The sequence below is a fragment of the Saccopteryx bilineata genome, chromosome 4, assembly GCF_036850765.1.
Source record: "Saccopteryx bilineata isolate mSacBil1 chromosome 4, mSacBil1_pri_phased_curated, whole genome shotgun sequence".
NCBI lineage: Eukaryota > Metazoa > Chordata > Mammalia > Chiroptera > Emballonuridae > Saccopteryx > Saccopteryx bilineata.
The window spans coordinates 291,803,465-291,940,291 of record NC_089493.1 but is presented as its reverse complement, the minus strand read 5'-3'; the positions used below and the strand labels follow the sequence as shown (position 1 = coordinate 291,940,291).

Sequence of the window (136,827 nt, the reverse complement as noted above, 5' to 3'; positions counted from 1 at the left end):
GTTTTATTGTTACTATGTGGGAAAACTGGATTTTTGTACATTGATTTTTTATACTGCAACTTTATTGTATTTGTTTATTGTTTCCAAGAGTTTTTTGGTAGTGTTTTTAGGGTTTTCTATACATGGAGTCCTTGGGTGACAACACAGTTCCGTTCCTACGACAGTGACATAACTCGAATTTTGATGTAAGTCAAAACACACCCTAGCCTAACACAAACGGAACACCTGCACTCTTAACATGTCCAGATGGCAAAGGTAAGCACGCTGGGGGGATGCCGACTCCTTCACTCATATCCCATGTTACTGTGTATTGTTTGCCGCAAGCAATCAGACTAGAAATGGTTACTGCGTATTCTTCCGCCGCACGCAATCAGACTAGTTCAGCCACGTAGTCCGTAAGTACACCACCAACGGCATAAGCAGAAACACTCATGTCTCCATTTTTTAAAGTTTTTAATGGGATTGAGCGTTGTAAACTCGAAATGTTGTATGTTGAGACTGTCGTAACCCGAGGACCTCCTGTATACAGAATCATGTCATCTGCAAAAAGTGACAGTTTTACTACTTCCTTCCCGATTTGGATGTCTTTTGTTTCTTTCTCTTGCCTGATTGCTCTGGCTAGGGCTTTCAGAACTATGTTGAATCAGAGTGGTGAAAATAGGCATCCTTGTTCCTGATTTTAGAGGAAAAGCTTTCAGTTTTCAGCAGTGAGTGCGATACTGGTTGAGAGTTGGCCGTATGTGGCCTTTATTATGTTGAGGTACTTTCCTCCTGCCTTATATGTTACCTTGTAGTAAGTCTTCAACCAGGCTCTGCTCAGACACTTCCAGAGAAGGGATGCTCATGACTTCTCAAGGAGATCCACTGAGTCTCCAGTAGCATCGCCTGTGGGAAAATGCTTTGTTGTACGAAATTTGTCTTCTTGTGACTCCCATGCTTTAGACTTGGTTTCCCCTGTGGAAATGTCCAGGACAAGCCTGTTCTCTTCCCCTCCTGGAAGCCCCTTCAGAAATTTGGACAGGGCTCATGTCACCCCTTCCTCTTCTCTTTCAGGCTGAACAGTCCCAGCTATATCTACTATTCCCCGTAAGTCACAGTCTCAAGTCCTCTGGCCACCCCAGGAAAAACACCTGTTTCAACAACCTTCCTAAAACCTGGTGTTTCAAAATAAATGCAACAATGGATGTGAGGGCGATCTGGCTGCGACATCTGTCACCCCATTGATCGCCAGGGTTGATTCGGCTGATCTGGCTGGCTAGGCGGGTGTCCCCTTCCTCCCTCACCGCTCCATGTGCGTCCCTCCCGAAGCTGTGCGCTCGGTCGAAGAGGACGACCTTCCCCGCTAGAGGAGAGGACCGTTCTTCGGTCAAGGGTATACGAGTAGCTGCGCTCCCTGCTAGAACCTCCAAACAAGTCTCAAGCTCCATTTGTAGGAGAACGTAGGGTAGTCAAGCTTCCAAGACTCCAGACACATCCAAGTGAGGCGCTGCATGTGGCAGTCTGCCTTTCAAAATAAACAAACAAACAAACAAACAAAAATGCAACAAGGATGTTTCAAGAAATCTTTTAATATAAAAGATAAGAAAAGAAATAGCCAGCAGTAATGGGAAGTTGGTTATATCAATTAATCAATTTTGTATAATACTATTCAACCTTTAACAAAATATAGTAGATTTACATGTACTAACATAAAAAGATTGTCATGATAATGCAAACAGAAAAAAAAATACCAAATTATAAAACAGTGTGTATTACCTCTGATTTGTCTACTAAGCAGGCAGTCTGTCTTTCTCAGCCTCTTTCTCTCCCACATCTCTGTCTCTTAAACACTTCACTTTTTAGTGTACACATTAAAACAAATGGGGGAGGATTTTACTGAATTCTGCGTGGTTATTTCTAGATTCTAGAGATGTCTTGAGTTATATCTCGAGTCTAGAAGATGAGGTTTGAGGGACTTCCATGCTATGATAGATGTCTATAGTGTTTATATTTTTTTATAAAGAACACATATTATTTCTATAATCTGAAAATCGTAATAATAAAGGTCTGCAGTGCTTTGGTGAGCTCTCAATCTGAGGGCAATGATCTCTTTCCTCATTAACATTCTTTCCAGTTACTCATTCAACAAATGCTCTCCAAAGCCTTCTCTGCCTCAGACCCCACACTGGGTCTTGGGCTATGGCGCCCAGCTGTGAGGAGCTCCTCAGAGAAAACCTGGCATGATAAATGCTAGAACACAGTAAATCCCAGGGTTATGGGATCCCAGGGCAGGGGGCTTCCCGGATTCTTGGAGCTAATACTGTTTATTGGAAATTAAGGGCTTTTGAGGGATGAAGAACATCCCGTGCAAAGGCTCAGAGATGAGAGAGCTGAGCTGTTTTCCGCTCTTTTTTTTCTTTTTAGCAAGAGAGAGAGAGAGAGACAGGAAGGGAGAGAGGTGAAAAGCATCAACTCATAGCTGCAGCACTTTAGTTGTTCATTGATTGTTCCAGCTGAGCCAGTGACCCCTTGTTCAAGCCAGCAACCTTGGGCTCAAGTCAGCGATCATGGAATCATGTCTATGATCCCACACTCAAGACTTGTGACCCCACACTCAAGTTGGTGAGCCTGTGCTCAAGCTGGATAAGCCTGCACTCATACTGGATGAGGCTACGCTCAAGCGAGCAACCTCGGGGTTTCGAACCTGGAACCTCAGTGTCCCAGGTCAACACTCTATCCACTGTGCCACCACCAGTGCAGGCTCCAGCACTGTTTCCTGTTTACCTCCCCGCCCTACTCTATTCCAGTCCACCACCCTCACTGGTCCTCTGCTGCACCCTGCCCTTCAGTTTATGTTCCGCCTAGCAGCCAGAATGACCTTTCAAAAACACAAATACAACCTTGTCATTCCCCTGCTTAAAATCAGTCCTGTGGTTTCCTCTTTTTTTTTTAGGACAAAAAATTTCAAAAATCCTTCACAGGACTCATCAGACCTTGCATCCAATCAAATCAGTTGGCTCTACTTTCAAAAAATACCCAGAATCTGATCACCTCTTCCCATCTCCACTAACCACCTGGTACAAGCCACCATCTTCTCTCCCCTGGGTTTTTGCAGGAGCCCCTCACTGTCTTTCCACACCCACTCTGACCCCGTCCGGTCTCACCCAACAGCCAGAGTAATCATGTCACTTTTCTGTCTAAACTTTCCACTGGCTCCTATCTTAACCGGGGTCAAATCCAACAGCCTTACATAGCTGGCCTTTCATTTCCGCTGTAACATCACCTCCTCCTATTTTCTCCCTCGCCCACTTGCCGCCAGCCACACTTCCTTTCAGTTCTTCAACACACAAGACTTGCTCCATCTCGGGCCCTTTGCCGTGGGTGTTTCTCTGCCAGGAATACTATTCCCCTGGTTATCACATGACTTTCTCCCTCACTACCTTCAAAGCCATCCTCTCCTTCTGTATCTGTCTCCGAATCCTCTGTTCCCTGAGTGCAGACATTACTCTGACTCTATGTCTCTCCTTCTCTCTCCCTCTCTCATCTCATGACGAGAGATGTTTCACCAGGGTTTCTCACGTTTGCCCCAGATACAAAGCTGGAGCTTCCTGCCACTTGGGCTGGTGGGAGGTGGTTAAATGTGTGAGGGCTGGGACATAGGTGTCATTTCTCAAGTATCCTGAGGCAGAGCTTATTGCCTGAAGCCCCATGGGGCAAGCCCAGGGGAGGGTTGGAAACTGGGGTTGTGCCTGGCTTGTGTCAGGCCCAGGTCAGGGACCAGCAGTGGGAACACTCACCTGGATGACGGGCCAGAGTGGTGGGGGCTCAGACTGATGGGAAATGTTTTGGACCTCTGGAGTTTGAATGCAAATTAAAAGTTAGAGCAAGGTCTTACATTGGCCAGATAGCTTGGTTGGTTAGAACATCATCCGCAAGTGCAGAGGTTGTTGGTTCAATTCCCAGTCAGGGCACATACAGGAACAAATTGGTATTCCTGTGTCTTTCTCTCCCTTCTTCTCTCACTAAAATAAATTAATGAATTTAAAAAACAATTTTTAAAGCTATAGCTAAGTTAGATTATGTCAGTCCCTCCAAAACCTATGAGGCCTGATGTCCTGTGCCACTGTCCCCCCACCCCGTGCCATGTGCCACATCTGCCTGCCCTTATCTCCTACAACATCTCCTCTCCCTGTGTCCCAGTCACCCTGGCCTCCTTGTTGTTTCTAGAACACCCAGCCACACTCCTGCCTCAGGGCTTTTGCACTGCCATCTTCTCTGCCTGAAACACCCTTTCTCAGATATCTGCATTATTTCTCTCTCTACTGGGTTCTTTGCGTCAGGCGCTGTTTCAGTCAGGCCTAGCCTGGCCACGATCACACAATGCACATTCCTACCCTTTCTCCGGACTTCAGTTTTTCTCCTTGGTATCTATCCCTAACTAACAAATGGTTGATCGTATCTATTGTTACTGCTATTAATATGTCGGCTCCATGAGGACAGGAATTTTTTGTCTGCTCTGCTCATGGCTGTAGCTCCAGTATCTAGCACAGTGACTAGCACAAGGGAATCTTCAGTAACTATTTGTGAATGAACCTGGAAAGGATGCTGAGCACAATTATATGCCAGTTATTTTTCACCATCTAATACACAGAGCGCGCACTAGACTACTTAACACAGTATGGAAGGAGTGACAGGGCGCCCCCTGGAGTTCAGTGTGAGGGGTGGCCCTCCACATGCAAGAAGAAAGCTGTCTATAAAACACGCTCAGCTAAGGTGTTAATAGTATTTCTTCCCTGGAGGAGGGATTTCAAGTTATTTCAGCTTTCTTCCTTCTTACTAAGCTGCATTTTGTAGTTTTTCTACAATGACAACACAATGACTTTATAATAAGAAAAAAGTTAATTCAAAGTGTACTGAACTTACTAAAGTATTTTCAGTGGACTGAAAATATACTGAGTGTGTATTTTAGCACAATAGAAACTATTCTTTTTAGGGGCAGGGGACAGACAGAGACAGACAGACAGGAAGGGAGACAAGAAACATCAATTGTTCATTAGGGCACTTTAGTTATTCATTGATTGCTTTCTCACATGTGCCTTGACCAAGGGGCTCCAGCCGAGCCAGTGACCCTTGCTTAGCCAGCGACCCCACACTCAAGCTGTGAGCCTGAGCTTAAGGTGGATGAGCCTGCTCTCAAGCTGGTGATCTCAGAATTTCGAACCTGAGTCCTCTGCATTCCAGGCAGACGCTATACCCACTGCACCACCATCTGGTTAGGCTTAAAAAAAGTGGTGGCTTTATTTATTTATTTTTTACAACTCCAGGCCCCTTAAAAGTAGTAATTTTAGAATGCATTCAAACTTAAGTGACCATCAACTTAAAATAGATTGCTTAAAATACAGTTTCTTTTATATGAATTTTATGGCAATCACAAATCAAATACCTATAATAAATACACAAAAAATAAAAAGGAACCCAAACGAATCACTAAAGCAAGTCATTAATGTACAAGAAAAGAGAAAAATAAAAGAAGAAAGAAACACAGAAGAACTATAAAAAGAAAAAAAACCACAGAAAACAATGAAAAAAATGGCAGTAAGGGCCCTAGCCAGTTGGCTCAGCGGTAGAGTGTTGGCCTAGTGTGTGAAAGTCCCGGGTTCAATTCTCGGTCAGGGCACACAGGAGAAGCGCTCATTTGCTTCTGTACCCCTCCCCCTCTCCTTCCTCTCTGTCTCTCTCTTCCCCTCCTGCAGCCAAGGCTCCATTGAAGGAAAGTTGGCCCAGGTGTTGCGGATGGCTCCATGGCCTCTGCCTCAGGCACTATAATGGCTCCAGTCGCAACGAAGCAGCTGCCCAGATGGGCAGAGCATTGCCCCCTAATGGGCTTGCTGGGTGGATCCCGGTCTGGCGCATGCAGGAGTCTGTCTGCTTCCTCGCTTCTCACTTCAGAAAAATACAAAAGACACACACACACACACACACACACACACACACACGGCAGTAAGTACGTACCTATACATAATTACTTTATTACTCTGCCATATAAAAGAATTATCTCTCTATGGTAGGCCTGTCCTCCTGGGTCTGTCACAATGCCCCATGCCAGAGCAAACTGTGACCTTGAACCACTGCCTGGCCTCTGCCCGTAAGCTGCAGGCACTGAAGCAGTTTGCACAGTGGGGGGGGGGGGATGAAATCTTGTCATTTGTGACAACATGGATGGACCTATAAGGTATTATGCTCAGTGAAATAAGTCTTGGACAGAGAAAGACAAATACCATATGATTTCACTTTTATGTGGAATCTAAAAAACAAAAACAAAGAAAATGAAACCAACTCATAGAAACAGAGAACAAACTAATAGTTGCCAGAGGGAGGGTGTGGGTGATTGCACAGAAAAGAAGAAGGGGGTTAAGAAACAAAAATTTCCAGTTATGAAATAAGTCACAGGAATGTAATGTACAGCATAAGGAATAGAGTCAATAATGTTGTAATAAGTATGTATGGTGACATATGGGAACTAGGCTAATTGCAATCATCACTTTGTAAGGTATATAATTGTTGTCTCACTATGTTGTAGAGCTGAAACTAATATAATGTGTGTGTAAACTATGATTAAGAATACATTTTTTTTAGAATGATTTTTTAAAAGATTATATTTACTGATTTTACACAGGTAGGAAAGAGAGGGAGGGAGCAAGAAGCATCAACTCATAGTTGCTTCACTTTAGTTGTCTGTTGTTTGCTCGTTGCTCAGCATATGTGCCTTGATGGGGCAAGCCCAGGGTTTCAAACTTGAGACTTCAGCATTCCAGATTGATGCTCTATCCACTGTGCCATCACAGGCCAGGCAAGAAAAATTTGAATTGGAAAAAAAAAGTATACTGAACCCTAAATTGTGGTGTTATAACTATCTAAATTATTATCATAATGAGAAATAAACTGTAAATAGCTGCAGCCTCAATGCTTTAGTTGTATGTGAAAAACAAATGAGGGACTGGTACTCAGACCCTCTTAACTTAAAAGTCTTTCTTGGCCCTGGCCAGCTGGCTCAGTGGAGAGAGCGTCAGCCTGGCGTATGCACATCCCAGGTTGATTCCCGTCAGGGCACACAGGAGAAGTGACCATTTGCTTCTTCTCCCTCCTTCTCCCCCTTCTCTCCCCCTTCTCTCCCTCTTCCCTTCTTGCAGCCAGTGGCTCGGTAGGTCCAAGCATTGGCCCCAAACAGGGGTTGCTGGATGGATCCCAGTTAGGTATATGTGAGAGTCTGTCTCACTATCTCCCCTCCTCTCACTTAAAAAACAAACTTCTTTCTTGCCCTAGTCGGGTAGCTCAGTTGGTTAGAGCATCATCCCATTGCATCAAGGTGGTGGATTTGGGTTTGATCCCTGGTCAGGGTACATACAAGAATCAAACAGTGAGTGCAAAACTAAGTGGAACACAAATTGATTGTTTCTCTCGCTCTTTCTAAAATCAATAAATTTAAACAAAAAAAAAAACTTTAAAAAAAATCTTTCTTCTCCTTTGTCAGCTCTACCAACCCCACCTCCAGGTTTTTACCTCTGCAATCTTTGACCCACATGCTTTACCCAAATGGTAAATGTAGATCAGTGAATCTCTCAGTAAGAAAACAAAAAAACAGCCTGACCAGGCAGTGGCACAGTGGATAGAGCGTCGGATTGGGATGCAGAGGACCCAGGTTTGAGACCCCGAGGTCGCCAGCTTGAGCGCGGGCTCATCTGGTTAGAGCAAAAAGCCCACCAGCTTGAACCCAAGGTCGCTGACTCCAGCAAGGGGTTACTCGGTTTGCTGAAGGCCCACGGTCAAGGCACATATGAGAAAGCAATCAATGAACAACTAAGGTGTCACAATGTGCAACGAAAAACTAATGATTGATGCTTCACATCTCTCTCCGTTCCTGTCTGTCGGTCCCTGTCTATCCCTCTCTCTGACTCACTCTCTGTCTCTGTAAAAAAATAAACAAATAAAAAAAATTTTTTTTTTAAAGTTTATTTTAAAGGATGCTTTCAGATGTTCATGATGCAGTCATAAAAATCACCTTCAGGAGTCATGGCCAGACCTGTGGTGGAGCAGTGGCTAAAGCAGGGGTCTCAAACTCAACTCAGCATGTGGGCTGCAGAGCAAGATCACAGCCGTTAGGGGGGCCGCACTAGGTCTACAAAAGGCAACTGTTACGCAACACTTTTCTCACTGCAGTTGAAAACAAAAAAAATCAGTACAACAAGCACAATCGTACATGCAGTTTACTCAGTGTCACAAAACGACCAGAAACTGTAGTTTGCATCACAACTGCTGTTAACTAAGCTAATATCTAGCTAGGATGCTAGAGAAATGAAAAATACAAGTAGGCCCCTAGGCTTACTTAATTTTATCCAAAATATTTTGAACTTCGTGGATTAGTCTGCGGGCCGCACAAAATTGTTCAGCGGGCCGCATGTGGCCCGCAGGCCGCGAGTTTGAGACCCCTGGGCTAAAGCATCAGGACACTGAGGTTGCTGGTCTGAAGCCCTGCGCTTGCCTGGTCAAGGCACATACGAGAAGCAACTATGAGCTGATGCCTCTCACGCCCTCCTCACACACACACACACAGCCTTTCTCTCTCTCTCTCTCTCTCTCAAATCAATAAACAAAATCATTTTTAAAAAAAGTCCACGTGAATCATCTGCACATGAAGTTGTTCTGAGTGCAGTGGGTTGGTCACTGGCCAAGACAAATTCATGACTTTCTTTGCACTGGCCCAAGTAAACATTGCTTCCAAGTAAAAGCAACAGGGAACTATATGAATGAGAAGAGTTCTGCTTCCTAAGGGACGTGATGGGGGTTGTTGGAATTATCGAGGAGGCCCCCAGGATGAGGGGTAGAATGCCAACCTTCAGTTCAAACAGACCTTGGTCTGAATTCTCACAGGTTGATTCCCCAATGGTGACCATGTGCATGACTCTTAATCTATGTGGGGCCTCCATTTTCTCATCTGTGAAATGGAGTTAATAATGCCAATCTATGACTGCTATCAGGAGGTAAATAAATGTGAAATGCTCAACATCATGCCTGGCTCATCATATGCGCTCAGAAAAGTGTATTGTATGAAGTGATGTATTCACCTGAACTGCGGTGGCGCAGTGGATAGAGCATCGACCTGGAACACTGAGGTTATTGGTTTGAAACCTTGGGCTTGCCGGGTCAAGGCACATACGAGAAGCAACTATGAGTTGATGCTTCCTGCTGCTCCCCTCATGCCTTTCTCTCCTTCTCTCTTCTCTCTCTAAAATCAATTTTTAAAATCCTTAAAAAAATATATGTATTGCCTGACCAAGTGGTGGCGCAGTGGATAGAATATTGGACTGGGACACAGGACCCAGGTTCAAAACCACGAGGTCGCTGGCTTGAGCATGGGCTCATCCGGCTTGAGTGTGGGGTTGCTGGCTTGAGCATGGGATCACAGGACATGACCCCTTGGTCACTGGCTTGAGCCCAAAGGTCACTGGCTTGAAGCCCAAAGTCACAGGCTTGAGCCCAAGGTCGCTGGCTTGAGCAAGAGGTTACTCACTCTGCTGGAGCGCCCACTCTGGTCAAGGCACTCATGAGAAAGCAATCAATGAACAATGTAAGGTGCTGCAATGAAGAATTGATGCTTCTCATCTCTCTCCTTTCCTGTCTGTCTGTCCCTATCTGTACCTCTCTTTGTGTTTCTGTGTGTGTGTGTGTATGTGTGTGTGTATGTATGTGTGTGATATATATATATCACACACATAAAATATATTCATTTATTTATTTATTTAATTTACAGGTGTTATTGCCATGTAAAGTGCTAGAGAAACCATGGTGGACCGAACAGGGCAATCCCCACCCTGCTGGGCTTCCAGACTGTGGGGCAGACAAACAGTCGTGGTGTAAAGAATTAGAAATGGGAGATGAAATCCACGATGGGGTGAACCTGGAGCTTTGTCACCAATAGAGCAAAATTCCTCCCCTCGCCCCCTTTCCCGCTCCCCTCTTTTCCCATCCTCACCCCCAACACTAGTATGGAATCTTGTTTTTAAAAAGTCATGTTAATAAACACCTAGAAAAAAAATGACTAATTGTGCTAAATGCTGAGAGGGAAAAGTCCAAAGGGAACAAAAGTCCAAAGAAGTAAGAGAACAAATAACCAGGGGCAGCTGATCTAGTCACTTTTTAACCCAGGGGAGGCAACTACAGGTGGAATAAAATGTCTTTGGTTTTCCATGAGTGACATGAGGATCCTTCCCCTGTACAATACGCTCAACATTTTGCACGGAACTTTTCATAGTTGAGGTTTTCATATGATCTTTTCACCGGACCCTAAGCAGAGATGATGCCTCTCATTTTACGGAAGTGGGAACTGGGGTGTAGAGAGGTTCTATAGCTTCCTCGAGGCCAGACAGCCCACTGACGGCAAAGCCAAAGGTCAGACAAAACCCAGAGGTCTTTTGCTTTCACACTTACTGCTTTTTCATGATCTCATTTTTTTAGTTTTGTATTTTTGATTCTGAAATATAACATGCTTTTTTTAATGTTGATATGTAGCTTGCTTACAAAAAAGGTGTAGTAAAGTATATGCGTATAGTTTAAGAACACCCTGTGACTACCACCCAGCCTAAGGACCAGAATTTAACATAGCCCAGAGGACATCTATGTGCCCTTTCCCAGAAGTAATCCCTATGCTAAATTTATTCATTCACTCTTACCTTTTAAAAAAGTTTTTTATCATTTCTGAATCTCTTAATTTATGATTGCTTGCCTGGTGTTGAACTTTAGATAAATAGCATATTAGTTTATGTATTATTCTGTAACTTGTTTATTACTCCCAAGATTTTGTTTTTGATATTATTCATATTGATTCATAGACCTATAATTCATTTTCCCAAATAAATAATATTACACATTTATTTATGTATTCTCCTTTTAACACATACCTGGGTTATTCCCTATGTTTTGCTGTTACAGTTATTCTTTTATTTAAGGAAAATAAATGAATTTGTTTTTATAAAAACTTTCCAAGAGGCCAGCCTGTGATTGCGCAGTGAATAGAGTATCGACCTGGAATGCTGAGGTCGCCAGTTTAAAATCCTGGCATTGCCAGGTCAAGGCAAGTATGATAAGCAATTGATGAACAGTTAAAGTGAAGCAACTATGAGTTGATACTTCTCGTTCCTCCCACCTTTCTCTCTCTTTATAAATTCAATAAACAAAATCTCTTTTTTAAAAAACTTTCCAAGATGTTATAAGTCTTATGAATGTAAAATTCCAGTTCTTCCTATATCCACATTAACAGTACTATATGATCATTTCTATCACTTACTTAGAGTTTACCATCAGCCAGGGACTGGGACTGTGTTAGGTGCTTCTCACACATTTAAAATTTTAATTCTCATAAAATTCCTATGTAGTATGTACTATCTTCAGGAGAAAGAACTATTCTATAGGCAATAGAAACTAAGGTTTCTAAAGGTTAGACAGTTCACCTAAGGTCAACTCACCCAAGCCAAGATTGCAACTCAGTTTAATTCTAACATTCAAGTTTCTTCCAATTCACTGCATACCTTAATACTGCATTGTGTACTAATAAAAACTAAGTGTAATGATGTACTTACTATAAGATCTACAAATAGCTCCTATATTTTTTATATTTTTAATTATGGCAAAATACACATAGCATAAAATTTACCATCTTCACCAATTTGAACTGTACAGTTCAGTAGTGTTAAATACAGTCCCATTGTTGAGCAGTCCCTCTCCCATGCTCTGACATCCTTGCGCATGTGTCTTGGGGCACATGTGCCAGATTTCCTGCAGGCTCTGTCCTGCGGGTAGAATTGCTGAGGGTGGAATGCATAGGTTCGCATACATTCGGCTCTATTAGTTAAGCTTTTTTCCAAAATGGTGGCACAAATTTATACCACAGAGGCAGTTACTAAAAATAAAATAAAAATTTTTATTTTTTGAGAGAGGAAGGGAGAAAGTGAGAGAGACAGGAACATAGATCTGTTCCTGCGTGTGCCCTGGCTGGGGATCTAACCTGCAACCTCTGTGCTTCAGGACAGCGGTCTCACCAAGTGAGTTATCCAGCAAGAGTTACTTTATTTTTAAGTATGTAATACATTCAAATGTTTAAAATTGTTCTTTTTAAAATTCCAAATGTTAAAGAAACAAATAGGCAATGCATTAAAAAAATCTCTCAGGCCCTGGCCGGTTGGCTCAGTGGTAGAGCGTTGGCCTGGTGTGCAGGAGATCCGGGTTCGATTCCCCGCCAGGGCACACAGGAGAAGCGCCCATCTGCTTCTCCACCCCTCCCCCTCTCCTTCCTCTCTGTCTCTCTCTTCCCCTCCCGCAGCCAAGGCTCCATTGGAGCAAGGTTGGCCCGGGTGCTGGGGATGGCTCTGTGGCCTCTGCCTCAGGCACTAGAATGGCTCTGGTTGCAACAGAGCGACGCCCCGGATGGGCAGAACATCACCCCCTGGTGGGCGTGCCGGGTGGATCCCGGTCAGGCGCATGCGGGAGTCTGACTGCCTCCCCGTTTCTGGCTTCGGAAAAATACCAAAAAAAAAAAATCTCCCATCCCCTAACCACCTCTACCCTTCCCAGAAGCAATCAACATTACCAGTTTCTGATGATTACCCTTCCAGAAATATGCTGCTGAGTTCCCCCTTTTACACCAGGTAGCATTCTATACATTCTGTTCTGGAGCTTATTTCTCTTAACATCATAGGCAGTACAAACTAGTCGTCTCTGGAGCAAATTGGATACACCTGAATAGGTCATTTAATCACTGTGCCTTATAGTCCTTATTGGTAAGGTGTGGGAAGAATTGTAACTCAAAAGATGTTATGAGAATTAAATAGTATATATGTAAAGCATTTAGAACTGTGCCTATTAGAACTGTAACTAATATCAATAAAAATACACCAATGATTTCTCATTCTTTTTTATACTTTATTGGTAGCTTATTATATAAATGTATCACAATTTATTTTAATCATAATGGATAAGCATTTAAGTTGTTTCCAGTATGTTGATATTACAAACAGCACAGCAATAACTAAGGTATCATTTCCCACTCACACTGGTGACTACATCTGCAGGATCAAGTCCTAGAACTGGAACTGCTGGATCAAAGGTATTATGTGCAATTATAATTTTAAAAGATATTGGCAACCTTCCCTTAACGGATACATCATGAATCTCATACATTAACTTAAAGAGGTACAGAAACTTCAGAATAGAAGAGATCTAAGTAAGCTACTCTGCAGTCTGAATGAGCTAATTGATGACTGCAGAGGAAAAGGGACGTAGAACAGCACCAAAACCATGAAGATGTCTGGAGTCCCCCCCACCAAAAAAACACCTTTTTTTTTTTTTTTTTTTTTTCTATTGATTTGAGAGGGAAAGAGGGAGAGGAAGAAGCATCAACTCCTTGTTCCATTTACGTGCGCACTCACTAGTTGCTTCTCATATGTGCTATCTAACTTCTTACTATTCTTTCCGATTTTTTCCACTGGCTGTTTTCCTACCCTGGATTGATCATGTGCGCTGTCAAGTGACCCTTGGACAATTTTGGCCGCTTTGAGGTTTACCAAGCTGTGGATATTCCCTCGTCCTTCAAAATGCTGTACTTGGTCAACTGCCTCCAGGGGAGCAGAATTCCTCCAGCCACTCTCAAGAGATTATATAAAGTACAGCAAGGGGAGCGAACCAAACCGCTTGCTCTGTAATCCAGCCGGAACAATTTCCCAAGTTGGTGGTTGATTTGTAATACGTCTTTTAGACCGAAGGAAGCCCGCCTCCCTGTGGCCATGTCGTTATTGGGTGAAGCGGTTGTCAATCACGAGGAGGATAAATAGAGGCGGCCGTCGACTCCTCCCCCAGAACGGTCCGGACCGCGCGGTGCGCTTGACCTCAGCCGGAGTGGGCCGTGCGCGTTCCAGGCTCTGCGGTAATATCTGACTGTTGCTCTGTATTGACTGGAGAAGAAAACAAAAGGTACCTCTCCTCTTCTGCCCTGCCTGCCGGGCAGGCGTGATGGCAGACACCGCAGCGGCGGGCGCCAGCGGCGAGGCGATGGCGGAGGCGGAAGGCTCCGCCGGTGCGGCGGGCTTGTTTCTGGGTCACGGCTTCTCGAGCTACCGGCCCTTCGATCCCCAGGCGTTGGGCCTCAGCCCGAGCTGGCGGCTGACAGGCTTCTCCGGAATGAAGGGCTGAGGCTGCAAAGTCCCCCAGGAGACGCTGCTCAAACTCCTGGCGGGACTGACGGGGCCCGACGTGCGGCCCCCGCTGGGCCGGGGCCTGGTCGGAGGCCACGAGGAGGCGGCCCAGGAAGCCGGCCTGCCGGTCCTGGCGGAATCCAGCCCAACACTCCCAACCCTGGGCATTGGGATGGACTCCTGCGTCATACCCCTGAGACACGGAGGCCTGTCACTGGTGCAGACCACGGACTTCTTCTACCCCTTGGTGGAAGACCCCTACATGATGGGGCGCATCGCTTGTGCCAATGTGCTGAGTGACCTCTACTCCATGGGCATCACCGAATGTGACAACATGTTAATGTTGCTCAGCGTCAGCCAGAGTATGACAGAGGAGGAACGGGAAAAGGTAACCCCCCTCCTGGTCAGAGGCTTTCGGGATGCCGCTGAGGAAGGAGGGACTGCCGTGACCGGTGGACAAACTGTGGTAAACCCTTGGATTATCGTGGGTGGGGTCGCCACTGTGGTATGTCAGCCAAATGAATTCATAATGCCTGACAGTGCAGTTGTCGGGGATGTGCTCGTGTTAACCAAACCCTTAGGAACCCAAGTCGCTGTCAATGCCTACCAATGGCTGGAGAATCCGGAAAGGTGGAACAAGATCAAGATGGTGGTCTCCAAAGAAGAGGTAGAGCTGGCCTATATGGAAGCCATGTTCAATATGGCGACCCTGAACAGAACTGCTGCTGGGTTAATGCACACATTTAATGCCCATGCAGCCACAGATATCACAGGCTATGGCATTCTGGGACACTCTCAGAACCTTGCAAAACAGCAAAGAAATGAGGTGTCCTTTGTCATTCATAATCTGCCCATCATTGCCAAGATGGCTGCCATCAGCAAGGCCAGTGGGCGCTTTGGGCTCCTCCAGGGAACCTCAGCAGAAACTTCTGGGGGATTGCTGATTTGCCTGCCAAGGGAACAGGCTGCTCGCTTTTGTTCTGAAATCAAATCTTCCAAGTATGGAGAAGGTCACCAAGCCTGGATCGTGGGCATCGTGGAAAAGGGAAACCGGACTGCGCGGATCATCGACAAGCCTCGGGTTATTGAAGTCCTGCCTCGTGGGACCAGCGCTACAGCTCTTGCTCCGGACAATTCCAGTGCCTCTTCCGAGCCCAGCTCATGAGGAGGAATAGCAGAAGTTGTCTGGACCTTGGAGCCTTTGTGCACAATCATGGATGATTCTCAGGAGTTGATTTTTAAGAACAAACTTCCAAAGAAGGCTGCCTGCATAGTACTTTCATGGTCGTCCTTTCTAGGTTTGAATCAGCCCATCGTAAGCTGCACATTCCAAGGCCAGAAGTAACATTTTGGACTTCAGGGGGAGGTTTGTTCAATATTTGCTTAGCAGAGGAGCAGAAAAGCCTGTTGCCTCTTTTCAAGAGCAAAGTGAAGCTATTCCTGTTTGAGGGAATTGCCAAAAAATAATCATAATAATAAATCAGAAATAAATAAATTTGGGCCAATACTGTTGACAAATTGTTAAGAAAGACCTTATAATGCAATGTCAAATTCTTTATTAGATTTTTCTGAAATACTGTCTCTTTCCTGCTCTGGACAAGAATTGAGCAGCTTGTCCAGTAACTGGGAAAGGAGGACCTGCAGCCATCTGACTTGGTCTCTGTTAATGATGTCTCTCCCTTTAAACCCCTGTAAGGACTGGGAGAGGCAGAGCAAGCCCCAGAGCCCAGACCTTGATGGTCCTTAAAGATGTTAAAATTCCTGTTGATTTAATCAATAAAGTGATTTCTAGTGAAATAAATAATAAGGACTTTGTTGTTAGTTCTCTGGCTAATGTTTGAATCTTGGAATTCTGAGTCTTTTAGTCTTATAAAATGCATTAATTGATACACTTAGAGTCCAGCAAAGTAGAGAGTTTCTTTATATTTTCCTTGATCCTGGACCAGGGGATTTAACACCCAGATTTAGGTTTGCATCTTCCTCCGAGGGGACAGCACAGAGGACTCAGGCATAAACCCCAAGGCGAAGCAATAGCAGAAGTGTCAATAGTTCTTGGAAAATGAAAAGGAGATGGTAGAATAGAGGAAGCCAAAGTCTAAATGCCCTCAGAGTTGGGACATGCTAACGGCAAGTGAGGAGATGTGCTCCAAATGTACCAGGGGAGGTGGGGTCAAGGATGGGGATGAAGACATACTGGTTGCAAGTTTATACAGGTTAATTCAATCTTTAAAGTCCTCAAAATTTTTCCCATTCACACGGCCGGAAGACTGCTCCTCACCTTGGCAGATAAAGGGAGGTTTATTTTCTGGAAAATGTGAATTTAAAAAGTACTGCAAAATCAGGGACACCAGACACAGCAGAGGAAAGGGGCCTGGCCAAAAACAGAAGAACTGGAAAGGGAGGTCCCAGACCCCGTCCTCAGCTATTAGAAACTGCAGGAAGCTTATACTGCTACTCCTGGAGAAAAGGTGCCCAGAAAAAAGACCTATGAACACAAACATTTAAGGAGCCCCCAGTCAGAATCCCTCCATGGGGAAGTCTCCCAGGTGAAAAGCTTCACTCAAGTACATTCTTTTTAATGCTTAATTCTTAAATATGAACAGTCATTTGCCCTTGCCAGGTAGCTCAGTTGGTCAGTGTTGTCTGGATACGCCAACGTTGTGGGTTCCAACCCTGGTCCGGGCACATACAAGAATCAACTATTGAGCCTGACCAGGCGGTGGCACAGTGGATAGAGCGTCGGACTGGGATGCGGAGGACCCAGGTTCGAGACCCTGAGGTCACCAGCTTGAGCACGGGCTCATCTGGTTTGAGCAAGGCTCACCAGTTTGAGCCCAAGGTCTCTGGCTTGAGCAAGGGGTTACTTGGTCTGCTGTAGCCCCCTAGTCAAGGCACATATGAGAGGAAGAAGTATAAAGCCGATAGAAGGAAGAAAATTATCAAAGTATTCTAAAATTAAAACTTGTGTCACATGCTTCTTAATCCCCAGCCAAATGAGTTAAAAAAAGACACTAATTGTATTATTAAAATTTTAAATGTCAGGGATAAAGAGACCCTAATAATAGTAATACCAGCAAATGTCTATATAGTACAAACTTTGCCAGGCACTGTTTTAAGTATTTTATATGTATTAACTCATTTAAAATTCCAAGCCCTTGCCCGACAGCTCAGTTGGTTAGAACAGTGGTCCCCAACCCCCAGGCCATGAACCGGTACCGGTCCGTGGGCCATTTGGTACTGGTCCGCAAAGAAAGAATAAATAACTTACATCATTTCCATTTTATTTATATTTAAGTCTGAACAATGTTTTATTTTTAAAAAATGACCAGATTCCGTTACATCCATCTAAGACTCACTCTTTTTTTTTGTTTGTTTGTTTGCTTTTTAAATTAATTTTAATGGGGTGACATTGATAAATCAGGGTACATATGTTCAGAGAATATATCTCTAGGTTTTTGTTTTTTTTTAAGACTAGGCTTTTTTTTTTTTTCTTTTTACAAAGACAGAGAGAGTCAGAGAGAGGGATAGACAGGGACAGACAGACAGGAATGGAGAGAGATGAGAAGCATCAATCATTAGTTTTTCATTGCGCGTTACAACACCTTAGTTGTTCATTGATTGCTTTCTCATACATGCCTTGACCGCAGGCCTTCAGCAGACCAAGTAACCCCTTGCTGGAGCCAGCGACTTTGGGTTCAAGCTGGTGGGCTTTTTTTGTTGTTGTTCAAACCAGATGAGCCCGCGCTCAAGCTGGCGAGCTCAGGGTCTCGAACCTGGGTCCTCTGCATCCCAGTCCGACACTCTATCCACTGCGCCACCGCCTGGTCAGGCCATCTCTAGGTTATTTTGACATTTGATTATGCTGCATTCCCATTACCCAAAGTCCAATTGTCTTCCATCACCTTCTAACTGATTTTCTATGTGCCCCTCCCCGCCCCCAACCCCCTTAAGACTCACTCTTGATGCTTGTCTCATAAGTTCGACAATTATATTTTAAAATACCACAGTTTTTACGCCAGTCGCATAATTTTATTTTGTGCATTTATCCGTCCCACCCTAAAGGCCGGTTCATGAAAATATTTTCTGACATTAAACCAGTCCGTGGCCCAAAAAAGGCTGGGGACCACTGGGTTAGAGCATTGTCTCAAAGCGCAGAGGTTGCCCATTCGATCCCCGGTCAAGGCACATACAGGCACAGAGAGATGTTCTTGTCTCCTGCTCTCTCCCTCACTCTAAAATTAAGAAAATAAAAAATTCCAACGGCCCTATTTTGTAAATACAGAAGCTGAGGTGCAGAGAGATCGAGAAATTGGCCCCAGGATACACAGGCAGTCTTCCAAGCAGTCTGATTTCAGAGTTCATGCCTCTAATCACTACGCTTTCCTAAATTCTTTTGGGGAGAGGGGACGATCACATACTATGTAGTTTGGGGATAAGAATGGTATCAGATTCTCAACAGCAATTTGGAAGCTAAAAGGCAATGAAGGAATGCCTTCAAAGTTCCGAGGGTAAATGATTTTCCAAGTATAATTTCATACCTAGCCACAGGTTTCAAAAAGGTAGAATAAAGATATTTTTAGACATGTTAGGTATCAAAGTGGTTTTATCCTATGCACTCTTTCTCAAGGGACTATTGGAAGATATGCTCCCAGAAAACAAGGTGGCAAACCAAGAAAGAAAAACACCGGGGTTCAGAAAATCCAGCCCAGTACAGAAGAGAGGTGAAAGGAGGCATCAAGGTACAGAAGGCCTGGAGAGCAACAGTCCAGGCTGGAACGGGAGCCTGGAAGGTTTTCAGAAGAAGGAAAGTGGAACAGATACAGTACTGACGCATTTAATTGTGTGAAAAGTTGTATTGGAAGGTTAATGGAAGATGTGAAAAGACTTAGTGATAATTATACAGAAAACAAGTGAGCCCTAGAGCAAATTAAGCCTGAAACATCACTAGACTCAAAAATAATAAAATTGAATCTGTCCTACTTTGGGCACATTGTGAGAAAGTAGGGTTCTCGGAAAAGACAGTTATGCTGGAAAAATAGAAGACAGTATGAAAAGAGGAAGACTGAATATGCGATGAATAAACTCCATAAAAGAAGCCATAGGCATGAGACTATAGAGCTGAGCAGGACTGCGGAGGACAGGACATTGTGGACCTCACTCATTTAAGCCAGCAGTTGGAGCTGACTCAGTAGTTTTAACAATAAAAGAAATTAGCAAATGGAGAAAAAGAACGAAGTAGAACAACTCCAGCCAAAAATAAAACCGTATTATTCAGCAATGAATTTTTACATAGTTAATAGTGTAAATACTACCTAACAAAAATAATTCAACTAGATTGCTCATAAAAATAGAGGATATTTTATCGCTTCATATTCATTTTGAAATATCCCCTAATTTTTGTGAGCAGTAGAGTTGATTGATTGAATCAGTTTTTCTCCTGCTCAAAGCTCTTAAATAGCTTTCTGTAAAATTCCTATGGTGCCTGACAGTATCTCCAACTTTATTTCATGTCATTCTCCCTACCTCTCTCTCTAAATATTAGCCTTTTTGCCTTTCCATGGTGCTTCAAACAAATCAAGATCCTTTCTACTTTCTGTTCCCTTTACCTGCAAACTCACCTCAGGCTCTCGACCTGGCTGGCTCACTCTCAGTCCTGGCTCAGCTCACATAAACCCTCCTTATAATAAAAGCCCTCTCTGATCTCAGCCAACACCTACTTACTCTGCCTATTTAATGGCTTCATATAACGCTCTATCCAACTGAGCAACCTGGCCAGGGCACCAGCAATCTTTTGTTTTTGTTTTTTGTTTTGTTTTGGGGGTTTTTTTTGCATTTTTCTGAAGCTGGAAACAGGGAGAGACAGTCAGACAGACTCCCGCATGCGCCCGACCGGGATCCACCCGGCACGCCCACCAGGGGCGACGCTCTGCCCACCAGGGGGCGATGCTCTGCCCATCCTGGGCGTTGCCATGTTGCGACCAGAGCCACTCTAGCGCCTGAGGCAGAGGCCACAGAGCCATCCCCAGCGCCCGGGCCATCTTTGCTGCAATGGAGCCTTGGCTGCGAGAGGGGAAGAGAGAGACAGAGAGGAAGGCGCGGCGGAGGGGTGGAGAAGCAAATGGGCGCTTCTCCTGTGTGCCCTGGCCGGGAATCGAACCCGGGTCCTCCGCACGCTAGGCCGACGCTCTACCGCTGAGCCAACCGGCCAGGGCTGGCACCAGCAATCTTTTAAAGGCTTTGGAGAAGATATTTGGACCTTGACTTTAGTTGTCCTCTTACCCAGCTTTCTGACTGGTTCATTTTCTAGCTTGGGGTGGGCAGTAAAAAGGGAGGAAAATGATTGAATGCTTCCCTGGCCTGGACTTTCTTAGAACTTAGAAAGGATAGATACAGGGTTGAGAGCAAGGTAGGTATCCAACTTTTCCTTAGGGAGGGGGGCTGGGTATCAAAATGGAGGTAGCAGGGAGTGGAGGCAACAGGGCCTTAGGTGGAACCTGGAAAAGACTCACAGGTACAAACAGAGGTAAGGAAGGCAATGGAGGAAAAGGAAGAGTAAAAAAAGGAAAAAGAGGCCAAAGGAAGAAAAGAAAAAGTGAAGTTAAAACTTGAGGAAGACGAAGAGAAGGGACAGAAGAGCAGAAGCAGAGGCAGTGACTAGGTGACCTCAGCACACACCAAGCACGGATGCGTGGCCTCCTTTACTCCTCCACGACGGGCAGGAAGATTTCTTTCAGCTGTTGAGGAGCAATGAGGAGTGCTGGTAAGCTACAGCCTATGTATCTCAGACAAGTCTCTGAGTCTCAGTTTTCTCATCTGCAAAATGGGCACAACTATACCCACCTATAGCAGGGAAGTCAGGGGGGGGATTCCATGAGATGTGTGCCTATAAATTAGTATTTCATCTACTCAAGTACCAGGCCCTGCAGAAACAAAAGCCAGACACTGCTTCTGTTCTGTAGGAGACCCAGTCTAGGGGGAGACTGGAACAGGGACACCAGTCACCCCAAATTAAGGTGAAAGTGGTAGTGCCACGAGAGCTAGAGTGGATGAAGTGCTATAGAAAACAGTTATTTCCTTTTAAAATATTTGATTGATTGATTATATAGAGAGAAGGGAGACAGAAACATCAACTTGTTGCTCACTTAGTTGTGCACTCATTTAGCTGCTTCTCACAGGTGCCTGACAGGGATTGAACCCACAACCTGGCACGCTGTCCAGGCACACCAGTACAACATTCTACCCTCTGAGAAACCTGGCCAGGACCTCCAATTCATTCTTACCACAACAACAAGAAGGCTCAGAAATGCAAAATATGATTGTGTGACTCCCCTGCTTAAAATGCTCCAAAGGGCTTCCATAACACTTAAAATCCAAACTAAAATAAAATTCAAGGTTAATTGATCTGATGGGGTCTCCATCTACTTTCTCCAAAACCACTCTCCCATGCTCACTACATTCCTGCCATACCGGAATTCCTGTCTTTAGAACACGCTAAAGCCTTCCCTGATTTAAGCATTGCTGTCCTTTCTACCAAGAACTCTATTCCCCTTGGTTTTTGCTCAGCTTAAATGTCACTTTCTCAAAAACAAGTAACAGGAAAACCAACTAAAAGTGGCTTGAGCCTGAATTCTAAATTAGGGCAACTTGTAAAATTAAGAAGCCCGGCAATATCATCAAGGATCCAGGTCCTTTCTGTCTTGCTCTCTACCACTCAGCTGGTGGGCAAGCTCTCCTCACAATCCAATCCTCACATACCAACATCAAAGGTAAAAACCTACTGGGTCTTTAAAACAAATCAAAACAAACAAAATAAAGAAACTAAGACGCTTTCCCAGAAGTCTCGAACAGACTTCCTTAACCCCTCATTGTCAAGAACTAAGCCACATGCTCACCCATAAAACCATCAATGGCAGGACAATGGGGCCACAGATAAATCAAGTAGACCCTGACCAGGCGGTGGCTCAGTGGATAGACTGTCAGACTGGGATGTGGAGAACCCAGGTTCGAGACCCCAAGGTTGCCAGCTTGAGCGTGGGCTCATCTGCTTTGAGCAAAGCTCACCAGCTTGGACCCAAGGTCGCTGGCTCAAGCAAGGGGTTACTCGATCTGCTGTAGCCCCACAGTCAAAGTACGTATGAGAAAGCAATCAATGAACAACTAAGATGTCACAACAAAAAACTGATTGATGCTTCTCATCTCTCTCCGTTCCTGTCTGTCTGTCCCTATCTATCCCTCTCTCTGACTCGCTCTCTCTGTAAAAAAAAAAAGAGAGAGAGAGAGAGAGAGAAGGGTGGTACCCAGTGTTCTACAAAAACGGAGGCGTGAAAAGGGCAGTTGGGTAGGTAATCAACACTGCTTACCACATCTTCCCTAGACCATGCAAGTTGCTCCTATTTTTCATACTGTTTAAATACATTTAAATTTTGCTTTCGTAGTACTTACTTATCACCATTTGAGGCAATTCAGTGTAGGCCAAACAGACTCTGGGGCCAAACTGTCCGGATCTGAAATCTGGCTACCACTTTACTAGCCTGTTTGAATTAAATTACCCGAGAACTCAGTTTCCTCATATGTAAAATGAGGATGAGATGATGATCATTTTACCTAGCTCATAAGGTTGTCGTGAAGATTAAATAAGTGGCTGCAAGGATTAAACATGTAAAATGCTTACAACAGCTACCCGTGTTCCAGTTCGTTCCTAGAGCCCCGCTGTACAGTATTCTGGAAATATTCTTGTGCCCTCTCTGGCTTAAATTAAACCCTCCATTTCTGCGGTTCTTCACGGAGCGCCACGCCCCCTCCCGCCCAGTCATTTCCCTTTGGCCGTCGGCGCCCGGAGGGAAGTGACGCGCCTGCGCTCTCCCCGCCCCCTCACTGTCTCCGCCCCCGCTGGAACCTGGTACCTCCAGCTTTAAGATGCTTGGCCAACACTGAAGAATTCGAGGGCAGAGACCTGCGAGCGCACGCCCGAAGCCTGCTCCTATTGGTCCGGTCCGGGCCGATCGCTAACGCCGGTGGCCGATTGGTCAGGGCCTCTGCAGACGGGCTCCGAGCGGGCGCGGGTTCTTCAGTGCGGGGTGGACCGCAGCGCGGTGGCGGCATGTCCTCTGTGGGTGGGGAGAAGCGAGGGGACACGGGAGGAGAGGGCACTGATGCTGCCGGCCCTTTCAGCTTCAGCCCGGAACCCACGCTCGAGGACATGTAAGTCGTCCTTGCCCACGCGCTGGGGAAATAGCCCCCTTTTATTGGGGAGAGCCCCTCCACGTGGTCGGGAAGAAGGCTGGCTAGCAGCTGGGCCCCTGTCCCAGCTCTGCTGTCTGATCTCGGGCGAGCCTTCTAACCTCATGCAAAGTGGGCTTAGCAGTGCACACCTGAGACCCGGGAAATGGTGACGCCCGGAGGAAATACGAGGTCCGGGGCTGCTCCTGCCTCTGCCCTCCAGGGGTGTCAGGGGGCAGGCATTATTTCTTGCTGGAGGAAACCCAGAAAGGTTTCTTAGGGGAAGTGCCGGTGGACCTTGCGAAGTCTCCATAAAGATCACAGAATTTAGACATGAAGAGATAGGGATATGCCAGGTGGAGGAAACTGCAGGAGCGGTAGCAGGAGATGGGATGGAAGAGAGGGTGTTGGTAGGTTTTGATAGGGTTTAGGGTCTGTGTAGAGGCGTGCCCGTTTTATAGTCCCAGAGAACAGTCAAGATTTGTTTAAGGCCATCCAAGGAGTTAGTCGCAGAATCCCATCGGAAACCCATGCCCCCACTACACACCACTGAGCTGCCTGCCTGGGCCCTGCATCTACTCCCCATCTTCTAACCCTGGGACCTGGGCTTCCACCCCTTTCTCCTATACCAGCCGCCGCCTCCATGCTGAGTTTGCCGCTGAAAGAGACTGGGCCCAATTCCACCAGCCTCGGAACCTCCTCCTGGCCTTGGTGGGAGAAGTGGGGGAGCTGGCAGAACTCTTGTGAGTAGATGAAAAGCTTCCTGGAAGAGTGTTTGTGTTGCGGTGGGGGTGGGAGAGTGGGAGGATTTATTTGATCAAATATGCATGGATTCCATTTCCTCTTCTCACTCACTGCCAGGCTGTCCCTGGTGCTGGGGATGCAGAGATGACCTGACAGCCCCTGCCCTCTAGGAGCACCCAGCCTTCTGGGAGAGAAATAGCAGGGCAGATCCCAGTCTAAGAAGGGTGGTGGCAGCCTTCCTTTACCTGGCTTCTGGGGTGGGAAGGAAGTTATTCCATAGAAGACCTTCCTATGACATTCCAGGAAGGAGGCTTACATGTGCATAGGTAGTGAAGTGGGAAATGGCAAGTTAAATTGAGTTTGTGTATATGTATATTTTTTTTTAATTGATTTTAGGGGGAGAAACATCAATTTGTTTTTCCATTTATTCATGCATTCATTAGTTGATTCTTGTATGTGTCCTGATCAGGAATCGAACACTCAACCTTGGCAATCGGGATGATGCTATAACCAACTGAGCTACCTGGGCAGGGCAGTTTGTATCTCTCTCTCTCTCTCTTTTTTTTTTTTTTTTTTTTTTAGAGAGAGAAGCCATGACAGATAGGAAGGTAGAGAGAGATGAGATGAGAAGCCTCAACTCATAGTTGTATCACCTTAGATGTTCACTGATCGTTCATATGTGCCTTGACGGGGGTGGAGGGATGGCTCAAGCTGAGCCAGTGACCCCTTGCTCAAGCCAGCGACTTCAGGGTTTTGAACCAGGGTCCTCAACATCCCAGGTCAATGCTCTATCCACTGTGCCACCACCAGTCAGGTGGTTTGTGTTTGTTTTATTCTGTAGTGTGTGTTCCCGTGCCTGGTACACAGTAGACAGTCAGTAGATATCTACCGAATAAGTGACCGGGCTGTGCAGCAGTGGGTGGGATATGAACTCAGAATGATACAGTTGGGCTTAGGAATTGATGGAGTTTGGACAGAAGACCTGACCAGGTTTGAGTGGTAGAAAGAGCACTCACTGTGTCTGCAGGACGGGTTGGATCATCAGAAGAATATGGGCAGGGAGACCAGTAAGGAGGCGGGTGTAGGTCGGGGGAGAAGTGGTGAGACCCAATGAAGTCACTGTGGGGATGGAGAAATGAGGGCACAGAGATGCATGTCAGGGCAAGCCATCCATTTATTATAGATTTGTGGGCAACATCTGTGTGCTTGGCCTTCTAGAATCAAGAGATATGGTCTTTCACAAGATAGACATTGTTCCTACCTTCAGAATGCAAGGAGACTAAATAAATAAGCAAACTAATTTTAGAGAGAGAGACAGATAGATAGATAGACAGACAGGAAGCGAGAGGGATAAGAAGCATCAACTCATAGTTGCATCACTTCCATTCGTTCATTGCTTCTTATATGTACCTTGACCAAGGGGCTCCAGCCAAGCCAGTGACCCCTTGCTCAAGCTAGTGACATTGGGCTCAAGCCAGTGACCTTGAGATCATGTCAGTGATCCCACACCCAAACTGGATGAGTCCACGCTCAAACTGGCTACCTTGGGGTTTCAGACCTGGGACTCAGTGTCCCAAGTCAACGCTCTATCCACTGCAACAACCACCAGTCAGGCAATAAACAAACTGATTTTAAAAGATCAGGAATTGTGATGAGTTTTAGCAGGAAAATAAGGCAATGAGAAAGAAGGAAACAGGGAGAAGGCTTTTCTGAAGAGGTGACACCTGAGCTGAGACCTGGGCGACAGGAAGGAGCCATCTGTGGGAAAGCTTTGGGGAATCAGGGGGAGAATCACTCAGAGCAAAGGGCCCGTGATGGTTTGACCTGTTGACAAGACAGAAAAGGCCAAGTGATTTAAGTGGGGAGTTAGGGAGAGTAATGGATAATGACATTGGAAGAGGCAGAAATTGGCTCGTGCAGGACCTGGAGGGCATGTTCAGGACTTCAGATTTTATTCCAACACAGCTAGGGGAGTTTTAGCAGAAGAGGGACTAAATGTGATTTGTACTTTTAAAAGATGAAAGTGGGCAAGAGTAAATGAGGTAGCAGGCATCCCCAGTGGTCCAGGTCTGAGATTTAGTCGGGTGGCAGTGGCCAGGGCTAGAGAGAAGTAGAGTTGGGTCTTGACACATGACCAGTGGTGGCATAGTAGATAGAACATCGACCTGGAATGCTGAGGTCCCAGGTTCGAAGCCCCAAAGTTGCTGGTTTGAGCCCCCCCGCCTCAAGGCACACACAAGAACTAAGCAATGAACAGCTAAAGTGAAGCAATTATGAGTTGATGCTCCTCACTCTCCCTTCTTATCTCTCTCTACCCTCGATCTCTCTCAAAATCAACAGAAAAAAAGAATTGGGTCTTAAGTGAAGTGATCCATTGCCAACCCTTTGGCTCAGGTAGGGATACAGAGGTTGAATGAGTCATCTGTTGGGGTCTCTCCCCCACCCTGATTCTACCCAGGGCCCAGGAGGGTTGAGTTGTCCCTGGAGGACATCTCTAGGAGGTGGGAGTTCATTGCTGCAAGGACAGGGGTGCTCTGAGCGGCGGAGCCCGTTGTCCTAGCTAGCACCTGTATGTGCCTGTGTGTCCCACCCCCAGTCAGTGGAAGCCCGATGAGGAGCCTGGCCCACAAGCCTGGCCCCCCAAGGAACGGGCAGCCCTGCAGGAGGAGCTTAGTGACGTCCTCATCTACCTGGTAGCATTAGCGGCCCGCTGCTCTGTGGACCTGCCCCAGGCGGTGCTCTCCAAGATGGACACCAACCGGCGGCGCTACCCTGCACATCTGTCCCGCGGCTCTTCCCGCAAGTATACGGACCTGCCCCATGGGGCCGCCTCTGAAGGCCAGACCATGGGGACAGCAGACCTTCCCTGTGAGTCCTCGGACCAGGTCTCAACCTAGAAACACGGGCCCAGGAGCTGCAACTCAGCATGGCATCTGAGCAACAGACAGTGGCCCGGACATGGAACCCATCCTGGTCCTTACCTAACAGACCACCAGCCTGCGGCCTGCTGAGGTTCAGGCTCAAGAACCTGTGCTAGATGGCCTCTCAGTGCTCTTCATTCAATAAAAGTTTTGTTCAGGAAACTGGATTCTTCCTGGGCAGCTGGGAGGTTCTGTGTCAGCAGGTGCTGGAGTGGGGCACGGGGCTGCCTCTGAGCCCAGCTCACGTTTCTCTGTTGTATGTCCCCTCGCAGGGCAGAGATCTGACTTCTAGCAGGTTCTCTGCTGGATCTCCTGCAGGCCTTTCCCATCAGGGCCTCTAGCAGACTTGAGGCTGTGCATAGTATTAAGAGCCCAGATTTTGGAGTCAGGCTATCATGATTCAAATGCCATCTTTGACCCTTGTCACATGGATAACACTTACTAGTTTCCTCATGTAAAATGAAAATAGTAGTATCTACCTCATTTGTTTAAAATTTTTTTATTTTGGCCCTGGCTAGTTGACTCAGTAGATAAGCATTGGCCTGGTATGCAGACGTCCCAGGTTCAATCCCCAGTCAGGACACACAAGAAAAGCGACCATCTGCTTCTCTTCCCCTCCCTCTCTCCCTGCTCCCTTCCCCTCTTGCAGCTGGTGGTTCACTTGGTCTGAGCGTCAGCCACAAATGGGGGCTGCCAGGTGGATCCCAGTCAGGGTGCATGCGGGAATCTGTTTCTCTATCTCCCCACCTTTCACTTAAAAAAAAGTATTTTTATTTGAGAGACACAGAAACACCAATCTGTTTCTGTATGTTCCCTGACCAGGGATTGAACCCGTAACCTATTGCCTCAGGAGGGACAACAATGCTTTCAACCAATTTGCTAAGCAGCCAGGGCCTCAAGACCACTTTTTCATTCCACCTCTATACTAAAGATAGTGTTAGGCCTGACCAGGAGGTGGATAGAACGTCAGACTGGGACACAGAGCACCCAGGTTCAAAACCCCGAGCTCGCCAGCTTGAGTCCAACATCGCTGGCTCAAGCAAGGGGTTACTTGGTCTGCTGAAGGCCTGCGGTCAAGGCACATAAAAAAAAAAAATTAACCTAACTCTGGGATGTTGAGGGTGAAAATTAGCTAATAACAATAATGAAGAACTTAAAAACTTGAACACTATTATCAAGTACTAGTGTTTGTTTCTTCACTACACAGAGCTCCATGACATTCATGGCTGTTCAACAAAGCTCTGAGGAGTGCAGTGCTTGTGTGATCACAAATGTGCTGTATTTATGGGCCCTTCCAGAGCTGAGGTATGAGGACTTAACCAAGGGCTGAGTGTGGGATGACTCCACACACACTAACCTAGTTACAGAAACCCTTTGGGTTTATATCCCCACCTGATTCCCTAACAATTCATTTAAGTCACTCCAGCTTGGAGAAAACCCCAACTCTGCTCCTCTTGCCACCCAACTCATTCACAAGCACAAGTGGGATGAGCATAGAATACTTTATTCACAGGGCCAAAAATTAGTGAGGGGAAAGTGGAAATGGTTTCCAGGGATCCCATGTAGGAGATCTGCCATGTCTCCCAGGTCCAGGGCAGTCAGGACTGCCATCCCACCCTTTCCCAGACAAGGGTGATGGGGTCTCCTTGTCCAGGTTAATTCATTCAGTCCCAGGAGATCTGAGCCCTGGTGTGCCTCTTCCCAGGTGGACACTAACACCCCACAGCGGCAAATAGGGCACTCAGCTATCCTTGCATTCCGGGCAGCGCTCAGTGGCAGTGGTGGCTGAAGCACCAGGGGGCAGCTTGAAGTCTCGGCCGCAGCCTGTGCAGATGTACAGACCTCGCCGCATGTGCGAGCGACGGTGGCGGATGAAGTGAGAGCTGAGGCGGAAACGCCGGCCACACTCGCTGCACGGGTAGGGCCGCTCACCAGTGTGCGTGCGCACGTGCTCAGCCAGGTTGGAGCGTTGGCCGAAGCGTCGGCCGCACACTGCACAGCGGTGCGGCTTCTCGCCTGTGTGCACCCGCCGGTGCTTGGCCAATGCCGAGCTCTGCGCAAAGCGCATGCCGCAATCAGCGCATGCGTACGGCCGCTCACCCGTGTGCGTGCGTCGGTGGCGCGCCAGGCACGAACTGCCGCCGAAGGTGCGTCCGCAGTCAGGGCAGGCGTATGGCTTCTCGCCAGTGTGCACGCGCAGATGCTGCGCGTAGTTGGAGCTCTGCGCAAAGCGGCGGCCGCACTGTGTGCATGCGTACGGCTTCTCGCCAGTGTGGCGCCGCCGGTGCTGGCGTAGGTTGGAGGCGGCCGAAAAGCGCTTGTCGCACTCCGGGCACTCGTAGGGCCGCTCTCCGGTGTGCGTGCGGCCATGTTTTGTCAGCGCAGACTTCTGGGAGAAGCGCCAGCCGCACTCGGTGCACGCGAAGGGCCGCTCGCCCGTGTGCGTACGGCCATGTTTTGTCAGCGCAGACTTCTGGGAGAAGCGCCGGCCGCACTCGGTACACGCGAAAGGCCGCTCGCCTGTGTGTGTGCGCGAATGCTTGGCTAGCGTGGAGCGGCGCGCAAAAGCACGGCCGCAGTCCGGGCATGCGTGTGGGCGCGTCGGGTCGGCAGGTGGCGCTGGCGCCTCGCTTGGGACCTGCTGGGAGACAGGAGAGGTCAGCCCAGAAACCTAGGCCCAGGGCTGGAGACCTGGGTCTCCACAAGCTGCAATCCATCACTTTCCATGTGTAAAACAAGAAAGCAAGGGTGTCTGCCTCACACGATAGCTGTGCGCATTGTTAGATACTGCAAGTAAAATTTAAAAAATAAGTTAGACACTGCATTAACGCACATAGCACAATGCTCAGTGTCATTCTGTGTGTTTTTTTCAAAGATTTTATTTATCGGCTCTGGCCAGTTAGCTCAGTTGGTTAAGAGCATTGCCCAGAAATAACAAGGTTGCAGGCTCGATCTTCAGTCAGGACACAGATGGGAAGCGACTGATGAATGCACAACTGAGTAGAACAGATGGACACCTCCCTTCTCACTCTCCTCTCTCTCCGTTCCTCTCTCTGTCCCTCTAAAAATCAATAAAAATTAAGACCTGGATGTATAGCTGGGTTGGAACATTGTCCGGGGCACAGAGATTGCCAGTTGGAAACCCTGGTCAGGGCACATACAGGAGCAGCTAGCTACATGTTCCTGTCTCCCTCTCAAAAAAATTTTTTTTCTTTGACTTATACAGAGAGGAGAGAGGGAAGAGCAGGGGAGTGAGCAGTATCAACTTAGCTGCTTCACTTTAGTTGTCCATTGACTGCTTGTTGGTATGGGCCTTGACCCGGCAAGCCCAGGGCTTCCCACCAGTGATCTCAGGGTTCAGGTTGAGACTTCACCCACTGCGCCACCACAGGCCAGGCTCTAGCTATTTTTTTATTAATTCAACAAATATTTATTAAGGGCATACAATGTGCCCGACTCTGTTCTAGGCACTGGGGATTCAGTATTAAATTTTTATAACTCCTTTCAGGAATGGACAAGGAGTGCAGGTATTGGGGTGGGGATGCTGCGTATTTATATAAGGTTAAAGCCATGGCCGGGCAGCTTAGTTGGTTAGAACATCATCCTGATATGCCAAGGTTGCAGGTCCTATCCCCAGTCAGGGCACATACAGAAGACAGCCAAGGAATGCATAAATAAGTGGAATAATAAATGGATGTTCCTCTGTCTCCCCTTTTCTCTCTTTCTCTCTCTAAAATCAATATATAGGCCCTGGCGGGTTGGCTCAGCGGTAGACTGTCGGCCTGGCGTGCGGGGGACCCGGGTTCGATTCCCGGCCAGGGCACATGAGAGAGGCACCCATTTGCTTCTCCACCCCCACCCCCTCCTTCCTCTCTGTCTCTCTCTTCCCCTCCCGCAGCCAAGGCTCCATTGGAGCAAAGATGGCCCGGGCGCTGGGGATGGCTCCTTGGCCTATGCCCCAGGCGCTAGAGTGGCTCTGGTCACGGCAGAGCGACGCCCCGGAGGGGCAGAGCATCGCCCCCTGGTGGGCATGCCGGGTGGATCCCGGTCGGGCGCATGTGGGAGTCTGTCTGACTGTCTTTCCGTTTCCAGCTTCAGAAAAATACAAAAATAAATAAATAAAATAATAAAATCAATATATAAAAATGTTTTTAAAAACGCCTGACCAGTGGTGGTGCAATGGATAAAGTGTCAACCTGGAATGCTGAGGTCACCAGTTTGAAACCCCAGGCTTGATCAGTCAAGGCACATAGGAAACTACTACAAGTTGATGCTTCTCCCTCTCTCTTTCTCTCTCTCTCTCTCTCTCTCTCTTTCTCCCACCTCTCAAATCACTAGGAAAAAAATTTTTTTAATTAAGAAAATGGAAGCCTTAGGTGGGTAGCTCAGTTGCTTAGAGTGTCATCCCGACCTGCCAATGTTGTGGATTCGATCCCCAACTGGGCACATACAAGAATCAACCAATGGCCCTGGCCAGATAGCTCGGTTGGTTAGAGCATGTCCTAAAGCACAGAGGTGGCCTGTTCAATCCCAGTCAGGGCACATGCAAGAACAGAATGATGTTCCTGTCTCTCTCCCCTGCTCCCTCTCGTTAAAAATCAATTAATCAATAAATAAAAGAATCAACCAGTGAAGGCATGAATATGTAAAACAAACACAAACTGATGTTTCTTCCTCTCTAAAAATAAATAAATAAAATTAAAAAAAGAAAACAGGCTCAGGAAAATGAACTTTCCCGTAGCCAGTGGGAGTCAGGACCCTTAACCAGTAGGCTATACCGCGCTTCCCTGCACTTGCTCGGCCAAGATGGGACAGAGTCTGAACTCCAAGTCCCTGGCACTCTCCAAGAGGAATTCAAAGTTCTAATACAACTTGATACTTTATTTTTTAAATTTTTTTAACTGAGAGAGTCAGAGAGAGGGATAGATAGGGACAGAAAGAAAGGGAGAGAGGTGAGAAGCATCAATCATTAGTTTTTTGTTGCGACACCTTACTTGTTCATTGATTGCTTTCTCATACGTACCTTGACCGCGGGCCTTCAGCAGACGGGAGTAACCCCTTGCTCGAGCCAGAGACCTTGGGTCCAAAGCTGGTGAGCTTTGCTTCAACCAGAGGAGCCTGCGCTCAAGCTGGTGACTTTGGGGTCTCAAACCTGGATCTTCCACATCCGAGTCCGACACTCTATCCACTGTGCCACCGCCTGGTCAGGCCAACTTGATACTTTAAATCAAGAAACTCCCCATAGCAGATCTGAAATCAAGGTCACACTTTCCAGTTTTGCCCTGGTTTTGCTATCTATTGAGTTTATTTCAACATCTCAGCCATTATGGAGAGAATTTTTCTTATTATATCTACATTTTTTTTCTGGCCCTTCTTTCTTTAGCACCCCTTTTTTTGTGGCAGAGACAGAGAGAGTCAGAGAGAGGAACAGACAGAAAGGGAGAGAGATGAAAAACATCAATTCTTTGTTGCGGCTCCTTAGTTGTTCATTGATTGATTTCTCATATGTGCCTTGACTGGGGGGCTACAGCAGACCCAGTGACCCCTTGCTCGAGCCAGCGACCTTGAGTCCAAGCTGGTGAGCTTTGTTCAAACCAGATGAGCCCGCGCTCAAGCTGGTGACCTCAGGGTCTCAAACCTGGTTCCTCCACATTCCAGTCTGACGCTCTATCCACTGCACCACCACCCGGTCAGGCTCTTTAGCACCCTTCTTTAAGATGACTTTGACCAGCCTGACTTCCTTATGCTGGATTCACTGACTTAGGAAGAAGAAATTCTTCACACAAGTGATCTTACTATCTGTAGCTACAAAAGGAGGGGCCTGGAGTACCCCCCAAAATCTTGGTAACAAGGGCTGAGACTAGCTCATTACACCCTGGGGCAAGTCACTCCCCTCCCAGGCCTCAATGAACCAAGGAAGGTGAGGTAGGTTAGGTGAGATAAAAATTTCCCAACTAGGCCTGACCTGTGGTGGCGCAGTGGATAAAGCATCGACCTGGAATGCTGAGGTCACCAGTTCAAAACCCTGGGCTTGCCGGTCAAGGCACATATGGGAGTTGATGCTTCCTGCTCTTCTCTCTGTTCTCTCTCTCTCTCTCTCTCCCTCTCTGTCTCTCTCTCCCCTCTCTCTTAATAAAAATGAATTAAAAAAAAAATTCCCAACTAAAAAAAAAAACCTGACCTGTGGTGGTGCAGTGGGTAAAGCATCAACCTGGAATGATGAGGTCACTGGTTCAAAACCCTGGGCTTGCCCTGGCCGGTTGGCTCAGTGGTAGAGCGTCGGCCTGGCGTGCGGAAGTCCAGGGTTCGATTCTCGGCCGGGTACACAGGAGAAGCGCACATCTGCTTCTCCACCCCTCCCCCTCTCCTTCCTCTGTCTCTCTCTTCCCCTCCCGCAGCCGAGGCTCCACTGGAGCAAAGTTGGCCCGGGCGCCAGAAATGGCTCTGTGGCCTCTGCCTCAGGTCCATACTGGCTCTGGTCGCAACAGAGCAATGCCCTGGATGGGCAGAGCATCGCCCCCTGGTGGGCATGCCAGGTGGATCCCAGTCGGGCACATGCAGGAGTCTGTCTGGCTGCCTCCCCGTTTCCAGCTTCAGAAAAATACAAAAAAACCCAAAAAAACAAAACCAAAAAACCCTGGGCTTGCCTTGTTAAGACATGTATGAGAAGCAAGTAATATGCTTCCCACTCTTCTCCCTGCACAAAAATCAATCAATAAAATCTTTAAAAAAAAAAAAAAAGTAGGCCCTGGATGATGGCTTAGTGGATAGACCATCAGCTCAACGTATGGACATCCTGTGTTCAATTCTAGGTCATCTGCTTTGCTCCCACCCCCTCTCCCTTCTCTCACTCTTCCCCTCCCACAGCCAGTGGCTTAATTGGTTCAAGCGTTGGTGCTGGGTGATGAAGCCAGGACATGAAATCAGATGGTGTAGAGTAGGGGTCGGGAACCTTTTTGGCTGAGAGAGCCATGAACGCCACATATTTTAAAATATAATTCTGTGAGAGCCGTGTACATTATGCATTATCCAATAAAAATTTGTTGTTGTTGTCACGGAAGACAGCTGTGATTGGCTCCAGCCACCCACAACCATGAACATGAGCGGTAGGAAATGAATGGATTGTAATACATGAGAATGTTTTATATTTTTAACATTATTTTTTTTATTAAAGATTTGTCTGTGAGCCAGATGCAGCCATCAAAAGCGCCACATCTGGCTTGCAAGCCATAGGTTCCCTACCCCTGGTGTAGAGCTTTGAACGCCAGGCTTAGGAGCTGAGACTTTATTCTGAGGGAAACAGAAAACCACTCAAAGGTTTAAGCTAGCAAAGAGAGATTAGATGTGCATAGAGCCCTTTGAGAAAATCTTTGTATTCATTCAAGAGATTGGATTTTGAGAGGCAGTGAGAGAATGCTTCACCCCTGCATGCACTATAATTAAGGCCTGTTCTGGACAATGACTGGCCATGGGACTGAGTGATAACTAAAAGTTACAGGATGTCGCCTGACCAGGCGGTGGCACAGTGGATAGAGCGTCGGACTAAGATGCGGAAGACCCAGGTTTGAGACCCTGAGGTCGCCAGCTTGAGCACGGGCTCATCTGAAGCAAAGCTCACCAGCTTGGACCCAAGGTCGCTGGCTCGGGCAAGGGGTTACTCGGTCTGCTGAAGGCCTACGGTCAAGGCACATATGAGAAAGCAATCAATGAACAACTAAGGTGTTGCAACGAAAAACTGATGATTGATGCTTCTCATCTCTCTCCCTTCCTGTCTGTCTGTCCCTATCTCTCCCTATCTCTCCCTCTCTCTGACTCTCTGTCTCTGTAAAAAAAAAATATATATTACAGGATGTCAGCACTGGAAAGAGCTTTTGAGATCACAGTTTTCATAGAAACAGACTCAGGGAGACCACACAGCAAGTTAATAAGCTGTCTTGTGGGCACAATGCTGTGCTAAATCTACATGGATATGTGTGAGTAATCCTCATTTCTACCCTCCTCCTCCAAACCCAGGCACCCAGATGCTACTTAGACTGGCTTTTGAAAATCTTACTTTCAAAAAAAAAAGAAAAAGAAAAAGAAAATCTTACTTTCATTATCTCATTTTACAGATGAGAACGCCAAGGCAAAGCTGATAAATGGTGGAGTCTACCCCTACATATGATTCATGACTAGCCATGCCCCCCACCCTCCATTTTCCCATCCTTAGCTCTAGCCAGTTCAATAAAGGTTCTTGTCTCTCCTGCTCGCACTACCTTAGAGCAGATTACTGGCCTTACATGGGTCTGTCTGTCCCACAACGGCCAATTTCTAAGTAGAAAACTGAATGTCCCTATTCTGATCTGAGGCTTCTGATGGCACTGCATAACCTCACACTGTATGTTAAGTTCCGATGCTTTCTTTTTTTATTTATTTATTTTATTTTTTTATTTATTTTTTGTATTTCTCTGAGGTTGGAAACGGGGAGGCAGTCAGACAGACTCCCGCATGCGCCCGACCCGGATCCACCCGGCAGGCCCACCAGGGGGCGATGCTCTGCCCATCTTGGGGCGTCACTCTGCCACAATCAGAGCCATTCTAGCGCCTGAGGCAGAGGCCACAGAGCCATCCTCAGAGCCCTGGCAAACTTTGCTCCAGTGGAGCCTTGGCTGCGGGAGGGGAAGAGAGAGACAAAGAGGAAGGAGAGGGGGAGGGGTGGAGAAGCAGATGGGCGCTTCTCCTGTGTGCCCTGGCCGGGAATCGAACCTGGGACTCCCGCACGCCAGGCCGACACTCCACCACTGAGCCAACCGGCCAGGGCCCGATGCTGTCTTTCAATACTGTTTACTCTCTGGCCTCATCTCTTCTAAGCCTGTGCTTTTGCTGTTTACTACTCCTGGAATGCCCTTCCTCTGCCACCATTTGCCAAATCCCCACTAAGCTTTCTCTGGGAAGTGTTCCTCACTGCCTTGAGTTGTTCGCCCTCACTCCTCTGGTTAGGCCTCCATGTTGGATTCCCTTTTCACGCCCAGCCCTGGGATTCAGCCCAAAAAGGCCTTTGATAAATACGACTTGAAAAATCTCTAGAAGGATGACCAAGACCTAGGTCCTGAAATTTAGGGAGAAGAACGAGTAATAGCAGCAAATATTTACATAGTGTTATGTGACATGCAGTTCTAACTCTTTACACGTATTAATTCATTTAATCCCCAAAACCCCATGAAGTAGATGCTGTTATGATTTTCCTTTCACAAATGAGGAAAGTAAGGCACAGGAGGTTAAAAACCTTGCCTAAGGTCGAACAGCCGGTAAATGATGGAGGTGGAAATCCACCCGAGGCTCTGCAGATCAGGAGATCCCCAGGACCAAAAGAGGCCCACTAAGCTAGGATGCTGGGCCAAGGAGGCCTGAGAACAACAAACTAGTTATTCTGACTGGAAGGAGAAGCCAAAGCAGCCAGCCCCCTCCCCCAGGGCCCACCGCATACACCAGGGGGCGGCAGAACTTTCTTTCCTGGGAACTGGCTCCTCTGCAGGAAGAAATCAGAATCTGGGCCCAGAAAACGGACCCAGCCAGAGTTCTCCAGCTATAAGCAGTGTTGCACTGGCTGAGGGTGGAGTTCTGCAGGGTTCTGGGACGTGATGGCAGTTCGGGTCTTGAACAGGGAAATTAACTCCTATTCTGATATGAAAACTCCTCTCTTTAAACCTTCATCACCCTCAGGTGGTGGCCTGCCAAACACCCTCATCTCATTCATGATGCAGCATGGCTGACCCTGCCCTCACTCCCTTTGAGCCACTGAAAGGCCCATTTCTTCTGCCTGGAGTAGTTAGTCACCCACTTCAGCCTTCTCTTCACTTTGAGACCTTAGGCCAGTCACCAAACGGTCCAGTTCCCTGCGCCTCAGCTACCTCACCTGTAAAACGGAACAAATACTACCTAGGTACAGAACTGAGGTGCAGAAAACACTGTCTGGGGAACAGTAAATGCTACCAAGAGCCAGGAGTTCCTGTTGCCTAACCTGGCCCCTCCCCCACCCCAAGTCTGTATTAAGTTCCCAGCTCAGGCCTTCCACGCAGGTGCCTGCACTCATCACGCAGGATTGTAGCTGCGTGGTTACTCAGCAGTCTCACAATGCTACACCTCACGTTCCACGGGGACCCAACCATAGCGTTTACTCTCCAGCACGCAGCACAGAGCAGAGCATGGCCCGGTAGGTGTGACATCTGTTTGATGGCAGCACGGGCAGTGGGACAGAAGGAGGGGTTGCCAACCCTCAGATTACAGATCTGAGATTCCGGGGAAATAGGAGCCGGATCCCTGGCTTCTGTCTGGTGGAGGCGGAACCCGGACCAGTTTAGGGGAAACGGGGCCGCTGGGTGTGGGGCACGCACCTCCTTGTTGTCCACGGGGATCTTGAGTTTCACCACCTCGTACTTCTCCTCGCCCTCCTCCTCCTCACTCTTCACCAGCAGCACCATCTCCTCGTGCATCTCCTCCTCCTCCTCTCTCTGCTGTTCGCCGGGCATCTTGGTGTCCTGGAGCAAGCGGCTGGGTCAGAAGCACACCATGGCCTTGGCCCAGGCAAGGCGGCGCAGCCGTGGCTTGTCTAGTTCGACCTTGGTCTCTGGGTCTGGCCTCTCCTCTCCCACCCCAGTTCGGCCCTAGGCATCAGCACTTCCCCGGCACCAGGTCTGAAGACACTCGTTCACCCCACTCATCCGGCATTCAAGGCCCAGAACAGGTCGAGTCTCTAGTCTCAGCAAGTCGCCGCCCTCCACGCGCTGAGTCACTCCCCGGCGCCTAGGTTGACGGCCCCGAGCTCTAGGGCACCCGCGGGAGGCGGGATCGGGGCGGAGACCTTGGGGGACGCGCACTCACCAGCCTCAGGTTCCGCGCTCGCGGAGCCCCCGACCAGAGCTCCCGGCGGTTGGACACTCAGCGAGGCCGCGACTCCGAAGGCGGGGCGGGGCCACAGGGGCGGTGGGTCATTGGTCAGAACACTTAGCCCCGCCCCCTAGGGGGAGGGATCCGGAGGATCCAGACGTCCGGTCTGTCTGCCCCAGGAAGGTGGGGAACCTAGGCACAGTTCCTTCTGCTGTCCCCCAACTCTTAGGCCCTTAGGCTGCTCCACCTCGTCCCTCAAGGACCTCGCAGGCCAGTTGTAATGTACCATCAACTCCTCTGCCCCGCTTGGAGGTCTCTGCGGCGGCCGTGCACATCCGCCCCGCCCAAAATAGGCCACGTGCACTGCAGCCCTGGCCTAGGCCTCTTGCTGGCGCCCCGCCTGGAGGGCGGGCCCTAGTGCCTCCTCACCTTTTTTCTTTCCTCTTTTATCTCCGTTTTCCGTCTTTTCTCCTTTACCGGCATTTTGGTCTCTGGGATATCTTGCCCCTTGAACACATACTTACCAAACCAACAGCCACAAAAAGCCATAGCTGCTGTGTCTTGCGTGAGCCTACTAAGCATTATGCTAACCGTTTCACACACCTGATCTTTTAAAATTAAATGTATTGCCTGACCTGTGGTGGCGCAGTGGATAAAGCTTTGACCTGGAAATGCTGAGGTCGCTGGTTCGAAACCCTGGGCTTGCCTGGTCAAGGCACATATGGGAGTTGATACTTCCAGGTCCTCCCTCCTTCTCTCTCTCTGTTTCTCTCTCCTCTCTCTCCCTCTCTGTTTCTCTCCTCTAAAAACGAATAAATAAATAAATTAATTAAAATTAAATGTATTGGGGTAAAATATCACCACTCAAAAGTCTAGTCTCCTTCCAACACCGTATATATGACCCCCTTTAACCTCCCCCCTTCTCTCCCCTCCCCCTCTGTTGTCTGTACCTATGAGTTTGTTGATATGTTTGAACTGCACAAAGGTGGGTCCATTTTACAGGTGGGCTAATTAAGTTCTGGGAAGGAAACTAACTTGCCTAAACTGTACAATAAGGGTCTCATAGCATCCCTAACAACCCAGTAGCCTAGATGGGAAATTGGTAGCTCGCAGGACAAATCCAGCCCACAGAAGTATCTTGTATGACCTTAAAGGTGTTTTTACATTTAAAAATTAGCTTCAAAGGCCCTGGCCGGTTGGCTCGGTGGTAGAGCGTCGGCCTGGCGTGTGGAAGTCCCGAGTTCGATTCCCGGCCAGGGCACACAGGAGAAGCGCCCATCTGCTTCTCTACCCCTCCCCCTCTCCATCCTCTCTCTCTCTTCCCCTCCCGCAGCCCAAGCTCCATTGGAGCAAAGATGGCCCGGGCGCTGGGGGTGGCTCCTTGGCCTCTGCCCTAGGCTCTAGAGTAGCTCTGGTCTAGGCAGAGCGACGCCCCGGAGGGGCAGAGCATCGCCCCCTGGTGGGCATGCCGGGTGGATCCCTGTTGGGCGCATGTGAGAGTCTGTCTGACTGTCTCTCCCGATTTCTAGCTTCAGAAAAATACAAAAAAAAAAAAAAAATAGCTTCAAGTAGCCTGACCAGACGGTGGCACAGTGGATAGAGCATCGGACTGGAATGCGGAAGACCCAGGTTTGAGACCCCCAAGGTCTCCAACTTGAGCGTGGGCTCATCTGGTCTGAGCAAAGCTCACCAGCTTGGACCCATGGTTGCTGGCTTGGGCAAGCGGTTACTCAGTCTGCTGTAGCCCCACGGTAAGGGCACATATGAGAAAGCAATCAATGAACAATTAAGGTGTCGCAAAACTAATGATTGATGCTTCTCATCTCTCTCCCTTCCTGTCTGCCCTATCTATCCCTCTCTCTGACTCTATCTCTGTAAAAGATAAAATAAAATATAAAAATAAAAATTAGCTTCGGCCTGACCTGTGGTGGCGCAGTGGATAAAACGTCGACCTAGAAATGCTGAGGTTGCCAGTTCAAAACCCTGGGCTTGCCTGGTCAAGGCACATATGGGAGTTGATGCTTCCAGCTCCTCCTCCCTTCTCTCTGTCTCTCCTCTCTCTCTCTGTCTCTCCCTCTCCTCTCTAAAATGAATAAATAAATTTTTAAAAAATTAGCTTCAAGTAAGATAGAGGTCTTTTACAAAGTTTTAAACCTAACATTTAAAAATTGGACTGTATTTCCCATTTCTCTTGAAAAAAAGATACCTACTTTTCCCATTTATGAATGGAGCAACTAAGAATCAGAAATGATGAAAGAAAAGAGAAATAATACTCAGTAAAGGCTTAAAATCCCTACTTTGCCTCTTTACAATAGCTCTGTGGGCATGCATCCAAAGATCTCCCTTTGACAAATGAGGGAACTAAGGCTTAGAGAGCTTAAAATAATTTGTTCTAAGTCACATAGCTGGTAAGAGTCCACAGCTCGACCTGACCAGGTGGTGGCGCAGTGGATAGAGCGTCGGACTGGGATGCGGAAGGACCCAGGTTTGAGACCCCGAGGTCGCCAGCTTGAGCGCGGGCTCATCTGGCTTGAGCAAAGAGCTCACCAGCTTGGACCCAAGGTCGCTGGCTCCAGCAGGGGGTTACTCGGTCTGCTGAAGGCCCACGGTCAAGGCACATGTGAGAAAGCAATCAATGAACAACTAAGAAGTCGCAACACGCAACGAGAAACTGATGATTGATGCTTCTCATCTCTCTCCGTTCCTGTCTGTCTGTCCCTGTCTATCCCTCTCTCTGACTCTGTAAAAAAAATAATAATAAAAAAAATAAAAAAAATTAAAAAAAAAAAAAGAGTCCACAGCTCGTGCTCTTTCTATTGCACCAAACTACCTCTCAGAAATGAGGTTACACCGGGAAATGGGTAGCAGAGTCAGGACTCAAACCTGAACCTCTGTCCACAAAGGCAACAGCATAATTTGAATGTTGGGATTACTTCTGGTCAAACTTTTGTTCTTCTTTGAGAAAAGACGGCATATGCCTGGGTACTCACACTCAAGATTCCTAAAACCATTTTGATAGTGTTCATTCATCAAGTATTTATTTAGCCCTACTATGTGCCTGGCACGATTCTAGGCATCGGAGATGCAATAGTGAACAAAACAGACAAAAATCTTAGCCTGGCCTGTGGCGGCGCAGTGGATAAAGTGTTGACCTAGAACACTGAAGTCGATGGTTTGAAGCCCTGGGTTTGCCAGGTCAAGGCACATACAGGAAGCAACTACATGTTGATGCTTCCTCTCTCTCTCTCTCTTTTCTCTATGAATAAATAAATTAATTAAAAATATTTTTAAAAAACAACACAGAAATCTTGACTAACATGGCCCTTCTTAGGGTGTAAAAAATATAAACAATAAACAAGATAATGTTAGATACTGACAGGTGCAAGAAGGAAATAGAGCAAAATGATGCAATGGGGAGTGGTGTGTTTGGGGGCTTCTTCGAGGTGGGCAGGGAAGGCATCTCTGAGGAAATAATATTCAAGATGCCTTGAATGATGAGAAAATGTTAACCATTTGAAACTCTGGAAGAAGAGTGTTCTAAACCGAACTCCAGAGGACTTAAGGCCCACTCATCTTGGAAGGTCCTTTACATTTATCTGCTTAATGAGGCCTGTACCCAAAATGAGGGAATCCTTACTGTAAAGTAAGGATCATTGTTGTGAGCCCAAGGTCTCTGGCTTGAGCAAGAGGTCACTGGCTCAGCTGGAGCCCTCCAGTCAAGGCCCATATGAGAAGCAATCAATGAACAACTAAGGTGCCACAACAAAGAATTGATGCATCTCATCTCTCTCCTTTCCTGTCTCTCTCTCTCCCTCTCACAGCTTGGCATGTTTGAGAAGCAGAAGGCTTGTGTAACTGGAGCCAATTAAATGAGGAAAAATGTAGTGTGGGAGATGGAAGAGAGGTAGGCAGGGACCAGATGATGGCTGGAACCCCACCTCTAACAAAAGCAAGGCCTGCTTGCCCTGATTCCAAGAGTCAGTAAGAAGACTGGGCTGAGAGCAGTGAAACTTCCTACTGGAAGGGCCTTCTGCCATGGACTTGGAAGAGATGCTTTGAAAAGGAGGATAAGGGCTCCATCCAGGTTCAAGAATTTACCTAGATTGGAGCTTGTTCCTGTTATTGAGAATCTCATAGTCTAGTAGAGAAGATTGTGGTAAAAAAAAAAATTCGTATGAATAACCTGACCTGTGGTGGTACAGTTCATAAAACATCAGCCTGGAATGCTGAGGTCGCCAGATTGAAACCCTGGGCTTGGCCAGTCAAGGTATATACAAGAAATAACTCTGAGTTGATGCTTCCCACTCCTCCCTGCAACTTTCTCTCTCTAACATCAATGAATAAAACCTTTTAAAATATATATATGAATATGCATCAATAAATTTTATAAATGCATGAAAAGGAAGCAGCAGGTGTTGAGGAAGAATAGTGGAGTAAGAGAATAACTGCCTAGAAGGCAGTGGATACTGTGCACAGGCCTCATTGAGGAAAGAAATATGAAGAACCTTCAAAGATGAGTGGGCATTTCCTTGATCTGTCCTGCTGAGATCCCACTCCTCCCTGCCTTTTTTCTGTCCTCTCTCTAAAAAATCAATAAATAAAATCTTAAAAAGAAATTTATGGCCTGACCTGTGGTGGCGCAGTGGATAAAGTGTTGACCTGGAAATGCTGAGGTCGCCGGTTCGAAACCCTGGGCTTGCCTGGTCAAGGCACATATGGGAGTTGATGCTTCCAGCTCCTCCCCCTTCTCTCTCTCTCTGTCTCTCTCTCCTCTCTCTCCCCCCCCTCTCTCTCCTCTCTAAAAATGAATAAATAAAATAAAAAAATAAAAATTAAAAAAAAAGAAAAGAAATTTATGGGCCCTGGCTAGTTGGCTCAGTGGTAGAGTCTTGACCTGGCGTGTAGAAGTCCAGGGTGTGATAGGGCACACAGGAGAAGCAACCATCTACATCTCCATCCCTCCCCCCATCACTCTCTCTCTCTTCCCCTCCCACAGCCATGGCTCAATTGGTTTGAGTGCATAAACCTCCTGAGCTGAGGATGACTATGTGGAGCTTCTCTGCCTCAGGTGCTAAAAAGAGCTTGGTTGTGAGCATCAGCCCCATATGGGCAGAGCATTGGCCCCAGACAGGGGCTGCTGGATGGATCCCAGATGGGGTGCATGGGGGGATGGCTCCATGGCCTCCACCTCAGGCACTAAAAAAATGGCTCCGGTTATAACAGAGCAACACCCTAGATGAGCAGAGCATCACCCCCTAGTGGGCTTGCCAGGTGGATCTTGGTACAGGCACATGTGAGAGTCTGTCTCTGCCTCCCTTCCTCCCACTAAAAATAAATAAAAAGTTATGGTGTTGGCCTGACCTGTGGTGGCACAGTGGATGGGGCATCAATCTGGAACTCTGAGGTCACTGGTTCAAAGCCCAGGGCTTGCTTGGTCAAGGCATATATGGATGGGAGTTGGTGCTTCCTGCTCCTCCCCCCCTTCTCTCTCTTTCTGTCTCTCACAATAAACAAATAAAATCTAAAAAAACAAAAAACGAAGACCCTTTCCCAGAAGTCTCAGACTTCCTTAACCCCTCATTGTCAGGAACTAAGCCACATGCTCACCCATAAAACCATCAATGGCAGGACAATGGGACCACAGATAAATTAAGTAGAGAAGGGTGGTCCCCAGTGTTCTGCAAAAACGGAAGCGTGAAAAGGGCAGTTGGTAGGCAATCAATACTGCTTACCACATCTTCCCAGGACCATGCAATCTCAAGTTGCCCCTACTTTTCATACTGTTTAAATACATTTAAATTTTGTTTCTGAGGTACTTATCATCATTTGAGGCAATTAAGCATAGGCCAAACAGACTCTGGGGCCAAACTGTCCAGATTTGAAATCTGGCTACCACTTTACTAGCCTGTTTGAGTTAAATTACTCCAAGTCTCAGGTTCCTTATATGTAAAATGAAGATGAGATGATGATCATTTTACCTAGCTCATAAGGTTGTCGTGAGGATTAAATGGCTGCAAGGATTAAACATGTAAAATGCTTACAACAGCTACCCGTGTTCCAGTTCGTTCCTAGAGCCCCGGTGTATTCTGGAAGTATTATTTTTTCTTTTTCTTTTTATTTTTATTTATTGATTTTAACAAGAGAGGAAGGGGGAGACAGAGACAGGAACATCAATCGGTCCCTGCATGTGCCCTGGCCGGGGATCCAAGGGGCAACGTCTGTGCTTCTGGACAATGCTCCAACAACCAATGGAGCCATCTGGCCAGGGCTCTGGAAATATTCTTGTGCCCTCTCTGGCTTAAATTAAACCCTCCATTTCTGCGGTTCTTCACGGAGCGCCACGCCCCCTCCCGCCCAGTCATTTCCCTTTGGCCGTCGGCGCCCGGAGGGAAGTGACGCGCCTGCGCTCTCCCCGCCCCCTCACTGTCTCCGCCCCCGCTGGAACCTGGTACCTCCAGCTTTAAGATGCTTGGCCAACACTGAAGAATTCGAGGGCAGAGACCTGCGAGCGCACGCCCGAAGCCTGCTCCTATTGGTCCGGTCCGGGCCGATCGCTAACGCCGGTGGCCGATTGGTCAGGGCCTCTGCAGACGGGCTCCGAGCGGGCGCGGGTTCTTCAGTGCGGGGTGGACCGCAGCGCGGTGGCGGCATGTCCTCTGTGGGTGAGGAGAAGCGAGGGGACACGGGAGGAGAGGGCACTGATGCGGCCGGCCCCTTCAGCTTCAGCCCGGAGCCCACGCTCGAGGACATGTAAGTCGTCCTTGCCCACGCGCTGGGGAAATAGCCCCCTTTTATTGGGGAGAGCCCCTCCACGTGGTCGGGAAGAAGGCTGGCTAGCAGCTGGGCCCCTGTCCCAGCTCTGCTGTCTGATCTCGGGCGAGCCTTCTAACCTCATGCAAAGTGGGCTTAGCAGTGCGCACCTGAGGTCCGGGAAATGGTGACGCCCGGAGAAAATACGGGGTCCGGGGCTGCTCCTGCCTCTGCCCTCCAGAGGTGGCAGGGGGCAGCCATTATTTTGTTGTATCTGGACAGCGAGGATTAAATGATCAAAATAGGGAGCCTTTATGTTTAAGCCGGCTACAGCACAGAGACCTAAGTCAGTCAAATCTCGCGCCCCAAACGAACTCAGGGGTTTGCTTTTAAAGGCAAAAAAAGAAGCGGGAAGTGAGCATGTAGCCAAAGCAGTTTTCCGGAGGCGAACAGGCTTTTTTAAGCTACGGTTATTTTTGGAATAGTCCCAGGGACTGACTGCTCACAGAGGCATTTTACAAAAAGCAGAAGGATGTGCCCGGTTATCTGACCTTTTTTTTTTTTTTTAATTTTTATTTTTTTATATTTTTGTATTTTTCTGAAGCTGGAAATAAGGAGAGACAGTCAGACAGACTCCCGCATGCGCCCCACCGGGATCCACCCGGCACTGGTGGGCGATGCTCTGCCCACCAGGGGGCGATGCTCTGCCCCTCCGGGGCGTAGCTCTGCCGAGACCAGAGCCACTCTAGCGCCTGGGGCAGAAGCCAAGGAGCCATCCCCAGTGCCCGAGCCATCTTTGCTCCAATGGAGCCTTGGCTGCGGGAAGGGAAGAGAGACAGAGAGGAAGGAGGGGGTGGGTGGAGAAGCAAATGGGCGCTTCTCCTATGTGCCCTGGCCAGGAATCGAACCCGGGCCCCCCCGCATGCCAGGCCGACGCTCTACCGCTGAGCCAACCGGCCAGGGCCCTGACTGACCTTTTACAAAGTCTGTTGAGGCAGCATCTTGCAAAATAACGTCCTGAGAGCCTTACTAAACCTGTATACAGCTGGGAACATTTATGACCTAACATTATGGTTTTACACAACTCTTTTTTTTTTTTATTATTTAATTATTATTTTTTTTTTTTTTTTTTTACACAACTCTTTAAATATAGATCTGCAAACCTTGCAAAACTAGCCCTGTATTCAAGGGTATGGTGTTTCTACGTTTCAATTTCTTGCTGGAGGAAACCCAGAAAGGCTTCTTAGGGGGAGTGCCAGTGGACTTTGCAAAGTCTCCGTAAAGATCACAGAAGTTAGACATGAAGAGATAGGGATATGCCTTGTGGAGGACACTGCAGAAGCGGTAGCAGGAGGTGAGATGGAAAAGAGGGTGTTGGTAGGGTTTTTTGTTTTGTTTTGTTTTTCTGAAGCTGGAAACGGGTAGGCAGTCAGACAGACTCCCGCATGCGCCTGACCGCGATCCACCTAGCACGCCCACCAGGGGGCGATGCTCTGCCCATCCGGGGCTTCGCTCTGTCGCGACCAGAGCCACTCTATAGAGCCTGGGGCAGAGGCTGAGAAGCCATCCCCAGCGCTCAGACCATCTTTTTGCTCCAATGGAGCTTCGGCTGTGGGAGGGGAAGAGAGAGACAGAGAGGAAGGAGAGGGGGAGGGGTGGAGAAGCAGATGGGCGCCTCTCCTGTGTGCCCTGGCCGGGAATTGAAACCGGGACTCCTGCACTCCAGGCCGACGCTCTACCACTGAGCCAACCAGCCAGGGCCAGGTGTTGGTAGGGTTTGATAGGGTTTAGGGCAGGGATCAGGAACCTTTTTGGCTAAGAGAGCCATGAACGCCACATATTTTAAAATGTAATTGCGTGAGCCTGACCTGTGGTGACACAGTGGATAAAGCGTTGACCTGGAAGTGCTGAGGTCGCCAGTTCGAAACCCTGGGCTTGCCTGGTCAAGGCACATATGGGAGTTGATGCTTCCAGCTCCTCTCCCCTTCTCTCTCTATGTCTCTCTCTCTCCCTCTCTGTCTCTCTTTCTCCTCTCTAAAAATGAATAAATTTAAATAAATAAATAAAATATAATTCCGTGAGAGCCATACAACAACCTGTGTACGTTTGGCATTATCCAATAAAAACTTGGTGTTGTCCCGGAGGACAGCTGTGATTGGCTCCAGCCACCCGCAACCATGAACATGAGCGGAGGAAATGAACAGATTGTAATACATGAGAATGTTTTATATTTTTAACATTATTTTTTTTATTAAAGATTTGTCCGTGAGCCAGATGCAGCCATCAAAAGAGCCACATCTGGCTCGTGAGCCATAGGTTCCTGACCACTGGTTTAGGGTCTGTGTAGAGGCGTGCCTGTTTTATAGTCCCAAAGAAAAGACAAGATTTGTTTAAAGCCATCCAAGGAGTTAGTCGCAGAATCCCATCGGAAACCCATGCCCCCACTACACACCACTGAGCTGCCTGCCGGGGCCCTGCATCTACTCCCCATCTTCTAACCCTGGGACCTGGGCTTCCACCCCTTTCTCCTATACCAGCCGCCGCCTCCAAGCTGAGTTTGCCGCTGAAAGAGGCTGGGACCGGTTCCACCAGCCTCGGAACCTCCTCCTGGCCTTGGTGGGAGAAGTGGGGGAGCTGGCAGAACTCTTGTGAGTAGATGAAAAGCTTCCTGGAAGAGTGTTTGTGTTGCGGTGGGGGTGGGAGAGTGGGAGGATTTATTTGATCAAATATGCATGGATTCCATTTCCTCTTCTCACTCACTGCCAGGCTGTCCCTGGTGCTGGGGATGCAGAGATGACTTGATAGTCCCTGCTCTCCAGGAAAAAGGGGAAGAGAGCGAGAGAAACATTGATTGGTTTGTTCCATTTAGCTGGGCATTCACTGGTTGCTTCTTGTATGTGCCCTTACTTGGGATCAAACTTGCCATCTTGAGATATCAGAATGACGCTCTAAACAACTGAGCTAATCAATCAGGTCCGATAAGCAAACTAAAATTTAAAGATCAGGAATTGTGATAAGTTCTGTGAAGACAATAACATAAGGCAGTGAGAAAGAAGGAAATAGGGAAAGCTTTTCTGAAGAGGTGACACCTGAGCTGACCTGAGTGACAGGAAGGAGCCATCCGTAGGAAAGCTCTGGAGAAGCAGGGGAAAGAGAGCAGTAATTGCACAGGCCCTGTGACGGTTTGACCTGTTGACAAGACAAAAGGCCGAGTGATTTAAGTGGGGAGTTAGGGAGAGTAATGGATAATGACATTGGAAGAGGCAGAAATTGACTCATGCAGGACCTGGAGGACTTTAGATTTTATTCCAACACAGCTAGGGGAGTTTTAGGAGAGGGACCAAATGCAATGGTGTCCTGGCCAGATAGCTTGGTTGGTTAGAGCATCATCCTGAAGCACAGAGGTTGCTGGTTCAATCTTCAGTCAAGGCACATAGATGAACAGGTTGATGTTCCTGTCCCTGTCTTTCTCTCTCTCTCTCTCTCTCTCTCCCTCCCTCCCTCCCTCCCTTCCTTTCTCTCTAAAATCAATAAATACGAATTAAAAAAAAAAAAAAGATGGTACTGGCAGCCTGACCCATGGTGGCGCAGTGGATAAAGCGATCTGGAAATGCTGAGGTCGCCGGTTCAAAACCCTGGGCTTGCCTGGTCAAGACACATATGGGAGTTGATGCTTCTTTGCTTCCTGCTCCTCCCCCCTTCTCTCCCTCTCTCTGTCCCTCTCCCTCTCCCTCTCCCTCTCTGTCTCCCTTCCTGTCTCTCCTCTCTAAAATGAATGAATGAATAAATAACACAGTACTGTGCAAGAGTAGGTGAGGTAGCAGGCATCCTCAGTGGTCTCCAGGTTTAAGATCTAGTCTGGAGGGGGAGTGGCCAGGATTAGACAGAAGAATTGAGTCTTGACAAATGAAACGATCTCTTGCCAACTCTGACTCAGGTGGGGATACAGAGGTTGAATGAGTCATCTGTTGGGGTCTCTCCCCCACCCTGATTCTACCCAGGACCCAGGAGGGTTGAGTTGTCCCTGAAAGATATCTCTAGGAGGTGGGAGTTCATTGCTGCAAGGACAGGGGTGCTCTGAGTGGCAGAGCCCGTTGTCCTAGCTAGCACCTGTGTGTGCCTGTGTGTCCCACCCCCAGTCAGTGGAAGCCCGATGAGGAGCCTGGCCCACAAGCCTGGCCCCCCAAGGAACGGGCAGCCCTGCAGGAGGAGCTTAGTGACGTCCTCATCTACCTGGTAGCATTAGCGGCCCGCTGCTCTGTGGACCTGCCCCAGGCGGTGCTCTCCAAGATGGACACCAACCGGCGGCGCTACCCTGCACATCTGTCCCGCGGCTCTTCCCGCAAGTATACGGACCTGCCCCATGGGGCCGCCTCTGAAGGCCAGACTGTGGGGACAACAGACCTTCCCTGTGAGTCCTCGGACCAGGCCTCAACCTAGAAACACGGGCCCAGGAGCTGCAACTCAGCATGGCATCTGAGCAACAGACAGTGGCCCGGACATGGAACCCATCCTGGTCCTTACCTAACAGACCACCAGCCTGCGGCCTGCTGAGGTCAAGGCTCAAGAACCTGTGCTAGATGGCCTCTTGGTGCTCTTCATTCAATAAAAGTTTTGTTCAGGAAACTGGATTCTTCCTGGGCGGCTGGGAGGTTCTGTGTCAGCAGGTGCTGGAGTGGGGCACAGGGCTGCCTCTGAGCCCAGCTCACGTTTCTCTGTTGTATGTCCCCCCGCAGGGCAGAGATCTGACTTCTAGCAGGTTCTCTGCTGGATCTCCTGCAAGCCTTTGCCATCAGGGCCTCTAACAGACTGGAGGCTGTGCATAGTATTAAGAGCCCAGATTTTGACTCTAGATTTTGGAGTCAGGTCAGGAGGGTTCACATGGTATCTTTGACCCTTGTCACATTGGTAATAATTATCAGTTTCCTCATCTAAATGGAAATAAATAGTATCTATCTGATAGGGTTGTAAAGTTTTAGTGAGTTATTATCATAAGCAGAGTATACTTAGCACAGTGCCTGGCACATAGTAGGTTACTTAAGTTTGTCATTATCTGTCTTCAACAAGAAACTTTCAGGGGCCCAGAGCAGGAAATGTCAGCAGTTACGGTCGGTCTGGGTCCCGTACTGAGTGTCAGGCCTCAGCACAAACAGGGTCAGGTCTCTGTGTGGAACAGAACAGGGCTTCCACTGCACTTGAGCTTGGGCCTCTTGCCCCCTCCTTGCCCTCCCAAGACCGATTTCTCATTCCACCTCTACACCTAAAGATAGTAATTCCTTTTATGAGCTTATCCCTCTTGACCAGACCTTTCTTACTTCCCAGGTAAAACAATCCAGATCGGAGCTGCTTCAACTTTGCGTTCCCCAAACCACCTGGCTTCTCCCATCTGTGTTGGCTGGAGCCTTGTCCTTACCGGTGTGATTTCATTCCCACTTCTTGGTCAATATCCTGATCTCCCCTCTATAAAATCAATTTCTCTTCTATTAGCTCTTGACACCAGCACACATAAATTGAGTCTCCTTGCTATAGACCAGGGGTCAGGAAATTTTTTGGCTGAGGCATGAACGCCACATATTTTAAAATGTAATTCCGTGAGAGCCATACAACGACCCATGTACATTTGGCATTATCCAATAAAAATTTGGTGTTGTCCTAGAGGACAGCTGTGATTGGCTCCAGCCACCCGCAACCATGAACATGAACGGTAGGAAATGAATGGATTGTAATACATGAGAATGTTTTATATTTTTAACTATTTTTTTTATTAAAGATTTGTCTGTGAGCCAGATGCAGCCATCAAAAGCGCCACATCTGGCTTGCAAGCCATAGGTTCCCTACCCCTGGTGTAGAGCTTTGAACGCCAGGCTTAGGAGCTGAGACTTTATTCTGAGGGAAACAGAAAACCAGATGCAGCCATCAAAAGAACCACATCTGGCTCGTGAGCCACAGGTTCCCGACCCCTGCTATAGACAAAACCGACAACATACTTTCAACATTCCTTTCACAGCCAAGCCTCTTAGAAGGGTTTGGTACACCCATCCACTCTGCTTCCTAACATCCTTCCCATTTCTACCCTAACCCACTCAAGGTTGGCATTCACCCCACCCCTCCACTGAAACTGCCCACCACTCCCCGGAACTCCTACAGTGGACACCAGAGCAGAACCTGACTGAGCTGACCACTCTCTGAAACACTTTCCTCTAGATTTCCCAACCAAAACACTTGTGGTTTTCTGCCTACCTCTGGCAGTTCTTTCACAGTTCTTATGTACCCGTCTGGACAAGTATCAGGCATTCCAGACCTGACATCCCCAAGCTATTTCCAAATTCCTCCCTGACCCCTCCACATTTACCTCACATTCACCATGTCCACACTGGGTATAACAATTGCTGCCACTGCCCTGGCCCAGCAGCTCAGTTGGTTCAAGTGTTGTCTCTATATACCAATGTTGTGGGTTCCAGTTCTGGTCATACAAGAGTCAACCAATGAATTATAAATGGAACAACAAATCAATGTTTCTCTGAAAAATCTTTTTAAAAAATCCGGGTGCATGACAGTGGTGGCACAGTGGGTGGAGAGTCGGACTGGGACACGGAGGACCCAGATTCAAAACCCTAAGGTCACCAACTTGAGTGCAGGGTTGCTGGCTTGAGCATGGAATCGTAGACATGACCCCATGGTTGCTGGCTTGAGCAAGGGGTCACTCCCTCTGCTGTTACCCCCTCCCACCTATCAAGGCATATATGAGAAAGCAATCAGTGAACAACTAAGGTGCTACAATGAATTGATGCTTCTCTCTCCCTTCTTGTCTGTCCCTCTGTCACACACAAAAAGCAATGAATGCAGAAAGAAGTGAAAAGTTAATATTCTCTTCCTTGCTCTTTCAAATAGATTTTTTAAAAATGCTACCACTTTAACTGCCCTACTCATCCCATTATCATCTCAGTGACACCAACAGCCATCATTCAAGCTAAGAAATGAAGTCAGCCTCATCTCCCTCATCCCCAGAATTTTAGCTCGTATGTCCACTCCATCCCTCCCTGTTGTCCCTTAAGGCTTCTTTGCTGCCTTGGATCCTTTCACCTGCCTTCTACAACCCCTAGTGGTCTATCTCCTGTCAACCTTGATGTGTCCTTACCTTCCACCCCAGGGAATGTCTGCAAGCTCCAAGTCTGGCATGCAGTTTCAGGGGCTTTCTCCGTAACTCCTCAAACCCATCTCTTTTAGCCTTCAGGTCCAGCCTAAACTTACCACCTCCAAGTACTTCTCTACATCCCAAGACTGAGTTAACCAACAACTTGCCCCAAGACAGCTCCAGTGACAGTGGACTGCACATGCCTGTTTGCTTGCCCCTGCTCTACCATTCACTGGCCGTCGGTACCGATTTACTCATCTGCAGAAATAGATAAGATTTATCTAACTCTGGGATGTTGAGGATGAAATTAGCCAATAAGAATATGGAGAAAAACCTTTTAACACAGTTAAAAGTTTTGTTTTTTTAATTTTTTTTTTTACAGAGGCAGAGAGTGAGTCAGAGAGGATAGACAGAGACAGAGATGAGAAGCATCAATCATTAGTTTTTCATTGCACGTTGCGACACCTTAGTTGTTCATTGATTGCTTTCTCATATGTGCCTTGACCGTGGGCCTTCAGCAGACCGAGTAACCCCTTGCTGGAGCCAGCGACCATGGGTCTAAGCTGGTGAGCTTTTGCTCAAACCAGATGAGCCCGCGCTCAAGCTGGTGAGCTCGGGGTCTCGAACCTGGGTCCTCTGCATCCCAGTCTGATGCTCTATCCACTGCGCCACCGCCTGGTTAGGCCAGAGTGAAAAGTTTTTTAAGCGTAGTGTTTATCTCTTCACTGAGCTCCATGATGTTCATGGCTGCTCACAAAAGCTCTGAGGAGTGCAATGCTTGTTTGATCACAAATGTGCTGTATTTATGGACCCTTCCAGATCTGAGGTGAGGACTTAACCGAGTCAAATGTGGGATGACCGACCACACACACACACACAAACCCAGTTCCAGGAACCCATTTAGGCTTTTTTCTTTTAAGATTTTATTGATTGATTTTTCAGAGGTGGAGGGAGGGGCTGGGGGAAGCGAGGGAGTGAGAAGCATTTGTAGATGCCTTGACCTAGGAAGCCTGGAGTTTCCAACCATATCGACCCCCTGTGTGTCAGCACAGGTCAGACCCTTTTGGACTTATATCCTTACTTGATTACGTGACAGTTAAGTCACCTAAGCCGGGAGAAAACCCAATTTGCTTTTCTTCTCACCTCATTCACAGGCACGGGTGGAGCGAGCATATAATACTTTATTCACTAACATGGGCAGAGGATTTGTAATGACAGGCAGGTGACCAGTTTCCCAGGACGCTGGTAGGGGATTCGCACGTCCCGCAGGTCCAGAACTGCCACACTTGTTATCCCCCCCATTTCCTACCAGGGTAACGGGAGGGGGGGGTCATTGTCCAAGTTAATTCAGTCCCTCGGGGTCAGGACCCTGGTGTGTCTCTCCCCAGCCAGACACCAGCATCCCGCTCACATTCCAGGCAGCGCTCAGGGGCAGTGATGGCTGAAGCGCCAGGGAGCAGCTTGAAGTTTCGGCCACAGGAAACGCAGATGTAGAGACCTCGCCGGACATGCGAGCGACGGTGGCGGATGAAGTGAGAGCTGAGGCGGAAGCGCTGGCCGCACTCGCTGCACGGGTAGGGCCGCTCACCAGTGTGCGTGCGCACGTGCTCAGCCAGGTTGGAGCGATGGCCAAAGCGTCGGCCGCACACCGCACAGCGGTGCGGCTTCTCGCCTGTGTGCACCCGCCGGTGCTTGGCCAACGCCGAGCTCTGCGCGAAGCGCGTGCCGCAGTCAGCGCATGCGTACGGCCGCTCACCCGTGTGCGTGCGTCGGTGGCGCGCCAGGCACGAACTGCCGCCGAAGGCGCGTCCGCAGTCAGGGCAGGCGTATGGCTTCTCGCCAGTGTGCACGCGCAGGTGCTGCGCGTAGTTGGAGCTCTGCGCAAAGCGGCGGCCGCACTGCGCGCATGCGTACGGCTTCTCGCCAGTGTGGCGCCGCTGGTGCTGGCGTAGGTTGGAGGCGGCCGAAAAGCGCTTGTCGCACTCCGGGCACTCGTAGGGCCGCTCTCCGGTGTGCGTGCGGCTGTGTTTTGTCAGCGCAGACTTCTGTGTGAAGCCCCGGCCACACTCGGTGCATGTGAAGGGCCGCTCGCCCGTGTGCGTGCGCGAATGCTTGGCTAGTGTGGAGCGGCGCGCAAAAGCACGGCCACAGTCCGGGCATGCGTGTGGGCGTGCTGGGTCGGCAGGTGGCGCTGGCGCCTCACTTGGGACCTGCGGGGAGAAGAGGACAGACAGGTCAATAGTGATGTATAGGCCCAGGAGCCACATGCCTGGTTCTCCACAAGCTGCATTCTGTTTCTGTGTGTAAAACAGGAAAGCAAGGGTCCCTGCCTGCCTTAAGGACAGCTGTGTGCATTAAATTAGATAATGCATTAATGCCCATATCACAATGCCCAGTGTCATTCCAGCTATTTATCAAGTCAACAGATATTTATTAATGGCACGCAATGTGCCAGCCTCTGTTCTAGCCACTAGGAATTCAGTATTAAATTTTTAAAATTCCAGTTTTCAGGAAGAATGAATAAGGAGTGTGCATATTGGGGAGATGCTGGACATTTAAGATTAAGAAAATACGGATGTTACATGAGCCAGAACCTAAGGGAGGTAAGAAAGCAGGCTACAGAGGAACAGCAGAACCCAGAAGCAGGTTTTTTTTACCAGTTAAGTTTCAGGAATGGCAAAAGTACCTAGGGCAGAATTTATGAGAGGGAGTGGAATCGATGGGATGGTCCTGGAGGGGACAAGCCTTGTAATATGAAAGAGATGGTGCACCACTAAAGGAAACGTTAGACAGTTCTGAGCGAAAACATGACCAGATCCGGCTCATTTTAAAAGCCTCCATCTGGGTTTGAAGGAGAGAGGGCTGAAGCAGGAGCCCAGGGAGGAGGTTACTTACTGCAGCCATCTGGCAAGAAAATACAGTGGCTCAGATCCAGGTGACGGGTGAAAAGTGAAGGGGGGGGAGAAGTGTTCTGCTTCTGAATATGTTTTTGCTATTTGAGACAACAGGTTTGATAAATAGATTAGATATGGGATGTAAAGAAAAGAGTCAGAATTACTCCAAGGCTTGTGGAGCTGCCCTGTGCAAACAGGATGGTGGGAGGAGCAAGCTGAAAGGTAAGATCTCTTTCCGATCATATCTACAATTCTCCATACATCTGTAGCTCAGGAGATAGGCTTAGACTAAAGATGTTCTCATTGGGAGGCCACCGGCCTATAGATGACTTTTAAAGCTTTGAGACTGAAGGAGGATCCCCAGGTAATGGGCAGAGAGAACTGCTGCCCTACGATGAGAGGCCGCCAGTGAGACAGGAGAGGATGGTGTTTTAGAAGCTCTGGCAGGACCACCCCCAAACATTTTAATAAATTTTTAATATCCAGCACCATTTTTTTTTAGCTTTTATTTATTTATTTTAGAGAGAGGGGAGAGAGAAATGGGGGAGAACAGGAAGCATCAACTCCCGTACGTTCCTTGACCAGGCAAGCCCAGGGTTTTGAACCAGCGACCTCAGCGTTCCAGGTTAACGCTTTTATCTACTGCGCCACCACAGGTCAGGCCAGGCCAGGCCAGCACCCACCATTTTTAAAGCTGTGATGAAGGCAAAAGTAAAACCCAAATACAGTTCTGAAACCTGAACTAAAAATGAGCCAATTTCATAAAGTTTGGGCTTCTAAAGTTAAAATGAGAAAAGGAAGAGGAATGCTTTGTAAAAGGCAGGTAAAGGGAAAATGTATTGACAGCATTAACATTGTACTGTGTTAACATTTTGTATTAACAGTAGTAGATGGAAGAGAAATAGTGAGGACATATTGTTCCCTTCTTAGAAAAGGATCATCCCAGCAAAAGCGATGGTGAATATCTACTGTGGGCCAAGCAATTCATGACCAAATGGTTTATACCTGGTACATGTTAAGGACAAAACAAGTTAGCTTCTCCCCATATTCAATCTCCACAAAGTTATCATATTCTTTTTTTTTTTTTTTAAAGAAAGGAATACTTTTATTTATTCATTTTTAAAGAGGAGAGAGAGACAGAGAGAGGAGAGAGAGACAGAGAGAGAGAAGGGGGGAGGAGCTGGAAGCATCAACTCCCATATGTGCCTTGACCAGGCAAGCCCAGGGTTTCGAACCAGCGACCTCAGCATTTCCAGGTCGACACTTTATCCACTGCGCCACCACAGGTCAGGCAAAGTTATCATATTCTTGTTTTATAGATAAAGAAACAGGTCCAGAGAGGGAGAATGACAGCGAGAAGGTAAGGCCTTACTTTCTTAAGTTGCAAGAAAGACAACATCGAGGCCTTGAAGATTCTTTGTAAAAAGGCAGTAAATTCAGAAATTGGCCAGAAGGCTGTGTGGGAAATTAGTGACTAGGTAAGGGAACTCTGGTTTCAACAGTATATATAATGATAACAGCGATACCGACAATACATGTAAAGCATCAACAGTGCTATTTTATGTTCATTATTGTATTAAATCTTCCTGTCACCCCCTTGAGTCAGGTGTTATCCTTTGATAATTGACAAAACTAAACTTGATCGGGAGGTGGCACAGTGGATAGAGCATCAACCTGGGACACTGAGATTCCAGGTTTGAAACCCTGAGGTTGCTGGCTTGAGCGCAGGGCCACTGGCTTGAGTGTGGGGTCATACACATGACCTCATGGTCACTGGCGTAAGCCCAAATGTCACTGGCTTAGCTGGAGAGCCCCAGTCAAGGCACATGTGAGAAAGCAATCAATGAACAACCAAGATGCTGCAACTATGAGCTTATGCTTCACATCTCTCTCCCTTCCTGTCTCTCCCTCACTCCCTAAAAAAAACCCTAAGCCTGACCAGTGGTGGTGCAGTGGATAAAGTGTCAACCTGGGATGCTGAGGTCCCAGGCTCAAGCCCCAAGGTCGCCAATGAATCTTCTAAGTTCTCAGCATCCAAGGCCAACATTCTATCTACTGTGCCACTACCTGGTCAGGCTAGAGATTTTTCAACTCATTTTTATCAGAGGTCTTTTTGGACATGAATTCTGGGGCTAGGGGTGAAAGGGGAAACCAGCCCTGGCCGGTTGGCTCAGTGGTAGAGCGTCGGCCTGGCGTGCGTAAGTCCCGAGTTCGATTCCCGGCCAGGGCACACAGGAGAAGTGCCCATCTGCTTCTCCACCCCTCCCCCTCTCCTTCCTCTCTGTCTCTCTCTTCCCCTCCCACAGCCAAGGCTCCATTGGAGCAGAGATGGCCCGGGTGCTGGGGATGGCTCCATAGCCTCTGCCTCAAGGCGCTAGACTGGCTCTGGTGGCAACAGAGCGACGCCCCGGATGGGCAGAGCATCGCCCCCTGGTGGGCGTGGGTCGGGCGCATGTGGGAGTCTGTCTGACTGCCTCCCCATTTCCAGCTTCAGAAAAATACCAAAAAAAGAAAAAAGAAAAAAAAAGGAGGAAACCAACATGGAGGCCTAGCCAGCAGACTGAGGGCAAACAACTCCAAGTAGTGGGAAGGCATCACCAAGAAAGCTTAGGGCCCTGGCCAGTTGGCTCAGCTATACAGCGTCAACCCAGTGTGTGAAAGTCCAGATTCAATTCCCAGTCAGGGCAACAGGAGAAGTGACCATCTGCTTCTCCACCCCTCCCCTTCCCCTTTCTCTGTCTTTCTCTTCTCCTCCCACAGCCTCGGCTTGATTGGTTCTAGCACATAGACTCCGCCTCAGGTGCTAAAAAAATAGCTTGGTTGCTAGCTAGCATCAGCCCCAGATGGGGTTGCCAGGTGGATCCCAGTCAGGGTGCATATGGTAGCCTGTCTTTGTATCTCTCCTATTATCACTTTTAAAAAAATGTACATAGTGTTTATTATGTGCCATACACTGTTCTAACTCTTTACACGTATTAACTCGTTTCATCCTCAAAACCCCAAGAAGTAGATGCTGTTATGTTTTTCCTTTCACAAATGAGGAAAGTAAGGCATAGGAGGTTAAGAACCTTGCCTAAGGTCAAACAGCCGGTAAATGATGGAGGTGGAAATCCACCCGAGGCTCTGCAGATCAGGAGATCCCCAGGACCAGAAGAGGCCCACTAAGCTAGGATGCTGGGCCAAGGAGGCCTGAGAACAACAAACTAGTTATTCTGACTGGAAGGAGAGGCTAAAGCAGCCAGCCCCCTCCCCCAGGGCCGACCGCATACACCAGGGGGCGGCAGAACTTTCTTCCTGGGAACTGGCTCCTCTGCAGGAAGAAATCAGAATCTGGGCCCAGAAAACGGACCCAGCCAGAGTTCTCCAGCTATAAGCAGTGTTGCACTGGCTGAGGGTGGAGTTCTGCAGGGTTCTGGGACGTGATGGCAGTTCGGGTCTTGAACAGGGAAATTAACTCCTATTCTGATATGAAAACTCCTCTCTTTAAACCTTCATCACCCTCAGGTGGTGGCCTGCCAAACACCCTCATCTCATTCATGATGCAGCATGGCTGACCCTGCCCTCACTCCCTTTGAGCCACTGAAAGGCCCATTTCTTCTGCCTGGAGTAGTCACCCACTTCAGCCTTCTCTTCACTTTGAGACCTTAGGCCAGTCACCAAACGGTCCAGTTCCCTGCGCCTCAGCTACCTCACCTGTAAAACGGAACAAATACTACCTAGGTACAGAACTGAGGTGCAGAAAACACTGTCTGGGGAACAGTAAATGCTACCAAGAGCCAGGAGTTCCTGTTGCCTAACCTGGCCCCTCCCCCACCCCAAGTCTGTATTAAGTTCCCAGCTCAGGCCTTCCACGCAGGTGCCTGCACTCATCACGCAGGATTGTAGCTGCGTGGTTACTCAGCAGTCTCACAATGCTACACCTCACGTTCCACGGGGACCCAACCATAGCGTTTACTCTCCAGCACGCAGCACAGAGCAGAGCATGGCCCGGTAGGTGTGACATCTGTTTGATGGCAGCACGGGCAGTGGGACAGAAGGAGGGGTTGCCAACCCTCAGATTACAGATCTGAGATTCCGGGGAAATAGGAGCCGGATCCCTGGCTTCTGTCTGGTGGAGGCGGAACCCGGACCAGGTTAGGGGAAACGGGGCCGCTGGGTGTGGGGCACGCACCTCCTTGTTGTCCACGGGGATCTTGAGTTTCACCACCTCGTACTTCTCCTCGCCCTCCTCCTCCTCACTCTTCACCAGCAGCACCATCTCCTCGTGCATCTCCTCCTCCTCCTCTCTCTGCTGTTCGCCGGGCATCTTGGTGTCCTGGAGCAAGCGGCTGGGTCAGAAGCACACCATGGCCTTGGCCCAGGCAAGGCGGCGCAGCCGTGGCTTGTCTAGTTCGACCTTGGTCTCTGGGTCTGGCCTCTCCTCTCCCACCCCAGTTCGGCCCTAGGCATCAGCACTTCCCCGGCACCAGGTCTGAAGACACTCGTTCACCCCACTCATCCGGCATTCAAGGCCCAGAACAGGTCGAGTCTCCAGTCCCAACGAGTCGCCACCCTCCACGCGCTGAGTCACTCCTCGGCGCCTGGCTTGGCGGCCCGGAGCTCTAGGGCACCCGCGGGAGGCGGGATCGGGGCGGAGACCTTGAGGGACGCGCACTCACCGGCCTCAGGTTCCGAGCTCGAGAAGCCCCCGACCAGGGCTCCCGGCGGTTGGACACTCAGCGAGGCCGAGTCCCTGGGGACAGGGCGGGGCTTCGGGGGCGGCCAGTCATTGGTCAGGACATCTAACCCCGCCCCCTAAGGGAGGAAACCCAGAGGACCCAGGCGGCGGAATCGCACAGCTTCTGGGAGGTGGAGAGCCCGGTACCAGCGCCCTCTGCTGTCCTGTAATCCCAGGACCCCAGGCTGCGCCACCTTGTCACTCAAGGTCCTCGCAGTCCAGTTGTAACGTACCTACCATCAAGGCTCGCCTCTATGGCCCACTGGGAGGTCTCCGCGTTGGCCAAACACATCCGCCCCGCCCAAAATAGGCCACGTGCGCTCCAGCCCTGTGGTGGGCCTCTCGCTGGCGCCCCGCCTGGAGGGCGGACCCTGTTGCGTTCTCACCCCTTTTCTTTTCTTTTCCCCCCTCCTTTTCCGCTTTTTTCCTTCTTTGCCGGTGTCGTTTTTCCGGTCTCTTGGTCTCTGGGATATCTTGCTCCTTGAATAAATACCTTCCAAATCAACAGCCACAAAAAGCTATTAGCTGCCCTGTCGTGTAGCGTTATGCTAAGCGTTTCATGAACTTGATCTTTTAAAATTAAATGTATTGGGGTAAAATATCACCACCCAAAGTCTAGTCTCCTTCGGACACCATATATATCACTCTCTTTACCTTCTTCCTCTTTACCCCTACCCCTTTCTCCGTTTTCTGTATCTATGAGTTTTTATCTCTTTTGATCTGCATAATGATGGGTCCATTTTACAGATGGGCTAATTAAGTTCTGGGAAATAAACTAACTTACCTAAATGATACAATAAGGGTCTCATAGCATCCCTGACAACCCAGTAGCCTAAGTGGGAAATAGTTGCTCACAGGACAAATCCAGTCCACAGAAGTATCTTGTTTGACCCTAAAGGTGTTTTTACATTTAAAAATTCACTTCAAGTAATAAAGAGATCTTTTACAAATTTTTATACCTAACATTTAAAAATTGGACTATATTTCCCATTTCTCTTGAAAAGGATACCTATTTTCCCATTTATGAATGGAGCAACTAAGAAATGAAAGAAAAGAGAAATACTGTTTAGTAAAGGCTTAAAATTCCTACCTTGCCTCTGTACAAACAGCTCTATGGGGATCAATAAGATAGCTCTTTGACAAATGAGGGAACTAAAGCTTAGAGAGCTTAAATAATTTACCTAAGTCACATAGCTGGTAAGAGTCGACAGCTCATATTCTTTCTATTGCACCAAACTACCTCTCAGAAATGAGGTTACACTAGCCTGACCAGGCAGTAGCGCTGTGGATAGAGCGTGGACCTGGAATGCTGAGGACCCAGGCTTGAAACCTGAGGTCACCACTTGAATGGGGGGTTTGCTGGCTTGAGTCCAAAAGTCGCTGGGTTGAAGCCCAAGGTCGCTGGCTTGAAGCCCAAGGTCACTGGCTCAGCTGGAGCCTCCTAGTCAAGGCACATATGAGAAGGCAATCAACGAACAATTTAAGGTACTGCAACTATGAGTTGATGCATCTCATCTGTCTCCATCTCTCTTTCCGTCTTTCTTCTCTCTCTCCCTCTCTCTCTCTCTCTCTCTCTCTCTCTCTCTCTGTCTCTCTCTCTCTCGGTAGGGAGGGAGGAAGGGAGAAAGGGAGGAGGGAGGGAGGGAAGGAGGGAGGGAGGGAGGGAGGAAGGAAGGAAGGAGAGATTATACCAGGAAATTGGTAGCAGAGCCAGGACTCGAAGTTGAGCCTCAGTCCACAGAGGCCACAACATAATTTGAAAGTTGGGATATTTCTGGTCAAACTTTTGTTCTTCCCCAGATCTGGAAAAAGGTGATAAATATCTGGATACTCACACTCAAGATCCCCAAAGCCACTTGGATTGTGTTCATTCTCTCATCAAGTATTTATTGAGCCCTACTATGTGCCTGGCGTGATTCTAGGTTATTGGAGATTCAGTAGTGAACAAAACAGACAAAAAATTTGACTACTGTGGTCCTTCTAAGGGTGTAAAAATATAAACAATAAACAAGATAATTTCAGATTCTGACAGGTGCAAGAAGGAAATAGAGCAAGATGATGCAATGCGGAGTGGTGTTGGGGGGCTTCTTTTTTATTTTAGAGATGGAGGGGGATAGACAGGAAGGGGGGTGAATGAGAAGCATCAACTTGTAGTTGTGCCACTTAGTTGTTCATTGATTGTTTTCATATGTGCCTTGACTTGGGGGAGAGGGGACTACAGCTCAGCCAGTGACCCCTTGCTCAAGCCAGTGACCTTGGGCTCAAGCCAGCGACCTTGGGCTTCAAGTCAGTGACTTTTGGACTCAAGCCAGCGACCTTGGGCTTCAAGTCAGTGACCTTTGGACTCAAGCCAGCGACCTCCGGACTTTAAATATGGGTCTTCAGCATCCCAGGCCAACACTGTATTCACTGAGCCACCATGTGGTTAGGCTGGGGGCTTCTTTAATGTGGTTAGGGAAGGCATCTCTGAAAAAATAATATTTGAGATGCCTTGAATGATGAGAAAGTGTTAACCATTTGAATCTCTGGAGGAAGAGTGTTCTAAACAGAACTACAGCAAAGCCCTGGCCGGATAGCTCGGTTGGTTAGAACATCATCCTGAAACACAGAGGTTGCCAGTTCGATCCCTGGTCAGGGAACATACAAGAAAAGATGGGGCCGCCTGACCAGGCGGTGGCGCAGTGGATGGAGCGTCGGACTGGGATGCAGAGGACCCAGGTTCGAGACCTCAAGGTCACCAGTTTGAGCGCAGGCTCATCTGGTTTGAGCAAAAGACCACCAGCTTGAACCCAAGGTCGCTGGCTCCAGCAGGGGGTTGCTTGGTCTGCTGAAGGCCCACGGTCAAGGCACATGTGAGAAAGCAATCAATGAACAACTAGGGTGTTGCAAGGTGCAATGGAAAACTAATGATTGATGCTTCTCATCTCTCTCTGTTCCTGTCTGTCTGTCCCTGTCTATCCCTCTCTCTAACTCACTCCCTGTCTCTGTAAAAAATAAATAAATAAAATTTAAAGAAAAGATGGGGCCCTGGCCAGTTGGCTCATGGTAGAGCGTCGGCCTGGAGTGCAGGAGTCCCAGGTTCGATTCCCAACCAGGGCACACAGGAGAAGTGCCCATCTGCTTCTCCATCCCTCTCCCTCTCCTTCCTCTCTGTCTCTCTCTTCCCCTCCCACAGCCAAGGCTCCATTGGAGCAAAGTTGGCCCGGGCGCTGAGGATGGCTCTGTGGCCTCTTCCTCAGGCGCTAGAATGGCTCTGGTTGCAACAGAGCGACGCCCCGGATGGGCAGAGCATCGCCCCCCGGTGGGCGTGCCGGGTGGATCCCAGTCGGGCGCATGCGGGAGTCTGTCTGACTGCCTCCCTGTTTCCAACTTCGGAAAAATACAAAAAAAAAAAAAAAAAAGGATGGATGTTTCCGTCTCTCATTCTCTCCCTTCCTCTCTAAAGTCAATAAAATAAACATTTTTTAAACAGAACCACAGAGGACTTAAGGTAAGAATAAGTTTGTCATGTTTGAGAAACAGGAGCCTAGTGTGGCTGGAGCCAATTAAACAAGGGAAAATGTAGTGTGAGGGGTGGAAGAGAAGTAGGCAGGTACCAGATTATGGCTGGAACCCCACCTCTAACAAAAGAAAGGCCTGCTTGCCCTGATTCAGAGAATCAGTGAGAAGACTTGACTGGAAGCAGAGAAAGTTCCTACTGGACGGGCCTTCCGCCATGGAAGGACTTTAGAACAGATGCTTTGAAAAGGTGGACAAGGACTCCATCCATTTCCTCAGCAAACATGTACAAGTAATTCTTTTTAAAGTGAGAAGTGGAAAGATAGACTTACATGAGTGCTCTGACTGGGATCTACCTGGCAACCCCATCTTGGGCCGATACCAGAATCAATGGAGCTATTTTCAGCACCTGAGGCTGATGCACTTGGACCAACTGAGCTATCGTCAGTGCCCGGGACCCATGTTCAAACTAGTCAAGCAACTGGCTGTGGGAGCAGAAGAGGGGGTGGAGAGAGAGAATGGGGAGGTAAGAAGGGGGAGAAGAAAAAAAAAGGTGAAAAAGGAGGGGTAGAGAAGCATACGGTTACTTCTCATGTATGACTTGACAGGGGATCAAACCCAGGATGTCTGCACACCAGGCTGACACTCTAACCACTGAGCAAACTGTCCAGGGCCATTTACAAGTATTTACCTAGATTGGAGTCAGTTCCAGTTCTTGAGAATCTCATGGTCTAGTAGAGAAGATTATTTTAAAAAAATACATATGAATAGCCTGACCAGGCGGTTGCGCAGTGGATAGAGCGTCAGACTGGGATGTGGAAGACCCAGGTCCTCGACCCCAAGGTTGAGACCCCAGCTTGAGCACGGGCTCATCTGGTTTGAGCAAAAGCTCACCAGCTTGGACCCAAGGTCGCTGGCTTGAGCAAGGGGTTACTCGGTCTGCTGAAGGCCTGTGGTCATGGCACATATGAGAAAGCAATCAATGAACAACTAAGGTGTCGCAATGCGCAACGAAAAACTAATGATTGATGCTTCTCATCTCTCCATTCCTGTCTGTCCCTGTCTATCCCTCTCTCTGACTTTCTCTCTGTCTCTGTAAAAAACAAACAAACAAAAAACAACAACAACAGCCTGACCCTGTGGTGGCGCAGTGGGTGAAGCGTCGACCTGGAACCCTGAGGTCGCCGGTTCGAAACCCCGGGCTTACCTGGTCAAGGCACATATGGGAGTTGATGCTTCCTGCTCCTCCTCTGTTCTATCTCTTTCCTCTCTCTCTCTCTCTCTCTCTCTCTCTCTCTCTCTCCTCTCTCTCTAATAATAAAAATGAATAAATAAAATTAAGAAAAGCTCTAAAAAAAACAAACAAAAAAACCCATATGAATATACATAAGTACATTTTATATATACACAGAAAGGAAACAATAGGTGTTCAGGCAGAATGGTGAGTAAGTGAATAACTCCCTTGAAGGCAGTGGATCTTGGGTACAGGCCTCATTGAGGAGATAAATGTGAAGGACCTTCAAGGATGAGTGGGTGGTTGCCAGGTTGACAAAGAGGTAGCAGTTTGTGAGACTGAAAACTTGTGAGAAGCAGCACATCACAGTACAAAGACACTTCACCAAAGTCCTTAATGAGGCCAATTTGTACCAGGCCTATTTTAGGACTCAGAGATAGCTGTATCTTACTCATTACTCTGCATTTCACTATCTGCCTTCGGCCTCACTAGGACTTCAGTTCTTGAATCTCCAAGGACTCGGTGCATACTCATCACTCTGCCTGAAACACTCCATCGCCCATCCTATCCCCCACTTCCTCCTTTCTCAGCTTACTCCAAGCCACTCTTTAGCGCTCTTCTGCAAAGGCCCTTGGATCACAGTAGGATTCTCTCCTGCGTGTATGCTTCCTGCGTAGTCCTTAGCACACTTGAAATGATTGGTTAAGTGTCAATCTTATACACAGAGGCCGAGGGTAGAAGCTTTGTCTGCCACTCTTGTCCCCAGTAACTAGCACACACTAGGTAATGCTGTTGAGTGAATATCCTCAAGAAGCTCTCAATGCCTGGCCTGTGGTTGCACAGTGGTTAGAGCGCTGACCTGGAACGCTGAGATCACGGGTTGGAAACCCTAGCTTGCCGGGTCAAGGCACTTAGGACAAGCAACCAGCAACTACTTCTTGTACCCTGCCCCCTTCTCTCCCTGTAAAATCAGTAAATGGAATCACTGAAGAAGAAAGGGAGGAGGAGGAAGAGGAGGGGGAGGAGGAGGGGGAGAAAGAAGCAGCTCTCAATGTGTTAAGTGTTCAGATGAAGATTTCTAACCCAGGATGGAGGTTTTCTAGGCAGGTTTCTGGGAGGACGTAGTGCCCCATGTGTTTTGACTGGAGATGTTAATCGGGTAGTGTGTGTGTGTGTGTGTGTGTGTGTGTGTGTGTGGGGCGGGAAGCACTCGACTAAAGGAAATATTTTAGAGGCACAGGGTTGGAACCACACAAATGGAAGTTTTGAATACTAACGAAGGACTTCTGTTTCACAGACAGGCGAAGATACGAAGATACGAAGATACGGCAGGGTTTTAATTGGGGAGAGACGTGGTCAGATGTAACTTTACAAAGTTCACGGTAGGTCGGCTTCAAGGCTTATCTGTTAAGAAAGGGAGACAGGGCCAGCCAGCTGGGAGGACCTTCCAAAAGCCCCACAAGGCCTCCATTTAGGCCTATGGATATTTGTGTCAATGCCTCCAAAATCCAGGTCTGAATGCAAAAGTCGAGGGTTTCAAGTGTGTATAACAACTTGGCAGCTTGGGGCGGGGGGGAGATCCAGGAGGAACTGTACCGCAACAAGTTTTTGTTTTTTTTTTAAACCTTTTTCTTTTTTTTATATATATTTTTTATTCATTTTAGAAAGAAGAGAGAGAGAGAAGGGGGGAGGAGCAGGAAGCATCAACTCTCATATGTGCCTTGACCAGGCAAGCCCAGGGTTTCGAACCAGCGACCTCAGCATTTCCAGGTCGACGCTTTATCCACTGCGCCACCACAGGTCAGGCCGCAACAAGTTTTATTGGTTTTTAGGTACACCAGTTCAGTGTTAAGATCTCCTGAGAGCTTTTATCTAGGTCCCATTACCACTGAGATGCCCAACCAGCAAAGTTGCAGTGCTATACTTTTTTTTTTTTCAAAATTAGAAGCAGGGAGGCGGTCAGACTCCCGCATGTGCCCTACAGGGATCCATCTGGCATGCTCACCAGGGGGCGATGCTCTGCCCATATGGGGCGTTGCTCCATTGCAACCAAAGCCATTCTAGCACCTGAGGTGGAGGCTGTGGAGCTGTCCTCAGTGCCCGGCCAACTTTGCTCCAGTGGAACCTTGGCTACAGGAGGGGAAGAGAGAGAGAGAAAGGAGAGGGGGGAGGAGGGGGAGAAGCAGATGGGCTCTTCTCCTGTGTGCCCTGGCTGGAAATCGAACCCAGGACTTCCACATGCCAGGCGGACACTCTACCACTGATCCAACCTGCCAGGGCCAGATCTATACTTCATTTCTAAGATGGGTGAACCGCCCTAGTCTTTCTTGTCTCTGGTCAGTTCCTCTGACGGCTTCTTCCCTATTGGCATCCTCCCTGGATAAAGCTAGGAACTGGAGTCCTGCTCCTAATGAAGCATGGTCGCTGGGAAATATGGATACCTTTTCCAGGAGTTAAAGGGATTCCCCTTGCGATGTGCGGCCAAATGGCGTTTCTTGACAAGAAAGGAAAGGATCTAAGGGAGGTGGCGTTTCCCAGTAGGCAGAGCAACAGTATCCCCACCTTCCCCTGCCTGTACCAGAGCTGCAGGTCACAACTCCTCCCCTACTTGTCGCCATAGCCACAGCACTCACTAATCACCCCTACCCCATGGCCTCTTGATTTGGTCACGCTGAATGGAGTGGAAGGGGTGATGCCTATAGGCTTCGAGAACTCAGGTCTGGCCCGGCCTGTGGTTGCATAGTGGACAGAACACCGACCTCAAACGCTGAGGTTGCTGATGGAAGCCCTGGGCTTGCCAGGTCAAGGCACATACCACAAGCCATCCATCAATGAACAGCTGAAGTGAAGCAACTATGAGTTGATACTTCTTGTTCCCCATGCCTTCTCTCTATAAAATCAATTAAAAAAAAAAAAACTTTTAAAATAAAATCTTTAAAAAAGAACTCGTATCTGGGACATGTTGACAGATATGGTCTGCTTAACCAGAAGTCAAAGCTAGATAAAGGGTGACTCAATTCTTCAGGAGGCACAGACATCAAGAGACCCATACAAGTTTACACAGGGCCTGGGGATTTTGCTTGTGGTTACCCTTCAAAACCCTTTTCACCCATCACACACACAAATCCAAGCCTCACACAAGTAGTTTATTGGCAAGAAGACACATGGAAATGCAGCTGACCTTGGAGGTTCCTGGCTTCTCCTCACCCGTCCTGCTCTCCCAGCCACTTTGTATCTGTTGATGTCCACCAGAACCTGGCCTTTGGCATGTAGTGCTCCTTCTGCTGTCTCTGGTCTAGTCTGCAGTGTCCGGGTGTCAGAGTGGCTTGGGGTCCTCCAGGGCTGGTAGCTCTGGGCTGTCCGAGTGCCCTTCCTGGCTACACTGTGTCCAGTGGCCTAAGGCTAGGCACTGCCTGACATACAGCAATTCATGATAATCAAGTTGCTCCAGCTTACTTCTGTCACTCTAAACTCCAAGTCTCTGTGTTACAGCTCCTATCAGTTAGACAAACCTTGATTCAGGGTGCTGGTCTTCCAGGCAAGGTTGAGAGGCAGGGGAAGTTTGGGTTTTTTAAGGGGCCTCAGGCCAAGACCAGTTTATTAATTCAACAAGTACTCGAGTGCCTGTCTACTAGGCTGTGTTCTAGAAGCTGGGGTACAGACCACACTGGCACAATCCTGACTAAGCCAAGCTGACACGGCTTCTTTAGCTTCAAGGTCATTGTCTCCACTCTCCACCCGCTCCTTTCTCCCGTTTCTTACCCTCCCCCTTTCTTTCCTTCTCCCTCCCACCACCTCCAGGCCCTTTCTTTTCTGCTTAGGCAAGGTATCATCCCTTCGGTCTTCTGGGCCTCCACCCTGCCTGTACCCAATCATTCCAGTCCTGCTGGTGGCTCCTCCTTGAGGGACCTTGCCAGACCGTCCCCCGTCCCCAAGGGCCTCAGGACCAGGTGCCCCCGCTGGTGCTTGATGCGAGCAGAGCTGTCACTGAAACCCTTGCCACACTCTGCACACTTGTACGGCTTCTCCCCAGTGTGCGTGCGCCTGTGTTTGACCAGATCTGAGCTCCGGGGGAACTCCTTCCCACAGAAGCCACACACATGGGGCTGGCTGAGTCCAGATGGCTGCGCCCGGACTCGGGGTCGAGGGGCCATGGGTACTGGGCCCGGGGGATTATGCGGCCTCAGGAGAGTGGATGGTGGAGGTGGCCGGGCTTGTTCACCTCGGTGGGTGCGGAGGTGTTTGACCCGCGCTGAGCTGTCAGCAAAACCCTTGCCACATTCAGGGCAGAGGTAGGGCTTTTCCCCTGTGTGCACACGATGGTGTTTAACCAGGTCCGAGCTACGGCGGAAGCCCTTGCCACACTCAGGGCACTTGTGGGGCTTGTCGCCCGCTAACGGTGGGGGTGGTTCCCCAGCCTGTGGGCCTCCCGGCTCCAGCTCCAAACCAGGCAGGCCAAAGGGCCCATCACCGGAGTGTGCGGGGCTTCGAGGTGTCAGCGGGGGGCTGGTGCCAAGAGGAGGTGGGGGTGGGCTGGGGGTCAGTGGAGCCAGGGGGTAGCCCGGGAGACCGAAGTCCTGGGGCTCCATGTGGGTCAGGCGGTGGCGCAGAAGGGTGGAGCCGAGGCTGAAGGTACAGTCACACTCCGGGCAGGCGTGAGGCCTCTCGCCGCTGTGTGTGCGCAGGTGTTTGACCCGGGCCGAGCTGTCGGCGAAGCCCTTGCCACACTCAGGGCAGAGGTAGGGCTTCTCTCCCGTGTGAACTCGAAGGTGCTTCACCAGATCTGAGCCCCTAGCGAATTCCTTTCCACACACATCGCAGCCAAAAGGTTTGGGCCCCAGGTGACTGCGCTGGTGGCTCAGAAGGCTGCAGCTGAGCACAAACCTTTTACCACAGTCGGTGCAGATGTACGGCTTGTCCTGGGCCTTGGGTCCCTGTGCAGCTGCCGGGGCAGCTCGAGAGGGCGGCTGCCGTGGCACCACGGGCCGGGGGGCCTGCTCCCCGCGGTGTGTCCGCTGGTGCTTTATGCGGGCAGAGCTGTCCCCAAAACCCTTGCCACAGATGCCACACTTGTAGGGCTTCTCACCTGTGTGTGTCCGCTGGTGTTTCACCAAGTCGGAACTTTGCCGGAAGCTCTTGCCACACTCACCGCAGATAGTGGGGCGCTCACCAGCAGGGATCCTGGACCGAGGAATCTTGGGGGGACCCTGGGCCGGAGGTCGGGCTCTGTAGGGTTTTTCGCCACTATGAGTTCTCTGGTGCTTGATCCGGGCAGAGCTGTCCCCAAAGCCCTTGCCGCAGACACCGCACTTGTAGGGCTTCTCCCCGGTGTGTGTCCGCTGGTGTTTCACCAGGTCTGACATCTGCCGAAAGCTCTTGCCACACTCACCACACACAGCCGCCCGATCGCTAGCCTGGCCCCAGCGCGGTTCTCCCAATAGCCGCGGCCCTCGATCTCGAGCCTGAGATTTTCCAGGTCCCTCTCTCTGGACCCACAAGTCATCCCAGGTCTGGATGCCTTCGGGTTTGAGAGAGGCATTTCCTACTTCATGACCTGAGGCCAAATCTTCCTCTTCCTTGAACCCCAAGTCATCCTCCTGTGGGGTATGTTCAAACTCATCCATCTGAGCCATCTCCACATCTTCACCCCCTAGACCTGGGGAAAGAAAAAGGAAATGCAGTCCTGCCCTTTGGCTCAGCTGGTCCTCCATTGCAACCTCCTCAGAAAGGCTTCCTTGACAATCTGTGGTCACAAGAACCTCTCTCTCCTCTGAACTTCTAAAGAACTTACTATTGTCTGTGCCTCTCATTAACAATAGTGATTTCCACCCTGGCCAGATAGCTCGGTTGGTTGGAGCATCACCCTGGTATGCAATGACTCCTGGATCAACCCCAGGTCAGGGCACATACAGAAACAGATCAATGTTTCTGTCTCTCTCCCCCTTCCTTTCTCTAAAAATCAATAAATAAAACTTCAAAATAGTAATAGTAATTTCCTGGCTCGGGCTGCATAGCTCAATTGGTTGGAGCATCAATCCCATACACCAAGGTTGTGGGCTCAATCCCCGCTGGGGTTATATACAAGAATCAACCAACGGCCTGACCAGCATCAACCTAGGATGCTGACATCCCGGGTTTGAAACCCTGAGGTCACCAGCTTGAGGATAGCATTATTGACATGATTCCATGGTCGCTGGCTTAAGCCAAAAGGTCACTGGTTTTGAGCAAAGGGTCACTGGCTCAGCTTGAGTCCCTCCACCTCCATCAAGGCATGTATGAGAGGCAATCAATGAACAACTAATGTGACGCAACTACAAATTGATGCGTCCCATCATCTCTCTCACTGTCTGTCTCTGTCCCTCCCTCACGTAAAATAAATAAATAAGTAAATAAATAAATAATCAGCCAATGAGTGCATAAATGGATGGAAGAGCAAACTGATGTTTCTCTCTCTTTCCCTAAAAATCAATAAATTAAAAAAATAGTAATTGCCTTTTACCATGCCCTTACATATGCCAATCACTCAACTAAGCATCAGTGAACACTTGCAAATAATCCTGTGAGGTAACACTATTACTATTCTCAGTTGGAAACTCAGAGAATTTAAGTCACTTGCTCAAGGTTATAAAGGTTAGAAAGTAGTAAAACCAAGTTTCTAACTCAGGTCTGTCTGATCCCTAAGCCTGTGTTAACTACTACACTATATTATCTCTATTGGAAAAACTTGGTATTTGCTATTTTAATTATAATTATATCTTTTTATAATAGTCCATTCTGTAATTTATTACTTTTCAGTCACTGTGTTTACCAGAGAGATCCCAGACACACACCTACCCCTCAAGGTTCTTAGGGTTGGTAGGATAAGGTAAAGCAAAATAATTATACTTGTGGGCTCAGAATAACTGTGCTGTCACCATAGAGAGAGAGAAGAAATAAGGAAATAGGAATTGCCTTTCACAGCAAGAAAAAAGTAAACCATGGAGAGGGCTCACGGTTAAAGCTGGAAAGGGATGCTGGGACTAGGGGGCTGTACTGAACACTCGGCTAAGGCTCTTAATTAGCAGGCAGAAGGGAGCCAGGAAGGTTTTAGAGAAGGGACACTGGATTAGATCTAGACTTAGGTCAGTGTGGCTGCATGGTGCACCAGTGGAGAGAAGAGGGCTGAGCCGACGCTCTTGCAACCGCCTAGTGAGGCAGAATGACACCCAAAGCCCGAAGTAGGGCAGAAGCAAAGCAGGGAGGACGGGGAGGGGCGAGTCCTTGAGACGATTCCCCTCCTGGCCTGGCGCACAGTAGGTGCAGGAAACACCGACTCACCCCTCGGTTTTTGCGCCCCTTCCTCTCACCCTGTAGGCACAGTTCAGTGCCGATTTCTATGGGTCGTGGCCAGGCGGAGCCGTGTGTCGCAGTTCTCACTAGGCTAATCACCTGCCCATGGCGGCGCGGCGCCGCGGCCCTCACCTGTTCGGGAGCCTCTCAGCGGCTCCCTCTCCTCCCGGCCGCGGAGATCCGGACCCCAGGGCTCCACCGCGCGCTCCATCGCCCGCACGCCGCCCTGAGCAAGGAGACAGACACACAACCCCACGGTCACGCAGCCCTGTGCGGCCCGCGCCCTGCCGCCGCTTCTGCGGGCCGGTGCGGGCACCGGGCAGCATCTGGGTCCGAGGCGGAGGGCGCGGCTCCCGGTGCCGCCGCTCCCCCCTCTGCCCCGCGCCCGCGCCGCCCCTGCACCTGCTGCTCCTTCCGGCACACAGCCGCCCGCACCTCCCGGCCGCCCCCGGCCCGGCCCCGCGATGCTCTCCGGGGCTCCTTGGCGGGGCTCGGTTGTCCGAGCCCCCGACGGCTCCGGGAGGGGGGCTCCGCGCCCAGAGAGGAGGGGGCTCTGGCCCAGGCGTCCCGGGGCGGCCGCCGTGGGCGGGGACGGGAAGCGGAAGAGCTGGGCCGCACCGAGCCGCTCTAGGACCTGGAGGAGCCGCGCGCCTGCGGGGCCGCCCCGTCCGCCCGAGCTCGGTGGCCGGCGGGCGGCCGCTGGCCGCGGAGGGGGCCGCTCTGAGACCAGGACGGTGGCCCCAACTCGGTGGTATTAACCGTGTGCCTCCTGGGCCGGAGCTGGGTGACGAGGGCCGAAGACTCTTCCTAATTGTCGCCGTGTCGGGCCACCCGCGCCGACCTGCGGGGTCGCCTGACAACGCCAGCCACCCGGTCCCGGAGAGACAAAGAGATCTGAAGACGGACCCAGGGAAAGGGGTGGGGGGAAGACCCAGGCAGACAAAGGGCGGCGGAGACCGCAGACGGGGCGGGGGCGGGGCTCCGAGACGCAGGAAACAAAGCCGGCCGGTCGGGGAAGCCGAGGTCCGGGGTGGGTGGGGGGTGGGGTGGGGTGGGGGCTGGGCTTGGTCCCGCAGAGGGCGGTGGGCGAGACCGCGGCCGGAGGCGGATACCTCTACGGACGTCTCCGGGAGAGGCGATCAGATGGAACCAGACCTGGGGCCGGCGACGGGGACCCTGAGCCAGAGGTTCACAAAGTCGTAACCTGACAGCACTGAGTCGGAGAAGAGGCAAGGCTGAGGGAACCTGAGCGACAGCGGCAGACAAGAAAAAAACAAAACAAAACCCGGAGCCGCCAGAGACAGAGATGTAGAAACAGATAAGAGATAGATTATTAAGTCGTTGAAGCAGAGTCAGAGGAGCTGTAAGAAAAGGCCAGGAGACTGGGCTAGAGACAGTAGGACAAAGACAAACAGGCAGAGACAGAAAGAGGCCACGAGGAGACTTAGGGACAGGTCCACAACCCTACAAAGGCCAAGCCGGGAGAGACGGAAACTTTAAACCCTGTTTGGTTGGGCTCTGGCTGGGGCTGTGTTCCAGAGGACCAGGGACATGATCCCCAACACCTGTACTTTGGGCCAGCTTGCCTTTGGGCAGGAGTGCCTTGATGTTTCTGCAGCCCATCTGGTGATGGGGAGGGATAACAGAATATTAATTCATATTTACTGGCAACTCAGTGCTAAGTCAAGATTTTGGGATAAAGAAATGGAACACGTAAAATTTGTCCTTGGGCTGTGTGGATGAAAAACGAGCCACATGCTGAATCTGACAAGCTTAGGGGAGGCCTGCATGGTGGCCTTGCAAACTCAGACCTAAAGTAACCACACAGGATGGTCTGGAATTAAAACTTTCTAACTAAAAGCAGTTCATGGTGGGCAGTTATGTTCTAGGGAGGTATTTGCCTCTTACAAACGTCACTGCTTACCTTAACCTAGCCTGTCGTCTTTTGCATCTATAATAATGTACCTGATAACATGCAGGTAATTTTTCCTGTGCCACCCCCACCCCCACTCAGGGCAGGCATCCCACCAGACCAAGAACCAACAAACCTCGTGATTGTTATTATCATGTTAATTAACCATTGACTATCTTATACCTGCTTATGTAAAAGAAGTTTCAGTATATACATTTTTACTTTGCCTGACCAGACCGTGGCGAAGTGGATAGAGTGTCAGACTGGGACACAGAGGAGCCAGGTTCGAAACCCCGAGGTCTCCAGCTTGAGCGCAAGCTCATCTGGCTTATGAAAGGGGTTACTCAGTCTGCTGTGGTCAACCTGGTCAAGGCACATATGAGAAAGCAATCAATGAACAGCTAAGGTGCCGCAACGAGGAATTGATGCTTCTCATCTCTCTCCCTTCCTGTCTGTCTGTCCCTATCTGTCCCTCTCTCTGTCTCTGTCACATGCAGAAAAATTAAAAAAAGTTAAAAAGGAGGTTTTTACTTTATATCCAATCCCAGAGATTTCCCTTCTTTGCTTCGTCTGTAATCTATCACCAATTTCCTGTAACTCCCTTAACTCTTTCCTTTTGAGTCTAATGTATAAAATAAGTGATGAAACCGCCATTTTCTGGAGCACTTTCTCAATTCATTGAGACTTTGCTTCCCAGCAATTGTTGACAGTTTGACTCAAATAAAGTAATAAAAAATTCTTACAGGCTTTGAAATTTCTTTTTTTTTTAATTAATTTATTTGTTTATTTTTTACAGAGACAGAGAGTAAGTCAGAGAGAGGGATAGACAGGGACAGACAGGAACGGAGAGAGATGAGAAGCATCAGTCATTAGTTTTTCATTGTGCATTGCAACACCTTAGTTGTTCATTGATTGCTCTCTCATACTTGCCTTGACCGCGGGCCTTCAGCAGACCGAGTAACCCCTTGCTGGAGCCAGAGACCTTGGGTTCAAGCTGGTGGGCTTTTCCTCAAACCAGATGAGCCCACACTCAAGCTGGTGACCTCAGGGTCTCGAACCCGGGTCCTCTGCATCCCAGTCCGATGTTCTATCCACTGCGCCACCGCCTAGTCAGGCTGAAATTTCTTATGTTGACATTATTTACTACTGTTTGACCTTGGGAAGTTACTTCTGTTTCCTGAATTGTAAAATGGAAACAGTAATACCTAATTTGAATGGTTGAGGATTAATACGTGTAAAATACTTTGCAAAAAATCAGCTATTGCTCATTTGGCTGGAGTAACCAAGGAAGATGTGGCACTTTTGAGCTGATAGTTCAAAGACAGCTAAGATTTCAAAGACCAGAGTCAGGATGAAGGGGCCTGAATGAAGAACTCCAGACAGAGCGGATGAAATGAACAGTGGTCCCCATACTAACTGAAAATCTATGTGCTAGACCTTTGAAATCCAAAGATGACTAAGACCTACCCTCAAAGAGAAAAATAGAGAATAGTCCTATATTATTGTGTTATGAGTTCACATAATAGGAAAATAGAAGCTAAAGATAGCATGGTAAGTTTATTCATTTGTGCCGCAAACATTTCCTGGGAGTCCGGCATGTGCCAGGCACCGGTGCTAGCAAACAGGTAACAGGGTACTAAATCACAGAGGCAGCCCCCTTGGAGAAGCCTTCCACCCAAAGTTGACCAGTCCACATGCCGTAGTCATTTGCAGAATTAGCTTTGACTTTGAGAAGATAAAATCTGGAGCTATTAAGTCTGAACCTGAACATAGGTTTAAAGATATTGAACGAAGCTCCTCCAGAAATGCCTGGTGGGGCTGTAGGTAGCTATGAAGACAGGGCAAGATAAAAAAAGAACTTATCTAGGCCTGACCTGTGGTGGCGCAGTGGATAAAGCGTCGACCTGGAACGCTGAGGTTGCCAGTTCGAAACCCTGGGCTTGCCCAGTCAAGGCACATATGGGAGTTGATGCTTCCTGCTCCTCCCCTCCTCCCCCTTCTCTAAAATGAATAAATAAAACCTTAAAAAAAAAAAGAACTAATCTAGAAGATTATTAAATGGAAAAACTGCTACCCACCATGCAGTGCCTCATAGAAAGCTCAAGGAGGGAACTTCCTTTTTCTAAACAAGTCTCAGATCTTATCATGTTAATGACTAGGATGATTTTTTGGAATTAAAAATCATATAAATGGAATATTGTGCCTGACCTGTGGTGTTGCAGTGAATAAGACATTGACCTAGAATGCTAAAGTTGCCAGTTTGAAACCCTGGGCTTGCCAGGTCAAGGCACATGCAAGAAGCAACTATGAGTTGATGATTCCTGCCTGCCCCCACCCCCACCCCCACCCCACCTTTCTCTCTTTTTCTCCTCTCTCTAAAATCTATTAAAAAATTATATATATATATATAATTTTTTTTTTTCATTTTTCATTTTTCTGAAGCTGGAAACGGGGAGAGACAGTCAGACAGACTCCCACATGCGCCCAACCAGGATCCACCCGGCACGCCCACCAGGGGCGACGCTCTGCCCACCAGGGGGCGATGCTCTGCCCATCCTGGGCGTCGCCATGTTGCGACCAGAGCCACTCTAGCGCCTGAGGCAGAGGCCACAGAGCCATCCCCAGCGCCCGGGCCATCTTTGCTCCAATGGAGCCTTGGCTGCGGGAGGGGAAGAGAGAGACAGAGAGGAAAGCGTGGCGGAGGGGTGGAGAAGCAAATGGGCGCTTCTCCTGTGTGCCCTGGCCGGGAATCGAACCCGGGTCCTCCGCACGCTAGGCTCTACCGCTGAGCCAACCGGCCAGGGCAAAAAATTATATATATTTTTTTGTGACAGAGACAGAGAGAGACAGAGGGACTGACAGGAAAGCAGAAAGATGAGAAGCATCAATTCTTCATTGTGGTCCCTTAGTTGTTCATTGATTGCTTTCTCATATGTGCCTTGACCAGGGGCTTTAGCCAAGCCAGTGACACCTTGCTCAAGCCCACGACCTTTGGGTTCAAGCCAGTGACCATAAAGTTATATCTATGATCCCATGCGCAAGCCAGATGAACTGGTGCTCAAGCTAGTGACCTTGGGATTTCGAACTTGGGTCCTCAGTGTCCCAGACTGACATTCTACCCACTGCACCACTGCCTGGTCAGGCCTTTTTATTGATTTTAGAGAGAGAGGAAGGAAGAAAGGGAAAAAGAAATATGGGTTTGTTCTACTTACTGATACATTCATTGGTTGATTCTAGTAACGCCCTGACTAGGAATTGAACCTGCAACTTTGGTGTATTGTGAAGATGCTCTAACACACTGAGCTACCCAACCATGGCTAACACAGCTATTTTTTAAATTACTATTTAGAAATTAAATTTTCCTCACAGGCAGTGGCGCAGTGGATAGAGCATCAGCCTGGGATGCAGAGGACCCAGGTTCAAAACCCTGAGGTTGCTGGCTTGAGCACTGGCTCACCAGCTTGAGAAAGGAGCACTGGCTTGAGCATGGGATCATAGACATGACCCCATGGTCGCTGGCTTGAGCCCAAAGGTCAATGGCTTGAGCCCAAAGGTCACTGGCTTGAAGCTCAAGGTTCCTGGCTTGAGCCTAAGGTTGCTGGCTTGAGCCAAGGGGTCACTCGCTCTGCTGGAGCCCCCCCCCCCCCCCGTCAAGGCACATATGAGAAAGAAATCAATGAGCAACTAAGGTGCTGCAACAAAGAATCGATGCTTCTCATCTTTCGCCCTTCCTGTCACTCTGTCTCTATCTGTCCCTCTCTCTGTCTCCGTCTCTCTTTCTTGCTAAAAAAAAAAAAAAATTAATAGGGTGACATTGATCAATAAGAGTACATAGGTTTCAGGTGAACATCTCTACAGCATTTGAACTGTTGCTTGTGTTGTGTGCCCATCAAGCAAAGTCAAATCATTTTCCATCACCATATCTTTGTCCTTCTTTACTCCCCTCCCCCGATGTTCATGAGTTTCAGTTTTATATTCCACCTATGTAACACAGTTCTTTTTTTTTTCTTTTTTTACAGAGACAAAGAGAGAGTCAGAGAGAGGGATAGACAGGGACAGATAGGAACAGAGAGAGATGAGAAGCATCAATCATCAGTTTTTCGTTGCGACACCTTAGTTGTTCATTGATTGCTTTCTCATATGTGCCTTGATGGGGGGGGGGCTACAGCAGACTGAGTAACCCCTTGCTCGAGCCAGCGACCTTGGGTCCAAGCTGGTGAGCTTTGCTCAAACCAGATGAGCCTGTGCTTAAGCTGGCAATCTCAGGGTCTTGAACCTGGATCCTCTGCATCCCAGTCTGATGCTCTATCCACTGTGCCACTGTCTGGTCAGGCTGTAACACAGTTCTTTTTTTTTTTTTTCTGAAGCTGGAAACGGAGAGGCAGTCAGACAGACTCCCGCATGCGCCCGACCGGATCCACCTGGCACGCCCACCAGGGGGCGACACTTTGCCCATCGAGGGCATTGCTCTGTTGCAACCAGAGCCACTCTAGCGCCTGAGGCAGAGGCCACGAAGTCATTCTCAGCGCCCGGGCCAACTTTGCTCCAATGGAGCCTTGGCTGCGGGAGGGGAAGAGAGAGACAGAGAGGAAGGAGAGGGGGAGGGGTGGAGAAGCAGATGGGTGATTCTCCTGTGTGCCCTGGCTGGGAATCGAACCCGGGACTTCCGCACGCCAGGCCGACACTCTACCACTTGTAACACAGTTCTTTTTTTTTTTTTTTTTTTTTTTTTTTAGAGAGGAGAGAGAGAAAGGGAGAGAGAGAGACAGAGAGAGAAGGGGGGGAGGAGCTGGAAGCATCAACTCCCATATGTGCCTTGACCAGGCAAGCCCAGGGTTTCGAACCGGCGACCTCAGCATTTCCAGGTCGACGCTTTATCCACTGCACCACCACAGGTCAGTGTAACACAGTTCTTAATGTCTCTATAATCACATGAAGTTTGCACAACTTCTGTGAGTTCAGTGTGGCAGGCGTTTACAATCCCATGTGATAGACCGGACAACAAGGCCTAGAAAGGTGATTCTTCCCTAGGTTACCTGAAGGGAACAGTACCAGAAATGAGGTTGAAGAAAGGGTAAGATATACACATGGCAACATGGATAAACCTTAAAAAATAGGGCTGAATGAAAAAATTAACAGAGCCTGACCAGTGGTGGAGCAGTGGGTAAAGCATTGACCCAGAACGCTGAGGTCTTTGGTTTGAAATCCCAAGGTTGCCAGCTTGAGGGGCTCTTGAGCTTGAGCAAACGGTCGCTGGCTTGAACTGGGGATCTTCCAAGTGATCTCAGAGGTCACCAGCTTGAACCCAAAGGTTGCTGGCTTGAGTCCAAGAAAGGGGACACTGGCTCGATTTGACCCCCTCCAAATCCCTGGTCAAGGCAGGTAGGAGAAGCAGTCAATGCACAACCGAAGTGAAAGCAACTATGAGTTGATGCTTCTCATTCTCTCTCCCTCCCTCCATCTCTCTCTCAAAATAAGAAATAGTTAATGAATAAGAAGAAAAGTTTAACAGAAATGTATATTCATATATATAAAACCATTTGTATAAACATGTACTGTATACTACACATTTTTCAAAATTTATACAAACCAAAATATTACACGTTAAGCTGGTTGGAGTGTAGAGGGGAAAGGGAGGTGCATTCATCTGCTCAGGCTGCAGTGCGAATCCACAGACTGAACCTTTCTTCTTCTTTCCCAAGTGAGAGGAGGGGAGGCAGAGAGACAGACTCCCGTATGCACCCTGACCAGGATCCACCCGGCAGCCCACGTCTGGGGCAGATACTCTGTCCATCTTGGGTCATGCTGGCAACAGAGCTATTTTTAGCATCTGAGGTGTAGGCTCCTCGCATGCAATGCACTTAAACCAATCGAGCTGTGGCAGTGGAAGCGACAGAGAGAGAGAGAGAAAGGAGGGGAAAGGGTGGAGAAGCAGATGGTCGCATCTCCTGTGTGCCCTGACTGGGAATTGAACCTGGGACATCCACACACCGGCTGGTGCTCTACCGCTGAGCTGACTAGCTAGGGCCATGCAGACTGAATCTTAAACAGACACTTATTTCCTCAGTTCTGGAGATTAGAAATCCAAATTCTTTTTTTTTTAATACTTTTTTAAATTTTTTATTTATTCATTTTAGAGAGGAGAGAGAAAGGGAGAGACAGAGAGACAGAGAGGGAGAGAGAGAGGAGAGAGAGACAGAGAGAGAAGGTGGGGAGGAGCTGGAAGCATCAACTCCCATATGTGCCTTGACCAGGCAAGCCCAGGGTTTCGAACCGGCGACCTCAGCATTTCCAGGTCGACGCTTTATCCACTGCGCCACCATAGGTCAGGCAATACTTTTTTATTTATTGATTTCAGAGAGAGAGGAAGGGAGAGACAGACAGACAGAAACATCTATGTGTTTCTGTATATGCCCTGACCGGGGATTGAACCAGCAATCTTTAACTATTGATGACCCCTTCTACTTCCAGTCTTCTTTTTTTTTTTTTGGACAGAGACAGAGAGAGAGTCAGAGAGAGGAATAGATAGGGACAGACAGACCGGAAGGGAGAGAAATGAGAAGCAACAATTCTTCATGTGGCTCCTTAGTTGTTCATTGATTGCTTTCTCATATGTGCCTTGACCAGGAGCTACTGCAGACCGAGTAACCCCTTGCTCAAGACAGCAACCTTGGGCTCAAGCTGGTGAGCCTTGGTCAAGGCCAATGAACCCGCGCTCATAGCTGGTGAACTCGGGTTCTAAACCTGGGTCTTCTGCATCCCAGTCCAACACTCTATCCACTGCGCCACTGCCTGGTCAGGTTCACCTCCAATCTTCTTACGGGTTTTGCTCCACTCAGACATAGGACCCTTTTCTTTTAAACTATCTCTGTCAACCGGTTTCTTTCTCTTTGCCTACACCCCACCTGCCACCAGGGTGATGGACGTGACAGTGGAGCTTAGGAGAAAGGTGTACAACTGGCTGGAATAACTGAGTGAAACGGCCATTGATGTCTCTCTCTCTCTTTCTCAGATCTTCAAAAAATGGAGTTCAGAGAGGCCAAATGATTTGCCTAAGGTCACACAGTAGGTGGAAGTTCTTTCAGACTTCAAAGCAAGGCTCCTTTTACATGTTCTACACTGCCTTTGGCCCCAGCTGACTTCATTTACTCATTCTTCCACGTATAATTCATCTAGTATATTATTTATTGGCACCTTCTTTATGCCAGGCCGTGTAAGACACGGGGATATAGAAATTAGAAAAAACATGGCCCCTGCCCTTAAAAAGCTCAGCTGTGAGTAGAAGGAAGAGACATCTAGGTGGGCAAATGTGATCATTTGAGGGGCCTGTTAAAGGCGTTGGGAAGGAAAATGATTTTGCCTGGGGTATTTGAGGAAGTTTTCAGAGGAGGAAGAGCCCTTTGAGTCATACCCTTGAAGGGTAAGAGTTCACCTGGTACAGAAAAGGAAAAGGCCAGTATGGGCAGAGTCAAGGATGTGGGCACTTGCCAAAAGCAAGTGTGTAGTGGGGTGGCAAGACCAGATGGGGAAGGCTTTGGCAGCCAGGTCAGAAGTGTGACTTCATTCTGAGGTCACTGGGGACCCCGGAAGAGATTCAAGCAGTAAAACACCTTCGCCAGGAATCTAAGGAAGTTCTCTTCTGCTGTGTTGTCCAAAGACCTGATGTTATTTTTATTTTTTACCTAACATCTTTTTAAGAATCCATTGCATTAAAAAAAATAATCATTGCCTGACCTGTGGTGGCGCAGTGGATAAAGCAAGCGTCGACCTGGAAATGCTGAGGTCGCCGGTTTGAAACCCTGGGCTTGCCTGGTCAAGGCACATGTGGGAGTTGATGCTTCCAGCTCCTCCTCCCTTCTCTCTCTCTCCTCTCTAAAATGAATAAATAAATTAAAAAAAAAAATCATCATTGTATAAGCTGGCAAGAAATATTGATGACCCCTTTCACCTCCAATCTTCTTAAGGGTTTTGATCCACTCAGACACAGGATTTTTTTTTAAACCACCTCTGTCAACCTGCTTCCTTCTCTCTGCCTACACCCCACCTCCCACCAGGGTGATGGAGGTGACAGTGGGGCGTAGGAGAAAGATGTACAAAGAACAGAGCGGTTGACACTTCCCATCAAGATGACAGACAGGCAAAGGGATCTAGATGGTGAGGACCCCAGGTGTTCTTGGTCTCGGCTTTCCCCACCTCTCTGGGCCGGTTAAAGCATCTCAGCTTCCTACATGGCCCGCCCACTTGTGTGCTGCACTCAACTTCCTGCCCCACCAGAGGAAGTGGGGAGAGACAGCAGGTGCAGCACCAGCTAGCGGGGCCATGGTGAGTCTGTCCGTCCGTATGCCCAGGAGTCCAGGCATCCCTGCCCCAGTCCCCAGGGTTGCAAGGCCGAGGTCAGCCCACAACAGGCTGACTTCTAGCCCGTGAGGCCAGGCTGCGATGGGGGCTCTGTCTGCCGCTCCCAGCAGCCTCCTACGGTTTACCTCCCACCAACAGGACAAGGACTATGTTGGTTTCGCAGCCCTCCCCAACCAGCTGCACCGCAAGTCCATCAAGAAGGGGTTTGACTTCACACTCATGGTGGCAGGTCTGGGGGTTTGGGAGAGCGGACTGGTGGTGATGCCTCCAGAGATCCTGCCTGTCCCCTCACCTGATCAACTGGGCCTGTCCCTTCCACAGGAGAGTCAGGCCTGGGGAAATCCACCCTCATCAACAGCCTGTTTCTCACCAACCTCTATGAGGATCGGCAACTGCCTGAGGCCAGTGGTAAGACTCTCCTCCTCCTCCTCTCCAGGTGCTCCACGCCCTCCTAGCTGCCCGGGCTACACCCTCTGCCTTCCCATCTGGATCTCCCATGACTTTCTAGGGGACTCAGGCAGCTCATTGTTCATCTCTGAGACTGTTGACTCTCCTGGAAAAGAATGGGTGGGGGCAACTGTGCAACTAAGAAAGGATATTGCCTGACCTGTGGTGGCGCAGTGGATAAAGCGTCGACCTGGAAATGCTGAGGTCGCCAGTTCGAAACCCTGGGCTTGCCTGGTCAAGGCACATATGGGAGTTGATGCCTCCAGCTCCTACCCCCTTCTGTCTCTCCTCTCTCTCCCTCTCTGTCTCTCTCTCCTCTCTAAAAATGAATAAATAAAATTTAAAAAAAAAATTTAAAAAAAAAAAAAAAAAAAAGAAAGGATATTAGTCCTGCCTCGGACCCCTACCCAGTTCCCTGATCTCTCCGTGTCCCCACAGCTCGCTTGACGCAAACGCTGACTATTGAGCGTCGGGGTGTGGAGATTGAGGAGGGGGGTATTAAGGTGAAGCTGACCCTGGTGGACACACCTGGCTTTGGGGACTCAGTGGATTGCTCAGACTGGTGAGGAGTGGGGGAAGGAACGAGGGATATGCTCCCAGTATGGCTACTCTGTGGAGACTGAGGGGTCAGTTACAGGGTGATCTGCCTTGGCCTCCTCCACACCCTGACCCAAAGGTAGGGGGTGTTTCTGGTGGTCATGTGGCCCAAAGTGCCCTGTGCTTCCTGACATCTCACTTATGACCCTGTCAGTCTCCTGATTTCTTTGGTTAGAGACAAAGAACTACTTCCCACCCCTGCAGTCCTGGCAAGCCTTGCCCCCTTCCCTGCCTTGTGGCCCCTGGCTCTGACCACATGCTCTTTCCCCTCCCCACACCTCAGCTGGCTGCCCGTGGTGCGCTTCATTGAGGAGCAGTTCGAGCAGTATCTTAGGGATGAGAGCGGCCTGAACCGGAAGAACATCCAGGATTCCCGTGTCCACTGCTGCCTCTACTTCATCTCACCCTTTGGCCGGGGGTCTGCGGGGCACCCTGGGGGTTGGGGCATTTGGGGAGGGTTGGGGGTGTATCTGTACCCTGAGACCAAGCCCTGACCAATCCTTGGGTGCAGGCTCCGGCCCCTAGATGTGGCCTTCCTCCAAGCAGTACATGAGAAAGTCAACATCATCCCAGTCATTGGCAAAGCAGATGCCCTGATGCCTAGGGAAACCCAGGCCCTCAAGCAGAAGGTTTGTGTGGTGACTTCTGGACTTTGGCCCCACATGAAGCCAAGAGTCATGATCAAACTGAACTCAGCTTTAACTTTTTTGATCTTGGGTTGGAAGTCTTGGAGCACAATGTGTAACACTAGACTATTAAAAGTTTCTGAGGAAGGTGGGTAGTAATCTGCCTGAAGGAGCCATATCTCTGGAGGCTCGGAATAGAATCCCTGGGCTGGATGCTTAGCTAAGGACTGTCCAAGGATAGGAACACAGACCTGATGCGCCCTGATAGCCCTCTGGCCTCAGGATGCTGATAGCCCCATCCCCCAATGTCTTTGGAGCCATCTCCTGCTATTTCTGCTCATGTCTCTCTCTCTCCTGGTATTTTGGTATCTGCATCTTAGAATTTTTCCAGGTTTCTGCCTTGACTGTTAGGGTGCCTTTGTCTCAAATTTTCACTATCTCTGTCTCTGTCTCATGACCTCTGAGATTTTGTTTTTGGTCATCCTGCACATTCATGTCTCACGATCTCTTTCCTGTCTTCCTATCTCTGACCACCTGGTATCTGTGTCTGCATCTGTTTATGACCATGCCATGGCTGTGGCTCGCGGCCTCTGTGATCCTCACTGTCTGTGCGTGTACCTCCTCCCAGATCCGGGACCAGCTGAAAAAGGAGGAGATCAACATCTACCAGTTCCCTGACTGTGACTCCGATGAGGATGAAGACTTCAAGAGGCAGGACGCAGAGATGAAGGTGCAGAGGCCAGGGAGGAAGGGACAGAAAGCAGAGGAGGTGGGGGCGGAGGCTGAGAAGGAGGTTTCTGCTCTGGAGGCCCAGTGGCGATCCCTGACTCCTGCCCCCTAGGAAAGCATCCCTTTCGCAGTTGTCGGTTCATGCGAGGTAGTGCGGGACGGCGGGACCCGCCCAGTGAGGGGACGCCGCTACACCTGGGGTACCGTGGAGGGTGAGTAAGGCCAGGCACGCACTGAGGTCAGCAGGGAGCCCAGGCCGCCTCCAAGTCAGTCGCACCTAACGTGTGAAGATGGGGCATGCTCTGGTCCTGGAGGTCCTAGCAGTAAAATGAGCGGTCCATGAGCTGCAGACCGCAGACCTTAACCCTAGAACGGGGGTGGGGGGTGGGGTGGGGTGGGGGGCACGGACTGCGGGAACACCCAACCCAGCGGGTGGGACTGGACCGGAAGCTCCCTGACGCACGCTGTCCGTCTCCCAGTGGAGAACCCACATCACTGCGATTTCCTGAACCTGAGACGGATGCTGGTGCAGACACATCTGCAGGACCTGAAGGAGGTGACGCACGATCTGCTCTACGAGGGCTACCGGGCTCGCTGCCTACAGAACCTGACGCGGCCTGGGGCGCGTGATCGAGCCAGCCGTAGGTGAGAGCCAGGTTGACTCCCGGGTACTTCCGAGGTCTTGCCCTCGCGACATCTATGACTCTTCCTTCACCGTCCAGACCTCTCTCCCGAAGTCTTTCCCCACCCACTTTGCTTACGGCCCTAACCTCAAGGACTAGGGCTCACCTCCTAGAGCCCAAGCTCGGTCCAGGTCGGCCTCGCCCACACAATCACGGGTCCCACTGTGATCCCTGCGCCCTTTCCTCGCCCACTAGTAAGCTTTCCCGCCGAAGCACCACAGAGATCCCGCTGCCCATGCTGCCTCTGGCTGAGACGGAGAAGTTGATCCGCGAGAAAGACGAAGAGGTGAGCAAGCACCTGCCTCCCCACCGACCAAAGTCCCCAGTCCTCTCCAAAGAAGTCCCTCTCTGGCCTCGCCCGGCCCCATCCCCTGAATCTTGCCCCGCACAGCTGCGTCGCATGCAAGAGATGCTGGAGAAGATGCAGGCCCAGATGCAGCAGAGCCAAGTTCAGGGCGAGCAGTCGGACGCTCTCTGAGGGTCCCGCCCGGGTACTGCTTCAACTGGATCCGCCTTCGGTCCGTCTCTTGTCCAATCCCCGAGCCCCAGGCTGCCCAGTGCCTAACCCTGGAGCCCGCCCTCGCACTGGGTTCTCGGGCTAAAGTTCTCCCAATCCCAGAGGTAGCAGTGTGTCCTTTGTCCCCGCCCTGACTCCGCCTCCGCCCCGCCCTCCACCGCCTCCCCAGCCTGAGCTTCCAGCCTAGCCGCGACCACCCCATCCCCGCCCCTCTACACCCGACCGGCGTCTACTATAAAACCTAAGTTTCCTGAGGCCTCCCGTCTGCTCTTTCACAGTGGGAATCAGCACAGGCTGTAGTGAGTGGAGCCGCCCCACCCAGGCCTTCATTCATTCACTGGGCATTCACTTTGTGCCAGGCCCCCATCTGAGTCCCTCACAATAACGCACTGGTGGCACCGTGGATAAGAAACAAAGACCAGTTAAATTTTATTAGGACTCAGGGTAGGGATCGGACTGGCAGAAAGGCATTGGCTAGCGGAGGCCTAAAAAGGGTCCTCTACTCCTGGTCCTTGGCGTCGCCATGCGTGATGACATAGCAGATGTTCTTGTAGTCTACGTTGCCACCCACGTCGGGTGGGAAGGCAGCCCACATGTTCTTGATCTGGGGAAAGATTGCGAGCCTGCGTCTCCTACTGATTCCTTAGGCTCTCTCACTCCATCCCTCTGCTTCTCCCAGGCCCCTCCCCCCACTCACCTCCTCCGGGGTGAAGCGGTCACACTGGGTGGTAAGTAGCTCCTCCAAGCTGGAAAGAGGTGACGTGGGGGGAGTTGAGATTGGGCCTTGTAAATTCTTTGCACTCCAATCTCATCTAAGTTGCTATTCCCAGTCTCGCCTTGAAAACCGGGCTCACTTTAGATCCCTCCAGTGATCTCCCAAACACAAAAGGCTTCCTGGTTTTGCCCTTCTCCCGTGTGTGCTGTGAACGTTTAATCCTAATCCATAGTTCGCATTTCTCCCTTCTCCCTGGTGGCGCCTAACCCTTGGTAGGAAGTTATGGAGGTTTTCTGTGGCTGAGCAGCTGGAGGGGGTCACTTACAACTGCTTCTTGATAGAACCCTTCCCCTCAGGGTCCAGGACCTTGAAGGCTCCAGTGATCACGTCCTCAGGATCAGCACCTGGGGTCAGAGGGCACAGGAAGCTGAAGGACCCCTGGAGGGTCTGTTCCTGAAAGATCTGGGAAGGGGCAGCTGGGAGCTCGGACCCAGGACACTTCATTCACCTTTGAGCTTCTCCCCAAACATGGTCAGGAAGACGGTGAAGTTGATGGGACCACTGGCTTCCTTCATCATGGCATCGAGTTCCTCATTCTTTACATTGAGGCGCCCTGGAGTGGGGGGAGGGAAGCATTGGCTGGAGTGGGGTCCTGGGGCCAGAGGGAGATGCTTCTCATAAATTCAGATTATCCCACCCGTTTTCCATCTGGGTAGACTGAGCCCCACGGTGGAGCCAGCAGGGCTGGCCCTCAAGGCTGCTGAATTCCCAGCACTCTGTAGCCCTGGATCTTGACTGGTGAGGTAGGGGCCTCACCCATGGCTGCGAAGGTGTCCCGCAGGTCTTCCTTGTCAATAATGCCATCACGGTTCTGGTCAATCACTGTGAAGGCCTGGGGAGGGCAGGGGCAGGGAGGGGTGAGGCCTCCCGTGACCAGGCTTTCGCATCCTTACTCCAGGCAGATCAGATGCTGGCCCCCAGCCAGCTGTCCTCTTACATGCCAAGAAGGGAAGGGAGCAAGGAATTCTAAACCCTTCCCCTCCCACTAAAACAGGTGCACATTCCGGGGTGGGGGTGGGGAAGGGCAGCAGGGGGTGCCTTTGGTCAGCCTTCAGTATCCCCTTTCCCTAACTCACCTCCTTGAACTCCTGGATCTGAGTCTGGTCAAACATTGAGAAGACATTGGAGCTTCCACCCTCTGCTGCTGCCCTTCTCTTGGCCTTCTTGGGTGCCTGGGGGGTAAGGGGTGGGCGAAGAGATCAATGGACCAGATCCTACTCTTCTTTGGAGGCAGTGGGTTAGATTCAGGGTTCTTTGAGTCCGTTCTTGTGAAGCAACTCATCTGGCCCTAGGCTTCCCCTTCTTCATGACTTCTTTGCTGAGGTGGTTGCTTTAGCTGTATCCGCAAGTTCCTATCTGTAACCCTGAGTCCCATCCCTTCATCCTACCCAACGAGTGGAACTTTCCTCCCCTATGTTTCATTCCTTCTGCCCTGAGCCTGCCTCCTCTGAGTCCCAGACTTCCTGTATGACCCTGATCCACTCATTCATTCTGTATGAACTTCTACTTTATCATGTATAAAATGGGAATGGGAATCTTTGCCTGCTTGGTCTTAGAGGGTTTTAGGGAGATGGCGTGCAGGGAGGTACGGAACATGCTGAGAGAACCTGGGCTCCTGTGAGCAACGTGTCTGAGTAGATTATCCTTGTTTGGGTTCTCTAGGCCATCATTCTCTATGTTCCCCATTAGTGATACCAAGAAAAGGAGAATTCATCTTTCTTCCTCTTAATGGACTGGAAACCAGCTACAGTCTTTCAAAAGTTGAGGCTGCCCTGAGGTCTGAGGCATCTGGGTAGGGGATGGGGGATTCTCACCATTTCTTCAGTCTCCTGGGGGCAAGGCTGGACAGTAGCAGAGAGTCAGTCCGTAACAGTCCCTCTGGGGTTATATAGTCCTGCCCCAGGGAGCCCTTAAGATACCAGGGTAACCTTAGCCCTGCAGTTGCCCACCCCAGATACCAAAATAGCCTGGCTCAAGGCCTTTCCTTTTTGGAGTGCCTGCAGCAGCTGGAGTCCAAGGAGAGAGGGAGGAGGGAGGGAGTCTTGGGATGCAAGTCTTAGTAGAATTGGGCAGGAAGGGATGTTCTTTCTCTCAAAAGGGGGCTGGAATGTGTTCCAGAGTTCAATGAGGGCCCAAGCTGGGGCACAGTGCTCAAAGAGAGAGAGAGGAACCATGCCCCTGCACCCCTGAGTGGGGTGGGCCCACATTTAAACCCGGTAAATTTATTGAGCACCTGTAGTAGTCCAGGTGCTGTGCTGTGCTTTCCGCGTGCACTTTGGCAAACACAACACCCCCTCAGTTGGAGTTCACAGTCACGTTGAATGTGTGCGTTGGGTGGGTGGGGGGTAGCGGCAGAGTTTAAAGGTGGAAGAGAGCCATCTGGGGAACCAGAGGATCAGGAAGGTCTTCTACATCCTCCTCCAGGAGAGGGAGGGTTTTGTGAGGAAAGATGCAGAGCCATGGCCAGGTAGTTCGGTTGGTTAGAGCATTGCCTCGAAGTGCAGAGGCTGCTGGTTTGATCCCCGGTCAGAGCACATACAGGAACAGATTGATGTTCCTGTCTCTCTCTCCTTCTCTCCCTCCCCCTCTCTCTAAAAATCAATAAAAATAAATATAAAAAAGATGCACAGCATGGAATCAATAGGTAAGAAGAGACTAGACAGCCTAGGGCTTTGTGCTTCAACTCCCTGGGTCTTGGTTTTCCCTTCTATAAAATGGGATGTAATTCTCATCCCTCAGAACTTGTGGATGTGAACATTACTTGGAAATGGTTTAGTGAAATAAAATAATGATTATTACTTAGGCCCTGCCGTGGTAGAACTTGCAGTCCAGTCCTGGAGACAGGATAAATACAGAAAATGACATGGAAGTAGAGGGCACAGCAGCCCTGTCTAGGAGCATCAAGATCACGTTACAAAGACCAATGGGAGAGAGCGAGGTGAATGTGGAGGAGCGGGTGTGTGCTAAGCAGAGGGCATGGATGGACAAAGCCTGGAGAAGCGAAAGATCCGAAGGGTTAGGTTGCCAGCATTGTGATGGAGTATGAGCAAAGGACGCAAGAGGCTGGAACCTTCTAACACTGGAGGGCCTTCCATGCCAGGCTGGGAGCTGAGACCTTGGGGGCCCTGTAAAGGTTTAAAACAGGAGAAGGACATGGTCTAGTGTGAGTCTAGATACTGGTGAGTTGGATACTGGTTTGAAAATTAGAACGCAGAGGAAGGGAGTCCAGGATGGAAACTAGCTGGTCACCTTCTCTTGGTCAGTGGCTTCTCTCTCCTTTCTGGGCAAGAAGCAGCGTGGCTGGCTGTGTGACTGAAGTGCTCTCTTCCTGCCCCTCTAGGACCCAGTGTTCTAAGCAAGGTGCCTCCTCCCCTCCTCCTCCAGCCTCATGCCAGTGCCTCTAAGACATTTTCTTTTCTGGGCGCTGGGGCCCAGCCACCTGTTATCAGTTAGCAGCTGCCTTTGGCCTCCTTAACTGACCCCTCCCTTCCTCATTTGACAGCTGCCTCACCTTATACGGTTACTATGGGGGTCCAGGTCCAGGGAGGAGGCCATTTATTACTGAGTTCTGCGAGGGGAGGAGAACTCTAATGACAGAAATGGGGGGAGTGTTCAGGAGCATTGGATCAACTGGAAAGTGGGGAAGTTGAGAAGATGATCAGGAGTGATATCTCAGTCAGCGAATGGGAGTTCCCAGGGTCTGGTTCTGAGGAGTTTCCATGTCAGTGTCTGTATTGTTGAAGCGAGCTCCATGGAGCTCCAGAGAATGCAGAAACCGAGAAGGAGCTGGGGAGTTCCGTCTGAAATTTCAAGATGGGGACTCTACATGGAAATTTGACCTTCTAACCCTGGGGCTAGGGGTAATGAGGGTCAGAGAGAGAAGGGGCTCAGAAACAGTGGTGAGATCCAGCCGGTTTGCACCGGTTCTGCAGAACCGATACCGAACTCTTTGTTGAGTTTGGTGAACCGGTTGTTAAGATGGCACTTATAATCCAGGTTCTAAGGTGGGTGCCTGGGCAGCTGCCCAATGTGGAAATCACAAAATTACATTCTTTACTCTTTTTTAACATTCATCTGTGAAACAGCATATTCTAAGCACCTGTAGTCATGTTCATTCCGTCCATGAGTGAAAAAATTGCTAGTGAGGGCGCCAATCAAGAGGCAATATGGAAGTATCTTAACAGTTTTATTGTTTTTTTCAGGTATTATTTAATATTTTTTCATTAATATTTTAAAGCTCTTTTAACAGTTTTGTGTACTTTTATAGTTCTTATTTAAGTATTAAATGCATGAAATAATAAACTACCTTTTGGTATATCATTCTTTTGTTTTATTTATTTATTTATTTAAATGGGGGTGACATTGATAAATTAGGGTACATATGTTTAGAGAAAACATCTCCAGGTATATCTTTTTTATATATTTAAAACGGTCATTAGAGCAGAGAACTGGTTGTAAATTATTTTAATCTCACCAGTGCTCAGAAAGTCAGGACTTTAGGTTTGTGGTCTAGGATAGGCTGGGGCGCTCATAAGATCAGGGCCTGGTTTCTTAGCAGAAAATGAAAGCCACAAAATAAAAATAAATAAATAAAAAAGCACAGAAAAGTGTGGCAATGAGGGAATAGGAGTTGATTGAAGGGTCTTGGATTCCAAAAAGAAGAACAGAGATATGGGATTTCATGGTATTGGGAATTCCTGGGGCCCACTCAAAGAATGAGGTGTGAGGAATTGGAGCCTGGATTCTGGGAAGGAGCTCACATAAAGGGAGTTGGGGCTTGAGATTCCTGCAGGAAATGGCGGATTTAGAGAGATGAGTCACTTAGAAGATTTGGGGTCTGGTTATAGTCGTCTGGGCTTGAAGTGTTTGGATTGGTTGCCGGCGGGGATGAGAATCAGAGACAGAGTGAAGATAGAGAATCCTGGATCAGGCACTGAATCTGTGTTAGAGCTCAGGGTCTCACAGACCGCCGGAGTTGGGGGATCGGTAGCTGGATGAAGAATGGGGGCCCAGAAAGGACTCAGGCAGGGCAGCACGACACTCTTATTGGTTAAGAGCTTCACTAATGCCCCGGCCCCCATCTCTTCTCCGCGCTGTCCCCAACTGTCACCTCCCTCCTGCGCTAGTCGCCGGTTGTCACAGATATCCCTGGGCTGGCACCGCCTGCTGGCAGCACCCCTCCCCTTTGGGTACTGCCATTGGCTGAGACAGCTATTTCCCCCCTTGTTGCTAAAGTGAGAGAATGCGCTCATTGGCTGATGAGTCAAATTAATCATAAATTTGGCCCGACTTCCTCGGCCCCCAGCTGTCATTCCTTCTGACCTTCTTGGGAGACCTAAAGAATTCCTCAGTTCTTCCTATTGACTGCGGATGCTGTCTGTCACCGCCCAACTGGACGTCACTATCTGTCATTTTATCCTTCTCCTATTCCCCTTTACATTGGCTGCTTTTTCACCGTTCCTATTAGCCAGGCCCGCCTCTTTTTGCACAGTACCGCCTCCTTTCGCGGTCGTTCACTCTTCCGCCATTTTTATTGGCCAGAGGTTCAGCTTTCTACTTTTCTATTAGTTACTTCCTTCGTTCCGCCTCCTTTTGCCTTCACTCGCCCTCTCATTGGTCTTATACGGTTTCTCCATTTCCTCTTCCCACCTCCAGCCTCACCCACGCTTCCAACGATTGGCAGAAACCCAGTTCCCTCTCTCCTATTATTCGTCCAAACTTTCTAACAAGGCGGGAGCAAAAAAGAAGCGCGATGAGACGGCTGGCGCGCAGGCGTGAAACGCCAAAACGCTGGCCGCTTAGCCGGCACCCGGACGTGTGCGCAGGCGCGAGGTCGGCTGCTTGCCTGAAGCAGGAGGGAGGGGGCGGCCGAGACTGAGCGCTAGGGGTGAGAGGGCACCAGCGAGACCCGGGCGCCGGGCGCCTCCGGAACTCAACACCGCCTGCGCGGGCCTGGCGGCCGCCCGCACTCCGCCTCCGCCCCTGGAGCGCGCCGGGCCGCGCCCTTCATCTTCTCCCCTGCCTCGGCGGGCGGCGCGGAGCGGCCTGAGGGGCGGTGCCTTCTGCGGCCGTCCCGGCGAGGGGGATGTGAGGGGCGGCCCGCGGCCATGGAGACGGGCCCGGCGCCGCTTGTGGCCCCGCCGCGCCGTCATGGCGCCCCCGCGGCCCCCTCGCCGCCGCCCCGCGGCTCCCGGGCCGGGACCTTCGTGGTGGTGGCTCCGGGGCCGCCAGTGACCATGGCCACTTCAGCCCCGGTCACCCTGGTGGCCCCCGGAGAGGCGCGGCCCGCCCTGGTACCGGGGCCGACCCAGACCCCGGCGCCGGCCCCCGGCCCGGCCGTCACGGGCAGCACGGTGGTGGTGCTAACTCTGGAGGCCGCACCCGAAGCGCAGGCTTCCCCCGGCCCGGAGCCCCTGGGACCCGCGGCCGCGGTAGGAGATGAGACGTCGATGGCTCTGGCCCGAGGGGCAGACTCCCCGCAGACGGAGGAGACTAGAACCCCGCTCGCCTCTGGACCAGGTACCAAGACCGGGACCTCTACTAGCACCCCTTCCAGAACGGCTCCTGGACCCTTGACTGCCAAACCCCCGCTTGCCCCCAAGCCGGCAACTACAGTGGCCGCAGGAGTGACCGCACGGATCGCAGCAGTGACAGCAGGACAGGTGACAAGTGGACCTGCAGCTGCAGCACCAGCATCAACAGGACAGGTTTCAGAGGACCCCTCAGGGTCTGGCACAGCCCCTTCGGGGACGAGTGAGGCCCTGGTAGCTGTTGTGACGGTGACCCCCGCTCCAGAACCTACGGAAAACGCTCAGGACCTGGGCTCCACGTCCAGCCTGGGACCTGGCATCTCTGGGCCTCGAGGGCAGGCCCCGGACACTCTGAGCTACCTGGACTCCGTGAGCCTCATGTCTGGGACCTTGGAGTCCTTGGCGGATGATGTGAGCTCCATGGGCTCAGACTCGGAGATAAACGGGCTGGCCCTGCGGAAGACGGACAAGTATGGCTTCCTTGGGGGCAGCCAGTATTCGGGCAGCCTGTGAGTACCAGTGGGCACGCAGTGGACTGCTTCAGGAGAGCCCAGGTTTGGGGAGGGGGAAAGAAGCACCTTGCCCAGACTCTGGCAGCCCCGTTTCCTCTGAGGAACCAGGGCCGATTAGCCAGAATGGGATACTTGGCAATTCCTATCATGTCCTAGAGCATCCTGAAGTTTCTGCGGACTCACATGTCTGTGAGTTTCAGAGCAGGTGTCAGGAGTTCTCCGTTTGAGCCTATGTTTTGTGTTTATTTGGTGTGTTGTGTGCCTTTGAGCTAGTGTCTAGGCCATTTCCGTGACTCAGTTTCCTCTATGAATTGAAAGGTTGAATGAGGTGATAACCTAAGGTCATCCACGATATGAATCCCCCCCCCCCCCCAAATAAATAAAAAAAGAAAAGAAATTCCAGCTCTGGGCCAGATAGCCTGGAAGGTTGGCCGGTCAAGCTCTCTAGTTCCAGCGGAGAAGAGCCTGGGAGTGAAACGGCATCCCACCTCCTTGTAGCCCGAGGTCTGGTTGATGGAGAGGAGACCCTAAGGCAGGGCTCCTCCACGAGGCAGAGAAGGGCAGTCCTATGTGTTCACTGAAGGGAACAGGGTGGGAAGGTCTCTTCCCCATTTCCTCATCTCTCCAGCCCAGCTTACTCTTTCCTAGTTCCCTCCTGGGGCCTGAGTCACTCCTGAGGTGGGGGTATGTTCACCTCGGACTTCTTCCTTTTCTCTCCTGGAGCCTGTCCGTTGTTCCTGTACCCCTCTTAACTGAGGTCAGTTCAGTATCACCTGAGCAGCCAGGTGGCAGGCCCTGCGCAGGATGTCAGGAGTAAAATAGTCTTTTCAAGATGCTCATCATCCAGAGAGAGAAGTGTATTTAAACACTTGTTTTCAGTGTGTGTCAGGGTTAGTGAGAGATATCACAGGATTTCGTGAGGACCTGGGGAAGGGATCTTTTGCCCAGTGTGGGAGTCTGGCTGAAGCTGATCTGAATCTTGAAGAATGAGTAGGATTTAGTCAGGCTTGGCATTTTGGGGTTGGTGGAGGACCTGCCCGGTGTTGGAGAAAGCCCTGTGAGAGTATTCTAGGCAGGGTTTATAATCCAACAGAAAAATCAGAAAACCTTTGAGCACCAGCATTCTAATCCTGTGAGGAAGGCAATTGAAGTTTGCTTTCCCAATGCATGAGGGATGCACTATTGTACCAAGTTTACAGATGAAGAAGCAGTTGAGTGAATTGTCCCACTCAATCTGGGTCTGTGTTACCAATAGTTCTCTTATCAATACCATGCTGCCCTAAAGAGCTTGGATTGAATTGGATTTTAGTGAGCCCAGTGGTATGCCAGGCATGCTGCTAGTTGCTGTTTCTCTGCTTTGTAGTTTTGTCCCTCTGAAATCCATCTTCTCTGCTGGAGGAACCTACTGAGGCAAGGTGACTGGGCCACATGTACCTTAAGAATTGTTAGGGATTCCCCACTGGCCACGGGATGAAGTCCAAGTGTTTTAGTCTGCACATAGGCTCCTTATTATCGGGCTCTCCGCCCTGGCTGGTTGGCTCAGCGGTAGAGCGTCGGCCTGGCGTGCGGGGGACCCGGGTTCGATTCCCGGCCAGGGCACATAGGAGAAGCGCCCATTTGCTTCTCCACCCCTCCCCCTCTTTCCTCTCTGTCTCTTTCTTCCCCTCCCGCAGCCGAGCCAGGTGTATCCCGGTCCAGCGCATGCAGGGAGTCTGTCTGACTGTCTCTCCCTATTTCCAGCTATAGAAAAATACAAAAAAAAAAAAAAAAAAAGAAAGAAATCTTATTATCGGGCTCTGCCAGCCTCTCTGGTCTTCTCTCCCACCACTTTTCACAGTGCCCTTTGTGCTGTGGTCCTGAACTGAGTCAAACTCAGGCCAGGGATGCTTTTCTCCTCCTTCTTTTCCTGCCAAGTTCTACCCAGTCTTTTGTGGCTTACCTCAGATGTCCCCTCCTCCAGGAAGCCTTCCCTGATACCCACTTCCCCTACTCCAATTAAGTGCCTCTTCTGTGCACTCTTTATCGTTGCATTATATATTTCCCTTGGTAGCTTGTGACCTTCTTGAGGACAGGAAAATGTTTATACCCTTCTTGGCCTTTAGTAGGGCTTTTAACTGACTTATGGGAGAGATTAGGGAGAGAGTTTCTCTTTTTAAGGTGCTTCTAGGACAAAAGAAGCTATTTAATGAGCCCTTCCATTAACAGTCCCTTTTATAGTATCCAGTAGTCTTCTCATAACTTTGTGATGTAGGTGGTGACATCCCTTTTTACAGATGAGGAAGATACTCAGGTTAACACTTGCCAGGACACCCCTACTTCTAAGGGACAGAACTGGGATTTGAGCTCAGGTCTGTCTGGAAACCCAAGCTCTTCCATTCCACTCACCTCCTGGTACTGGCTCCTACAAGTAACTGTTTCAAGACTGATGAGGCATCTTGAATGTGAAGCTTGGACAGAACAGTGGGCAAACGGTGTAAGGAAAGCTTCATTTGCCTGGGAGTCGGGTGATTTCAAGGAAGAGGAGATAGAGGGAATTGCAGATGGCTGAAGGGATCTCAGGGGTCTGATAGGAAACTCAGTTGCTTCTAAGGAGACAGAGAAGCATGTTTGTTCTGTGTTGTATTTTATGGATGATAATTACTACTGCACCCCTGCTATGTATTATTTCACCTACTCTCAGGTAGATACTGTTTTTCTCCCCATCTTATTTGAGGCTTAGAGGAATAAAGTGACTTGCCCGAGGTCACACAATGAATAAGTGGTAAAGCTAGAATGTGGATCCAGGTCTGATGCAAAGTATGGTTTTAAAGATTCTGTATTCTCTCCCCAAACTTCTATATATCAGAAGTGGGATTTAAACACACTTCTGTATAGTAGATCCAACGTGAGAACCACAATCACTGTGCAGATTCCTTCCAAAGCAAAGAAGTGTTTTCATTTCGGTGAACGGGGCCTTGGAGGGCCAAGTGGTCAGACAGCTGATGTTTGGCAGCTCACAAAATGCTTTTTTTGTCCAGTCTCTTTTGAGCCTGGGAAGGTGGTTGGCCTCAGTTCCCCTAGCCATCCAGGTTCTATACTACTAATACTGACCCTGTCTGTGCCCTCCCCTCCCCTGCAGAGAGAGCTCCATTTCCGTGGATGTGGCTCGGCAGCGGGAGCTCAAGTGGCTGGAGATGTTCAGTAACTGGGATAAGTGGCTGTCACGGCGTTTCCAGAAGGTTTGAGAAGGCTAAGTGGTGGGCAGGGCAGTGGACAAGGGGTGGGCCTCCTGCTCTGGGGAAGTCTAGGAACATGATAGTGCCCTCTCTCTGGACTGTGTTATTGGGAGGTGGTACTTGGGCCTTGTGGGGAACAATAGCTTTACAGATAGAAGGCCAGAACGGGTCTAATGGAGTCAAGCCTGTGGCTGTGGGAAGGGAGTCCCAGAGAGAATGAGGCCTGCTGGGGAAACCCTAGAGGCCCGGCCAGCCCGGGAAGCTGTCCTCCACCTGCCACTCTGCCGTAGGTGAAGCTGCGCTGCCGGAAGGGGATCCCCTCCTCCCTCAGAGCCAAGGCCTGGCAGTATCTGTCCAACAGCAAGGAGCTCCTGGAGCAGAACCCGGGCAAGTTTGAGGTGTGTCCAGTGGGTGGGGACGTGTGCCACTGCATGAAGGGTATTATCACTGCCCCCCCCCATCCTGAGGTAATTGCTGCTGTCCCCTGCAGGAGCTGGAACGGGCTCCTGGGGACCCGAAGTGGCTGGATGTGATTGAGAAGGACCTGCACCGCCAGTTCCCTTTCCATGAGATGTTTGCTGCTCGTGGCGGGCATGGGTAAGGTGGCCTGACCGTGGGTCAGTTAGCGGACATCTGTTGAAGGCTGCAGATGGTCCAGAACTGGGTTGAAAGCAGTTCCTGCTCCCTAGGACTTCTGGAAGACTGGTCCTTCATGGATGGAGTGGCAGGCCACATTGAAGGAAGTGTCCTGGGAAGAAGACTGACGTGGGGGGCAGGGTAGGGGTGGAATGAATGAGGTTGGAGGCTGTTGTGGGGGTGGGGAAGGGAGGCACATCAAGGGCCCATGGTGTGTGAGCTGGGCTTTGAAGACTAGATGGGAGCAGGGCAGCCGGCAAGTCTGTCCTGCCTGGAGGGTTCTGTAAGCTGCATGGGGTTGGGTAGAGCTAGGCTAGAAAAGCAGTTTAGGGCCACATCACCAAGGGCCCTTAAATGCTCTGCCAAGGCACTTGAATTTTTGTTTCTTTATCCCAGACTTCCGTGTGTGTGTGTGTGTGTGTGTGTGTGTGTGTGTTGAGCTACCCAGCCAGGGACTGAGTTGTATTTTACACTTTTTTTTTAAAGGTGCTCCCCAATAATATGCAAAATGATCTTAGGCGGTTCTCAGGTGGACTTTTCTTAATAAGTTCATCCTTTCAGCAGATTTTTTCTAAAGATTTTATTGATTTTAGAGAGAGGATAGAGAGAAAGGGGGGGGAGTGAGAAGCATCAGCTCATAGTAGTTGCTTCTTGTACGTGCCTTGACTGGGCAAGCCTGGGGTTTCGAACCAGCAACCTCAGCATTCCAGGTCGGTGCTTTATCCACTGTGCCACCACTGGTCAGGCTTCAGCAAATACTTATTGAGTACATGTTATCTAATAGGCACTGTTCTAGTCACAGATGACAGCAGTAAACAAGAGACAAATTCCTGCCCTTGTGAGGCTTACTGTATTTTAATGGTGATAGGCAATAGATGAAGGAAAGTATGTTGTATGTAAAACAAATTATGGTAAGTATTAAAGGGGAATTTAAACAAAGGGGAATAGAGAATGTGAATGGAGATTGGATTTTATTTAAAAAATTTTTTATTTGTTGATTTTAGAGAAGAAGAGAGGGAAAGAAACATTGATCTGCTGCTCCACCCATTTATACATTCACTGGTTGATTTTTGCATGTGCTCCAACCTGGGATCAAACCCGTAATCCTGGCACATCGGACGATGCTCTGACCAGTTGAGCTACCCAGCCAGGGACTGAGTTGTATTTTACACTTTTTTTTTAAAGGTGAGAGGAAGGGATAGCCACATGCACCCCAATTGAAATCCACCCAGCTACCCCATCTGGGGCCAATATTTGAGCACTGAGCTCTTTCATTTATTTATTTATTTATTTATTTTTCTTTTTTACAGAGACAGAGAGAGAGTCAGAGAAAGGGATAGACAGGGACAGACAGACAGGAATGGAGAGAGATGAGAAGCATCAATCATCAGTTTTTTGTTGCGACACCTTAGTTGTTCATTGATTGCTTTCTCATATGTGCCTTGACCACAGGCCTTCAGCAGACCGGGTAACCCCTTGCTCAAGCCAGCGACCTTGGGTCCAAGCTGGTGAGCTTTTGTTTAAACCAGATGAGTTCGTGCTTAAGCTGGAGACCTCGGGGTCTTGAACCTGGGTCCTTGGCATCCCAGTCCAACACTCTGTCCACTGCACCACCGCCTGGTCAGGCTCTTTTCTAGCGCATGAAGCTGACGTGCTTACGAGCTATCCTTAGCGCCCAGGGCCACACTTGAACCAGTGAGTCACTGGCTGCAGGAGGGGATGAGGGAGAGAATGGGGAGGGGAAGGAGGAGACGGTTGCTTCTCTTGTGTGCCCTGACTGGGAATGGAACCCAGGATGTCCATACCCCAGGCCGACGCTCTATCCACTGAGTCACTGGCCAGGGTCGTGTTTTACTCTTGACCTTAGCCAAAATACCAAGAAGTGATGCTTGATTTGTGTTTTGTTTATTTATTTATTTTAAGATTTACTGATGATTTGAGAGAGAGGAAAGGGGGGAGAGAGAGACAGGAATATCCATCTGTTCCTGTATGTGCCCTGACCGGGGATCAAACTGACAACTTCTGTGCTTTAGGACAGTGCTCTAATCAACCAAGCTATCTGGCCAGGGTCTGATTTGTGTTTTAAAAGCATTATCCTGGCTGCTGTGCTAAGACTAATCTATAGGGAGACAAGCACAGAAGCAGAGAGTACAGTTAGGAGACTATTTCTATAATCCAGAAGAGGTGTTAATAGATAAGGATGGTAGCAGTGGAACTACAGGAGAAGAGTTTGGATTCTGGTTATATTTTTTGGGGGGTTTTTTGGGGTTTTTTTTTTACAGAGACAGAGAAAGAGTCAGAGGGATAGACAGGGACAGACAGACAGGAATGGAGAGATGAGAAGCATTAGTCATTAGTTTTTTGTTGCGTGTTGCAACACCTTAGTTGTTCATTGATTGCTTTCTCATATGTGCCTTGACCGCGGGCCTTCAGCAGACCGGGTAACCCCTTGCTCGAGCCAGCGACCTTGGGTCCAAGCTTTGGCTCAAACCAGATGAGTCTGCACTCAAGCTGGTGACCTCGGGGTCTCGAACTTGGGTCCTCTGCATCCCAGTCTGACACTTCTATCCACTGCACCACCGTCTGGTCAGGCTCTGGTTATGTTTTGAAGGTACAGCCATAAGGATTTGCCAATAGACTAGAGAGAAAGGATGACTCTTGGGGTTTTGGCCTGAGAAACTAGAATTAATACTGATATGGATGGGGAAACTGGACGGGGGGGAGTAAGTTTGGGGGTCATATCAGGAACTCAGTTTTGGAGTATGTGGTTTGAAATGCTTATTGGAGCCTGACTGGTAGTGGCATGGTGGATAGTCAACCTGGGATGCTTAGGTCCCCAGTTTGAAATCCCGAGGTTGCCATCTAGATCACAGCTTGCCAGTTTGAGCTGTGGGGTCGCTGGCTTGAGCTCAAGGTCTCTGGCTTGAGCAAGGGGTCACTGGCTCAGCTTATGGTCAAGGCACATATGAGCAGCAGTCAATGAACAACTAAAATGAAGCAACTATGAGTTGATGCTTCTCATCTCTCTCTCTCTCTCTCCCTTCCTGTCTCCCCCTCCAAAAAAAAAATGCTTATTAGACATCCAGATGGAGGTGTCAAGTGGGTTAGATGTACAACATATATAATTATGGATTTGGGAGAGAGGTGTTTTGTTTTGTTTTTTTATAGATTTTATTCATTTTAGAGAGAGAGGAGAAAGAGAAAAAGAGAAAAGAAGGGAGGAGCAGGAACTCCCACATGTGGGAGTTGATACTTGACCAGGCAAGCCGGGGTTTTGAACGTGTGACCTCAGCATTCCAGGTCAATGCTTTTTCCATTGCGCCACCACAGGTCAGGCTGGGGAGAGGTTTAAACTGGAAATGAATTGGAAGTTGAAGAGATGTCAGATTCTGGATGGGACTAAATCTCACCCATGTGACTGGATGAGGTTGTCAAGGCAACAAGCATATATATGAAAGGAAGCTCAGAGATGGATCATTGCAGCTCCAACATTTCAAGAATAGTAATTGCTGCCTGGCATGTGGTGTGCAGTGGACAGAGCACTGACCTAGAACGCTGAGGTCACTGGTTCTAAACCCTGGGCTTGCCTGGTCAAGGCACATACAACAAGCAATCAATGAACAACTAAAGTGAAGCAACTATGAGTCGATACTTCTCGCTTCCCTCCCTCTTTTCTCTATAAAATCAATAAATAAAATCTTTAAAAATTAAAAATTAATCCTGGGCCTTGTCTGGTTGGTTAAGTGGATGGAGCACCCTCCTGGAGCACTGAGGTTATGGGTTGATCCCCAGACAGGGACATACAGGAAGTGCCCAGTGAGTACACAACTAAATGGAACAACTAGGTAGAACAATGAGTTGAAGCTTCTCTATCTCTCAAATTAATGGAAAAAAGAAAAGAATGATAATTACTGCCCTGGCTGGGTAGCTCAGTTGGTTAGAGCATCTTCCTGATACACCAAGGTTGTGGGTTCAGTCTCTAGTCAGGGCACATAGAAGAATCAACCAGTGAGCTCTGGCTGGTTTGCTCAGTGGTAGAGCCTCGGCCTGGCATATGGAGGTCCTGGGTTTGATTCCCGTTCAGGGCACACAGGAAAAGCACCCATTTGCTTCTCCACCCTTCCCCCTCTCCTTCCTCTCTGTCTCTCTCTTCCCCTCCCGCAGCCAAAGCTCCATTGGAGCAAGTTGGACCGGGTGCTGAGGATGGCTCCATGGCCTCTCCCTCAGGCTCTAGAATGGCTCTGGTTGCAACGGAGCATCGCCCCCTGGTGGGCATGCTGGGTGGATCCCAGTTGGGCACACGCAGGAGTTTGTCTCTTTACCTCCCCGCTTCTCCAAAAAAAAAAAAAAAAGAATAAACCAGTGAGCCCTGGCCGGATAGCTTGGTTGGTTCAAGTGTCATCCAGAAGTGTAGAGGTTGCTGATTCGATCCCCAGTCAGGGCATATACAAGGACAGATCAATGTTCTTTCTCTCCCCCCCCCCCCCCCCGTAAAATCAATAAATTTAAAAAAAGTGTTAATTACTGAGTAGGAATCAGTAAAGGGGACTGGAAGGAGAAGTAAAACCAGGAGTGTGTGATGATTGCTGAAGGCAGAGTGAAGGGGGTCTCAGGATCTGCTGCGTGAGATGCTGCTAGATGGGCCCAGTAAGTCAGGCTACAAATGAACCTCTGGACTTAGCTGTGGAGGACACTGGTGACTTGAATAAAAGCAATTTTGTGGAAAAGAGTGGGTTAAAGCCTGGCTGGAGAAAGGGAGGAAAGAAATTGAAGACAGTCTACTCTGGAGGAGTTGCACTGAATAGATAAGGAAAGAAACTGGTATTTGGAGGGGAAAGTGAGGTCAAGAGACTTATTTTAAGCTAAAGGAAATAACATGTCTACGCCAGTGGGTCTGATTAAGTAGAGGGAGAAGAACGGGTGATGTAGGAGAGATGGGAAGGTTGCTGGGGTAGCCTTTATAGGAATGGGGCGGGATCCAGTCCCAAGCGGAAAGGCCGTGCTTGGCCAGTGTCACAGTTTACCCATAGCAACAAGGAGAAGGCAGGACACAGAAGCAAACAGGTGTTTGGTAAGATAACTAGCGTATTAAATCTGTCACTCGGTGCTTTTGCAAAGTGGAGAATAGTCGGGAAGGAATGCAGGTAAAGCACAAGTGAATGACCTTTGGGAAACACTGTGGTAAGCAGTGGTCAGGAGTAAGTGTGTGGCTGGATGCAGGCAATAAGTCTGGGAGGTCACTTCTGAGTAAGTGATGGGTCTGAAAAGTGGCTGTGGAGGTGGGAAGAAGGAACAGACTGAATGAAAGTTAGGTGGAAGTGTTGATAAGACCTGGTAATTAGGCCTGACCTGTGGTGGTGCAATGGATAAAGTGTCGACCTGGAAAACTAAGGTCGTCACTTGGACACCCTGGGCTTGCCTGGTCAAGGCACATTGCAAGAAGCAACTACTATGAGTTGATGCTTCCCACTCCTCCACTCCCTCTTTCTCTCTCTCGCCTCTCAAGTCAATAAATAACATCTTTTAAAAAGAAATTTCATATTTGCCTGACCAGGCAGTGGCATAGTAGATAGAGCGTCGGACTGGGATGGGGAAGACCCAGGTTCGAGACCCTGAGGTCGCCAGCTTGAGCGTGGGCTCATCTGGTTTGAGCAAAAGCTCACTGGCTTGATTGAGCCCAAGGTCGCTGGCTTGAGCAAGGGGTTACTCGGTCTGCTGAAGGCCTGTGGTCAAGGCACATATAAGAAAGCAATCAATGAACAACTAAGGTGTTGCAGCGCGCAACGAAAAACTAATGATTGATGCTTCTCATCTCTCCGTTCCTGTCTGTCTGTCCCTGTCTTTCCCTCTCTCTCTAAAAAAATAAAAAAATAATTTTTTTTTAAATTTGTTGATTTCAGAGAGAGGAGAGAGAGAGAGACAGGAACATCGAGCTGCTCCAGTATGTGCCTGACTGGGGATTGAACCGGCAACTTCTCTGCTTCAGGACGTTGCTCTAACCAACCAAGTTATCTGGCTAGGGGCAAATAAAATCATAAAAAAAAAGGCTCTAGCTGGTAGCTCGGTGGATAGAGCATTGACCAGCAAATGGATGTCCTGGGTTCGATATCCAGTCAGGGCACACAGGAGAAGGAACCATCTGTTTCTCCCCCTCTCCCTCCCCCTTTCGTCCTCCTGCAGCCAGTGGCTTGATTGGTTCTAGTGTGGCCAGAGCACAACAGCCCCAGGTCTTAAAAAGAGCTCAGTATTCGAGCATTGGCTCCAGACTGGGGTTACCGGATCCCAGTCGGGGCACATGCAGGAGTCTCCCTTGCTTCTCCCCTCTTCTCACCTTTAAAAAAAAAAAAAAGGAAGATTTGGTGATTAACGCTGGGGAGTGAAGGAAGGCTTTCTGCTTTTTGATGGGCTGAGTGGATGCAATTCCCAGACTCAATGATGGGGTGACCTCAAGGAAGAGGCGCAGGTCCAGGGCAGAGATTTTATTCTCTTAGGTGCAGAGATAGGAGAAGGGTCTGAGGCACAGCTGGTTTCCCACCAGGGCCCATCGGACATTCGGGCAGAGAGGAACTGAGGACATCTGTGGGACAGATAAGGCAGGCCTTGCCCTGCAGAGCGCCTGGGGGTGATAAAGGACTCAGTGCTAGAGGAGGAGTGAAGCTGTGGGTAGTGAAAGCTCCCTCAAGGAGATGACATTGAGGGTTTGCGGGATGCTGGCAGATGAAGGCAGGAGAATGAGCAGACTGCTGGGGAATGGTAGGGAGCACATGGGGTATGCAAAGCAGGCTGGAAGTCTGCAGCCTGGAATGCTTTGATTGTATGAGTCTTCTGCTGAAACCTGATGGGCAGGACTAGGAAGGGGGATGGAGATGTGTAGCAGTAAAGCTCTGAGGGTAATCTGGAAGTAGATTTAGGAGGGTCTGGGCTGGGGCTGCTGGTGAGGCAGGTTTAGTTTGGGGCAGAGAGCTGCCAACTCTTGTGATGGCCCTCATGGTCTTTCCTGACACCCACAGGCAACAGGACCTGTACCGAATCCTTAAGGCCTACACTATCTACCGGCCCGATGAGGGCTACTGCCAGGCCCAGGCCCCAGTGGCTGCGGTGCTGCTCATGCACATGCCGGCTGAGGTCAGCACACTCGGGTCCCGGTGGGGAGGGCACGGGAGCGCACAGTGCTGCTGGGAGGCGCTCTGCTCTGTTTCTCAGGCCCCATCCCTCCTGTTCTTGCTCTTCTCAGCAAGCCTTTTGGTGCCTGGTGCAGATCTGCGACAAGTATCTCCCTGGATACTACAGTGCAGGGCTGGTGAGTGTCTGAGGCTTGACACAGTAGGACTGTGACTTTTCCCCAGGGCCACAGGGAAGTCCTTGCCCTGCCCTGCCCTGCCCTCTGCCCTCTGCCCCTCTGCTCTCGGCCTCTCCCACTGAGGTGAGGATCCCTTGCCTGATCTATTTCTACCCCGAGGGGATCACCACAGCCCTCTTCTCACAGCCCCTCTCTCCTCTAGGAGGCCATTCAGCTGGATGGAGAAATCTTTTTCGCGCTGTTGCGCCGGGCCTCCCCCCTGGCTCATCGGCACCTGCGGCGACAACGCATCGACCCTGTGCTCTACATGACAGAATGGTTCATGTGCATCTTTGCCCGCACCCTGCCCTGGGCCTCAGTGCTTCGGGTCTGGGATATGTTCTTCTGTGAAGGTGCGTGTGTAGCCATTCAGGCCATAGAGGGGCTGGGGTTGCCACGGTGCCTGCCTGCCGGGTGGTGCTCCACGGATAGGGTGCTTGTTGGGTTTGGCGGCTAGAAACGGGCCTGGTCTTGGCTCAGAGCCTGCTCTCCCTCTCGGGCACCTGAAGCCCATGGCAGCTCCTTTCCCTCCTTGGGGCCTCAGTTAAGGTTGGCCGTAGTTAGGGATGGGAGCTGTGAGTCTCTCCTACATGGTAGAGGCTGAGATCCCAGGTAGGGTCACCCTGCTGTCTTTTCTCTGACCCTACAGGCGTCAAGATCATCTTCCGGGTGGCCCTGGTGTTGCTGCGGCACACGCTGGGCTCCGTGGAGAAGCTGCGCGCCTGCCAGGGCATGTACGAGACCATGGAGCAGCTGCGCAACCTGCCCCAGCAGTGCATGCAGGAGGACTTCCTGGTGCATGAGGTAGGCCTGGCCTTGGCACCCCCAGCCCACTTCAGGCCACTCCCACCTTGTCTGCATCCTGGTACCTGTTTCTTCTCCATCTAGGTGACTAACCTCCCGGTGACAGAAGCACTCATTGAGCGCGAGAACACAGCCCAGCTCAAGAAGTGGCGGGAAACACGGGGGGAGCTCCAGTACCGGCCCTCACGGCGACTGCATGGCTCCCGAGCTGTCCATGAGGAACGGCGGCGGCAGCAGCCGCCCCTGGGCCCCTCCTCTAGCCTCCTCAGCCTCCCTGGCCTCAAGAGCCGAGGCTCTCTGGCAGCTGGAGGGGCCCCGTCTCCTCCGCCCCCTGCCCACAGGGCCGGTGCCGGGCCCGCCCCAGGGCCTGTGGTCACTGCCGAGGGACTACACCCAACCCTCCCCTCGCCGACTGGGAACAGCACCCCTCTGGGTCCCAGCAAGGAGACCCGGAGGCAGGAGAAGGAACGGCAGAAACAGGAAAAGGAGCGAGAGAAGGAACGACAGAAGCAGGAGAAGGAGCGGGAGAGGCGGGAGAAGGAGCAGCAGAGGCGGGAGAAGGAGCAGCAGAAGCAGCAGAAGGAGCAGCAGAGGCAGGAGAAGAAGGCCCAAGGCAGGAAGCTTTCGCTGCGTCGCAAGGCAGATGGGCCACCAGCCCCGCAGGATGGCGGGGACAGGTCCTCAGCCTCTGAGGCCCGGCAGGACGCTTACTTCTGACCGCTCTCCTGGGGCTGGACTGCATGGCCCCCTTGTCCCCCAGCCAAGAGCAGGCCCGCGGCAAGCCGCCCCTTTCCCGAGGGGCATGGCCTGACTCCCCAGCTCCCTGCCACCTGCGGTGCCCACACAGCCAGGACAGCGCGCAGGGCAGCTGCATTTCCCGAGGCAGCTGCTGGACAGGTCTGGAGCCCCTCGCCTCCAGTGACGCCCAGCTGCGGTCTGTCACTCCTGCCCCAGTTCCCTTTGGGTACCTTCCCAGGTGCTGTCCTGATGGGCCTTTTGTCACCACAGAGGTGACTCCTGGCGATGGGAGTTAGCAGTTTTCGGATTCTTACACTCCAGTTGCTGTCCTTACCCACGAAGTGGAGCTGAGTTACTTCTCTTCTTCAGTCCTGCCTGCCTCCCCCACTCCTGCTGGGGGCCACAGCGCTCCTTGCTCGACTTCTGGGCATCTCTGTTGCTCTGTACAAAGGACGTGGTCAGCCCAGGGTGGGGGTGTTTGCTCTATCTTCTGTCCTTCGGTTCTCCTTCCACAGTGTTCTTGCACTCTGGTTTATTTAAGGGGACATGCACTGGAACAGGAAGTGTCCCCCGCTTCACCCACCACCTCCTGACCTTCCTATTTACCTCTGTATTCTCAGGCCTCTCCTGCTTTGCCCCACCAGGACCCCCATCTTTCACCATGTTCCCTTCTAACCTCCAGCCCCTATCTGGGAAAGGGGTCTTTTCTTGAGCTCCAGGGGTGGAACCCAATGTTTACATTCTCTTCTGTATCGGCCCCCACCCCGTGCAGTGCTTTGAGGAACTAGAAAAGAACCTGCTATGTACCTGGGCCTGTCTCCTGCCTTGTTATTTGATGAAGGGGCTGAGAATAAGGACTAGGGAGGGAGGGAACAAGCGATGAGTGAGCCAGGATCTGTGGCCTGGTTTTGGCAGGTAGGTACCTCTTGGCTTTGGGTCCATCTCTGTCCTTGATCAACAATGGTTGAGCTCCTGCTCCATCTTTGCCTGGAATCGGCTGCCTCTGTTGTCACTGGCTTCCTGAAGCCCTCTGTGTATCTATGTATCACCTGCAGTGTCCAGATCTCCTTCCTAAAGTGTTCATTTAACTCCTGGGAGCTGGAGGAGAGATTGAGGTTGGCTAGAAAGCCACAGTCCTAGGGGCTGGGGAGCTGGCCTCTTGGCCAGCTGTCTGGCATAGCTGCTGGTACTGGGTTTGGGGGTGGGGGGTTTGGGGGTGCAGTAGCACAGCCAGCTGACTCCAGCTTACTTCAGCCCAAGCCCACAGCCAGGCTCCCAGCTGCTCCTGGTTTTGTGCCGCCAACTCGTAGGCCCACCCATCTTCTATGCCCTGCACCCTAGGGGTCAGAGTGGTGAAAGTTTAGGGTTCTGTGGCCCCAAGTTATGGCTGCATCTGGCAGTTATCCAACAGGAGGAGGCCTAGGATGTGAGGGCTGCCTGGTGCTCCCGGTCCAAGAGGAGGTTTCCCCAGAGGATGAACCAGTAGTGCTGGTAGCTGGTACTGCAGGCCCTCTTTTTTTTTTTTTTTTTTTTAGCAAGATGTCCTCCAAGCTTGGAAACTATGTTCTGTATCCACGGAAGAAAGTGAGCACGGACTTTCAGTGCAGTTTCATGGTAGTGCAATCTGGAGGGAACACGGGCAGGAGAGAGGAAGGGTGGTCCGTCTTGTTACCCTGGGGCCCCCATGCTGCTTTCCTGTGGTTCCAGTAGGCTCTTCCTGGGCACAGCCTTAGCTTAGTGGGGTTCAGACTCAGTGTCCTCAAAAGCTTGAAGTCTTGTCCCTACAGCACCGAGACCCACTCCTCCCACTTCCCCACCCCAGCTCTGCCTCATGGGCCAGATTACAGAGTCTGACTAGGGGGCAATGGGCTGGGGGCGTTTGCTGAGGGGCTTCATTCTGTGGCTTGGGTGGAGAGAGAGGCTCTGGTGTCCTTTTCCAGGCCGACCTGAGATCAGGGAATAAGAGTCTGGCCTGGGTGCTGGGCACAGGTGCCACTGCCACCTCTCCAGTGATGGCCCTTCCTACCTCACCAACCAGAAACTCGCCCAGGAGCTGGGCGTGACGTAAATGACTTTCCCTGGATCCTAATGGGAGCTGGTTCAGAAATGCCCCACAGGGTCAGGGGTCTCCAGGCAGCTGGGCTTCCCCTCGGACAGGAGCGCGGCTACCCCTGACTAGGAGAGGTCAGACAACTGGACGCTGAGGGTGGGAAAGCGGGCTTTCCGGTGAGATGCAGAGGGACGCAGCGCCCTTGGCCAGCCCTGGGGGAAGGTGACGCGCCGGAGCCCACTGGCCAATCTCGGACTTTGCTCCCCACGGCGACTGGGCGCCCCTTGAGTGGGCTCCACTTTCTCCCCAGAGCCTTCACTGCTGCGGAGGGGATCAGAACCATTTCGGGCTGTCCCTCTCGACCGACGGGGGTGCATATGTTCACACGCCCCGTCTCCTCGCCGTAGTCGTCCCAACCAGCTCATGTCACTCCTGGGAGGAGGGGTCTCCCCGCTCACCACGGACTCCTGCCCGCTTTTCAGTTGGTCCTCCCACCAGAGTGAAGCCACTTCCGGTCTCCGCTGGCGCTTTCCGCGGTTCTCTTCCGGGTGACGGCGGCCCGTGCCCCGGAAGTTGCCCTGGCGAAAGCGGCTCCCCTTTCCTTTCCCAGCCCTCCCTGGGTCCTTAGGTGAGTGTGCGCGGGTGCGACTCCCGAGTCCCTGCGGCTCTGCCGTCTCTCTAATTTGTACACAGAGCCTGGGACGGTCCTGGGTCACGCCGCGGAGTTAGGGGGATCGGCGCGGCCAGGGCGCTAAGCTGGGGCTTGCGGGGTCTGGGAGAGTTGCAGGGGCTCGCGGGGTCTGGGGGAGTTGCGGGTGGAGGCGGGTGTGAGCCCGCGGACCCGCATCGCGCCCGGGACTGCTGGAGCCAGGGATGGGGGTGGTCCTGTGGGGAAGCCGGCCTTCTTTCGTCAAGGGTGGCGGTGCCCGTGGGCGCCCCTCCGCGCGCCCGCCCTGCGCAGCCTGCTCCAGCAACTCTTGGATGGCAGACCAGATCCCGAGCGCCTCTGGGCTGCCAGTTCCCCTTTCAGTCTTTAGTTCTGTGCCCCTTCCCCTCGCAAACCGGATCTAGTACGTACCGGGGGGCATGTTTGCTCAGCCGGGGGCCCTCTCGCGGTGAGTGTCCTCCTCTCCCAGTTCCCTCACTCTGCACCCTTTTTCTCAGATCAGTTTGTGGGGGAGGCCTCTCGGTTCAGTCATGTCAAAGAGGAAGGTGACCTTCCAAGGCGTGGGAAATGAGGATGATGAGGATGAAATCAGTGTCCCCAAGAAGAAGGTGAGGCTACGCTCCTACGTTTTGGGGAAGAGTGAGGGGGAGAAAAAGGAAACTAGAAGCCAGAAGAGGGAAAAAGCGTTGGGGACAAAGAAAGGGTAGAAAAGGCCAGCTTTTCCAGAATTCTTTGAGAAATAGGTTTGGAGAATGTTCAGTTTGAGTCCAGATTCTAGAGCATTTTGTTGAATAGTGTGGGTGCTAAGAAAAAAAATATCACTTTTTCTCCCACCTTGTTTGTTCTAGCTGGAGCAAAAGTGAACAGAGAAGGGTTAACAGAGGGAAATAAAATTTTAATACGTGTATTTGGGAAATTCACATAAGCATGAAAATTTCGAAGATGGTGAGGCAATTATTAGGTATATGTGACATTTGGACGAAGGAGTAAAGGCGAGGAATGGGGTCTCAGATTGCAGAACTGAGTGGGCAATTTATAGGTAGTTGGGGAAAAGTGGAGCAGAGCATACATGGCAGGCAGATTCTTCTGGGCAACTCAGGAAACAAATCACAGGGAGTATCAGCTCCTGCATGAAGCCTTTTATTTACCCTTCTGATTGTAGATTAGGCTCAGGTGAACATGCTAAGATTTCTTTTCCATGGTAGGTTTTTCTGTCTGTATCTTTTAGGCAGGAAAGGGGGGGGGGCAGAGGGTCTTTCCAAGTCTTGTTCTTTAGTAAACAGATTAAAATTAATATCCCAAAAAGGCAGCTTTAGGGTGGCAAAACTTTGGTTTCCTTCATAGCCAGTAACCTGAGTCTCTGGACTGTCTGACTCCTGCTCACAGCTGGTGGACCCTGTGGCTGCGACAGGAGGTCCTGGGAGCCGCTTCAAAGGCAAACACTCTTTGGACAGTGATGAGGAGGATGATGATGATGATGAGGGATCCAGCAAATATGACATCCTGGCCTCGGAGGATGTGGAAGGTGAGCTATGCCCAAGAATTGACTCTGCTGGGGAACAAATGGGCTTCTGGGAAGGTGGGCAAAGGAGGCTCCTGTCTCCTGTCTCCTCTTTGCATGCCTCGCACAGACGCCTGTGTTTTTGGTGCAGGTCAGGAAGCAGCCACACTCCCTAGTGAGGGAGGTGTGCGGATCACACCCTTCAACCTACAGGAAGAGATGGAAGAAGGCCACTTTGATGCTGATGGCAACTACTTCCTGAACCGGGATGCTCAGATCCGAGACAGCTGGCTGGACAACATTGACTGGGTGTGGCTTATGGGCTGGCACGGGGTGGGGGGCTGACAGCAGCACGTGCTCGGGCCCTGCTGATGGTTTATAGAAAATAACACTGTCCCCTATTTTCACACTACAGGTGAAGATAAGGGAGCGGCCACCTGATCAGCATTCACCGTCCGAGTCAGAGGAGGAGGACAGCCTGGGCCAGACCCCACTGAGTGCCCAAGCCCTTCTGGAGGGCCTTCTGGAGCTCCTGTTGCCGAGAGAGACAGTGGCCGGGGCACTGAGACGTCTGGGGGCCCGAGGAGGAGGCAAGGAGGGTAGCAAGGGGCCTAGGCGGCCCAGTTCCCCCCAGCGCCTGGACCGGTTGTCTGGACTGGCTGACCAGATGGTGGCTCGGGGCAACCTCGGTGTTTATCAGGAGACTAGAGAACGGTTGGCCATGCAGCTGAAGGGGTTGGGGTGCCGGACCCAGGGTCCCCCTGACCCCTTACCCCAACCTTCTCTGGACATGTTTGCTGAGGACGTGGCAGAGGGAGAGCTGGAGACACCAACCCCTGTCCAGAGGGGAGGTGAGATTCAGGGGCAGGGAGAGGTGCTGTGGGCAGAGGCAGGACACTTGAGGCCCAAATGGCTTTGCTTGTTATTTCTCATTAATTACTTTTCTGCCTGTTATTTTTATCTGTTTTGCTGTGCTTGTTTAGAAGCAGAGTCGTCGGGAGATGTTCTGGAGGACGTGATGTGGGAGTATAAGTGGGAGAACACCAGGGAGGCTGAGCTGTATGGGCCCTTCACCAGCACCCAGATGCAGGTGAGCTGCTCTCCTCCTCTCTTCCCTCTCGGCCCTCACCCATCAGTCCTTCTCCATTTCTGCTCTCTCCTCCCGCAGACCTGGGTGAACGAAGGCTACTTCCCTGATGGAGTTTATTGCCGGAAGCTGGATCCCCCTGGTGGACAGTTCTACAATTCCAAACGGATTGACTTTGACCTCTACACCTGAGCCTTCAGAGGGCCGGTGTGGTGGTCCCTGCTTTCCTGGACTCTGGAAGAGGCCCCAGCTGCCTCAGGCAGTGAGGATGTTGGGCCACTCTTCACTCAATTTTCCTGTCCCAATAAAAGCCTTTAGTTGTATATTAGGTCCTTGGCTGTGCTGATGGCCAAAGCCAGGGACCTCCCCAGCCCCTTTGGACTCTCTCCTGATCTTCGCTGTTTTCTCATGACGTTCCTTTGCGGGACTTTCTGGTCCCTGGGACCCTCTCATCTTTGTTTACTGCTCCTGGGGGCACCGACGGCTGTCCTGTGACCTGCGGCCTCTGCACCTGGACTCTCACCATCTAGATGTCCTTTCCCTCGTGTTCTTCTCCAGTATTGGGCCTTCCTATTTTGTTGTTATTAGATTTTTTTATTTTTATTTATTGATTTTAGGGGAGGAAGGGAGAGAGACAGGAACATCTGTTCCTACAGTATGTGCCCTGACTGAAGGTTGAACCAGCAACCTCTGAGCTTTGGGGTAATGCTCTAACCGACTGAGCTGGCTGGCCAGGGCTGTTCTTAGGTCTCTGGCTTATACGACCTAAGCCATACTAAGCCATACAGGATAGAGCCCCGGAAGTGGAGGTTTCAGGCCTTGAAGGGCTGGGACATCTGTTGGATATAAGCAGGAAGCCTGGTATTCATTAGCGCCCCACGTCTCAAGCTCCTCAAATGAAGTGCACACTTATTAGTGGCACTTGAAGGACCCTTCAAGGCCACCTGAGGCAACAGTCCATTGAGCAGGCACTGAGAGGGGCAGTACCTCAGTGGAACTTACACAGTGAGGAGAGGGTTGGCCCGAACTCACTGGGCTCCTTCCCTAGGCTTGCTTCGTACCAGGTCTTTACTGCCTGGTGTTGGAGCCCCTGAAGCTTATATTTCCTGGGATCCTGCAGTTGGGAACTGAGATAACTGGGCTGATTCCCTTCTAGGAATTCAGAGTTGGGGGGGGGGGCAGATAAAATTGTATAGCCTGGACCTGACCACCCCCCCCCCAGCAGTGCTGCCTTAGGCCTCTCCTTCTTTGCACTGTTAGGGTGATAACTTCTCACCTTGGCTGCCCATTGGAATCTCGGGAGCTGCAAAATGACTCATCAGAGAATCCAAATGAATTACTCTAGGTCAGGGGTCCCCAACTTTTTACACAGGGGCCAGTTCACTGTCCCTCAGACTGTTGGAGGGCCGGAGTATAAAAGTATGAACAAATCCCTATGCACACTGCCCATATCTTATTTTAAAGTAAAAAAACAAAACGGAACAAATACAATATTTAAAATAAAGAACAAAAATTTAAATCAACAAACTGACCAGTATTTCAATGGGAACTATGCTCCTCTCACTGACCACCAATGAAAGAGGTGCCCCTTCCAGGAGTGCGGCAGGCCGAATGGCCTCGGGGCCGTATGCGGCCCACGGGCTGTAGTTTGGGGACCCCTGCTCTAGGTAAGGGTCTTCTGAAAGCCCCTGGGTGTTTCTGCTGTGTGGCCAGGTGGAGACCACGGCCTGACTCCCACGAGTTGAGAGGTTACACCTGGACAGGGCCAGTTCCTGGCCCCTACTGTGGCAGCACAGCTGAGCATGGGTGTGGCCAGGGCTCAGGGGAGCTTGTTAGTTGCAGGGGAGCTGAGCACCAGAGCCGTGGGCCAGCTGTTAGTCCCCAGGGTGGGGCTCCAGGAACTGGGGAAGATGGCTAGGGTGGGGCTGCGTGATGTTCTAGTGGGGCCTCCAGCTTGTGTGGTAATTAGACCTGCACTTAATGCCAAGCCAGACCTGGTTTTCATTGACTCCAAGATGCCTTTGGTTATAAGATGGCTTACATTATATCATTAAGAAAGGAAATCCTACCAATTACAGTTGTAAGATGTCACTGATTAGTCTTGGTCAGGTGGCGCAGTTGGTTAGAGCATTGTCTGAAAGTGCAGAAGTTGCCGATTCAATCCCTGGATAGGGCACAGATTGAAGTTCCTGTCTCTGTCTCTGGTTCTCTTAAGATAAAAAGGTGTCCATCGATTCAGAGGTGCATCCTGATTTCAGAAGTAACAGTGAAAAGCAGGTGTCTTAGGACCAGTCACCTTTATATTGCAGTGAGTAGCTCATGGGAGGTGCTTGGGGTTTGGTGAATAGCTGGGGAGCCGAGGGCCAGCTGTCCTGGGTCCTCCAGGTGCCTCAGGCTCCACCTGTCCAGAGCTCACCCTCCCCTCAGAGCCTGCTCCTCTCCACCTCACTTAGGACACCCTGAGTGGGCAGAATAATGGCCCCCCAAAGATGTCTGCATTCTCAGCCTCAGAACCTGTAACTGTGACCATACGTGGCCAAAGGGACTGGGCAGAGATGATTCATGATTTTGAGATGAGATTATCACATGGGTAATTAAGGTGGACTCAATGTAACCACAAGAGCCCTACCAAGTGAAAGAGGGAACCAGGAGGGTCAGTGTGAGAGGGGGTGCAGCTGTCACCCTGCTGCAGTCTTTGAAGACGGAAGGGCCGTGTGCCAAGGGCTGCAGCAGCCTGCGGAAGCCAGAAAAGGCGAGAAAACGGATTCCACAAAGAAACGCACCCCTATTGACAGATTTTAGCCCAGCAAAAATCATTTTGGACCTCTGACTGCTAGACTTCTAAGATAATGTGTGGAGTTTTGTTTGTTTGTTTTTTGATGAGACAGAGTCAGAGGGACAGACAGGAAGGGAAAAAGATGAGAAGCATCAATTCTTTGTTGAGGCACCTTATTTGTTCACTGATTACTTTCTCACATGTGCCTTGGGGGGGGGGGCGCACAGCAGAGCGAGTGACCCTGACCCCTTGCTCAAGCCAGCGATCTTTGAGCTCAAGCTGGTGAGCCTGTGCTCAAGCCAGCGACCTCAGGGTTTTGAACCTGGGTCCTATGTGTCCCAGTCTGACACTCTATCCACTGCGCCTCTGCCTGATCAGGCTAAAATGTGTGTTTTTAAAATTTTTGTTATTTTACTGATTTTAAAAGAAGGGAGAGAGAGAGAAACATCTCTCTGTTCCTGTATGTGCTGTGACGGAATTGAACTGGCAACCGCGGTGTATTGGGATGTGCCCTAGCCAACCGCGCTATCCAGCCAGGGCTAAAATGTGTCGTTTTAAGCCATTGAGTTTGTGGTCATTTGTTAATAGCCCTGATAACTAAGGCACACTCCACCCAGCTGAATGCCCCCCCCCCATGAATATCACTAAGTTCCTGTGGCCAGGTCTCTCTTTTAATCCTCTGTCAGCGCCTAACTTCCTTCGTTTTTTAATAGCTGTATATGTGTATATGTATAAATTTTTTTTTAATTCATTTTAGAAATGGGGGTGGAGAGAGAGAGAATGGGGGGAGGAGCAGGAAGCATCAACTCCCATATGTGCCTTGACCAGGCAAGCCCAGGGTTTCGAACCGGCGACCTCAGCATTTCCAGGTCGACGCTCTATCCACTGCGTCACCACAGGTCAGGCCTATATGTATAAATTTTTAAAGTAAGTAGGATTTTATATTTTACAATAGTTTTGTAGATTTACAAAACACTTTAGCAGAGCAGTACAGAGAATTCACTCAGTGTCTCCTATTAACACCCTTCAGAGGTACCTTTGTTACAACTGACCAACAGCAGTACTATTTTTAACATTTATTGAGATATCCACCCATGTAAGCTGTACGATTCAGTGGTTTTGAGTATTTTCAGTGTTGTGCAATCATCACTACTGTCTCATTTTAGGACATTTGGCCTACCCCGAGAGCAACCCCACCCTCAGCAACTCCCATCACTCCACCCCCCGCACCCTCCAGTCTCTGGCAACCACTCGTTCACTTCCTCTCTCTAGATCTGCCTAGTGCGGACACTTCCCACAAACGGGTCATGCAGTGTAGGTCTTTTGTGTCTTCCGTGTCTGCTTCTTGCACTTACCGTGTTTGCAGGATTCCAGCATGTACAGTAACTACTTTATTCTCTTTCATTGTTGAATAATATTCCATTGTATGGCTGCATCATGCACTACTGTTAACTAAACCTCACACTTCAGTCGGCTCCTAATTCCAGTTTGTCCTGAATGTCCTGTGTCTGTTTCCGAACCCCTTCGAGGACGCCACGTGCCACTTCGTTGCCAGGCCTCTAGCCTCTGCTCTGACAGTTCCTCAGGCTTGTTTCCGCTGACCTTGAGAGTCTGGAGGAGTCCTGGCTAGGTATTTTGTAATATATTCCTAAAATTTGGGCTTGTCTGGTGTTTTTCCCACAATTAGATTTGGGTTCTGGGTTCTGGGAAGCGAGATGCTGGCGGTGAAGTTCCTTGTCTTGTACCGAAACCTCAGATGGCTCCACGTTAGTTAACGAGCTTGACGCTGCCTGAGGTCTTCCATGTCCGGCTGCAGCCGGTCCCTCCACTGCCTTTGTTTCCTTCCGCCCCTGCCCTCGCATGCTGGCCCCACGCCGGGCTCGGCCTGCTCCTGGTACCGGGCAGCAATTTCGTCTCTCCGGGCTGGGCCGGTGCCGCCTCTCTCTTCTGACTGCCTGGGAAAACCAGCAGCTATCTGTTGTGACTCAGCTCTAGGCCTCCTTCTCCTACAGGCTTCCTGACTCCCACTCCTCACGTGGGGTGACTCATCATTTTCCCCCTGTGCCCAACGCACAGATGTCTGCCCTCACCGCAAGCCGTTTCTCCCGGTTCTGTTCCGGTTCTGTGCGTCAGGTGGAGAGGGGGGACCTGTCGGGCTGTCTGTCTTCGCTGCCCCAGAGGGGATGTGGTGTGACCTGGGTGGGACGTATACAGGTGTCTAGACACAAGAGTCTCCCAAGGGCCAGAGCAGTGGAGTCATTAGGGTCACTCTAACCCCTGGGAGTGTCACCGAGCCACGGGCAAATTTACAGGAGGGGCTCAAGGTCAAAACTGCAGATGCTATTGCTGCATCTGGGACCCCACACCCTCTGGCAGGCCATTTCCCAGGACGGTAGCAGGAGTAGGCGAAGGTGACTCTGGGCGCTCCTGGTTGAAGGCCAGGGTACCACACTGCCCCGGGCATTTGGAGGCTCCCAGGGGAGACAAGCACTGTGGAGGAGCCCCACAAGGGACTAAATTAACAAAGGGTCAGGCTCCACAAAGCCTGAGGAGTTTGGGGAAGCCTTGAAGGCGTGGATGTATCTGCCATTCCTTCCAGACCCGGCCGGCCGACTGGCTGCCTCATTGCGCAGTTACTGAACCCAGGCTCCCAGGCAGTGGGGAGGCCCGACACTGAGCAGCTGGTCTTCCGTTCCGCTCCCTGCTAGACCCAGCTGGGGCCTGGAGAAACCAGCTCTTTCTGATGCTGAGGCCCGAGAGGAATTTCTCTATCACCTTCTCCAGGAAGATTTTCCTGTCCCCCATGTTTGAGTAAGGCCTCCTGTGACGTCAGTGGTCCCCAGCCCCCGGGCCGCGGACAGGTACTGTTCTGTGGGCCATTTGGTACCGGTCCACAGAGAAAGAATAAATAACTTGCATTATTTCCGTTTTATTTATATTTATATTTAAGTCTGAACGATGTTTTATTTTTAAAAAATGACCAGATTCCCTCTGTGACATCTAAGACTCACTCTTGACGCTTGTCTCGGTCACGTGATATATTTATCCGTCCCACCCTAAAGGCCAGTCCGTGAAAATATTTTCTGACATTAAACCGGTCCGTGGCCCAAAAAAGGTTGGGGACCACTGTGTTACGTGGTCCCATAGACCCCTGTGTTTTCCCTTTGTAACCCTTCTGGATGGCAGCAGCTGGTTCTATGAGAGCTGGAACCACGGAAGCCTGTGTATCCCCAGCACTGAGTGCCGTGCCTACTAGATAGTAGAAGGTTAATGAGTATTGGTTGGAAAGGATTTAGAAGGATGGTCCAAGATGGAGGTCACATCGGCTTCACGCTCCCCAGTCTCAGCAGATTGATAACGGCCCAAGGGAGGAAATTGAGAAGGGGGGGGTACAAAGGACCGTAACAAATTTAAATTGGAATACAAAGGGTCTCAACAAGACTCCTCTTGTTCCAAGTGCCATGAGCTCCGAGCCCAGCCTGAGTTTCCAACTTTGTCTCCTTTCTATCCCCTCCTTATCCCGACTACGGCCCAGCCAGCCCTCTTCTGTTGAGGGTGTTCCTTCCCTCTTCCTGGAATACCCACTTCAGACTCTGCCACGGAGCCCTCCACCTCCCCTCCTTCTGCCCTCCTCCTGGAGGGTTTATTTGACCCTTTCTTAAGCTCACGGTACACAGTTTTTGTCCGCTAGTGGAAACAGACCACTGACTCATACTAGGTTATGTATGTGAAAGTGACTGTCCTGAGTCCACAGTCCTCCAAACTCAAGGGGTTGATACTAAATAACTTCTTCTTTTTTTTTTTTTTAAAGTGAGAGGAAGGGAGATAAAGAGACAGACTCCCTCATAAGTTTAGACCAGGATCCACCTGGCAACCCCCATCTGAGGCTAATGCTTGAATCAACTAAGCTATTCTCAGCACCTGGGGTTGATGCTCGAACCAACTGAGACACTGGCGAGAGGAAAAGAGGGGCGGGGGAGAGGGGAAAGAGGAGGAGAGGGAAAGAAGGGGGAGAGAAAGGGAAAGAGAAGCCATGACTGGGGATTGAACCCAGGATGTCCACATGTGGGGCCGATCCTATATCCACCAAGCAAATCAGCCAGGGCCTAAATAACTCCTTAAAGTAATTTTTTCAGCAGCAAACCTATCTTTTTTTTTTTTTTTTTTTTTTTTTCAGTGAGAGAGGAAGGGGGAGAGAGAGAGACAGACAAACAGATGGAACATCAAACTGTTCCTGTATGTGCCCTGACTGGGGACTGAACCTGCAACCTTGGCATATTAGGACGATGCTCTAACCAACTGAGCTACTCAGCCAGGGCTACTACTACTCTTCTTCTTTTATTTATATTTTTATTTATTCATTTTTAGAGAGGCAGACCGGGGGAAAGGGAAGGGCAGGGGGAGGAGCAGGAAGCATCAACTCCCATATGTGCCTTAACCAGGTAAGCCCAGGGTTTTGAACCGGCAATCTCAGCGTTCCAGGTCGATGCTTTATCCACTGCGCCACCACAGGCCAGGCCCACTTCACTTCTTTTTAAAGCTGAATGTTATACCAAAAGATATACTACATTTTGTTTATCCATTCATCAGTTGGTGGACATGTAGGTTGTTTCTGCTTTGGGGCAATTATAAATAGTGCTTTGTGAACAAGTTTTTGCATGTGTATAAATTTTTATGTTTCCAATTCTTCTGGTTATATAGCTAGAAGTGGAATTTTTGGGTCATATGGTTATGCCCATATGGTTAAAAACGTTTAGTATTTTGAGGAACTGCCAAACTTTCACAAAGTGGCTGAACCATTACATGTTTCCATCCGCAGTGTTTGAGGGTTAAACCTTTTTACTTAAATGTAGTTTTTTTTTTTGTACTTTTCTGAAGCTGGAAACAGGGAGGCAGTCAGACAGACTCCCGCATGCACCTGTTACATCCCAGCAAGAGAGGCCACAGCAGACACAAAGTGAATTTTATAAGTTTTATTGCAAACCTCTGCAGGGACTGCAGGTAACCCATGCAAGGGAGCACTGCAGCCCCCCAAACCTGCACAGGGATGCAGGTAACCCACACAGGGGAACACTGCAGCCCCCCAAACCTGCGCAGGGACTGCAGGCAACCCACGCTTCCGAAGAGACTGGAGCACTGCAGCCACGAGCTTCTAAAATGGCTCCTTTTTATAAGGTGGCTATCTAGGATGAGCAAGCATTATACAGAAGCTGATGTGGCTGTTAGTCATTGGCTAGGGAGGTCGTGCGCAGTTATGGGGGGGGTATTACTCAGTGGAGAATTTCAAACATAAACTTCTGATAAGGGTCTCTGACTCAATGCAGGATGTTGCTGAACTCTTTGTTCTCAGCGTCACAGGGACCTTGTACACTCTTGGCAGCCCCAGCATATCAGTACTCCCTGAATCTAACACACCCAACCGGGATCCACCCGGCACGCCCACCAGGGGGCGATGCTCTGCCCATCTGGGGCGTCGCTCTGTCATGACCAGAGCCAGTCTAGCGCCTGGGGCAGAGGCCAAGGAGCCATCCCCAGCGCCCGGGCCATCTTTTGCTCCAATGGAGCTTCGGCTGCGGGAGGGGAAGAGAGAGACAGAGAGGAAGGAGAGGGGGAGGGGTGGAGAGGCAGATGGGCGCCTCTCCTGTGTGCCCTGGCCGGGAATCAAACCCGAGACTTCCGCACGCCAGGCCGACCAGCTAAATGTGTTTATTGAAAATACCACTACAATAAATAGAATTCCAGTACCACCTGTTAAAAATAAAAGGTAGCTGGTAAAAACACACTGTTAAAATGAAACAGGGCTATAAAAGTCTGGAAACTTTCTCCACATGCCCCAAGCCCAAGGCCTGTTCCCTAGTAACAGGGGAAGTCAGTGTGAGAACATATTGTCACCAAGCTGAGGCTATCTTCTGAGCATAAGAGGATTGGAAGAGAATGGAAAGGGAATCACTTTTTTACTTTGACTTTGTGTTTAACGTAGGCCTGAAACTTCTTAAAACCATCTGAAGGGAATGAGGGTATCCACCTGGTACTCTGGGAATGCCAGACTGGACTCCCCCTGCATCACGCTCACCGCAACGTGGAAACGTTTTCTGAGCACACCCTCAAGGGACCACTAGATCCTCTCCCCCTAGACGTGCCCCCACCAGAAGAGGTCACTGCTGACTCAGGTGGCACACCAGGCAGCCGAGACCCACCAGCAGCAGTCCCCCCACAGGGAGCATCTGAGCAAGAAGAGGAGCGGCACCACGGAGGTCAGGGCCTCCATGGTGTGGTTGCCGAGATAGCACTGGGGTTAGCCCAAGTTCATCAGCTGCTGGGTGAGGTCACAGGTCACTGAAGAGGGACTGGGCAGCACTCAGCCTGGCCCCACTCCCCAGCCCAGCTTCCGAAGACCAGGCCCCCAGTGCGGCCCCCTGGCCCCTACTCAGAAAGCTCTGTGGAGCGGTGCAGCTCAGAGCCGGGGTAAGAGTCCGCACACAGGGTTGTCGTGGTGCGTGATCTCCCCAGTGGCCAAAATCTGTGCCATGCTCCCGCGAGCTCTGGGCTCCCTTTCCTCGGACCTCGGAAAGCCAGCAGGGGCGGCTCGCAGGCTCAGGCCGGCCAGGTGCTGTGCTCCCCGGCCGTTTCCTGAACACTGTGTCTCAAATGTCTGTTAGAACAGTTGAGAATCAATAACAGCTGAAACTGGATTCCCGAATATGTAAAGCAGATGAGAAGTTCCTTGGTTCTGCCGGATGCAGGGGCATTTACCAGTCAGTGCCAGCCCGAAACAGGAACCGGCTCAGACGGTCCCAGAGCAGAACCTCCTGTGATGATTGAAATTTCTGTATCTGCACTCGTTGAAGTCTCTAAATATTCTAAATTGATAGCCATGGGTCTGATTAGGTCAGTGGTTGGCCAACTCATTAGTAAACAGAGCCAAATATCGACAGTACAACGATTGAAATTTCTTTTGAGAGCCAAAATTTTTAAACTTAAACTCTATAGGTAGGTACATTCCTTATCGAGGTAGCGCCCGCACGTGGTATTCTGTGGAAGAGCCACACTCAAGGGGCCAAAGAGCCGCATGTGGCTCACAAGCTGTGTTTGCTGACCACTGGATTAGATCAATCGAAGCCTACACAGACCCCTGTAAAGGAGTACTCCAAGATCTGAACTAGCGCCTGGCTTTGAGTCCTGAGTCTACCCCTCGCCAGCTGGGTGCCGTAGGCAGGCCACTTGAAGTCTCCGACCCACCATGGCTCTCTCTGTAATTGGAGTGGTACCCATGTCAGTGCTGGCTGGCCCTCTCCTCTTAATCAACACTCACTCTGGAGGTGAACTCATCCGGACTCCGGGCTTTAAACACCATCCAGGTGCTGATGTCCCCCAAATGTACATCTTTTTTTTTTTTTAATTTTTTTTAAACTTTTTTTTTTTTTAGATTTCATTTATTCATTAGAGAGAGAGAGAGAAGGGGGAGGAGCAGAAAGCATCAACTCCCATATGTGCCTTGACAGGGCAAGCCTGGGGTTTTGAACCGGCGACATCAGCATTCCAGGTCGATGCATTACCCACTGTGCCACCACAGGTCAGGCCCAAATGTACATCTTGAAGTCTCCACTTGGGTATCTAATAGGCATCTAAAATTGAGCATGTCCCCAGATGGACTCTTTATCTTCCCCTCCAAACCTGCCCCACCCCGGCCTTCCCGTATCAGAAAACGACAATTCAGTTCTTACAGTTGGTCAGGCCCAGTCCTGGGTGTTGTGCTCGAACTCCTTTCTCTCTCACACCCCCGTACCCCAAATGTTAACAAACCCTGTTGGTTCTACCTCAGAAGATATTCGGCAGCCGGGCTCTTCTCGCCACCTCGCCAATCATCCTGACTCGGATGGACCTGGGCGTCTCTCACGGGGTCTGGGGCAGGAGCCTTCTCCCCGGTCTCTCTGCTCCCACCCTCGTCCCCACCTCCCCAGCTTCCCTGTAGCACCTAGAAGGGGACTTTTCAAAGGCAGTGCTCTCCAACAGCTCTCCACTGACTTGGAGCAGAAGTCCTCAAGATCCTCAGCGGATCTGGCACTGTTTCCCCTCCAACCCCCCTTCCCACCTTCTCTCTGTTGTGTGTCCTGCTCCAGCCTCACCAGCGGCCTGGGGGGGTCTCCATAATGCGCCAAGCGTAATCTGATCTTCCGGCCTTTGACTGCCTCGTCCTGTGGAGTGCCCTTGCTCGGGACTGCATGTTGGCTCCGGCACTCCCTACATGTTTCTGCTCACTCATCACCTGCCTGTAGAAATGAAGGTTCCTCGGCCCTCCTTTCTGCTTTTTTTTTAATTGTAATTTCTTAAAGACATCCATATTTTTTTATTTTTTTATTCATTTTAGAGGGGAGAGAGAGAGAGAGAGAGAGAGAGAGGACGGGAGAAGGAGCAGGAAGCTTCAACTCCCATATATGCCTTGACCGGGCAAGCCCAGGGTTTTTTTTTTTAATCCTTTTTTTTTTTATTTTTTTATTTTATTTATTCATTTTTAGAGAGGAGAGGGAGAGGGAGAGAGAGAGAGAGAGAGAGAGAGAGAGAGAGGAGAGAGAGACAGAGAGAGAGAAGGGGGGAGGAGCTGGAAGCATCAACTCCCATATGTGCCTTGACCAGGCAAGCCCAGGGTTTCGAACCGGTGACCTCAGCATTTCCAGGTCAACGCTTTATCCACTGCGCCACCACAGGTCAGGCAAGCCCAGGGTTTTGAACAGGCAATCTCAGCATTCCACTGCGCCACCAGAGGCCAGGCCCTTTCTGCTTTATGTTCTTCCGTGAGACCTAACGTTATATATTTGTGCAGAGTCTCTGTCTCATTGTGGGAGAAGGTCACCTCCAGGAGGACAGATGGCTGGCACTTTATTTGGTTCATTACTATAGCATATGCTTCACACATGTATTCAACAACATTTGTGGAATAAATGAATACATTAACAAACATTGTGAGGTAAATCTGTTCTTTTCATTCTAAAGGTCAGGACAACTGGGACTCAGAAATGTGTCCAAGTGCACATAGTTAAAGACTGGTGGTGTAGCCTGACCGGGCGGTGGCGTAGTGGATAGAGCGTCAGCCTGGGGCGCTGAGGTCCCAGGTTCAAAACCCCAAGGTTGCTGACTTGAGGGCAGGCTCCTCCGGCTTGAGCTTGGGGTTGCTGGCTTGAGCGTGGGATCATAGACATGACCCCAAGGTCGCTGGCTTGAAACCCAAGGTCACTGGCTTGAAGCCCAAGGTTGCTGGCTTGAGCAAGGGGTTACTGGCTTAGCTGGAGCCCCCTGGTCAAGGCACATATAAGAAAGCAATCAATGAACAACTAAGGTGCTACAAAGAAGAACTGATGCTTCTCATCTCTCCCTTCCTTTCTGTCTGTCTGTCTTTCTCTCTCTCTCTAAAAAAAAGAAAAAGAAAGACCGGTCGTGTTGCCTTCAGGCTAGCCTGATGACTCCACGGCCCCGGCCTTTACTCCTGACTGACGCATTGTCCATTGGCCATTACATCCAGGACATCAACTGGTGGGAAGTATGTTCTGCATGAAAATCAATTTTAGAAGTGAGTGCCAAGAAATCACTGATTCCCTTTTGAGAACTCATCATGCAAATTCTTCCTTCCAGGGTCAGCCCCAGGAAGCTCAGTCAGATGTGAAGTTGGTTGCTCCATTAGCCCTCTCTTCAGCTTGACTTTTTTTTTTTTTTTTTTTTTTTTTTTACAGAGACAGAGAGAGAGTCAGAGGGATAGACAGGGACAGACAGACAGGAATGGAGACAGATGAGAAGCATCAATCATTAGTTTTTCATTGCGCGTTGCGACTTCTTAGTTGTTCATTGATTGCTTTCTCATATGTGCCTTGACTGCGGGCCTTCAGCAGACCGAGTAACCCCTTGCTAGAGCCAGCGACCCTGGGTCCAAGCTGGTGAGCTTTTGCTCAAACCAGATGAGCCCACGCTCAAGCTGGCGACCTCAGGGTCTCAAACCTGGGTCCTTCCACATCCCAGTCCAACGCTCTATCCACTGCGCCACCGCCTGGTCAGGCCAGCTTGACTTTTTTAAAAAATTATTTACTGATTTTAGAGAGAAAGGAAGGAAGAAAGAGAGCAAGAGAGACAGGAAGGTCAGTCTGTTCCTGCATGGGCCCTGACTGGAGACCGATCCAGCGACCTCTGTGCTGTGGGACGGAGCTCTGACCAGCCGAGCTGTCCAGCCAGCGCACACTGTATTTTCTCCATTCATCCATCGGTTGATGGATATCTGGATTGCTTCCATATCTTGACTATTGTAAATAATGTCGCAATAAACATGGGTGTTTTTGAATTAGTGTTTTCATTTCCTTTACATAAATACCCAGAAGTGGACTTCCTGAATCATATGGTGATTATGTATATATTTTTAAATTTTTTTTTTCCTTTTTTTTTTCTTTATTCATTTTTAAAGAGGAGAGAGAGAGGGAGAGAGAGAGAGAGAAGGCGGGAGGAGCTGGAAGCATCAACTCCCATATGTGCCTTGACCAGGCAAGCCCAGGGTTTTTTGAACCGGCGACCTCAGCATTTCCAGGTCGATGCGTTATCCACTGCGCCACTACAGGTCAGGCTATATTTTAAAATTTTTGAGGAACCTCCATGTTTTTCATAATGGCTGCGCCTATTTCCATTCCCACCAATCATGCACAAGGGTTTCTTTTTCATCACATCCTCACCAACATTTGTTATTTCTTGTCCTTTTTTAAAAGATTTTATTTATTGATTTTACAGAGAGAGAAGGGAGGAGGAATAAGAAGTAGTTGCTTCCCTTTAGTTGCTCACTGCTTGCTTGCCGTATGTGCCTTGACCGGGCAACCTCAGGGTTTCGAACCGGTGACCTCGACGTTCCAGGTTGGCACTCTACCTATCCTCTGCGCCACCACAGGCCAGGCTATTTCTTTTCTTTTTAATAATAACCATCCTAATAGGTGTGAGGTGATATTTCATGATGGTTTTCATTTGCATTTTCCTGATGATTATTGATATCGAGCACTTTTTTCACATATCTGTTGGCCATCTGTATGTCTTCTTTGAGAAAAACACCTATTCAGATCCTCTGCTTTTATTTGTTTATGAGAGAAGGGAGAGAGAGCGATAGAGATAAGAGAAAGAGAGACATCGATTTGTTGTTCCACTTATTTCTGCATTTATTAGTTGAATCTTGTACATGCCCTGACCAGGGATCGAACTTATAACCTTGGCTTATTGGGACAATGCTCTAACCCACTGAGCTATCTGGCCAGGGCATCCTTGCCCATTTTGAATTCAGTTGTTTGTTTCTTTGTTATTGAATTGTATGAGTTATTTACCTGTTTTGGATATTAACCCTTTATCAGATACATGATTTAAGAATATTTTCTCGCCTGACCAGGTGGTGGCGCAGTGAATAGAGCGTCGGACTGGGATGCGGAAGGACCCAGGTTCGAGACCCCGAGGTTGCTAGCTTGAGCGCGGGCTCATCTGGCTTGAGCCAAAAAAAGCTCACCAGCTTGGACCCAAGGTCACTGGCTCAAGCAAGGGGTTACTTCATCTGCTGAAGGCCCGCAGTCAAGGCACATATGAGAAAGCAATCGATGAACAACTAAGGAGTCCCAATGAAAAACTGATGATTGATGCTTCTCATCTCTCTCCGTTCCTGTCTGTCTGTCCCTATCTATCCCTCTCTCTGACTCTCTCTCTGTCCCTGTAAAAAAAATAATAATAAATAAAAATTAAAAAAAATATATTTTCTCATATTTTTTAAGTTGCTTTTCCATTTGGTTGATGGTGTCCTGCTGTGAACCAGCACAGCTAGTAATTCCAGGTCCTGAGTGAGAATGATACGGAATGAAGAAAGTAGACTCAAAAAAATTGGGTGGGATTCGGAGGCATCTGCAAGCTGTTGGCAAGAACAGAGCAAGCCTGACCTGTGGTGGCGCAGTGGATAAAGCGTTGACCTGGAAATGCTGAAGTCGCCGGTTCGAAACCCTGGGCTTGCCTGGTCAAGGCACATATGGGAGTTGATGCTTCCTGCTCCTCCCCCCTTCTCTCTGTCTCTGTCTCTCTCTCCCTCTCTCTCTCCTTTCTAAAATGAATAAATAAAATTAAAAAAAAAGATTAAAAAAAAAAAGAAAGAACAGAGCAAAACAGCCCCTGGTTTGCTTTATTCTATAGCTATATGCAAATAAGGAAGTCGTGATACAAAGTCACACATCTGAAGCAAAAACAGGAATCCATTTAAGGCATAAACAGGAATCCCCCCACCATGCATAAGTGAAATCAACCAACATCTGAACAAACAAAGGGTGAGAGGAAGAACATGTAAATTGCTTCTAGCAACTTAAGCAAGCAAGTAAAGTGGGGAGATGGGATGAGTGCAAATACTCAGCTTTATAGCCAATATGGAGATGGTAGCTGGGAGAATTTAGCCTTTTGCTAAGCCTTGAACTTATGTCTCCCACAGTGTCCTTTGCCCTGCAGAAGTTTTAGTTTGATGTAGTCCTGCTTGTTTATTTTTTGCTTCTATTGCCTTTGCTTTTGGTGTCAAATCCGAAAAGCTTCACCAACACTGATGTCAGGGAATTTACCCTCTATGTTTTCTTCTAAAATTTTTATGAATTCTGGTCTTATATTCAAGTATTTAATCTATTTTGAGTGATTTTTGTGCAGTGTATGATAGGGGTCCCTTTTTATTCTTTTTCACGTTGCTCTCCAATTTTCTCAACACCATTTATTAAAGAGACTATCTTTCTCCATTTGTATATTCTGAATTCTTTGTTGTAAGTTAATTGGCTGTATATGTGTGGGTTTACATCTAGACTCTCTAATCTGTTCCTTGGCCTATGTGTCTGTTTTTTATGCCTGTACTATAATGTTTTGATGACTACAGTTTTGTAATATAGTTGGAAATTAGGAGCCATGATACCTTTATCTTTATTTTTTCTGAAGATTGTTTTGGCTATTTGGGGTCTTTTATGTTTCCATTTAATTTTAGGATTGCTTGTTCTATTTCTGTGAAAAATTCCATTGAATTTATTTTCATTGAAGCTGTAGATTGCACTGGATAGTATGGACATTTTAACAATTTAAATTTTTCCAATCTGTGAGCACAGAATATCTTCCCATTTATTTGTGTCATATTCAATTTCTTTTCTTTTTTTTTTTTAAGAGAGACAGAGAGAGAGAGTCAGAGAGAGGGATAGACAGACAGGAACGGAGAGAGATGAGAAGCATCAATCCTTAGTTTTTCGTTGCGCGTTGCGACTTCTTAGTTGTTCATTGATTGCTTTCTCATATGTGCCTTGACCGCAGGCCTTCAGCAGACCAAGTAACCCCTTACTGGAGCCAGTGACCCTGGGTCCAAGCTGGTGAACTTTTGCTCAAACCAGATGAGCCCACGCTCAAGATGGCGACCTCGGGGTATTCAATTTCTTTTATCAATATCTTGTAGTTTTTAGGGTATAAGTTTTTCACCTTCCCTGTAAAATTTATCCCTAGAATTTCATTTATTTATTATGTATGTATGTATGTATGTATGTATGTATTTGTTTATTAGCAAAAAAGAGAAAGAGACAGTCAGAGGCAGACAGACAGAAAGGGAGAGAGATGAGAAGCATCACCTCATAGTTGTGGCACTTTAGTTATTCATTGATTGCTTTCTCATATGTGCCTTTCCCAGGGGGCTCCAGCCAAGCCAGTGACCTTGGGCTCAAGTCAGCAAGCTCAGTAACCTTGGGCTGCAAGCTAGTGACTTTTGGGATCAAGCCAGTGACCATGGGGGTCATGTCTATGATCCCAAGCCAGCTCAAACTGATGACCCCATGCTCAAGCTGGTGAGCCCACGCTCAAGCCAGATGAGCCCATGTTCGAGCCGGCAACCTTGTGTCCTCAGCGTCCCGGGCCAATGCTCCATCCGCTGTACCAGTGCCTGGTCAGGCTGGCTTGATATTTCTTTTTTTTTTTTATTTTTTTATTTTTTTTTTTTTATTCATTTTAAAGAGTGGGGAGAGAGAGAGAGAGAAGGGGGAGGAGCAGGAAGCATCAACTCCCATATGTGCCTTGACCAGGCAAGCCAGGGTTTTGAACCGGCAACCTCAGTGTTTCCAGGTTGATGCTTTATCCACTGCGCCACCACAGGTCAGGCTTGATATTTCTTAACCATTAGATTTAGGTTACGCATTTTTTGCTAGAACTACCACAGAAGTGATGCTGTGTCCTTCTTAGGACCTCCTATCTGGAGCCACCCCATGTTGGTTTGTCCATTACTGGTGATGTTAACTGGCTCACTTGGTTAAGATTTCTCCACCTTGATGTTGCATACTTTCCCTTGGTAATGAACACACATCTTGTGAGGAGACACTTTCAGACTAAACTACCCTATATGTAACTCCCCTTGCCGCCCCCGTTTCATCCAATGGTTTTTTTCTTTTTTGTTGTTTTTTATTTTTTATTTTATTCTTCTTTTTTAAATTTTTTTTATAGTTTTAACATCCATCCTACCTGAAGCAATGATCATTATGGTGGCTGTAAATTGGTCATTTTAAACTCTACATCCCTTTTAAAATTATTAGTTGGCTTTCCTCTGCTCTCCTTCCTCCTCCCAACCCCACCCTCCTTCACTCTGTGACTCCAATATTTTCAAAATTAGTATGAATTCATGGGATCTTTCTTCATTCAGTGTATTAATTATTCATATTATTCATTTGGGTGCGCCGTCCTTGTTTTGGCCAGGGGGAACTCCTTCAGGCTGGCTCCTGTCACCTGACATGTTACCATCATTGTCTGAGTGCTTCCTTCCTTTCTAATGCGAGGAGATGGCCCAGGGTCATCTGTACTTTCCCTGTCACAGCCTTGCAATCAGCCATTTTCCAAGGAGCTCTAGTTCCTTTTCCAGGAGAGTGGTACTCAGAAGCCAAGATCTGGTGTCAGGTGCTGGCGCTATTTTGAAGGTCGAGAACAGAATTTGTAGATAGATTGGATGTAAGGTATAACAGACAGAACAGAATCTCTATTCATGTTAGCTTTTTTAGACATTAGTTCCCTGAAGTCTTCCTGGACACTCCCTCAGGCTGAATCTAACCTCCATTTTAGCAAGTATTTTATTGTTTGAATTATTTATACACAAGCGTGTCTCTAAACACAGCATAGTAATTAAGTGTCAGACTGTGGTACTCTCCCAGAGATCCTTACCCTTGGCCTTGGGCCCTTAGACCAACCTCATTTTGAAGCTCATCTCTAGCGCTTGTTAGTTGTCTGAACCTCAACACATTTCTTAACTGTTTGGTTTCTCAGTTTCTTAACCTGCAAATTAGAGTAATAATATGCACCTCACAGGGTTGTTGTAAAGAATACATGCTATGGAGTAGTGTGACCGGTGTCTGAGCTGGGCTGCCGCCCTTGCTGGGCTGCCGCCCCCGCTGGGCTGCCGCCATGAAACTCAGCGCGGACTACCTCCAGGAGAAGCTGCAGCGGGACCTGGAGGCAGAGCACGTGGAAGTGGAGGACACGACTCCCAACCGTTGCGCGCGTCCAGCTTCCGAGTCCTGGTGGTGTCGGCCAAGTTCGAGGGAAAGCCACTGCTTCAGAGACACCGGCTGGTGAACGCGTGCCTAACAGAAGAGCTTCCGCGTATTCATGCCTTTGAGCAGAAAACCCTGACCCCAGAGCAGTGGGTCGGTGAACAGCAGAAATAAGGGACCAGGACGTGCACAGCTATTAAATTATGAATCAGAAAAAAAAAAAAAAGAATACATGCTCTGTGAATGCGAAGTGTTTGGCACTGAGCCTGGCCCGTTCCACCTGCCTAAGGCCGGCAACCTAACCTCTTACCTCAGTTTCCGCACCTGTGTAATGAGCTGAGAGGAATAGCTGGACTCGGGCATACAGAACCTTTGGTTTGGTACCTGGAAAACTGCAGCTACCAGAATTTCCAAGAGTATTTCCAAAGTTGTTTTTTTATTATTATTTTTTACAGAGACAGAGTCAGAGAGAGGGATAGATAGGGACAGACAGAAAGGAACGGAAAGAGATGAGAAACATCAATCATCAGTTTTTCGTTGCGACACCTTAGTTGTTCATTGATTGCTTTCTCATATGTGACTTGACCGCGGGCCTTCAGCAGACCGAGTAACCCCTTGCTCGAGCCAGCGACCTTGGGTCCAAGCTGGTGAGCCTTGCTCAAACCAGATGAGCCTGCGCTCAAGCTGGCGACCTTGGGGTCTCAAATCTGGGTCCTCTGCATCCCAGTCCAACGCTCTATCCACTGCGCCACCGCCTGGTCAGGCGAGTATTTCCAAAGTCTTGCTCTTTGGTAATGTTTTAAGGCAACACCCCTCGTTCATATTCTCATCATCTCTGTCTCCCCCAGCGGGTCCGTAGTCTGGGCTGGTCAGACCCTGTGTACTGAGTGCTTCAGTGTAGATCCTGGATACATCTGCATCATCCCGCGTTGCCCTAGAACTGAGGTGCTGCATTGTGCCTGAGGAACATACAGCTTTGTCAGTGGAAATGTGATTGGAATGAAAATTTTGTCAAACATGAATTTTGCTTCAGAGATTTTTAAAAATTTATATTTATTGATTTTAGAGAGACTGAAAGGGAGGTGAGAGAGAGAGAGAGAGAGAGAGAGAGAGAGAGAAGGTTGATCTGCTCCTGTATGTGCCCCGACCAGGGATCAAACCGGCAACCTCTGTGCTTCAGGCCGATGCTCTGACCAGCTGAGCTATCCGGTCATGGCGTCAGTGAATCTTTTTTTTTTTTTTTTTTTTTTTTTTAGGTGAGAGGAGTGGAGATAGTGCAGATTCCTATATGTGCCCCTACTGGGATCCACCCAGCAACCCCATCTTAGGCTGACACTTGAGTACTAAGCTATTTCTGGTGCCTGAGACTGATGAACTCCAACTCAGCTATCCTCAGCTCCTGGGGCCATGTTTGAACCAATTGAGCCACTGGCTGCAGGAGGGGAGGAGTGATAAAAAGGGGTGGAGAGCCCTGGCCGGTTGGCTCAGTGGCAGAGCGTCGGCCTGGCATGCAGGAGTTCCGGGTTCGATTCCCGGCCAGGGCACACAGGAGAGGCACCCATCTGCTTCTCCACCCCTTCCCCCTCTCCTTCCTCTCTGTCTCTCTCTTCCCCTCCTGCAGCCGAGGCTCCACTGGAGCAAAGTTGGCCCGGGCTCTGAGGATGGCTCTGTGGCCTCTGCCTCAGGTGCTAGAATGGCTCTGGTTGCAACAGAGCGACGCCCCAGAGGGGCAGAGCATCGCCCCTGGTGGGCGTGCCGGGTGGATCCTGGTTGGGCGCATGCGGGAGTCTGTCTGACTGCCTCCCCGTTTCCAACTTCAGAAAAATACAAAATAAATAAATAAATAAAATAAAGGGGGTGGAGAAGCAGATGGTCACCTCTCTTGTGTGCCCTGACTGGGAATTGAATGCAGGATGCTCATATGCTGGGGTAACGCTCTATCCACTGAGACACCGGCTAGGGCCAATTTTTTTTTAAAGATTGAAAAATTGGACCTGACCAGTGGTGGTGCAGTAGATAAAACGTCAGCCTGGAATGCTGAGGTGGCTGGTTTGAAGCCCCGTCAAGGCACATATAAGAAGCAACTACTATGAGTTGATGCTTCCTGCCCCCCCCACTTCTCTCTCCTCCCTAAATTTAATTAAAAAATAAAAAGATTAGAAAATTGGGAATCTTTGTGCAGTATTACAAAAAATTCTGTTGATATTTTTAGAATTATTATTATTTTTTAGTGAGGTAGAGAGACAGAGAGAGTCAGAGACAGACAGGAAGGGAGAGAGATGAGAAGCATCAACTCATAGTTGCAGCACTTTGGTTGTTCATTGATTGCTTCTCATACGTGCCTTGATTGGGGGCTCCAGCTAAGCCAGTGACCCCTTGCTCAAGCCAGCGACCTTGGGCTCAAGCCAGTGACCATGGGATCATATCTGTGATCCCACATTCAAGTCAGTGACCTTGTGCTCAAGCTGTTGAGCCTGAGCTTGAGCCAGATGAGACCGTGCTCAAGCCAGTGACTTGGGGACTTCAAGCTTGGGTCCTTAGTGTGCCAGGTGATGTTCTGTCCACTGAACCACAGCCTGGTCAGGCGTGACTTAAATTGTTTTAACTTCCTGTTACTTTGCAGTCAATTGTTCCTACTTTACTGTTTACAATAGAAAAGTGTTGAAACAATTTTAAATGTCTGACAATAGAATGGTTTCCTTCCTTCCCTCCTCCCTTCCTTCCTTCCTTCCTTCCTTCCCTTCCCTTCCCTTCCCTTCCCTTCCCTTCCCTTCCCTTCCCTTCCCTTCCCTTCCCTTCCCTTCCCTTCCCTTCCCTTCCCTTCCCTTCCCTTCCCTTTCCTTCCTTCCTTCCTTCCTTCCTTCCTTCCTTCCTTCCTTCCTTCCTTCCTTCCTCCCTCCCTCCCTCTCTCCTTCTTTCATTACTTCAGTAAGAAAGGAAAAGTGCAGAACAGGATGTGTAATAAAATCTAATATGATGAAATACATGCATGTGTAAACACAGACATCGTTCCGGATGTTTATCCGCTGGCCGTGGTGTGGAGCCTTTTCGTTGTATGGCTCCTGTGCTGGAGACGCAATGCACGGAGGCCCTGAGCGTTCCTACACACTCCGCTGGTAGGTCAAGAATGCCAGGTCTCAGCCGCTCTATACCCAGGCCACTTCCAAGGTTGTGTTTGCAGTGAGTGACTCTAAGGGATGAAGTAATGTCTCTTTTCAAGACAAACAGAGGCTTCCTTACCAGCGGCTTGAAAAGAAGGAACTTCGTCAGCTGTGGGGCAAGCCCCTGTGTCACCCCCGTGGGACTTGAGGGCAAGGGGAACCGATGAAAACGTCATGCCCCTGCTGCTCGCTGTGTGGTGACTAATGGATTCCTGTCGCTGACCCAGGAGACTCATGTCTTTGTGTCAGATTCACTTGTCAGTTTGTCAGTGCAGTAGGGTCCCAGCGCCTGACATTGGCCGGTTTCGGTCATGTTATTTGTACATACATGTTTTGTTTTGTTTTGTTTTGTTTTGTGACAGAGACAGAGAGAGGGACAGATAGGGATAGACAGACATACAGACAGGAAGGGAGAGAAATGAGAAGCATCAATTCTTTGTTGCACACCTTAGTTCATTGATTGCTTTCTCATATGTGCCTTGATCGGGGAGGGGTGGGGTAGACTCCAGGTGAGCCAGTGACTCCTTGCTCAATCCAGCAACCTTGGACTCAATCCAGCAACCTTGGACTCAAGCCAGCAACCTTGGGCTCATGTCTCTGACCCCACACTTAAGCCAGTGATCCCACGCTCAAGCCAGTGACCCCACGCTCAAGCTGGTGACCCCACGCTCAAGCTGGTGACCCCACGCTCAAGTCGGCAACCTCGAGGTTTTGAACCTGAGTCTTCTGTGTCGCAGTCTGACTCTCTACCCACTGTACCACTGCCTGGTCAGGTGACAATCAGTTTAAAAAAATTATTTATTGATTTTAGAAAGAGAAGTGAGAGAGAGAAAGGTTGGGATGGGGGGAGCAGGAAGCATCAACTCATAGTTGCTTCTCGTGTGTGCCTTGACCAGGCAAGCCCAGGGTTCTGAACCGGTGACTGCAGCATTCCAAGTTGACACTTTATCCACTGCGCCACCACAGGTCAGGCAGAAAATCAGTATTGATTTTTTAAAAAGAAAGGCAAACAACAAAACCATAAGCATAGCATAAGTAAAAGCTTACAAGTTAGGGGAAAGTCAGAAACCAGCAGCCAATCAAAGAAGAAAATAAAGAACCCCCTACTCATACCTATCCTAAGAAACTTGGTTAATACCTCAGTAAATACTTTTCCAGACAGTTTTCCATAGAGATTCCCACATCTTAATTAGCTTCTACAAAAATAACATCATAACATATGCAGTGCTCAGAACTGGGGTCACTGTGGGGACCCCCACCAGGTTCTTGAGTAGTTGTCAAGAGCTCAGCAAGGATCCGTGCAGCTTGCCAAGTCAGGGGCTTCGTCTTGCCCCAGTGCTTCCCGGAGCTCTCAGGCCAGTGCCACCCTTCTGGCCTAGCAGGTTGGGGACCACAAACACAAAGGAAACCACCCTCCCCTCCCATTTCCTCCCCTGCACCCTTTAGTTCTCTTCTCGCTCCCATCTCTGGGGTCCGACCCTCTTCCTCGTCCTGACTTCACCGTCCGCCATCCCAGCTCCCAGCCAAGACCCAGGAATCCCCGTTCCAGACTCCGGAGCCCCCCACCAGCTAGGACCCCAGAAAGGGTGAGCGATGCCGCTCTCATCACATGGCAGCGGTGTGAACGGGGTGGGTGGGGCAGGATGCTGGGGTGGGGTGGGTGGAGCCAGGGCCACTTCCTTTCCCCCTGGGGCCCTGTCCGCCCAGTCCTGCCCCAGCCTCAGGAGGAGTTGGAGCAGCTTGGCCCCAGCCCCGTGCCCTTGTCAAGTGAGCTGGTAAGGAGGTGTGACTTGGTGGGGCAGGGTCTCCGCGGACCTAGGAACGTGCCTGTGGCTTGAGAAGACCTGAACAGATGATGGGAAAAGAGGACCAGGAGCCACTGAGGCTGCACAGGGTCAGGGAAGGCCAGTGGGGCTGGCCGTTGCTGGACTGCATGCTGCCCAGGCCTTGAGAGGCCTGTGGGATAGAGTTAATGGGGAACTGCCAGCATCTGCCACCGTGTTACTTCTGATAACACTAAAGGAAAGGGGGCCATCAGTAAGCCACAGGTCAGGTCTGGCGGTTGGCAGGGAAGTGAGCAGGAGGGAAGGGCCTGGCTGGGTCCTAGCACCTCCTCTTGACGTGTTCCCTTTCTCCACCTCCCACCCTCAGGTCCCACCTCCTGCCAGTGCCTGTTGCCATGGAAATGGCCTTGCTTCTTCTCTTCTTTGGGGGCGTCTTGGCCCAAGATGCGTTGACCTCATGGCCTCCGAAGACATCGGCACCCAGAGCGTTCTCTTTTTCTGTGGTCCCAGATGTCTCTGAGACCCCAACAGTGAACTCAGTGACCTCCAATCATACTATAATAAGGGGCTCTGAGAAACATGACAGCATCTTGCAACAGACCCCTCCACCTTCCTCAGCTCCTCCTACAACCAGTGAGGAGTTCTCTCCCGAGGCTGCCACCAACGGGACAACAATCACCCACGAAGTTTCCACCAGGAAGTCACCGGTGTTCCAGGAACTCTCCAGTGCAACCGTCACCCCTCCTGTCCCAGCGGAGAATGCTCTGGGACTTAATGCCACGACTGGTGGAACCACGGCCACCAGCTCTCTGGAACCCTTCAATGGGACCAGTGTGCCTCCCATCATCATGACAACTAGCTCTCTGGAGACCTTTGATGAGACTAGTGAACCCCCTGTTCACGTAGCAACTAGCTCTTTGGAGGCCGCCAGTGGGACCAGTGGACTTCCTGTGACCATGGCAACTAGCTCTCCAGAGACCTCTGATGGGACCAGAAGATCCTCTACCACCCTACCCACTAACTCTCCAGAGACCTCCAGTGACACAAGTGGACGCCTTGTCATCGTGACAACTGGCTCTCTGGAGACGCCCACGGAGACCAGTGGCTCCCCCAGCGCTGGGATGAAAATATCCATCGTGACTCCCCGGGAGACCTCCACAAACGACAGTGCAAATTCAGATAAGAGGACAAAACAGACCCTGCTGGTGGCTGTGCTGGTGGCCCTGCTGGTGGTCATTGTCCTCCTGGCACTGCTCCTGCTGTGGCGCCAGCGGCAGAAGCGGAGGACCGGGGCCCTGACCCTGAGCGGAGGTGGAAAGCGCAACGGGGTGGTGGACGCTTGGGCCGGGCCGGCCAGGGTGTCGGACGAGGAGGCGGCCATAACAGCCACGGGGGCGTCTGGGGGTGACAGGGGCTGCGGGACCCCGGAGCGGGAGGGCCCTGGCCGCCGGCCCACGCTCACCACTTTCTTTGGGCGGCGGAAGTCCCGCCAGGGCTCCTTGGCGATGGAGGAGGTCAAGACCTGCTCGGCCAGCCTGCAGGGCGAGGAGGAGCCTCTGGTGGGCGCTGAGGGCGAGGACGGCTCTGGGGACGCCCCTGAGAGTGACGGGCCGCTGGCCGCAGGCGCGGAGGCCCCTCAGTGCTTGTGAGTAAGAGGACTGCAGGCAGGTGGTCTCTAGCTTTGGTCGCCTTCCCTCTCTCACATCACTTCCAACCTCGTCCGCCAGCATTTCCCCCAACGGCTCCGCTCTGAATCCCCAGCCACCGCAGGACCCTGGCCCGCCCGCTCCACTCCAGCGCCCACACTAGCACCCGCCAGCTGCGCCGGCCCCGGCCCCGGCCCCGCCACCGGGACCACCCACCGAAACTTCCTTATCAACCCCCACTTCTCTCCACCACCTTCGTCTCCATGTCTCTGTCCTCGAAACCAGAGGCGAGTCTCTATAACAAGATTTCCTTGACCTCCACGATCGCTCAGAGAGGGTTCCTCGAGGCCCCCAGAGTCTGGGAAGAAGGAGGTAACAGGCCAGCGAACTCCCGTCGCGGATTACTCTGGAGAGTCCATTGGGCTCCGTCGATCAGGACGGCCACTGGGCCATCCGGGGAAACTCCTCTGGCTCCAGGCCCCAGTGCTCTGTGCCTGGCCGGGCTGGAGAAGTGACCACTAGCTGTGTTCTCAGATGTGCTCGTGACAGCACCCGGACTCGAGGCTGGCCCTGGGGACAAGCCACCTCACTCTCCCCCACCTGAGGACGGAGGCAGCCAAGGGTTTCACCACCTCTCCTCCCACAGGCAGAGGTGAGGAGAGTGTCTGGGCAGGCCTTGTTCTC

The 136,827-nt window shown here is 49.9% G+C and overlaps 12 protein-coding genes and 1 non-coding gene across 20 annotated transcripts; 9 read left to right on the top strand and 4 right to left on the bottom strand.

The window, feature by feature from the left end:
• The first annotated feature begins 6,027 nt into the window (after positions 1–6,027).
• LOC136336651 (small nucleolar RNA SNORA42/SNORA80 family) lies at positions 6,028–6,158 on the top strand. Its single transcript, XR_010731487.1, has one exon. It is a non-coding gene; the product is annotated as a small nucleolar RNA SNORA42/SNORA80 family (small nucleolar RNA).
• A 7,625-nt stretch (positions 6,159–13,783) lies between these two features.
• On the top strand, positions 13,784–16,026 carry SEPHS2 (selenophosphate synthetase 2). The gene has a single exon (XM_066275682.1). It carries the CDS (start codon positions 14,038–14,040, stop codon positions 15,382–15,384), a length of 1,347 nt encoding a protein of 448 aa, XP_066131779.1. The 5' UTR covers positions 13,784–14,037; the 3' UTR covers positions 15,385–16,026.
• Positions 16,027–23,188: 7,162 nt separating this feature from the next.
• Positions 23,189–27,265, top strand: LOC136334869 (dCTP pyrophosphatase 1-like). Its single transcript, XM_066275681.1, has 3 exons — positions 23,189–23,420; positions 24,071–24,181; positions 26,779–27,265. Exons 1-3 carry the CDS (start codon positions 23,320–23,322, stop codon positions 27,077–27,079), a joined length of 513 nt encoding a protein of 170 aa, XP_066131778.1. The 5' UTR covers positions 23,189–23,319; the 3' UTR covers positions 27,080–27,265.
• Positions 27,266–28,590: 1,325 nt separating this feature from the next.
• Positions 28,591–38,289, bottom strand: LOC136334868 (zinc finger protein 771-like). Of its 2 annotated transcripts, XM_066275679.1 has the most exons (3): positions 37,964–38,289; positions 37,477–37,620; positions 28,591–29,744 (listed from the first exon to the last, which is right to left on the bottom strand). In XM_066275679.1, exons 2-3 carry the CDS (start codon positions 37,609–37,611, stop codon positions 28,845–28,847), a joined length of 1,035 nt encoding a protein of 344 aa, XP_066131776.1. In that variant the 5' UTR covers positions 37,612–37,620; positions 37,964–38,289; the 3' UTR covers positions 28,591–28,844. The 2 variants fall into 2 exon arrangements, with proteins under 2 accessions (XP_066131776.1, XP_066131777.1); XM_066275680.1 differs by lacking the exon at positions 37,964–38,289 and having other exon boundaries at positions 28,591–29,741; positions 37,477–37,956.
• Positions 38,290–44,452: 6,163 nt separating this feature from the next.
• On the top strand, positions 44,453–49,350 carry LOC136336609 (dCTP pyrophosphatase 1-like). The gene is made up of 3 exons (XM_066278438.1): positions 44,453–44,719; positions 47,257–47,367; positions 48,859–49,350. Exons 1-3 carry the CDS (start codon positions 44,619–44,621, stop codon positions 49,157–49,159), a joined length of 513 nt encoding a protein of 170 aa, XP_066134535.1. The 5' UTR covers positions 44,453–44,618; the 3' UTR covers positions 49,160–49,350.
• Positions 49,351–52,931: 3,581 nt separating this feature from the next.
• On the bottom strand, positions 52,932–59,899 carry ZNF771 (zinc finger protein 771). Of its 3 annotated transcripts, none has more exons than XM_066275675.1 (3): positions 59,703–59,899; positions 58,920–59,063; positions 52,932–54,064 (listed from the first exon to the last, which is right to left on the bottom strand). In XM_066275675.1, the coding sequence occupies exons 1-3, from the start codon at positions 59,703–59,705 to the stop codon at positions 53,216–53,218; spliced, it is 996 nt and encodes a 331-aa protein (XP_066131772.1). In that variant the 5' UTR covers positions 59,706–59,899; the 3' UTR covers positions 52,932–53,215. The 3 variants fall into 3 exon arrangements, with proteins under 3 accessions (XP_066131772.1, XP_066131774.1, XP_066131773.1); XM_066275677.1 differs by having other exon boundaries at positions 59,699–59,898; XM_066275676.1 differs by lacking the exon at positions 59,703–59,899 and adding an exon at positions 59,407–59,656.
• A 7,423-nt stretch (positions 59,900–67,322) lies between these two features.
• On the bottom strand, positions 67,323–72,657 carry ZNF48 (zinc finger protein 48). 4 transcript variants are annotated; one of them, XM_066275672.1, is made up of 3 exons: positions 72,639–72,657; positions 71,659–71,752; positions 67,323–69,853 (listed from the first exon to the last, which is right to left on the bottom strand). In XM_066275672.1, exons 2-3 carry the CDS (start codon positions 71,735–71,737, stop codon positions 68,070–68,072), a joined length of 1,863 nt encoding a protein of 620 aa, XP_066131769.1. In that variant the 5' UTR covers positions 71,738–71,752; positions 72,639–72,657; the 3' UTR covers positions 67,323–68,069. The 4 variants fall into 4 exon arrangements, with proteins under 4 accessions (XP_066131769.1, XP_066131768.1, XP_066131770.1 ...); XM_066275671.1 differs by lacking the exon at positions 72,639–72,657 and adding an exon at positions 72,286–72,451; XM_066275673.1 differs by lacking the exon at positions 72,639–72,657 and adding an exon at positions 72,161–72,179.
• A 9,068-nt stretch (positions 72,658–81,725) lies between these two features.
• SEPTIN1 (septin 1) lies at positions 81,726–85,641 on the top strand. The gene is made up of 11 exons (XM_066278437.1): positions 81,726–81,760; positions 81,935–82,025; positions 82,118–82,204; positions 82,682–82,805; positions 83,124–83,258; positions 83,352–83,469; positions 84,095–84,196; positions 84,308–84,407; positions 84,675–84,840; positions 85,074–85,164; positions 85,270–85,641. The coding sequence occupies exons 1-11, from the start codon at positions 81,758–81,760 to the stop codon at positions 85,354–85,356; spliced, it is 1,104 nt and encodes a 367-aa protein (XP_066134534.1). The 5' UTR covers positions 81,726–81,757; the 3' UTR covers positions 85,357–85,641.
• Positions 85,642–85,800: 159 nt separating this feature from the next.
• On the bottom strand, positions 85,801–88,109 carry MYL11 (myosin light chain 11). Its single transcript, XM_066275670.1, has 7 exons — positions 87,985–88,109; positions 87,247–87,342; positions 86,927–87,002; positions 86,619–86,723; positions 86,436–86,514; positions 86,093–86,141; positions 85,801–85,999 (listed from the first exon to the last, which is right to left on the bottom strand). Exons 1-7 carry the CDS (start codon positions 87,985–87,987, stop codon positions 85,895–85,897), a joined length of 513 nt encoding a protein of 170 aa, XP_066131767.1. The 5' UTR covers positions 87,988–88,109; the 3' UTR covers positions 85,801–85,894.
• A 3,791-nt stretch (positions 88,110–91,900) lies between these two features.
• On the top strand, positions 91,901–106,755 carry TBC1D10B (TBC1 domain family member 10B). The gene is made up of 9 exons (XM_066275668.1): positions 91,901–93,209; positions 96,331–96,430; positions 96,718–96,825; positions 96,918–97,024; positions 104,074–104,188; positions 104,298–104,363; positions 104,566–104,755; positions 105,052–105,206; positions 105,291–106,755. Exons 1-9 carry the CDS (start codon positions 92,278–92,280, stop codon positions 105,921–105,923), a joined length of 2,406 nt encoding a protein of 801 aa, XP_066131765.1. The 5' UTR covers positions 91,901–92,277; the 3' UTR covers positions 105,924–106,755.
• A 1,805-nt stretch (positions 106,756–108,560) lies between these two features.
• On the top strand, positions 108,561–111,572 carry CD2BP2 (CD2 cytoplasmic tail binding protein 2). Of its 2 annotated transcripts, none has more exons than XM_066275660.1 (7): positions 108,561–108,622; positions 109,159–109,269; positions 110,048–110,186; positions 110,314–110,471; positions 110,578–111,013; positions 111,146–111,252; positions 111,331–111,572. In XM_066275660.1, exons 2-7 carry the CDS (start codon positions 109,192–109,194, stop codon positions 111,439–111,441), a joined length of 1,029 nt encoding a protein of 342 aa, XP_066131757.1. In that variant the 5' UTR covers positions 108,561–108,622; positions 109,159–109,191; the 3' UTR covers positions 111,442–111,572. The 2 variants fall into 2 exon arrangements, with proteins under 2 accessions (XP_066131757.1, XP_066131755.1); XM_066275658.1 differs by lacking the exon at positions 108,561–108,622 and adding an exon at positions 108,650–109,064.
• A 17,828-nt stretch (positions 111,573–129,400) lies between these two features.
• On the top strand, positions 129,401–129,759 carry LOC136334861 (bolA-like protein 2). Its single transcript, XM_066275657.1, is given in 2 exon segments — positions 129,401–129,556; positions 129,559–129,759. Coding segments are annotated over 2 exon segments (261 nt in total). The 5' UTR covers positions 129,401–129,463; the 3' UTR covers positions 129,727–129,759.
• A 4,657-nt stretch (positions 129,760–134,416) lies between these two features.
• On the top strand, positions 134,417–136,275 carry SPN (sialophorin). The gene is made up of 2 exons (XM_066275656.1): positions 134,417–134,488; positions 134,865–136,275. Exon 2 carries the CDS (start codon positions 134,893–134,895, stop codon positions 136,144–136,146), a length of 1,254 nt encoding a protein of 417 aa, XP_066131753.1. The 5' UTR covers positions 134,417–134,488; positions 134,865–134,892; the 3' UTR covers positions 136,147–136,275.
• The last annotated feature ends 552 nt before the right edge of the window (positions 136,276–136,827 follow it).

Bases quoted from the DNA above. Each gene is read 5' to 3' on its own strand.
- LOC136334869 (XM_066275681.1), top strand. From the start codon at position 23,320: ATGTCCTCTGTGGGTGGGGAGAAGCGAGGGGACACGGGAGGAGAGGGC. The intron at 23,421-24,070 runs GTAAGTCGTCCT...CTCCTATACCAG, and splicing joins GAACCCACGCTCGAGGACAT to CCGCCGCCTCCATGCTGAGT. The intron at 24,182-26,778 runs GTGAGTAGATGA...TCCCACCCCCAG, and splicing joins GGGGAGCTGGCAGAACTCTT to TCAGTGGAAGCCCGATGAGG.
- LOC136334868 (XM_066275679.1), bottom strand. From the start codon at position 37,611: ATGCCCGGCGAACAGCAGAGAGAGGAGGAGGAGGAGATGCACGAGGAG. The intron at 29,745-37,476 runs GTGCGTGCCCCA...CCTGTCTCCCAG, and splicing joins TCCCCGTGGACAACAAGGAG to CAGGTCCCAAGCGAGGCGCC.
- LOC136336609 (XM_066278438.1), top strand. From the start codon at position 44,619: ATGTCCTCTGTGGGTGAGGAGAAGCGAGGGGACACGGGAGGAGAGGGC. The intron at 44,720-47,256 runs GTAAGTCGTCCT...CTCCTATACCAG, and splicing joins GAGCCCACGCTCGAGGACAT to CCGCCGCCTCCAAGCTGAGT. The intron at 47,368-48,858 runs GTGAGTAGATGA...TCCCACCCCCAG, and splicing joins GGGGAGCTGGCAGAACTCTT to TCAGTGGAAGCCCGATGAGG.
- ZNF771 (XM_066275675.1), bottom strand. The intron at 54,065-58,919 runs GTGCGTGCCCCA...TTCTCCCCGCAG, and splicing joins TCCCCGTGGACAACAAGGAG to GTCCCAAGTGAGGCGCCAGC.
- ZNF48 (XM_066275672.1), bottom strand. From the start codon at position 71,737: ATGGAGCGCGCGGTGGAGCCCTGGGGTCCGGATCTCCGCGGCCGGGAG. The intron at 69,854-71,658 runs GTGAGGGCCGCG...TTCTTTCCCCAG, and splicing joins GCTGAGAGGCTCCCGAACAG to GTCTAGGGGGTGAAGATGTG.
- SEPTIN1 (XM_066278437.1), top strand. The intron at 82,026-82,117 runs GTCTGGGGGTTT...TCCCTTCCACAG, and splicing joins CTTCACACTCATGGTGGCAG to GAGAGTCAGGCCTGGGGAAA. The intron at 83,259-83,351 runs GTCTGCGGGGCA...CCTTGGGTGCAG, and splicing joins ATCTCACCCTTTGGCCGGGG to GCTCCGGCCCCTAGATGTGG.
- MYL11 (XM_066275670.1), bottom strand. The intron at 86,515-86,618 runs GTGAATGAAGTG...CTCTGACCCCAG, and splicing joins GTTTGGGGAGAAGCTCAAAG to GTGCTGATCCTGAGGACGTG. The intron at 86,142-86,435 runs GTAAGTGACCCC...ACCTCTTTCCAG, and splicing joins GGTTCTATCAAGAAGCAGTT to CTTGGAGGAGCTACTTACCA.
- TBC1D10B (XM_066275668.1), top strand. From the start codon at position 92,278: ATGGAGACGGGCCCGGCGCCGCTTGTGGCCCCGCCGCGCCGTCATGGC. The intron at 97,025-104,073 runs GTAAGGTGGCCT...TGACACCCACAG, and splicing joins GCTGCTCGTGGCGGGCATGG to GCAACAGGACCTGTACCGAA. The intron at 104,189-104,297 runs GTCAGCACACTC...TGCTCTTCTCAG, and splicing joins TCATGCACATGCCGGCTGAG to CAAGCCTTTTGGTGCCTGGT.
- CD2BP2 (XM_066275660.1), top strand. From the start codon at position 109,192: ATGTCAAAGAGGAAGGTGACCTTCCAAGGCGTGGGAAATGAGGATGAT. The intron at 110,187-110,313 runs GTGAGCTATGCC...TTTTTGGTGCAG, and splicing joins GGCCTCGGAGGATGTGGAAG to GTCAGGAAGCAGCCACACTC. The intron at 110,472-110,577 runs GTGTGGCTTATG...TTCACACTACAG, and splicing joins GGCTGGACAACATTGACTGG to GTGAAGATAAGGGAGCGGCC.
- SPN (XM_066275656.1), top strand. From the start codon at position 134,893: ATGGAAATGGCCTTGCTTCTTCTCTTCTTTGGGGGCGTCTTGGCCCAA.